The following is a 144179-nucleotide window of genomic DNA, read 5'->3' as shown; positions in this document are numbered from 1 at the left end:
CCTCATTCAAAATACAGTAGGCCTCTGCCTACACCCTCCTATTTCCAGGGCTTCAACACAGCCAGTTGTAGTTCGGAAGTGCCGTCCACACGGAAAGAGATACTTGCTCCCGTGTCTCAGTGGGGTTCAGTAACGTCAGCTGATCCCCTGCTGTGTGGATGGCAGTCTCTCCTGCTGTCACCTCATTCAAAATACAGTAGGCCTCTGCCTACACCCTCCTATTTCCTGGGCTTCAACACAGCCAGTTGTAGTTCGGAAGTGCCGTCCACACGGAAAGAGATACTTGCTCTCCGTGTCTCAGTGGGGTTCAGTAACGTCAGCTGATCCCCTGCTGTGTGGATGGCAGTCTCTCCTGCTGTCACCTCATTCAAAATACAGTAGGCCTCTGCCTACACCCTCCTATTTCCTGGGCTTCAACACAGCCAGTTGTAGTTCGGAAGTGCCGTCCACACGGAAAGAGATACTTGCTCCCGTGTCTCAGTGGGGTTCAGTAACGTCAGCTGATCCCCTGCTGTGTGGATGGCAGTCTCTCCTGCTGTCACCTCATTCAAAATACAGTAGGCCTCTGCCTACACCCTCCTATTTCCTGGGCTTCAACACAGCCAGTTGTAGTTCGGAAGTGCCGTCCACACGGAAAGAGATACTTGCTCCCGTGTCTCAGTGGGGTTCAGTAACGTCAGCTGATCCCCTGCTGTGTGGATGGCAGTCTTTCCTGCTGTCACCTCATTCAAAATACAGTAGGCCTCTGCCTACACCCTCCTATTTCCTGGGCTTCAACACAGCCAGTTGTAGTTCGGAAGTGCCGTCCACACGGAAAGAGATACTTGCTCCCGTGTCTCAGTGGGGTTCAGTAACGTCAGCTGATCCCCTGCTGTGTGGATGGCAGTCTCTCCTGCTGTCACCTCATTCAAAATACAGTAGGCCTCTGCCTACACCCTCCTATTTCCTGGGCTTCAACACAGCCAGTTGTAGTTCGGAAGTGCCGTCCACACGGAAAGAGATACTTGCTCCCGTGTCTCAGTGGGGTTCAGTAACGTCAGCTGATCCCCTGCTGTGTGGATGGCAGTCTCTCCTGCTGTCACCTCATTCAAAATACAGTAGGCCTCTGCCTACACCCTCCTATTTCCTGGGCTTCAACACAGCCAGTTGTAGTTCGGAAGTGCCGTCCACACGGAAAGAGATACTTGCTCCCGTGTCTCAGTGGGGTTCAGTAATGTCAGCTGATCCCCTGCTGTGTGGATGGCAAAGTCTCCTGCTGCCTACACAGTCGTACCACTACTGATTTTTAACCGTGCTCCAATTAGGCCTGTGGCTCCACTGTCTCTCGTATTTCCCCTGTCCTCCAACCCTGCCAGTTACAGCTCCGAAGTGGCGTCTGCACAATCCACACTTGTTCCTGTGTTACAGGTGTTCAGTCCGGTCAGTTAATCCCCTGATGTGTGTCCGGCAATGTCGCCTGCTCTGTCCACATTCCCATTATGGGAATGTGGACAGAGCAGGCGACATTGCCGGACACACATCAGGGGATTAACTGACCGGACTGAACACCTGTAACACAGGAACAAGTGTGGATTGTGCAGACGCCACTTCGGAGCTGTAACTGGCGGGGTTGGAGGACAGGGGAAATACGAAAATCAGTGAAGCCACAGGCCTAAGTGGAGCTTGGTTCAAATTAGTAGTCTACAACCGATCTTAAAATTTCTTCAATGCAGCCTCAGCCTGCTCCGTGCTTGTCCCTGGGCTTCAACACAGCCAGTTGTTGCTCGGAAGTGCCGTCTTCACAGAGTAAAACACTAGCTCCTGTGTTTGTGGGGTTCAGTAACGTCAGCTGTTCCCCTGCTGTTTTGATGGCAATCTGTCCTGCTGCCTCCCAATTGACAGCACATCAGGCCTCAGCCTGCTAAGTGCTTGTCCTGGGCTCCAACATCGCCAGTTGCTGCTCATAACTGACTTTGGCACGGGTACTCCCTCCTGCCCAGCTTGGTTCCAGCCATGCCTGCTGTTTCCGGGAAGTGTCAATGTCAGTTTGCCACCCCAAGTTGCCATGTCGTGTTGCGGTTGGGTTAGCCGAGGCTAGGGTGCCAGCAGTTTAGGTGCTTCCTATGTGGACTGCGGGTTCTGGTAAGAAAGGCTTGTTCCATAGTGCCAGTAGGACAAGCACCCCCTGTAGGACTGTGTGATTCGGTAACTGCGGCCAGCTTGCGGCATGCCAACTTTGCTTTTCAGGGATAACTTCTGATACCCCTCCGGGTTCCAGCACCGTCAGCTGGTTCTCGTCAGAGCCTTTGGCCTAGGTGCCTCCATCTCGGTATCCGAGTTCCGGCAACGTCTGCTGGTCCTTGGTAGTGCTTTGTAGCACAGGTACCTCCTGCTTAGTAACCGGGTTCCAGCACCGTCAGCTGGTCCTCGGTTGTGCCATTGGCTCTTATTCCTTCTGCTGCCCCTCCGGGTGCCAGCACTGTCAGCTGGTCCTCGCTATTTCCATTTGCTCTTGCAGCTTATGCTACCCCTCCGGGTTCCAGCACCGTCAGCTGGTTCTCGTCAGAGCCTTTGGCCTAGGTGCCTCCATCTCGGTATCCGAGTTCCGGCAACGTCTGCTGGTCCTTGGTAGTGCTTTGTAGCACAGGTACCTCCTGCTTAGTAACCGGGTTCCAGCACCGTCAGCTGGTCCTCGGTTGTGCCATTGGCTCTTATTCCTTCTGCTGCCCCTCCGGGTGCCAGCACTGTCAGCTGGTCCTCGCTATTTCCATTTGCTCTTGCAGCTTATGCTACCCCTCCGGGTTCCAGCACCGTCAGCTGGTTCTCGTCAGAGCCTTTGGCCTAGGTGCCTCCATCTCGGTATCCGAGTTCCGGCAACGTCTGCTGGTCCTTGGTAGTGCTTTGTAGCACAGAAACCTCCTGCTTAGTAACCGGGTTCCAGCACCATCAGCTGGTCCTCGGTAGTGCCATTGGCTCTTGTTCCTTCTGCTGCCCCTCCGGGTGCCAGTACCGTCAGCTGGTTCAAGAGGACAAAGAACAGGAAGACAACCACCAAGATGCAGAACAACAAGAGAGAGAAGACAAAGAAGCATAAAAAAAACAAAGCAGAAGAACATTAAGCATAAGACTAATACTCTGAGCAAATTATATTATCTTATTTATAAGCAGAAGAAGACTAAGCAGTGTATGGGGGTGAGTCCGTTCCTCCTCGTGGTGCCCCTGGAAAAGGCCTGCTGCTGCAGGCCAAACTGAACGCGGACAAATCCTGTTGTAAATCTTTTGTGACAGGCAGAACGGAAGGTGTAAACTTCTAACTTTTCTAGATAACAACTACAGGAATGCATGACACAAACAAGAATATGATGAAGAAGAATAGGAAGAAGATGAAGAAGTTGAATATGTAGAATAATAATTGTTGAATAAGAAGAATATGAAGAATGTAAGAAAAGGAAGAAGAAGAAGAATGTAAAAAAAGGAAGTAGAAGAATTTAAAAAAGGAAGAAGAAGAAGAATGTAAAAAAAGGAATAAGAAGAAGAATGTAAAAAAAGGAAGAAGAAGAATGTAAAAAAGGAAGTAGAAGAATGTAAAAAAAGGAAGAAGAAGAAGAAGAATGTAAAAAAAGAAAAAAGAAGAAGAAGAAGAAGGTAAAAAAGGAAGAAGAATAAGAAAGAAGAAGAAAGAAGAAAGAAGAAGAAGACATACATGTCTGGCAAAATATAAATGAGGCTAACATAGTCAATATCTTTGTAACTCCTAACATCTTTAAAAAAAAAGTTTAATTCCTGCTATTCCATTTGATTGGGCTAAACCTCTATGGCTTTAATGTCTCCTCCACCTCCCACAATACATTCTACATTATTCTTAGTTGTTTTTCTTCATGTAGAATTAACCTACAAGGAAAGAAAGGGTTTTTTTTAATTCCGATATTTTGGCCCCATTGACTTGCATTGGTTCCCGGTATCGGAATCGGCGATACCGATACTTTTTTTTAAGATCGGCCGATCCATTCCGATCCGATATTTTCAAGTATCGGCTGGTATCGCTCAACTCTACTCATGACGAGGCCCATCTATTTCTCCATACAAAATCATTGGTCCCATATAATGTTTGAAACAGTATATGATGAGCTCCACATAATGCTACAGTATATGTTGGTCCCCATGGATGAAGCTCCACTGTCTTATGGGCCCAAATAATGCTCCAAACATAATGGGCCCCATTTCTAATGCTCTAGTGTATAATGGGCCCTGTAAATGCTGCTCCAGTGTCTGATGTCCACCTTTGGAATGTTCCAGTGTATGGTGGGCCCCATCTATCATTCTCCAGAGTATAGTGCTCCCCAAAAATTGCTGTCCCAACATAGAAAACAATCAAATAAGTCTCCTCGCTAGGGAATCCCTGTACTTGTCTGGACAGGTGCTGTAGCTTGCTTAACAGCTCGCCAGCCGTTCTCACGCCCAGTATGGATTGCACGTGATTGCACAAAGGTTAGAAAGGGTACCGTATCCCTGGATAACATGTATGGATAGCGTACACATTCAAAATATATGTCTATACAGCATGAGGCAGGCTCAGACGGTGTTAGGCCCAGTATGGATTGCACGTGATTGCACAAAGGTTAGAAGGGGTACCGTATCCCCGGATAACATGTATGGATAGCGTACACATTCAAAATATATGTCTATACAGCATGAGGCAGGCTCAGACGGTGTTAGGCCCAGTATGGATTGCACGTCATTGCACAAAGGTTAGAAAGGGTACCGTATCCCCGGATAACATGTATGGATAGCGTACACATTCAAAATATATGTCTATACAGCATGAGGCAGGCTCAGACGGTGTTAGGCCCAGTATGGATTGCACGTCATTGCACAAAGGTTAGAAAGGGTACCGTATCCCCGGATAACATGTATGGATAGCGTACACATTCAAAATATATGTCTATACAGCATGAGGCAGGCTCAGACGGTGTTAGGCCCAGTATGGATTGCACATCATTGCACAAAGGTTAGAAAGGGTACCGTATCCCCGGATAACATGTATGGATAGCGTACACATTCAAAATATATGTCTATACAGCATGAGGCAGGCTCAGACGGTGTTAGGCCCAGTATGGATTGCACATCATTGCACAAAGGTTAGAAAGGGTACCGTATCCCCGGATAACATGTATGGATAGCGTACACATTCAAAATATATGTCTATACAGCATGAGGCAGGCTCAGACGGTGTTAGGCCCAGTATGGATTGCACATCATTGCACAAAGGTTAGAAAGGGTACCGTATCCCCGGATAACATGTATGGATAGCGTACACATTCAAAATATATGTCTATACAGCATGAGGCAGGCTCAGACGGTGTTAGGCCCAGTATGGATTGCACGTCATTGCACAAAGGTTAGAAAGGGTACCGTATCCCCGGATAACATGTATGGATAGCGTACACATTCAAAATATATGTCTATACAGCATGAGGCAGGCTCAGACGGTGTTAGGCCCAGTATGGATTGCACGTCATTGCACAAAGGTTAGAAAGGGTACCGTATCCCCGGATAACATGTATGGATAGCGTACACATTCAAAATATATGTCTATACAGCATGAGGCAGGCTCAGACGGTGTTAGGCCCAGTATGGATTGCACGTCATTGCACAAAGGTTAGAAGGGGTACCGTATCCCCGGATAACATGTATGGATAGCGTACACATTCAAAATATATGTCTATACAGCATGAGGCAGGCTCAGACGGTGTTAGGCCCAGTATGGATTGCACGTCATTGCACAAAGGTTAGAAAGGGTACCGTATCCCCGGATAACATGTATGGATAGCGTACACATTCAAAATATATGTCTATACAGCATGAGGCAGGCTCAGACGGTGTTAGGCCCAGTATGGATTGCACGTCATTGCACAAAGGTTAGAAAGGGTACCGTAACCCCGGATAACATGTATGGATAGCGTACATTCAAAATATATGTCTATACAGCATGAGGCAGGCTCAGACGGTGTTAGGCCCAGTATGGATTGCATGTCATTGCACAAAGGTTAGAAAGGGTACCGTATCCCCGGATAACATGTATGGATAGCGTACACATTCAAAATATATGTCTATACAGCATGAGGCAGGCTCAGACGGTGTTAGGCCCAGTATGGATTGCACGTCATTGCACAAAGGTTAGAAAGGGTACCGTATCCCCGGATAACATGTATGGATAGCGCACACATTCAAAATATATGTCTATACAGCATGAGGCAGGCTCAGACGGTGTTAGGCCCAGTATGGATTGCACGTCATTGCACAAAGGTTAGAAAGGGTACCGTATCCCCGGATAACATGTATGGATAGCGTACACATTCAAAATATATGTCTATACAGCATGAGGCAGGCTCAGACGGTGTTAGGCCCAGTATGGATTGCACGTCATTGCACAAAGGTTAGAAGGGGTACCGTATCCCCGGATAACATGTATGGATAGCGTACACATTCAAAATATATGTCTATACAGCATGAGGCAGGCTCAGACGGTGTTAGGCCCAGTATGGATTGCACGTCATTGCACAAAGGTTAGAAGGGGTACCGTATCCCCGGATAACATGTATGGATAGCGTACACATTCAAAATATATGTCTATACAGCATGAGGCAGGCTCAGACGGTGTTAGGCCCAGTATGGATTGCACGTCATTGCACAAAGGTTAGAAGGGGTACCGTATCCCCGGATAACATGTATGGATAGCGTACACATTCAAAATATATGTCTATACAGCATGAGGCAGGCTCAGACGGTGTTAGGCCCAGTATGGATTGCACGTCATTGCACAAAGGTTAGAAAGGTTACCGTATCCCTGGATAACATGTATGGATAGCGTACACATTCAAAATATATGTCTATACAGCATGAGGCAGGCTCAGACGGTGTTAGGCCCAGTATGGATTGCACGTCATTGCACAAAGGTTAGAAAGGGTACCGTATCCCCGGATAACATGTATGGATAGCGTACACATTCAAAATATATGTCTATACAGCATGAGGCAGGCTCAGACGGTGTTAGGCCCAGTATGGATTGCACGTCATTGCACAAAGGTTAGAAGGGGTACCGTATCCCCGGATAACATGTATGGATAGCGTACACATTCAAAATATATGTCTATACAGCATGAGGCAGGCTCAGACGGTGTTAGGCCCAGTATGGATTGCACGTCATTGCACAAAGGTTAGAAAGGGTACCGTATCCCCGGATAACATGTATGGATAGCGTACACATTCAAAATATATGTCTATACAGCATGAGGCAGGCTCAGACGGTGTTAGGCCCAGTATGGATTGCACGTCATTGCACAAAGGTTAGAAAGGGTACCGTATCCCCGGATAACATGTATGGATAGCGTACACATTCAAAATATATGTCTATACAGCATGAGGCAGGCTCAGATGGTGTTATGCCCAGTATGGATTGCACGTCATTGCACAAAGGTTAGAAGGGGTACCGTATCCCCGGATAACATGTATGGATAGCGTACACATTCAAAATATATGTCTATACAGCATGAGGCAGGCTCAGACGGTGTTAGGCCCAGTATGGATTTGACGGCCCAGATTACACAGCGGAGGAGCAGGGAGAGGTAAAGATTGCAAATGCTGGGGCCCTGGCCAAGCAAGGGGGGCCCACTTGTGGGCATCGGTACTGGCACTGGGCCCCTCATAGTACAGCGGTGTGTCTGATGGCGGGTGTGCACCACCACCGTCAGAGACACTTGATTGCACTATGAGGGACCCTGTGCCAGTGCCCGCGCCCAAGAGTCGGCCTACCCACCTGTCCAGGGCAACGGCACTCGCACGGTGTCGTGCGCTAGGTGGTGACCCCAGCCATGGGGGGGGAGGCAGCACAGTTAGGGAGTTTTAGAAAGTGGCATATGTTGATGTTGGACATTCAACTGATGCAAAAGGCGAAATAGGTGAAGTACCAGGAAGAGGTGGACCAAAGCAAGCCATTTTTCTGTCACCCTATGTGTCATCAGGGGAAGGTGGGACAAAATCCTTGGAAACCCATGCGTGGTTCATTTTAATGAAGGTTAGATCATCCACATTTTGGGTTGACAAACGGGTCCTTTTTTCTGTCAGGATTGATCCAGCTGCACTGAAGACTCTTTCCGATAGCACACTTGCAGCTGGGCAATCGAGCTCCTGTAAGGCATATTGGGCCAATTCAGGCCAGGTGTCCAGTTTAGCGGCCCAATAGTCAAAGGGGAATGACCTGTGTGGGAGAACATCGATATGGGAGGAAAAGTAGTTTGTAACCATAGTTGACAACTGCTGTCTCCTGTCACTTTCCATCGATGCAGTATTACCAGTTGTGTGAGCGGTATTTGAAAAATCAGTCCACAACATTGTCATGAAACCCCTATCTCCAACGCCACTTCTGCTGTGTGCACCACGAACACCTCTGCCAAGCTGCCCCCGGCCCGTACGGCTCGTGTGAGAACCATCACCGCTGCTGTGTGCTGGGAATGCCTCAAGCAACCGATTTACCAGAGTTGCTTGTTTATTAGCCAATATTAGGTCAAGGTTCTCCTGTGGCATGATGTTTTGTAATTTGCCTTTATAGCGTGGATCCAGGATGCTGGCCAACCAGTAGTCGTCATCGTTCATCATTTTGGCAATGCAGGGGTCCCTTTTTAGGATCCGCAAGGCATAATCTGACATGTGGGCCAATGTTCCCGGTGTCAATGATGCACTGCGAGTGCTGGGTGGAGGAGCACTTTCTGGCAAATCCACATCCCTCCAGTCACGCACAAACCCTGTACCAGACCTTGCCACGCCAACATTTTCACTTGCCCCACGAGATGCATCCTCCTCCCCTAAGTAATCATCCCCATCATCCTCCTCCTCCTCCTCCTCTTCTTCCTCCACCTCGTCCAGGAGAGGTCCCTGAGCAGACAATGGCTGAATGTCATCAAGGATTCCCTCCTCCTCTTCCTCCTCATCAACATTGGCTGCAGACGCCTGCTCCTTAAGGTGCGTCAAAGTTTGCATGAGCAGACGCATAAGTGGGATGCTCACGCTTAGGATGGCGTCGTCTGCGCTTACCAGCCGTGTGCATTCCTCAAAACACTGAAGGACTTTACAAAGGTCTTTCAGCTTCGACCACTGCACGCCTGTCAACTCCATGTCTGCTCTCAAAGTGCCTGGCCGTGTATCCTCCCACAAATGCATTATGGCCTGCCTCTGCTCGCACAGCCGCTCCACCATGTGCAGGGTGGAGTTCCACCTTGTTGCAATGTCGATAATGAGGCGGTGGTTGGGAAGGTGGAGCAATCGCTGCAGCTTCTGCATACGAACGGAGTGTACAGGCGACCGGCGGATGTGCGCGCAGTCTTCGCACCTTCTGGAGCAGGGCTGTTAACTCCGATAATTTTTGAGGAAGCACTGCACCACCAGGTTCAAGGTGTGAGCCAAGCAAGGTATGTGGCTGAGTTTTGAAAGGGCTATGGCTGCCACAAAATTACGGCCGTTATCACTAACTACCTTGCCTGCCTCAAGATGTACACTGCCCAGCCATGACTCAGTTTGTCGCTTCAAGTACTCGGCCAGCACCTCGGCGGTGTGTCTGTCACCCAAACACATCATATGCAACACAGCCTGCTGACGCTTTCCACTAGCTGCTCGATAGGGGGACACATCGTGTGCAACAGTGGCAGCTGCAGATGGAGTGCTCGTACGACTGTGCTCTGTGGACGAGCTGTCGCTTCTGGAGGAGGAGGAGGAGGAGGAGGAGGGTCGAACGCCTGCAGCCAACTGTTTCCTAGACCGTGGGCTAGGCAGCACTGTCCCACCACCGCTGTCCCCTGTGGACCCTGCATCCACCACATTAACCCAGTGCGCAGTGATGGACACGTAACGGCCCTGGCCATGCCGACTGGACCATGCATCAGTTGTGAGGTGCACCTTTCCGCTCACTGACTGCTTGAGTGCATGGACAATGCGGTCTTTCACATGATGGTGGAGGGCTGGGATGGCTTTGCGAGAGAAGAAGTGGCGACTGGGTAGGTCATAGCGTGGTACTGCATAGGCCATGAGTTCGCGGAAAGCTGTGCTTTCCACCAACCGAAAGGGCATCATCTCAAACGAGATTAGTTTGGCAATGTGGGCGTTCAAACCCAGTGTACGTGGATGAGAGACTGAGTACTTTCTTGACCTACTCATAGTGTCTGGGAGGGTGAGCTGGACTTGAAAGCTGCATATGGTGGAAGTAGCGGTGGACAGGGCGGACTGAGAGAGGGTTGATGATGGTGATGGAGTTGGTGTTCTTTCTGATGGCCTAGAATCAGTCTTTCGTTGATATAACAGTGGGATTCCCTGACTGCTGTGGCCTTGCAACGACACCTCAACATTTGCTGCTGTGCTAACCGGTGTGCTTACAGTGGGGGAAACAATGTAGCGTTGCTGACTACCTTCGTTGAGATCAGTTGCACATGTGGCACTTGAGGTTTGGTGTTGTGTCCGCGCTTGCAAGTGCATGCTGGTTAAATGTCTAAGCATGCAACTGGTATTCAAATTTTTCAGATTTTTCCCTCGGCTAAAGGTCTTTGCGCACTTCTTACAGATAACCTTGGCCTGATCATGAGGATTTTGTTCAAAAAAGTGCCACACTGCACTCTTCCTACTTTGGCAGACATTTTGCGGCCTAGCACGCTGTGATCTTTTGACCCTCTGGACAAGCTGTCCAGCAACTCTTTTGATGTTTGGAACCTGTCTTTGGAGTGCTCCGGGCCTGCCAGATAACAGCTGTTGCGATGTCGATGTCTGCTGTGGATGCTCCTCATCTGAGCTATTGGAAGCAGCACCCTCTTCCCCCAATGGATGCCAATCTGGGTCAACAACTGGGTCATCCATCACCTCCTCTTCTATGTCATGTGCACCTTTCTCTGTGTCACCGTGTATGGTGGTATAGTGTGCGGGAAGGGGCACCTGAGTCTCATCAGGGTCAAAATCTGGCTCTGTACACTGCGAGGACAATGTAGTGCTCTGAGTGAATGTACCAGCAGAATCATCCATCAGCGGCTGTGCATCAGTGCACTCCATGTCAGATTCATCTTGGCCTGGGTAATTCACCATTTCACTTGATAATCCAGGCATGGTATGTGAAAACAGCTCCATGGAGTAATCAGTAGTATGGCCTGCGTCATCCTTCAATCTTGGTTGGGGTGAAGGACACAAGGAAAGGTGTGGTTCATGAACATGAGCCTCCAATGACGACTCAGTGCTTTTACTTTTTACAACTGAAGAAGAGAAGGCGATAGAGCTGGAGGCTGAGTCAGCAATGTAAGACAAAACTTTTTCCTGATGCTCTGCCTTTAAAAGCGGTTTGCCAACTCCTAGAAAACTAAGCGTTCGAGGCCTTATGTAGACAGACGATGACGCAGGGTCAGCACCTCCTGCATTTGGTCCTATTTTGCTCTTGCCACTACCATCAGATCCACCACCAACACCATCATTACCAGCTGCCAACCCCCGCCCAATTCCACGGCCTCTTCCACCAGCCTTCCTCATTTTTGGTAGAAATGTAGACAAAATCCAACAAACTATATAGTAATGTAAAACAAGGTACAAGGTGTCTATAGGACAGGGGAGTTTTAGAATTTCTGCACACACTTGTGGACAGTGGACACTTGTGGATTGTGTGCGGCCCACTGATATCTGAGCGCTATGTGACACGCTCGATGGCACAGCTGCCTGTGACCAAAGTGACGAGAGGATAATGGAGATTTTGAATCTCTGCATACACTTTTGGACACTGGACACTTGTGGATTGTGTGCGGCCCACTGATATCTGAGCGCTATGTGACACGCTCGATGGCACAGCTGCCTGTGACCAAAGTGGCGAGAGGATAATGGAGATTTTGAATCTCTGCGTACACTTGTGGACAGTGGACACTTGTGGATTGTGTGCGGCCCACTGATATCTGAGCGCTATGTGACACGCTCGATGGCACAGCTGCCTGTGACCAAAGTGACGAGAGGATAATGGAGATTTTGAATCTCTGCGTACACTTGTGGACAGTGGACACTTGTGGATTGTGTGTGGCCCACTGATATCTGAGCGCTATGTGACACGCTCGATGGCACAGCTGCCTGTGACCAAAGTGACGAGAGGATAATGGAGATTTTGAATCTCTGCGTACACTTTTGGACACTGGACACTTGTGGATTGTGTGCGGCCCACTGATATCTGAGCGCTATGTGACACGCTCGATGGCACAGCTGCCTGTGACCAAAGTGACGAGAGGATAATGGAGATTTTGAATCTCTGCGTACACTTTTGGACACTGGACACTTGTGGATTGTGTGCGGCCCACTGATATCTGAGCGCTATGTGACACGCTCGATGGCACAGCTGCCTGTGACCAAAGTGACGAGAGGATAATGGAGATTTTGAATCTCTGCGTACACTTGTGGACACTGGACACTTGTGGATTGTGTGCGGCCCACTGATATCTGAGCGCTATGTGACACGCTCGATGGCACAGCTGCCTGTGACCAAAGTGACGAGAGGATAAGGGAGATTGGATTGCTTTTAAAAAAGCAGTTTGCGGAGCAGTGGGTAAACAGCAATGCCAGCGTGTCAGGAAGCCTTAGAAGGCAGCCCAACAACCAACACCACTGATACACCACAATATAGCCTCCCCTTGCACTGCACACACAGTGACTTGTGTGTTGTGCAGGCCACATCGCTAGCAGCAGAAGCAGTTTTTTTGTCTTCTTCCCTGCCTAACGCTCTCCCTACAGAATCAGCAGAAACCTCTCCCTATACTAAGATCGGCAGAAGTAAGATGGTGGTCGGCGTGCACGCCCTTTTATACCCCCTGTGACGCCCACCAAAGCAAGCCAATCACTTGCATGCCTTTCTGAAAGATGGTGGTGACCCGTGCCTATGTCATCACGTTGCCCACAGTGTCCGTGGATCCTGATTGGCTGAAAAAGAGCGCAAAACAAACTTTTGAAACGCGACTTTGGCGCGTAAGTCGCCGACCTCGTGGCCGACCTCATCCTAGGGTCGGGTTTCGTTTCATGAAACCCGACTTTGCCAAAAGTTGGCGACTTTTGAATTTTTTCGACCTGTTTCGCTCAACTCTAGTGGTGAGATTTTTCCTTCAGCTCTCAAGCATCAAGTATCTGGACAGGTTCCGCCTGTATCAGGGACTAAGAAGGAAACTCAAGCATCTTGCTTCAACTTGAGGTAGCCATAAGGAGATCTCCAGAGTGAAATCTTTGCTAATGAGGTGTCAGTACGATAGACACGCATCCTTATTGAGACGGATTATAGGGAGTACCGCTTGTCCGACCCTTACAGAAACTGCAAGAAGTCAATGAATAGTAATGTAGTTACAGGACTGAAGACACTATGGGATCCTTGAGATGATCCAGATCAGGGAAACTGGAGGCAGTCAGATCCCTCTACTCGCACATCTTGGGGAAGAGGGAACTTAATTGGGATGAGATGTCGGCTTTCTTGGCTGAAGCCGTCCCTGTGTAGGGAGGAGGACCCCCGCAGAGTGTCTGGGCCAGAACCAAGGAGACCGCCATCTGGGTTCCTAAGGAAACAGTACCCGGAGAGCAAAGGAGAAGAGTGGACTGCTAAAAGTGACAGGACAGCAAGGGGAGGGGTGAGTATAAAAGGGACAGGGAGCGCACAGGGGAGTCAGTTGGTAGAACGGCAGACATGGAGCAAGAGACTGTGGGAGTGTGAGAGAGCCAGAGCGACTGACGGTGACCAGAGAGGAGATCAGCAGCAGAGGGGAGATTTACAGTGCCCTTCAGTGAGGAGGTACCGAGCTTACCGACAAGAAACTGTTACCCCCTCTCCAAGTCGGGGTCATGACCCACCCACGCCCACAGTCGTCCGCAGCCGTTACCGCTGTGCTCCAGCCTGTTTCAGCCTGTCTGCTGCCTCTCACGGCCACTGCCGCTTCATTCCAGCCCGCGGTTGTGGCCTGCCCACTGCCGCCCCGCTTCAGTCTGCGGCCTGTTCATCACCGCCCACAGCTGCAATTACCCCGCTGCAGTCGGCAGTTGGGGCCTGCTCCTTGTCTACAGAGACTCTTTGCACAGGCCCAGGCCGTGCGCGTGGCCTACCAACCGCCACTCCTCAGGACTGCATCACTACACTGCTTGGGGGGACTGGAGCCTCTTTGAACTCACTAACGAATGGGTCCCTGCTGTTTCTACAGGGGGTTACCTCACCAAAGGACTCCCTTAGGGCCTGTTGTGCCCCAACTCCTCCTGGGCGCTGAGATGCCCGAAGACTACGACAGATCCTCAGCAGCTGGGCCCAGCGGCTGCTACGCCAAAGCAGCCTCATCAGTGACGCCGAGGGACGTCAGGACGGATAAGTGACACTATAGGAAATAAGGACCCGTAGTTGGCCATATCGTGGCCCCATAGTAACTGGCCGTTGCCGGGTTAGTCATGTTCTCTTTACAAGTGTTTGTTGTTGCTGAGTCCCTGCCAGGACAATTGCTGATATCTTGTTCTGGTTGCTTAGTATAGCCCTAGCGGCTTCAGTTCATAAAAGTTACTTTCCAAAACACAACTCAGTCTCGCGTCTCATCACTGCATCCTGCATACCTGCTGTTACCTACATTTGGCGTAGTCGGCAGGATGCAGTCTCCGAGCATGGACAACGGTGGCCCAGATTAGGGCAGGGCCGTGAACTCAACAGATAATGAGGGCCCCCGTTCCAGCATTTTGTTGGGGGCTATGCTGAGCAACCTGTGTTATGATGAGTCACCGAAGGAGGAAAAAACAAAATACCAGCTAAGTCCAGAAAAACCAGAGAGGTTGGCAGCTATCGGATTGCAGACCCCTGAACCTATCCACAACAACTAGCAGTAGCCGTGGGGGGTTCCTATGGTACCCTAAACCCCTCGATCACAGCCGGAGAACTACATAGCCTAAAGACAGAAAGGGGAAAAACTAAACTGCCCCAGAGCAGACGCCAAAGCAATAGGCAGCCCCCAACATATAATGACGGTGAAGCAAGATGAAAACACTAACACAGATAGAAAGATAGGTTGAGCAAATGATGGGGCCCAAGCTAACTACATAGGACAGGATAGGAAAGTTGCTGTCTGCCATCCGCAAAAACCCTATCAAAATGAGCCAACCGACTGATAGGAAAAACAGGCCCTGAAGTCGCTAGGCTTCAAAAGACTATATCAGCACTCAGGTATATTCTGAAGACAGAGCAAAAGATCAACAGATCAGAGACAAAAATGGAATTCAGCTCACCCCCGGCCGGGGATGGCAGAACTCCCAAAAAACAAGGCAAAACAAAAACAAAACTGAAGAGTACAAAGCAGAGCAGAAAAACTTAGCTTTGAGACGCAGGAGTCAGACTGGTCTCCAAGAATCCAGCAGGAAAATCACCAGCCAGGAAGAAGGGCATCGGCAGCCTTATATCCAGTCCTCTATTCCAGCCACCCAGTCATCATCTAGCTGCCCAGGTGTTTGGTAATCAATCTCACTACCTTCCTTCACCAGAGGAGGGAGTTCATCAGACCTCAATGGTGAAGGGAAAAATGAACTCACAACAGTACCTCCCCCTTGAGGAGGGGTCACCGAACCCTCATCCATGCCACCAGGGCGATCCGGGTGAGCCCGATGAAATGCACGCACCAATCTTTCTGCATGAATATCAGAGGCAGCGACCCAGGAATTATCCTCCTGACCATAACCCTTCCACTTAACCAAATACTGGAGTCTCCGTCTAGCCAGACGGGAATCCAGTATCTTCTCTACCTCATATTCCATGTTACCTTCAACCAATATAGGGTCAGGAGGTGTCACCACAGGAACTACTGGTTCAACAAACCTCTTCAACAAGGACTTATGAAACACATTATGAATTTTAAATGTGACAGGAAGAGCCAACCGAAAAGAGGCCGGATTAATAATCTCCAAAATCTTGTAAGGTCCAATAAATCTAGGCTTAAACTTAGGAGAAGCCATCTTCATAGCGATATTTTTTGATGACAACCAAACCATATCACCCACCTTAAACTGGGGACCAACGGTCCTACGCCGGTTGGAAAACCGCTGGGCCTTTTCCTGGGAGAGAGACAACTTATCCACTACTTGGTCCCAGATCTGGTGCATTCTCTCCACCACAGTGTCAACACCTGGGTAGGCAGAAGGCTCCACCTGCCCTGAAGAAAATCGAGGGTGAAAACCAAAGTTACAAAAAAAGGTGATATCAAAGTGGCAGAACTAGCTCTATTATTTAAAGCAAATTTGGCCAAGGGCAAAAATGAAACCCAATCATCCTGATCAGCAGAAATAAAACATCTCAAATACGACTCCAAAGTCTGGTTTGTTCTCTCCGTCTGCCCATTGGTCTGAGGGTGAAACGCAGAGGAGAAGGACAACTGAATTCCCAGCTTGGAACAGAAAGTCCTCCAAAATCTAGACACAAACTGAACTCCTCTGTCAGATACAATGTTCTCAGGAATCCCGTGCAAGCGAACCACCTGTTGCAAAAACAAGGGCACCAACTCAGAGGAAGATGGCAACTTAGGGAGTGGTACAAGATGGACCATCTTAGAGAATCTATCACAAATCACCCAAATAGCAGTCATTCTCTGAGAGACAGGCATATCAGAGATAAAATCCATTGAAATATGGGTCCATGGCCTCCTGGGCACCGGCAAAGGCATCAACAAGCCACTAGAGCGAGAACAAGGTTTAGACCGGGAGCAAGTCCCACAGGACTGCACAAAATTCCTGACATCATGAGACAAGGCGGGCCACCAGAAAGACCGACTCACCAGATCTCTAGTACCAAAAATACCTGGATGACCAGCCAATGCAGAGCAATGAACTTCAGACATCACTCTCTTCCTCCACTGGTCAGGAACATTCAACTTTCCACTGGGACAACGTTCAGGTTTGTCCTCCTGAAACTCTTCCAAAGCACGTCTCAAATCGGGCGAGATGGCAGAAAGAACTACCCCCTCGCCTAAGATGGTAGCAGGCTTAGTCACAACAGGAGAATCAGCAAGGAAACTCCTAGAGAGGGCGTCTGCCTTGACATTCTTAGTGCCCGGAAGAAAAGAGACCACAAAATCAAAACGTGTGAAAAACAAGGCCCACCTAGCCTGTCTAGGATTCAAGCGCTTGGCCGACTCCAGGTAAATCAAATTCTTGTGGTCAGTAAGGACCACGACTTGGTGTTTGGCTCCCTCCAACCAATGTCTCCACTCCTCAAATGCCCATTTCATGGCCAACAGTTCCCGATTCCCCACATCATAGTTACGTTCGGATGGGGAGAACTTTCGGGAAAAGAAAGCACAAGGATTCATTTTAGATGTCACAGGATCTTTTTTGGACAACACCGCTCCTGCACCAATCTCAGAAGCGTCCACCTCCACCTGATGCGGGAGTGAGACATCAGGTTGCCGCAAAACCGGAGCAGAAGTGAATCTTCGCTTCAGCTCCTGAAAGGAAGAAACAGCCTCCGGAGACCAATTCAGCACATCAGCACCCTTCCTAGTCAAATCCGTCAATGGCTTGGCAATACCAGAAAAATTAGCTATAAATTTCTGATAAAAATTAGCAAAACATAAAAACTTCAGGAGGGCCTTCAAAGAAGTGGGCTGAACCCAATCATAAATGGCCTGTACCTTGGCCGGGTCCATTTCAATAGTTGACGGAGACAAAATAAATCCCAAAAATGAAATCCTCTGTACCCCAAAAAGGCATTTCGATCCCTTGACATACAGGGAATTCTCCCTCAAAATCCGGAACACAGTCCGAACATGTTCCACATGAGAGTCCCAATTCTTGGAGAAGATCAAAATATCATCCAGATAGATAATCAAAAATGTATCCACAAAGTCTCGGAATATATCGTTCATGAAGCACTGGAAGACAGAAGGGGCATTAGTGAGCCCAAAAGGCATCACCAGGTACTCAAAATGTCCCTCCGGAGAATTAAACGCCGTCTTCCATTCATCCCCATGCTTAATGCGAAGAAGATTATACGCCCCCCTGAGGTCAAGCTTGGTAAACCAGCAAGCACCTTTAACTCTGGAGAATAGATCAGAAATCAGGAGTAACGGATACTGATATTTAACAGTAATTTTGTTGAGGGCACGATAGTCAATACAAGGCCTTAATGAACCATCTTTTTTAGCCACGAAAAAAAAACCAGCACCTAAGGGTGAAGAGGATGGTCTAATATGACCCTTCTCCAATGCCTCCTTAATATAGGATCGCATAGCCTCGTGCTCGGGTACAGATAAATTGAAAAGCCGACCCTTGGGGAATTTACACCCCGGGTTCAGCTCAATTGCACATAACTCATAACTCCTATGAGGACGCAAAGACGCAGACTCATTCTCACTAAATACATCATAAAAGTCAGCCAAATAGTCAGGAACATCATGCAACTGGGGAGAGGTGGAGAAAACAGGAGCATCACTAAGGGCACACCGACAACCCCAACTCACCACAGACAAAGATTTCAATCCAGAACTGGATTATGGATTTGCAACCAGGGAAACCCCAGAACAATGGTATCATGCAAATTATGCAACACCAAAAATCTGCAATTTTCTTGATGGTCTGGGGCGACCCGCATTACCACCTGGGTCCAAAACTGAGGTTTATTCTTCACCAAAGGAGTAGCATCAATACCCCTCAAAGGGATAGGCGTCCGCAGAGGTGTCATAGGAAATCCACAACGTTTAGCAAAATCCAAGTCCATCAGGTTCAGAGCTGCTCCTGAATCCACAAAAGCCTTGGCGGAAAATGTGGACAGGGAGCAGATCAGAGTAATTGCCAGAAGAAACTTAGGTTGAACACCGCCAACAGAAAACGTGTGTGCACAACGTTTCTCTCGTTTAGGGCAGACAGAAATAATATGCGAGGCATCTCCACAAAAAAAACACAGCTTATTACGCCTTCTGAACTCCTGACGTTGCGCCCTAGACAAAACTCTATCACATTGCATAGGTTCAGACATTTGTTCAACAGGTGGCAACATCTCTCGTGTAGTTTTACGTTCACGTAAACGCCGATCCACCTGAATGGCTAATGACATAGAATCGTCAAGACCAGAGGGAACAGGAAATCTCACCATAGTATCTTTTACAGTTTCTGACAAACCCTTCCGAAAGAGGGCTGCCAAGGCACCATCATTCCAGGTAGTAAGGACCGCCCACTTTCGGAATTTTTGACAGTACCACTCTGCCGAATCCCGACCCTGGCTTAATGCCAACAGGGTCTTTTCATCCTGATCAATAGCATTAGGTTCATCATACAACAACCCCAAGGCTTGAAAAAATGCATTCACATTATTCAGAATAGGATCATCAGGTTTCAAAGAAAACGCCCAATCCTGGGGATCGCCACGCAGCAAAGAGATGACAATTTTAACCTGCTGCGCGGAGTTCCCCAACAAGTTAGGCTTCAAGGCAAAAAATAATTTACAATTATTCTTGAAATTCAAGAATTTAGACCAATCCCCAAAAAAGACATCAGGTGTAGGAATCTTTGGTTCAGCAGCATGTGAATGAGCAAGATAGGTGGAAATTCCCCGCACTTCAGCAGCGAGCTGCTCCACACAATCAGACAATTGCTTCATCTCCATTGAGAGAAATACCCCCTACGGGACACTTTTTTTTCCCTCTTTTTTTCTTTACAATTCTCTCCTGCTATTGAGTACCCTAGGATCTGCGGTATGGCTGGTGATTCTGTTATGATGAGTCACCGAAGGAGGAAAAAACAAAATACCAGCTAAGTCCAGAAAAACCAGAGAGGTTGGCAGCTATCGGATTGCAGACCCCTGAACCTATCCACAACAACTAGCAGTAGTCGTGGGGGGTTCCTACGGTGCCCTAGACCCCTCGATCACAGCCGGAGAACTACATAGCCTAAAGACAGAAAGGGGAAAAACTAAACTGCCCCAGAGCAGGCCCCAAAGCAATAGGCAGCCCCCAACATATAATGACGGTGAAGCAAGATGAAAACACTAACACAGATAGAAAGATAGGTTGAGCAAATGACGGGGCCCAAGCTAACTACATAGGACAGGATAGGAAAGCTGCTGTCTGCCATCCGCAAAAACCCTATCAAAATGAGCCAACCGACTGATAGGAAAAACAGGCCCTGAAGTCGCTAGGCTTCAAAAGACTATATTAGCACTCAGGTATATTCTGAAGACAGAGCAAAAGATCAACAGATCAGAGACAAAAATGGAATTCAGCTCACCCCCGGCTTGGGATGGCAGAACTCCCAAAAAACAAGGCAAAACAAAAACAAAACTGAAGAGTACAAAGCAGAGCAGAAAAACTTAGCTTTGAGATGCAGGAGTCAGACTGGTCTCCAAGAATCCAGCAGGAAAATCACCAGCTAGGAAGAAGGGCATCGGCAGCCTTATATCCAGTCCTCAATTCCAGCCACCCAGTCATCATCTAGCTGCCCAGGTGGTTGGTAATCAGTCTCACTACCTTCCTTCACCAGAGGAGGGAGTTCATCAGACCTCAATGGTGAAGGGAAAAATGAACTCACAACAAACCTGCCTAGGTTTTCCGCCTCCAATACCATGCTATGGAGCTGGACAGAGCGGATGCGGGGGCTCTTTCAGATGCACCGGATGACTCCTGACCTGGAAGCCGAAGTAGCTCTCATAGCATTAGACGGGGCGGCTCGGAATTCAGTAATATTGAGGCCCCCAGGACACTGCAACACCTTTGATAAAGTTTTGCAGATTGTAGAACAGACCCATGGGGATCCAACTAATGCGGGAGAGTTAAGGACCCGGTTGTTCAGTCGGATGCAGGGGGAGGGGGAGACCATCAACCAGTATATGAATGTCCTCCAAGAGTTACATACGGCCATTGAAAGAAAGGATGGTGTAGGGGTAGGACCTACTGACATTACCCTATGCGACCTATTGGTGACTGGACTGTGGTACCCGTTAATAAAACAGGCATTACCGGAGCAGGTCAGAATGAATCCCCATATAGACTTTTCAGAGGTGGGAAGTCAAGCACGCGCTCGAGAGCAAGAGCAGGGGATGGCGGTCCCCGTGGGGAAGGTCCGGAGTGTGGAGGCTTCCGTGAATGCAGTCGAGGAGCCTCAATGGGTGGAGGAGATCAAGGGCGAGTTGGCTGAAGTGAAGAGAATGACCTAGCTAACCTAAATGAAATAAAGTATCCAGGTCCAGATGAATTACACCCCAGAATACTGAAGGAGATAGCAGAAGAAATTTTTGAACCCCTCTCCATAATCTTTGAAAATTCGTGGAAAACAGAAGAAGTCCCAGAAGACTGGAGAAGAGCAAATGTTGTTCCTATCTTCAAAAAGGGGAAGAAGGTGGACCTAGGCAACTATAGGCCGGTGAGTCTGACTTCTATACCAGGAAAGATCTTTGAACAAATTATTAAACAACATGTCTGTCAGTACCTGGATAAGAATGAAGTGATTAAACAGAGTCAGCATGGGTTTGTAACTAATAAGTCATGTCAGACTAACTTAATTTCCTTCTATGACAGAATCACTGATTGGGTGGATCAGGGAAATGCTGTAGATTTAGCATATCTTGACTTCAGCAAAGCATTTGACAAAGTATCTCACACAATCCTTATTGAAAAAATGGCTAAGTATGGAATGGACAAGGCAACTGTTAGGTGGATTCATAACTGGCTTAGTGATCGGATCCAAAGAGTGGTCGTAAATGGCTGCACATCCAGTTGGAAGAATGTCTCAAATGGGGTACCACAGGGCTCTGTCCTGGGCCCTATATTGTTCAACATCGTTATCAACGATTTAGATGAAGGAATTGAGGGTAAACTGATTAAATTTGCTGATGACACAAAGCTAGGAGGGATAGCTAATACTAGAGAAGAGAGAGAGAAGATTCAAACAGATATAAATAAATTGGAGCAGTAGCAGCAACTAACAGAATGATTTTTAACAGGGAAAATTGCAAAGTACTACATCTGGGCAATAAAAATGAAAAAAGCATATACAGAATGGGAGGAATAGGGCTAAGCAAAAGCACATGTGAAAAAGACTTGGGTATACTAATAGATCACAGACTGAATATGAGTCAACAGTGTGATGCAGCAGCAAAAAAGGCAAATGCAATTCTAGGATGTATTAGCAGAAGCATACTGTCTAGATCACATGAAGTCATTATTGCCCTCTACTACTCTTTGGTCAGACATCATCTGGAATACTGTGTCCAGTTTTGGGCGCCACATTTTTAAAAAGACATCAACAAACTAGAGCAAGTTCAGAAAAGAGCGACCAGAATGGTGACCAGTCTGCAAACCCTCTCTTATGAGGAAAGGTTGCAGGATTTGGGAATGTTTAGCTTGCAAAAGAGAAGACTGAGAGGAGACTTAATAGCTGTCTCCAAATATCTCAAGGGCTGTCACATTGCAGAAGGGTCATCATTTGCACAAGGAAAGACTAGAAGCAATGGGATGAAACTGAATGGGAGGAGACACAGATTAGATATTAGAAAAAACTTTTTGACAGTTAGAGTGATCAATGAGTGGAACAGGTTGCCACGAGAGGTGGTGAGTTCTCCTTCAATAGAAGTCTTCAAACATAGGCTGGACAGATAACTGTCTGGGATGATTTAGCAAATCCTGCTTTGAGCAGGGGATTGGACCAGATGGCACAGGAGGTCCCTTCCAACTCTACGATTCTATGATTCTATGATTCTATGACCGAGTCTGGGACTAGACGGCCTAGTTTCAATCCCGGCCCCTGGGGGTCCCGCTCCCCGCGGGGCAGTCGGTCTGCACAGACCCGGTGCTATGAGTGCGGGGAGCCGGGCCACTTTGCCTGAGAGTGTCCGCTACGTGGAAGATATCCACCTCGGCGGCCATTAAACTAGAGGGCTCCGCGTCAGGGGTGGTGGAAGTCCTGAAGATTTGGTCGCAAAATGTCTGGTGGTATGGGCAGAAGTAGAGGGCCGTGCCGTCCGGTGTCTAGTGGACATGGGGTCACAAGTGACAACTATGCCTGCAACTTATTTCCGGCAAAATTTCCCCGAGGCAGCGAGACCCCAGTGGGGACCCATGATCAGACTAGTAGTCGCCAATCAACTACCTGTCCCTGTTGCCGGGGTGGTGTGGGTGCAGGTGACGCTGTGCGGTAAAGCCCTCGGTCGCTGAGGAGTGGTACTGACTCAAGGGGAAACCAATAAGCAGCATCCTGTCATTCTGGGCATGAGCATACTACGGGAGTTCAGCAATCTGCCCCTCAATGATCCCACGCACAAGATCCTGAAGCAGTGGGGTTCTCGCACGGCCCAGGGACAGGTATTCCAGCAGTTGGTGCTGGAAGCGCAAGTACATCAGGACTGCCGGGAGGGCGAGGCTCTGGGCAAAGTCATCGCGCCAGCGGCTCCCCTGCTTGTACTGCCTCCTGGGCAGATGGTGGTATCTCTGCCAATTCGAGCCTCAATACCCTTGGAGGGCGTGGAGATGCAGGTGAAGCCATGCTACTCGGAGTGCTTGCCTGGTGGCCCGTTCCCTGACCACAGTGCAAAAAGGGACCGTCCTGGTGCACTGCGTCAACCTCGAAGACCAAGACATCGTCCTGAAAGCTCAGACCAAACTGGCCAAGCTAGTAAGGCCTTTAGAAGAAGTGCTGCCGGCCCCTGCGGTTCAATTGAGAGTGCAATCTGAGGACCCTTGAGAAGTAACAATCCAGACTTTACAGGCTACCGAAATCTCAGCTCAGGAGAATGGTCGAAACATCCTGGAGCAGATGCGGGCCAAGCTCTCCGGACTAACTTCAGCTCAGCTTTCCCAGATAAAAACACTGCTCGGACAGTACCATGAGGTATTTGCTAGTCATGAGGAAGATTTTGGATGTACCACCGCCATCACCCATGGAATTCCCACGGCAGGGGCGGCCCCCATCCGAGAATGATATTGACAGATTCCTCCACAACTCTACCAAGAGGTGAAAACTTTGCTGGCCCAAATGCTACGAAAGGGAGTCATACAAGAAAGCCAAAGCCCCTGGGCGGCCCCATTGTGTTGGTCCGCAAAAAGGATGGCACCTTACGATTCTGCGTGGACTATCGAAAGATGAATGCTTGCACCATTAAAGACTCATACCCACTGCCCCGAATAGAAGAATCCTTGTCCGCCTTGGGGAAGGCAATGTATTTTTTGACTTTGGACCTGGCCAGTGGGTACTGGCAGGTGCCCATGTCAGAAGAAGATAGGGCTAAGACGGTGTTCATACTGCCTATGGGACTATTTGAGTTCAATCGAATGCCGTTCGGACTGGCCAACGCCCCGGGGACCGTTCAGCGCTTGATGGAGCAGTGTCTGGGAGATCTCAATTTTGAGGCCACGTTGATATACTTGGACGTTATCATCATCTATGCTACCACATTTGAGGACCACCTGAAGTGGTTGGGGCAGGTACTTGGCCGGCTGCAAAAGTACGGGTTGAAGGTAAAACCCCAAAAATGCCACCTATTTCTCACCCAGATCGAATATCTGGGCCATGTCATCTCGGCAGAGGGCGTGAGGCCGTCCCGAGAAAAGGTTGCTGTCATTCAGGGATGGCCTACCCCTGAGATGATAAAAGACATGCGGGCCTTCCTAGGGTTGGCTGGATACTACCGTCGTTTCGTAAAGAATTTTGCATGTCGAACTCGAGCCCTGCACGACCTGCTGAAGGGGGCTCCCGCTGGGGCAAATCGACAGAAAATCCATTGGCAACAACCTCAAGAAGAGGCCTTCCAAGACCTTAAGGCCGCGCTCTCGGATGCTCCGGTGTTAGCTTATGCGGATTTCTCGCAACCGTTCATACTACACACTGACGGGAGTCTTCACGGGCTGGGGGCTGTGTTGTCACAAGTTCAAGATGGCCGGGAGAGAGTGATCGCGTGTGGAAGCCGCTCACTCCATGATTCCGAGCGCAACCCTGACAATTACAGCTCCTTTAAGCTCGAGCTCCTCGCAGTAGTGTGGGCCATGACGGAGCGGTTCGCAGAGTATCTGGCGGGCTCCAGGATGTAACTCAGTATCAGTAATATAATGTATGTACACAGTGTCTGCACCAGCAGATTAGTGAGTGCAGCTCTGGAGTATAATACAGGATGTAACTCAGGATCAGTACAAGATCAGTAATGTAATGTATGTACACAGTGACTGCACCAGCAGAATAGTGAGTGCAGCTCTGGGATATAATACAGGATGTAACTCAGGATCAGTAATGTAATGTATGCACACAGTGACTGCACCAGCAGAATAGTGAGTGCAGCTCTGGGGTATAATACAGGATGTAACTCAGGATCAGTAATGTAATGTATGTAAACAGTGACTGCCCCAGTAGAATAATGAGTGCAGCTCTGGGGTATAATACAGGATGTAACTCAGGATCAGTACAGGATAAGTAATGTAATCAGCGTCGGACTGGAACACCTTGGGCCCACCAGAGAAAATCATTCTTGGGGCCCACTATGTAGCTGCATAGAGTTAAATACCAGACCACCAATTGTGCGGTAAAACACGCTAATATCCGGGTATAATATAAGGTTGTACATGTCTTAATTATGTAGCAGGAGTTGGGGTAGCCTCCCTCATAGAATATAAAGCAGCCCCCTCATAGAATATAATGTAGACCCCTCATAGAATATAATACTGCCCCCCTCATAGGGTATAATGCACCCCCTCATAGGGTATAATGCACCCCCTCATAGGGTATAATGCACCCCCTCATAGGGTATAATACTGCCCCCCTCATAGGGAATAATTCCCCCCCTCATAGGGAATAATGCACCCCCTCATAGGGTATAATACTGCCCCCCTCATAGGGAATAATGCACCCCCTCATAGGGTATAATGCTGCCCCCTCATAGGGTATAATGCACCCCCTCATAGGGTTTAATGCACCCCCTCATAGGGTATAATACTGCCCCCCTCATAGGGAATAATGCACCCCCTCATAGGGAATAATGCACCCCCTCATAGGGTATAATGCTGCCCCCTCATAGGGTATAATACTGCCCCCCTCATAGGGAATAATGCAACCCGTCATAGGGAATAATGCTGCCCTCCTCGTAGGGTATAATGCTGCCTCCTCATAGGGTATAATACTGCCCCCCTCATAGGGAATAATGCTGCCTCCTCATAGGGTATAATGCTGCCCCCTCATAGGGTATAATACTGCCCCCCTCATAGGGAATAATGCACACCCTCATAGGGTATAATGCTGCCTCCTCATAGGGTATAATACTGCCCCCCTCATAGGGAATAATGCACCCCCTCATAGGGTATAATGCTGCCTCCTCATAGGGTATAATACTACCCCCCTCATAGGGAATAATGCACCCCCTCATAGGGTATAATGCACCCCCTCATAGGGTATAATGCACCCCCTCATAGGGTATAATGCTGCCTCCTCATAGGGTGTAATGCTGCCTCCTCATAGGGTATAATGCTGCCTCCTCATAGGGTATAATGCTGCCTCCTCATAGGGTATAATACTGCCCCCCTCATAGGGAATAATGCTGCCTCCTCATAGGGTATAATGCTGCCCCCTCATAGGGTATAATACTGCCCCCCTCATAGGGAATAATGCACACCCTCATAGGGTATAATGCTGCCTCCTCATAGGGTATAATACTACCCCCCTCATAGGGAATAATGCACCCCCTCATAGGGTATAATGCTGCCTCCTCATAGGGTATAATACTACCCCCCTCATAGGGAATAATGCACCCCCTCATAGGGTATAATGCACCCCCTCATAGGGTATAATGCTGCCTCCTCATAGGGTATAATGCTGCCTCCTCATAGGGTATAATGCTGCCTCCTCATAGGGTATAATACTGCCCCCCTCATAGGGAATAATGCACCCCCTCATAGGGTATAATGCTGCCTCCTCATAGGGTATAATGCTGCCTCCTCATAGGGTATAATGCTGCCTCCTCATAGGGTATAATACTGCCCCCCTCATAGGGAATAATGCACCCCCTCATAGGGTATAATGCTGCCTCCTCATAGGGTATAATACTACCCCCCTCATAGGGAATAATGCTGCCCCCCTCATAGGGTATAATGCTGCCTCCTCATAGGGTATAATGCTGCCTCCTCATAGGGTATAATACTGCCCCCCTCATAGGGAATAATGCTGCCCCCTCATAGGGTATAATGCTGCCTCCTCATAGGGTATAATACTGCCCCCCTCATAGGGAATAATGCACCCCCTCATAGGGTATAATCTATATGTATATAGCATATAGAGTTAGATAGATATAGATAGAAAGATAGATGTAGAAATAGATAGATATAGAGATAGAAAGTAGATAATGGATAGATATAGATAAAAGATTCATAGAGATAGATAAAGATAGATAGAGATAGATATAAAGATAGATATAGAAAGAAATATAGATATATAGATCGATAGGTAGATAGATATAGAGATAGATAGAAAAAAGATAATGGATAGATAGATAGATAGATAGATAGATAGATAGATAGATAGATAGATATAGAGATACATAGCTATAGATAGAAAGATATAGAGAGATAGATATATAGATAGAGATAGATAATAGATAGAGATAGATAATAGATAGAGATATACAGATATAATAATAATAATAATAATAATAATAATAATATAGACATATATAGATAGATATAGAGATAAATATATATAGATAGATGGCTATAAATAAAAATAGATATAGAGATAGATATAGAGATAGATAGATAGATAGATAGATAGATATAGAAAGATAGATATAGAGATAGATATAGAGATAATAGCTAGATATAGAGATATGTATAGAGATAGACAGATATAGAGTTAGAAAGATAGATAGATATAGAGAGAGATATAGAGATAGATAGAGATAGCTAGATAGATAGATGGATAGATAGATATAGATAATAGAGATAATAGATAGATGTAATAGATAGATATAGAGATAGATATAGAGATAGATGGATAGATCAATAGATAGATAAAGAGAGAGATAGAGATAGATAGATAATGAGATATAGAGATAGATATAGAGATATAGTGTTAGATAGAAAGATAGATATAGAGATAGATAGATAGATATAGAGATAGATATGGATATAGAGATAACAGATAGATATAGAGATAGATAGATATAGAGATAATATATCGATAGATAGATATAGAGATAATATATAGATAGCTATAGAGAGAGAGATATAGAGAGAAACAGATATAGATATAGAGATAGATAGATATAGAGATAGATGTAGAGATAGAAAGATAGATATAAAAATAGAGCGATAGATAGAGATAGATATAGAAATAGATAGATAATAGATAGAGATAGATAGATATAGATAGATATAAGAGAGAGAGAGATATATAGAGATATAGAGATAGATAGATAGAGAGAGAGATATAAAAAAAAACAAAACACAATACTCACCTCTCCTCCTCGCTCCCACGCTGATTCCGGCAGCCGGCTTCAGCGTCAGGAGCTGCCCCCTCTGCCAGACACACAGCGGGTGCGCGATGTAGTGACGTCATCGCGCACTGGCTGTGAGCCAGGAGCAGAGAGGACTGAGGGCGGCGCCGGCCCTGATTTACAGCTGTAGTCTGCAGAGCAGCTTACTGGGCTGGGGGCGGGGCCTCTGGGGGTGGAGACTGTGAAATGATATTCACTGCTTCGCAGTGAATATTCATTTCTCTTTAGCAGCGGGGAGAGGGGCTCCTGCCTCCTGACACCCGCTGCTGCTCCGCTGGCAGGGGCCCCCATAGCAGCTGCATGGTGTGCGACACACCACTGGCTGGGGGCCCCTGGAGCAGCGGGGGCCCTAGGCAACTGCTGGCCCTGTATGCCTGCAGGTGCCAGGGCCCACCAGATGCCAGGGCCCACCGGAGAATCCACCGGTTCTCGGTGGGCCAGTCCGACGCTGAATGTAATGTATGTACACAGTTACTGCACCAGTAGAATAGTGAGTGCAGCTCTGGGGCATAATACAGGATGTACCTCAGGATCAGTACAGGATAAGTAGTGTAATGTATGTACAAAGTGACTGCGCCAGCAGAATAGTGAGAGCAGCTCTGGAGTATAATATACAGGATGCAACTTGGGAACAGTACAGGATAATTCATATAAATAATATACACTGTGACAGTTCTGAACATTGCTATATACAGTTTGGTCACCAGCAGCATAGTGAGTGGAACTCTGGAGTATAATAGAGGAGGTAACTCAGAATCACTACAGGATAAGTGATGTAATTGTATGTCTGAGCAGGTGATAAGATGCAGTAACGGATCGGAGGCAGAACAAGGGTTAACAAAGGGTTTAATTCACAGGAGTATACTCCTCGCAGGGAGATATTTAAATGAGAGGGAGAGTTCTTCCCTAATACAAATAACACTTCTAGGGGTTTTAACTAATAAGGGAAGAAAATGTAAACTATGCACTTATCACTTATCGCACATTTAGCATGAAGTCTATGTATGTACTGAAAAGCATACTACGTGCTATCTCTACCTCATGGGTCATCACAGAGCTCAAGAGAAACAGGTCAATGCTTATGTCTATCTGTATTGCTTGAGTCATTGTAAACGGACTATATGGACTGGAACAAAGACTTGTGCAGTGGCGATGAATATTATTGGACCTCACTATATACAAATATTCTTCCTTCAGAACTGCACACATTAATGATCAGATGTTAATGCTAATCAGCATTGATGTTATGGGCTGTGATGTTATGGTAGATATCTGTAGAGTCAGACGTCTCAGGAGTCTTGTTATCTGCTCTGGTTCCAGAGGTGACCTTGGCACATTTAACCTTAGAATACAGAACCGTGATCTGGTGACAAAAAGGGTAAAACAAAAATTCTCAAAATAAATCTGTAAATGATTCTGAACAATGAAATGATGCAAAACTAAAATCAACAGAGAATTGTGGACTTGAAATAGGGTTTGTACAATCTATAAGAAAAATATGAATCTCACCAGTCAAGGTCTTATGGTATGGACCAGTGGTGGGAAAAGTAGTAGATATCGGCATAACAGTAGACCTCAGAGTCTAGACTGTAGACAATGATTTTAGGACTAATGGATTTAAGATGGTGGTCGTGTGAAGACAAAGCTTATCCTTATGTCATAATGGGCAAAATGGACATCATGAAAAGAAGGTCTGTAAGAGTGGCTTCCACTCTCATGGTCTTTAGCCATTCGTGTAACTGTGGCTGATATCACTGTTATTGGAACACCAGGGCATCTCAGATGAGAGCATGCCAACATTTTTACAGTGGTGTTCTCAGGAGCCAGTCCCTGCTTGCTTCGTAAACCTCCTAACCCAGGCCACATCGTGAAAAAGCTGGATCAAGTCAACCACATTGCCTACTACTATAAAGTCATACTTCCAAGCATATGAGTAATTCTTGAACTTTATGTGCAGTGTTGTCACTTTCTGCATAATTCATGTGACCATATTACAATTCTAGATACTTACATTATTTTTAGGCACGTCATCCGAGTAAGAGGAAGCAGCTGAAATAGGATAAAAAAAGAAAATAGCCATCAGTGGTTGTTTTATTCTCTGATGTGGCTACATCTTCTGCTCAGGGTCGAATTTTTGCTCTTTGGTTTATGGAATCACAATTGTAACACTCCACGTTATATCCCGTCTAGTCGTCAAATGATGACATCCTCCCACACACAAACTCACCAACAACGACCCACATTTCCATCCAAAATTACACTGATTATGGCTTGTAACTACAGGTATGAAGCTAAAGTGTAGACATTATAGGATGCAAACATCTAAATGAAAGATTTATTCCACCACTATGCATAAAGCTAGTAATTTGGATTTACCTTGTACTGCTTTGACAGTAATATAGGTGCAGCCATCATCTTCATTGTCAAGATTCTTCTTTGATGGTACTGTGAAAAAAGATGATTTGGTCAACCCTTTCTTTTTAAACCTCATTTGCCATGCAGATAAATCATTGATATGTCATCTCTACTGCCAGAACATACAGGAGTGAGCCTCATACAATGGATGCCGTGAATGGAAAGAAAAAAAGTTAGTGGATGGGAATGGAAAGAAAATGAAAGACAAAGTAAAAGGAATGGGAAATAAAAAAAGAAGCGAATGAAATCGAGAGTGATGGGATTTTAAGCATAGGAAAAGTAAATGGAAGAAAACGTGAAACAAACGCAAGTAAAAGAAAAAGAGATGGAAGAGAAAGCAATTAAAAAGGAAGACAAAATAATGAGAAGGAAAATTGAAAAAGAAGAGTGAAAGTAATGGAAATGGAAGACAAAAAGGAAATTAGAAAAGAAGAGAAGTAAAAATAAAGGCAATGAAATTAAAATTTGGGGTAATATTCTTACTATTTGCGTACACAACTTCTTGGCCGGTTACAGTATTTTGTTTGTTGACTTCTTCATTATTCTGCTCTCTTCTCATCACTTTTAAGGACAAAAGGGGAAAAATTAGTAAGAAAATGGAAAGTAAAATATTGGGAAGGGGATTTGTTTCATGCTTTCTTTTCAGATTTAGGCTCGACTCCATACTTCAAAAATATTATTAGAGTGACATATAGGTTATATGATAAAGTAATTAGTGTAATGATAAAGTAACAGAAACAAGTCGTAAGACAGAGTTTATACATTATCAATGAATACTACTAATCAAAGTAGCTTCCCAAAATTCTAAGGCGAGCTTACCAAGAATGACAATTTCTTCTAGCCCATCAAAACAACTACAAAGTCAAAAAAATCTGTTGCATTACTTGAAAACATTTTGCTGGCCTGTCTCCTGCCCCGCTGAGACATTATAGTGTGTCTGCTAATTCCATCTACGTAGTTTAGCCTATAGATATAGATGCTTTAATTTGAAGAGGGTTCTCCATTACAAAAACTCTTTAGGTTAATGGTCTCAAGAAATAAGAAATTGACCCTCGAATGTGCAGCTATCAGTAGCATATTATGACTAATATATGGCAGTTTTATTGGCTATATGGACAATATTGATCATCACCTGTAGATGGTGTTTTGCAACAACTTCGGGCAGCAAACCTTTTTTTACAGCATGTTATGGTAAGACCACTAGCAATGATGATGACCAGTAGTAGAATCCCAAGCATTGACCACTGGATGACACGATCTGTGAAACAGAGAAAAATAGGTAGTAAAAAATTCAGAATCATGATAAGGGGTTAAAAGCTTTATATAAGGACAAAAAGAGAAGGAAAAGAAGATGACAAAGGTTTAGATGAAGAGGAAGTCAGAGCAAACATGAACAAGACAAGCAGTAAAATACAAGAAGCTTCTAAAGATAATATCAACAACGACAAACTAAAAGTAGAACACAATGATGTGCCTTGGTACACTTATCAGGAGAGCATAAGGCTAAGTGCACACGTACCGGAACTCTCGCGGAAATTACCGCGAGAATTCCGGAATTCCATTCCGTGGGAAAATCGCATTTTAAATTCCCGCAATTTTCCCGCTGAAAAACTAGCATTTTGCAAGCGTATTTAGCTTGCAAAATGCTAGCGTTTTCCAAGCGATCTGGAGCATCGCTTGGAGAACTGATTGACAGGTTGCTCACACTCGTCAAACATAGTGTTTGACGAGTGTGACCAACTTTTTACTACTGAGGCCGCCTATGCAGCATCAGTAGTAAAAGATAAAATGTAAAAAAAATAAAAAAGGGTGTTATTCTTACCCTCCGATGTCCCGCGCATCCGTTCCCAGTAATCCTTTGCGAAAATGCCCGCGATGATGTCCGTTCTCGCGGGATCGCGATGACGTCGCGCGAATGACCGCGAGACTTTGCGATACAGCGAGAACGGACGCCATCGCGGGCATTTTCGCAAAGGATTACTGGGACCGGGAGCGTGGAGAGAGGCAGGAAGGCCGCGCGGGACGCCGGAAGGTAAGAATAACAATATTTTTTATTTTAAATTCTATTTTTTACAGGTATATGGTACCCAAAGCCCGGAGGACAGTCTCCTCTCCTCCGGACCGTGGGTACCATCTGCAATTGTTCTGCTTACTTTCCGCATGGTGTGCACAGCCACATGCGGGAAGTAAGCGGAACAATGCTTTCCTATGGGTGCGGGATCGCCGCGATTCCGCAAATTAATGAGCATGCTGCGTTTTTTACCGCGAAGCGATTCCGCCGTGGTAAAAACCGCAGCATTAGCACAGCATTGCGGAATCCCATAGGAATGCATGGGATGCTTATTTTTCGTGTTTTCGCGGCAAAATCGCGCTGTTAAAACCGCCGCGGAAACGCGAAAAAAACGCCACATGTGAACTCAGCCTTAAAGTAGAGTAATATGGGATGGGAAATATACTGCCAGGAAAAATATGCAGCTAATGAATTCTTTTGAGAACCCTGCTATTAGAATAAAGACCAAAAACAACAAATTCTGAATGAAAATAAAGGAGCAAAAGAAACTGACTGCAAACTAAAATGTGTTTATATAAATGCACAGCACATTGGAAACAAACAGGGAGAATTCTCACAGCACAATCGGTAACAATTCCAAAAAGAAATAAGAATTGGAAGCAATTAAAGAGACCAGAGTGGATGAATACATAATTTAAACACTTGATAAAAAGGAAAAAAATAAATGTATATTAAATGGAAAGAGGGCTCATATCTAAAGAAGAATGCAATGATGGTAAATTAAAGTAAAAGAAACATGTCACAAGGGTTTGTAGCAAACAAGACTAATCTAATACGTCCTAATTTCCTTCTATGATGGGATCACTGACTAGGTAGATCAGGGAAATATGGTAGGTATAGTATAATTTGACTTTAGCAAATCATTTGATAAAGTATCTCATACTATCATTATTGAAAAAATGACCAATTATGGAACTCATAAGGCTACGGTTAGGTGGATTCATAACTGGCTTAGAGATACTCAAAGAATGGTGAAAAATGGTTTCACATCCAATTGGAAGATTGTTTCAAGTGGGGTACCTCAGGACTCTGCCTTGGCACCAGTATTGTTCAATATTTTTTATAAATGATCTGGATAAGGGAACTGAAGGTAAACTAATCAAATTTACAGATGATGCAAAGCTAGGAGGGATAGCTAACACTAGAGAAGACAGAGAAAGGATTCAGAAGAATCAAAATAAGCTTGAACAATGGACAGCTGATAATATAATGGTGTTTAACAAGGAGAAATGCAAGATTCTACATCTGGGCAAGAAAAACAAAAATTACATCAACAGAATGGGAGGAATCAAGCTAAGCAACAGCTTGGGTGAAAATGTTGGCAGCAGATTATTCAGGATACTCTCCAAGCGTATGACAACAGAGCTTCTTTAATCAGGAACAAACAGGAACAATATATGATAAGCTTACTAGTTCAGAAATAAATCATTTGTGTGTCTCTATCTGTGCAGCATCTACAGCAGGCTGCTTCTCCCATACACAAACACAGGAAAACAGGAAATACAGTCACATGCTCTCCCTGTGTGAGCCTCTGGGAGTATTTTTTTAAGTTTATAAACAGCATACAAATCTAGCAACTAAACACTCATAGACAGAAATGGAGTTGTTGCACCAAACCTATTTCAACACCACCACTCAATAATTACTTATCCTGTTACTCCCATTGTGGTTCTAAAGTCCACAAAATCGGCTCTTGATATTGGCTTTGTCATACCATCAGCTATCTTCTTTTCAGACTCGAAATAAACAAACTCAAGTACACCATGTTCCACTAAGTCACGTATGTGGTGATGTTTTACATCAATGTGCTTAGTCCTTGCACTAGTCTTCTCAATGCTGGGAAGTTTAATGCATCCTTGGTTGTCCTCATAGATAACTGATGGTTGAGCTAATGGCTTACCAAAATCTTCCAAAAGTTGTTTCAACCAAATTACTTCTTGATTTGCATAAGCAGCAGACATATATTCTGCTTCTGTAGAAGATAATGCTACTGAAACTTGTTTTAAGCTGCACAAACAAATTTAATTTTCTCCTAACTTGAACAAGTAACCACTTGTTGATTTCAGATCACTTGAATCTCCAGCCCAATCTGCATCCACATAACCTCTGAGAGTGAGAGCTGATACAGATATCTTAAGATTCAGCCTTTGAGTTTCTTTAAGATATTGAAGAATTCTCTTAATTGCATTCCAGTCTTTTTGGCGTGCCTTGCTTACACATGGGCAGAGAATTCCAACTGTGGCTGTGATATACGGACGAGTTGTGGTTGCTATGTACAGAAGCGCCCCTCCCCTGCTTGTCTGTAACTCTCATTGCTGGGTAGCAGATCTTCTCCTTCCAACTTTAAGTAGGATAGATTCATTGATGTTGACGCACCTTTGGCTTCTGACACTCCAAACTGGTTTAGGATTGCGAAAATTTTAGAACTTTGGTTGAGAAGAAAACTCCTATCTTCCTCTCTCTGGATTTGGATTCCCAAATAATATGTCACATTTCCAAAGTCCTTAATCTCAAAGTGCTGGTTGAGAATTTCACCTAGCTTTGCAATTTTTTTTTTACATTGTGGTAGCCCAGTAAGCTCCCATGTCTGGAGTTGGTGAAGGCACTCCATCTCTTCATTAGCAGCATTTATCCAATTTTGCTTCTCGTGAACAGGCAGCTTTTGCATCTCTTGCCATGACTGTGGCTCTGGTTCAGGAAGTGTTCTGACCATATAAGAAAGAAGTATAGCTGGGATACCTTTGTGTTATGAAAGAGTCACCGAAGAGGAAAAACAAAAACAAGCTAAGCCCCAGAAAACCAGAGAGGTTGGTAACTAAGCGGATTGCAGACCCCCGATCCTATCCACACAACTAGCAGTAGCCGTGGAGCATACCTACGACGATCCTATATGCCTCATCACAGCCGGAGAACTAAATAAGCCTAAAGCAAGAAAAGGGGAAATATAAACTGCTCCAGAGCAGACCCCAAAGCAATAGACATCCCCCAAAAATGTATTGACGGTGAGACAAGATGAAAGCACAAACACAGATAGAAAAATAGGCTGAGCAAACAATGGGGCCCACACTAACTAGAAAGGACAGGAATGGAAAGATGCTGTCTGCAATCACGCACAAAACCCTTCCAAAAAATGTCCAACACTTTCTGATAACAAAAACCCTGAAGTCGCTAGACTTCAATTCCCTATATCAGCACTCTGGTATATTCTGAAGACAGAGCAAAAAGAGACCAATCTGATTAAGGACAAAAAGCAAACTGGCATAAACAGAGACATAAGAATGGAAATTCAGCACAGCCCCAGCAGGGGCTGGCTGACCACAATAACTGAGTAAACCAGACCAAATCTCTTGTGAAAAATAGCAGAGCACACTTAGCTTGAGAAGGCAGGATCAGAACTGGAAACCAGAACCTCAGGGCAGGAGAAAATCACCGGCACAAAATTAGGGAGTCTGCTGTCTTAAATCCAGTCAGAGACTCCTGATGTCCACTCACAGTCCTCCTCCTCAGGTGGCAGGTCTCTGCAATTTAGATCAGCTTCATTACGTGCTGTCACCACCAGAGGGAGCCCGGATGGAGAACTCACGACTCCTCTGTCAACACAGCCATCTCCACCACCCTCACCAGAAGCCAGAGGAAAACTAGAAGATGAGTTCACAACAGTACCCCCCTTGAGGAGGGGTCACTTAACCCTCCGCCACGCCACCAGGCCGATCAGGATGGGCCCGGTGAAAAGCACAAACCAATCTATCGGCATGAATGTCAGAGGCAGAGACCAAAGGATTGTCCTCCTGGCCATAACCCTTCCACTTGACCAAATACTGGAGTCTCCGTCTAGCCAGTCGAGAATCCAGTATTTTCTCTACCTCATATTCCACATTACCTTCAACCAACACAGGGTCAGGAGGTGCCACCATAGGAACCACTGGCTCAACAAACCTCTTTAACAGAGACTTATGAAACACGTTATGGATCTAAAACGTAACTGGAAGAGCCAATCGAAAAGAAACTGGGTTTAGAATCTCCAAAATCCTACAAGGCCCAATAAATCTTGGCTTGAACTTTGGAGATGAAACCTTCATAGAGATATTTTTTGACGACAACCAAACCATATCACCCACTTTAAACCGGGGACCAATGGTCCTATGCCGGTTGGAAAACCGCTGGGCCTTTTCTTGAGAGAGGGACAACTTATCCACCACTTGGTCCCAAATTTGCTGCATTCTCTCTACCACAGTGTCAACACCTGGGCAGGCTGAAGATTCCACTTGCCCTGAAGAAAATCGAGGATGAAACCCAAAGTTACAGAAAAGGGGCGACATCAATGTGGCCGAACTAGCTCTATTTTTTAGGGCGAATTCGGCCAAGGCCAAAAATGAGACCCAATCATCCTGATCAGCAGAAATAAAACATCTCAAATAGGACTCCAAAGTCTGTTTTGTTCTCTCAGTCTGCCTATTGGTCTGTGGGTGAAACGCAGAGAAGGATAACTGAATTTTCCAGCTTGGAACAAAAGGCTTTCCAAAATCTGGAGACAAAACTGGACTCCTCTGTCCGACACAATGTTCTCAGGAATCCCATGCAGCCGGACCACCTGTTGTAAAAACAAGGGAACCAACTCTGAGGAAGATGGCAGCTTTGGGAGTGGTACTAGATGGACCATCTTAGAAAATCTATCACAAATCACCCAGAAATGAAATCCATTGAGATATGGGTCCATGGCCTCTTGGGCACCGGCAAGGGCATCAACAACCCACTAGAATGAGAACAGGGTTTAGACCGTGAACAAATCCCACAAGACTGCACAAAATTCCTGACATCACGAGATAAGGCGGGCCACCAAAAAGACCGACTCACCAAATCTCTTGTACAAAAAATACCTGGATGACCAGCCAACGCGGAGCAATGAACTTCTGACATCACTCTCTTCCTCCACTGGTCAGGAACATACAATTTTCCCATAGGACAACGCTCAGGTTTGTCCTCCTGAAACTCTTCCAGGGCATGTCTCAAATCGGGCGAGATGGCAGAAAGAACTACCCCCTCACCTAGTATGGTAGTAGGTTTGGTCACAATAGGAGAATCAGCAAAGAAATTCCTAGAAAGGGCATCTGCCTTAACATTTTTAGTGCCCGGAAGAAAGGAGACCACAAAATCAATACGCGTGAAAAGCAAGGCCCACCTAGCCTGTCTAGGATTCAAGCGTTTGGCCGACTCCAGGTAAATCAAATTCTTGTGGTCAGTGAGGACCACAACTTGATGTCTAGCTCCCTCCAACCAATGTCTTCACTCCTCGAATGCCCACTTCATGGCCAACAATTCCCGATTCCCCACATCATAGTTGCGTTCAGATGGGGAGAACTTTCGGGAAAAGAAGGCACAGGGATTGATTTTAGAAGTCACCGGATCTTTTTGGGACAAAACAGCTCCTGCACCAATCTCCGAAGCATCTACCTCTACCTGAAAAGGAAGTGAGACATCAAGTTGCCGTAAAACCGGAGCAGAAGTGAACCTCCGTTTCAGCTCCTGAAATGCTGAAACAGCCTCTGGAGACCAATTCAGCAAATCAGCGCCCTTCTTGGTCAGATCAGTCAGTGGCTTAGCAATACCAGAAAAATTAGCTATAAATTTACAATAAAAATTAGCAAAACCCAAAAACATCTGGAGAGCCTTCAAAGAAGTGGGCCGAACCCAATCATAAATGGCCCGCACCTTGGCTGGATCCATTTCAATAGTTGACGGAGACAAAATAAATCCCAAAAATGAAATCCTCTGTACACCAAAAAGGCATTTCGATCCCTTAGCATACAGGGAATTTTCCCTCAAAATCCAGAACACAGTCCGAACATGTTCCACATGAGAATCCCAATCACTGGAAAAGATCAGAATATCATTTAAATAGATGATCAAAAACTTGGATTGGAAGACAGAAGGGGCATTAGTGAGCCCAAAAGGCATCACCAGGTACTAAATATGTCCCTCCGGAGTATTAAGTGCCGTCTTCCATTCATCTCCATGCTTGATGCGAATAAGATTATACGCCCCCCTGAGGTCAAGCTTAGTAAACCAGCAGGCACCTTTAACTCTGGAGAATAAATCAGAAATCAGGGGTAACGGATACTGATATTTAACCGTAATCTTGTTAAGAGAACGATAGTCAATACAAGGCCTTAATGAACCATCTTTCTTAGCCACAAAAAAAAACCAGCACCTAAGGGTGAAGAGGATGGTCTAATATGACCCTTCTCCAACGACTCCTTAATATAAGATCGCATAGCCTCGTGTTCAGGTACAGATAAGTTGAAAAGCTGACCCTTGGGAAATTTACACCCAGGCCTCAATTCAATTGCACAGTCATAACTCCTATGAGGAGGCAGGGACGCAGACTTACTCTCACTAAATACATCATAAAAATCAGCCAAATAGTCAGGAACATCATGAGACTGGGGAGAGGCGGAGAAAACAAGAGTGTCACCAAGAGCACACCGACAGCCCCAACTCACCACAGACACAGATTTCCAATCCAAAACTGGATTACGGATTTGCAACCAGGGGAAACCCAGAACAATAGTATCATGCAAATTATGCAGTACCAAAAATCTACAATTTTCTTGGTGGTCTGGGGCGACCCGCATTATCACGTGGGTCCAAAACTGAGGTTTATTCTCTGCCAAAGGAGTAGCTTCAATACCCCTTAAAGGAATAGGCGTCCACAGAGGTATCATGGGAAAACCACAACGTTAAGCAAAATCCAAATCCATCAGATTCAAAGCTGCTCCTGAATCCACAAAAGCCTTGGCGGAAAATGTGGATAAGGAGCAGATCAGAGTAATTGCCAAAAGAAACTTAGGCTGTACGCCAGCCACAGCAAATATGTGTGCAAAACATTTCTCTCGTTAAGGGCAGACAGAAATAATATGAGAGGCATCTCCACAGGAAAAACACAGCTTATTGCGCCTTCTATACTCTTGACGTTGCACCCTAGACAAAACTCTATCACATTGCATAGGTTCAGACATTTGTTGAAAAGGTGGCAACACCTCTCTTGTAGTTTTACATTCACGTAAACGCCGATCAACTTGAATGGCTAATGACATAGAATCGTCAAGACCAGAGGGAACAGGAAATCCCACCATAATATCTTTTATGGTTTCTGATAAACCCTTGCGAAAGAGAGCTGCCAAGGCACCATCATTCCATGTAGAAAGGACCGCCCACTTTCGGAATTTTTGACAGTATAACTCTGCAGAATCCTGACCCTGGTTCAATGCCAATAGAGCTTTCTCAGATTGATCAATAGCACTAGGTTCATCATACAACAACCCCAAGGCTTGAAAAAATGCATCCACATTAGTCAGAATAGGATTTTCAGGTGTCAAAGAAAACGCAGCAAGGAGATGACAATTTTAACCTGCTCGCAGAGCTCCCCGATGAGTTAAGCTTCAAGGCAAGAAATAATTTACAATTATTCTTAAAATTCAAAAATTTAGACCGATCCCCAGAAAACACATCAGGAGTAGGGATTTTTGGTTCAACAGCATGTGATTGAGCGAGATAGGCAGAAATTCCCCGCACTTCAGCAGCGAGCTGCTCCACACGATTAGACAATTGCTTAATCTCCATTAAGGAAAAAATCCTCCTACGGCCCCAGAGAATAAGAGGAAGAAATACATATAAAAAAATTCTGACACTTTTTTTTTTAAACTTTTTTTCTCCCCTGCTGTTGTGTACCCTAGAATCTGCGGGATGGCTGGTGATTCTGTTATGAATGAGTCACCGAGGAGGAAAAACAAGCTAAGCCCCAGAAAACCAGAGAGGTTGGTAACTAAGCGGATTGCAGACCCCTGATCCTATCCACGCAGCTAGCAGTAGCCGTGGAGCGTACCTACGATGATCCTAGACCCCTCGTCACAGCCGGAGAACTAAATAAGCCTAAAGCAAGAAAAGGGGAAATCTAAACTGCCCAAGAGCAGACCCCAAAGCAATAGACAGCCCCCAAACATGTATTGACGGTGAGACAAGATGAAAACACAAACACAGATAGAAAAATAGGCTGAGCAAACGATGGGGCCCACACTAACTAGAAAGGACAGGAAAGGAAAGATGCTGTCTGCAATCACGCACAAAACCCTGCCAAAAAATGTCCAACACTTTCTGATAACAAAAACCCTGAAGTCGCTAGACTTCAATTCCCTATATCAGCACTCTGGTATATTCTGAAGAAAGAGCAAAAAGAGACCAATCTGATTAGGGACAAAAAGCAAACTGGCATAAACAGAGACATAAGAATGGAAATTCAGCACAGCCCCAGCAGGGGCTGGCTGACCACAAAAACTGAGTAAACCAGACCAAATCTCATGTGAAAAATAGCAGAGCACACTTAGCTTGAGAAGGCAGGATCAGAACTGGAAACCAGAACCTCAGGGCAGCAGAAAATCACCAGCACAAAATTAGGGAGTCGGCTGTCTTAAATCCAGTCAGAGACTCCTGATGTCCAATCACAGTCCTCCTCCTCAGGTGGCAGGTCTCTGCAATTTAGATCAGCTTCATTACGTGCTGTCACCACCAGAGGGAGCCCGGATGGAGAACTCATGACTCCTCTGTCAACACAGCCATCTCCACCACCCTCACCAAAAGCCAGAGGTAAACCAGAAAATGAGTTCACAACACCTTTGGCCTTTCTGATCTGCTGAATGGAGGCTGACTTGGTTCTTCTGTGTCTTTCTTGGAGATTTCATAGCTTATCCACACTTCAGTGTTTTCCTTTTCAGTGTCTGGGTTTGGTGATTGAGATTCTTGTTCTTGCTTCTTAGGTTGAGTAACTCGTGTAACTTCAAGGAATCTGAGCAATACAGAGTTTTCATCAGTCACTACATCTCTGCTGATTGTTACTGTGTTGGTCTCTGGGTGAAGGATTCTGTATCCCTTTTGCGTTTCGCTATAACCCCCCAGTACTCCTTGCTTTGCGTGTGATTCCCACTTGGAACGTTTTTCTTTTGGGAACATACACAAAGGTTTTGCTACCAAATATCCTGAGGTGCTTCAGGTTAGGCTTCCCGCAGTTCCATAGCTCATATGGAGTTTTATTTGTGGCTTTATCTGGCACTCTGTTTTGAAGATAGCACGCTATCATGATGGCTTCTCCTAAATACGTTGTAGGTGGATTTGCATCAAACAACATACGTCTTCCACTTTCACAGACAGTACGGTTCTTTCTCGCTGCAATGCCATTTTGTTCTGGGTTGTATGGAATGGTAGTATGGAACACTATTCCATCCTTTTTCAAAATGGTTTGCACCTTGCCACTTGTATGTTCGGTTCAATTATCTGCATGCAGGGCAAATTTGTTAAACACTACAGCAAGATATTCTCCAAGTTTCTGTGGAACTTCATCCTTACTGTGAAGCAGGTAGGCGACTGTATATCTGGAGTAGAGATGAGCGACTTTGCCTTTTTTAGGGTCAAGTAGGGTTTCAAGAAACCCGACTTTCTCAAAAGTCGAGTCGAACGAAATCGGGCGACTATCGTGAAAAGACGAAGGTCCGACAGAAACACGAAACCCAATGCAAGTCAATGGGGAAGCAAAGCCGGCAGGGAGTGGAGGACAGTAAACACACCTACATGCCAGAGCGCTTTATTTTAAAGTGCGCAAAATCTCTCTCTCCCCTCACGTTGCACATGTCATCTCGTTGCCCACAGTGTACATCCTTGCTCAGTGGCTGAAAAAAGTCACCTGCAAGCATTCTGGGAAATCCGACTTTGGTGCTCGTTTTGCCGACCACATGGCCGACTTCACGCTGTGGTCGGGTTTCGGTCGGCGAAACCCAACTTTGCCATAAGTCGGCGACTTTTGAATCTGGCCGACCTGTTTCGCTCAACTCTAATCTGGAGTAGTCATCAATAAATGTGAGAAAATATCTCTTCTTGCTAGGAGTTTGAACACTCATTGGACCCCATTTATCTGTATGTATCAGATCCATTGACTGTGCAGATCCAGTGGTGCTTATTTTAGAAAAGGATTTTCTGGACATTTTCCCTTTAAAACAGCTAGTGCACTTCATCATTTGACTACACTGGTTGATTTCAATACAATTTGCAAGTTGAGCTAGCTTCCTTACTGCTTCTGGGTCTATGTGTCCAAGACATCTGTGCCATACATGGATACAGTTCTTATGCAGATCTTGTCTAGCACTGTACACTCTTTCTAGCATTTTAGCTGATAAAGTTCATCTTGGATTTTTCCTTCGGCAAGAATGTGACCCTTCTTTGAGATGATGCAGCTGTTATCTCTAAAAGTAATTACATTCCCTTTTGCTTGAGCATCTTTACTGACAGAAGATTGCTTTCAAGACTAGGAACATAGAGAACATCCTTTATTGGGATCTTTCTGCTTTGTGTTGAGGAAACTGGACAGTGGAAGTAGCAGTCTCCTACTCCTTCTGAAGTCATATAGTGACTATTAGCTAAGATGACCTTTTCTGACTTGCTTTCTTTAAGGTCAGTGAAGAAATCATTGTTACTTGTCATATGGCTGCTTGCACCAGAATGTGTACACCATATATGCTTTGCAGATGGGCCTGTACTGGCATTAAATGCAGCTTCAACACATGCAGAATCTTCCTTTACAGCTGTTTTAACCCTTTGATGACTGTTCTGCTTTTTAAGCTGACTCATTCTTGCTTTCCAAATTCTGCAGTCTGCTTTAAGGTGGCCAGACTTTTTTGCAGACAAAACATTCACAAGTTTCTCTTAGATTGCTCCTATATTTAGGGAAATCCTGTGTCTTTAATGCTGTTTCTGCTCTAGATTCAATACTGCTGCTTACAAGCTGCGTTTTTCTCTTGCATTTATCCACAAGTTTGCCTTTAACATACTCTAGTGTCAGCTCATCATCTGGCTGTGCATCTAATGCAGTCATGAGTGTGTCATAACTTTCTGGAAGACCACTTAATAAAAGTGCAGCAACATGAAAATCTTTAATTTCTTCTCCAATACCCCTGAGATGCTCCACAATCTCTAGGGTGTTTCTTATACAGTCCTGCATATTCTGTTGATCATTTACCTTAAACTGATACAGCTTTCTCATGAGATAAAGCTTATTGCTGAGATTTGATCTTCCATGCACTTTCTGCAACTCATCCCACATCTCCTTTACAGTTGCACATATGCACACTCTGACTATCATCTACACGGAGGGAGATCGTGCTTTGTGCTTTCTGATCCTTCTCTATGCAATCATCTGGTAATGGATGAGTCACTTTTTCCTGAGTATATTTCTCATGAGCAGCATCTTCACCTTGAATTTCCACTACTGGTAATTCTGGTTAGTGAGGCTTGGCACTGAGAACTTGACAGGATAGCTGCTAGTAGACATCTTCTCTGTTGTTCTGTGCTGCTTTTGCTTTGAACTTCTGTTGCTGTGTTACTCTGGGGTTCTGTGTCACTCAGGGCCTATAACCTGGGCAGCTGATTATTCAGGTTACTCTCCAAGCATGTGACAACAGAGTTTCTTTATTCGGGAACAAACGGAATAATAGATAAGCTTACTAGATCAGGAATAAATCATTTGTGTGTCTCTATCTGTGCATCATCTGCAGCAGGCTGCTTCTCTCATACACAGACACAGGAAAACAGGAAATACAGTCACATGCTGTCCCTGTGTGAGCCTCTGGGAGGTTTTTTTTTACTTTATAAACCACAAATCTAGCAACGAAACACTCATCAACAGGAATGGAGTTGTTGCACCAAACATATTCCAACAGAAAAAGACTTGGATATACTAATAGATCATAGACTGCACAAGTCAACATTGTGTTGGAGCAGCAAAAAGGCAAGCACAGTTCTAGGTAGTATCAAGAGAAGCAGAGAGTCTAGATCACATGAAGTAATTATCCCCCCCTCTAATCCTGGTTGGTCAGGCCTCATCTGGAATACTGCGTCCAGTTCTGGGCACCACGTTTTAAGAATGATATTGAAAAGTTGGAACAAGTTCAGAGAAGAGCTACCAGGATGGTGAGCGGACTGCAAAGCATGTCCAGCGAGAAATAGTTAAAGAATCTGGGAATATTTACCTTGCAAAAAAGAAGGCTAAGGGGAAACTTGATAGCTGTCTACAAATATCTGACAGGATGTCACAGTGTAGCGGAATCATCTTTAGGCTATGTGCCCACGCTAGCATTTTTAAACGCTCCAGAAACTGATCCCCTTCCCAGAAAACACGCATCTTTTTTCCGCGCATTTCTTGCGTGTTTCGTGCAAAAAAACCGTGCGTTTTTGACGCATTTTTTGACACGCGTTTTCTGGGAACATTGGGGATGGCTAAAACCTCTCAGCTATGCGGAAATTAATGAGCATGCTGCATTTTTAGCCGCTATGCGATTCCTGAGCGGTTAAAAACGCATGCATTGGCACAAAAAGCCAAAAACGCATGCTAATTAATTAGAAGCTTCTTTTAAGCATTTCTGCAGCATATGAGCCGGCACAAACGCTGCGGAAAAGCTTAAAAAAATGCAACATGGGCACACAGCCTTACTCTCATTTACACATGAAAATACAAGGAGCAATGGAATGAAACTGAAAGGGAGGAAACACAGATTAGGCTAGTTTCACACTTGCTTTTTTTTGCAGCGCGTTTTTCCCGCAAAAAAACGCATTGAAAAAACGCATACATAAGCATACAACTGCTGCGTTTTTTTCAAGCATTTTTATGAGCATGCATGAAAAAAACGCAGCGTTTTTATGCGTTTGTATGCGTTTTTAGCGCGTTTTTACCGCGTTTGCGTTTTTTTCCAACATTTTTAGGTGGCCCCTCACACTACCCAAACCATGACTTTACTAACCCTAACCCTGACCCTAACCCTAACCCTAACCCTGACCCTAACCCTAACCCTAACCCTGACCCTAACCCTTAACCAAATCATACTTAACCCTAACCCAAACCCTAAACCCTAACTAACCCTAACCCTAACCCTAACCCTGACCCTAACCCTAACCCTGACCCTAACCCTGACCCTAACCCTAACCCTAACCCTAACCCTGACCCTAACCCTAACCCTAACCCTGACCCTAACCCTTAACAAAACCATACTTAACCCTAACCCTGACCCTGACCCTAACCCTAACCCTAACCCTAACCCTAACCCTGACCCTAACCCTAACCCTAACCCTAACCCTAACCCTAACCCTGACCCTAACCCTTAACAAAACCATACTTAACCCTAATCCTGACCCTAACCCTGACCCTAATCCTTAACAAAACCATACTTAACCCTAACCCTGACCCTAACCCTAACCCTGACCCTAACCCTAACCCTAACCCTGACCCTAACCCTAACCCTAACCCTAACCCTGACCCTAACCCTTAACAAAACCATACTTAACCCTAATCCTGACCCTAACCCTGACCCTAATCCTTAACAAAACCATACTTAACCCTAACCCTGACCCTAACCCTAACCCTGACCCTAACCCTAACCCTGACCCTAACCCTAACCCTAACCCTAACCCTGACCCTAACCCTTAACAAAACCATACTTAACCCTAATCCTGACCCTAACCCTGACCCTAACCCTTAACCAAACCATACTAAACCCTAACCCTGACCCAAAACCCAACCCTAACCCTGACCCTGACCCTAACCCTAACCCTAAACCCCCTTAACTAACCCTAACTCTAACTCAAACCCCTAAATTCCATGGTTAAAAAAAAAAAACGCATATGCAAAAAAACGCTTACATGAGCATGCCAGTGCGCACATATGCGCATCCATAGGCTATAATGGCCCTTTTTAGCGCAAAACGTGCGCATATGTGCGCATGCGCTTTTTTGCAGGGCCAAAAAATGCAACATGATGCGTCTGGAAAATCCAATCGCACACCCCAAAAAAACGCAGCGCATGAAAATCGCATACATGCGCTTACAAGCGCGCAAGTATGCGCACCCATGTTAAAGATAGGGGAAAAAACGCATGCGCAGGTTAGCGTTTTTTTCCAGCGCTAAAAAACGCAAATGTGAAACCAGCCTTAGATATTAGAAAAAACTTTTTGACAGTGAAGGTGATCAATGAGTGGATTAGTCTGCCACGAGACATGGGGAGTTCTGCTTTACTGGTAGTCTTCAAATAGAGGCCAGACAGACATCTGTCTGAGATAGTTTAGTGAATCCTGCATTGAGCAGGGGGTTGGAAACGATGACCCTAGAGGTCCCTTCCAACTCTAACGTTCTATGATTCTATGATTCTAAGTGAAGCACATAAAAAGAGACAACATGAAAGAACATTATATTATACTTGATGGTGGTCTGATTCCAGCGCATCGGGTATTCTAGAATATGTATGTAGTTTATTTAAAGGGAAGCTGTCACCCCATTTTTGCCCCATAAGCTGGGGCCACCACCATCAGGGGCTTATCTACAGCATTCTGTAATGCTGTAGATAAGCCCCCGATGAAACCTGAAAAATAAGAAAAGCACGTTAGATTATACTCACTGGGGAGCGGGGGCGGTGTCGCGGTCTGGTCTGACACCTCCCATCTTCATACGATGATGTCATCCTCCTTGCTTCTCCATTGGCTCCTGCACGCATACTTTATCTGCCCTGTTGAGGGCAGAGTAAAGTTCTGCAGTGCGCAGGCACCGGGAAAGGTCAGAGAGGTCCGGCACCTGCGCACTGCAGTACTCTGCTCTGCCCTCAACAGGGCCGATAAAGTACGCATGCGCAGGAGCTGAGGGAGAAGCAAGGAGGAGGATGTCATCATATGAAAATGGGAGGCGCCGGACGGGATGGCGACACCCATTGGACCGGACCGAACGCCGGGGTGAGTATAGTCTAAATCTTTTTTCTTATCCTTAAGGTTTCATTGGGGCTTATCTACAGCATTACAGAATGCTGTAGATAAGCTAGCGCCGCAGATCTCCCAACGGTAGCCGTGGCGTGCATCATTCTAATTTTGCGCCAATTCGTGGCCGGACTACGCCTGTCCCTGACCTGTCACTGCCGGCCAAGCGCGACCAATCAGCGACACGTGATTTCCGTTACAGACAGACAGAATTAGATGATTATATAGTAGATATTATATATTAACATTATATTACTCATGACCACTCTTACCATCAGCACTCAACTCTGAGACATTGATGTTTCGAATTTCACGGAGCACAGAGAAAGTATTATTGTCTGATAGTTCATTTTTGGCATTACACTGGTATGTTCCTTTATGGTAGTGTTGAAGGGAATGTATGTACAAAACTTTCCCATTGTCTTGAAGTTGATAGAGCTCAGAACTTTGTTTCACCACAGAGTGATTGTGCAGCCAGAAAATAGAGATAGGAGTGCCACGCTGGATGGAGCAAGTGAATGTCAAGGATTCTCCGAGTACAAAAGCCTCACCTTCTTTATCTGTGGAAATGTTAATGCCTGATACCGACTCTGTTGGAGGAGAATTGTTGAAAGGGAAATGTGATGTAAGTGGATTAGTAAAAAACTAGAGGAAAGGGATTTTTATTATGCTTAATTTCAGTAGTCTGGTGGTTTTTCAGTCTCAGACTGGAAAAACCCTTACTATTCACTACATGGCCACTGTCCTTTGTTATGTTCCACATTGGGCCTTAAGTTACTTCTTCAGCCCCAAGGCTGTTTGCACCTTCATGACCAGTCCAAATTTAACAATTTTCACCACTGTCACTTTAGGAAGTGATAACTCTGGAACCCTTCAACGGATCCCATTGATTCTGAAATTGTGATGATGATAGTGGTGAAATTTATTCAATATAACTTGCGTTTATTTGTGAAAATATTAAAATTTGGCAAAAATTTTGAACATTTTGCAATTCTCAAATTTTTATTTTTATGCCCTTAAATCAGAGTTAGGTCACACAAAATAGTTAATAAATAACATTTACCACTTGTCGACTTTACAATAGCAACATTTTTGAAACTTTTTTTGTTAGGAAGTTATAAATGTTAAAAATGAAACAGCAATTTCTAATTTTTCCAACAAAATTTACAAAATTTTCTTCGCGGTGTTGATATCAGTTTGTCAAGAGTGGGACAAGAGGGTTGCATTGACAATCCAACACAATGGGCAGCACTTTGAACACATTTTATAAGTGGTCATAAACTTGTAAATAATTCATGAAAGAATAAAGTTATGTTAAAACCAAGAACACCATTTCTTGTGAAATTCTCAATAAGTTTAATGTGTCACATGACCCATTGAAAAAAATAACGGATCCAAAATGGCCATCATGGTCACCACCCATCTTGAAAAGTTTCCACTTTCCCATATACTAATGTGCCACATACAAGTTGATATCACCAACCATTCCCATTTTATTTAGGTATATCCATATAAATAGCCCACCCTGTAGTTTGCAGACTCCATGTACAGAGCCCCTTAGTGCAAGATTGAGATTATACCCCATTGGGAATTTATCTACAGGTTTCGTGACGATTTTGACTTCATGGGTGTTTTCCAGAAACAACCAGAATTGGATGTTGCAGAGTGAAAATTGCAAACTGCTGTTGTAGTGACCAGTATATTGTAGTGGTCAGTACGTTGTGGTGCCTGTACATTGCGCCCAGCTCATGCACATGTAAATTAGACGGACTCTCAACGATACAGAAATGCCAAACATGTGGACGCTAAATGTGGTTTAGGCACACTGTGGGTCTCAGAAGAATGGAGGACATTTGGATTTGGGAGCAAAGAATTTGCTGAATTTCTTTTGTTGAGCGAGGGCTATTTAACTTTTCAGCAGCCTTTGTGCTACCAGTATTTCCGTTAACAAATGACTGCCCTGAGTGGGGCTTGCTTTTTATGGATTGAGTTGAAGCTTTTATTTGGAACATTTTACATAACCTTTGGTATCACATTTATCCGGCGCTCTATGCTGGATACTTACATTGGGATTTCCTTTTAAATCTCCGAGTGATAAAGTTCAGATGAAACCCCCAAGTGATCCATTCACTATAATGCTGCAGAATAACTCTGGGCTCTGTCTGGCCTTTGTTCACTGGTGTCCTTTTTTCAGAGGTGCACAAAACTGGCAGATTGCACTTTTATGCACTGCTACTAAAAAGACGGACACTGCTAGATCACAGGTCAGACAGCATCCACAGTGTCTCCATCTGCCTCATTATAGGGAATCTTCCACCAGGGGTTCAATCTGAATCACTTATTACAGAGATTTACACGGAATCCTCGGTGTGAGTGCTCAGCATAGAGCGCAGGATAAATGTAACCCAAGCAATTCTGCTATCTTTGGGAGGCAGAATGAAAAAAATCAACAGCAGGTGAAGAATTGGTTCTACTTATTTTTTACGCTGCTCCTCGTGTGGTATGAGTGATAAGACAACTTTATTCTTCGGGTCGGTGCAATTGCAGTGATATCAGATTTATATCTGTTTTTGTTTGTTTGTTTACGTGCTGTCACACACTAAAAAACACTTTCATTTTGAGAGCCATATTTTTTCCATATTTCTGCTAATAAAGTCATGTAAGGGTATGTTTTTTGCGGGGCGAGTTGATGTTTTTTTGGTACCATTTTCAGGCTCATCATGTTTTTTGATTGCTTTCTATTCTGAGTTTTGAGAGGCAGAATAAACAAAAACCAGCAATTCAGGAACTGTTTTTTGTTTCATGCCGTTCCGTGTGTGGTAAAATTGATAAGGCAGCTTTATTCTTCGGGTCAGTATGATTACAGGGATACCCCCTTTACATAGTTTTTTATGTTCTGCAGCTTTTACACAATAAAAACAGTTTTCTAGAAAAAATAATTATTTTTGCATCGCTTTATTCTGAGGCTATATGCACACGCTGCGGATTCACCCGTGGATTTGTATCTGCGGATCAGCAGGTAAAACTGCAGCTAAAATGACCTGCGGTTTTACCTGCGGATTGGCTAGCGGTTTTCCCCTATGGTTTGACACCTGGACAATGCAATAGGTGGCAAACCGCAGCGGAATCCGCAGAAAGAATTGACATGTCAATTCTTTCTGCGGATTCAAAACAGCAGCTTTTCCGCAGTTGAAAATCCGCATGTGCACAGCTGAATGTGAATCACATAGACTTACATTGTACTGTACATTGTCTGCAGAACTGCTGCGGATCCGCAGAGGCCAAATCCACAGCGGATCCGCAGCAGAATCCACAGCATGTGCACATAGCCTTAGAGCTATAACATTTTTATTTTTTGGCTGATAGAGCTGGGTTAAGTAGTGGGTAGTGTTGAGCATTCCGATACCGCAAGTATCGGGTATCGGCCGATATTAGCTGTATCGGAATTCTGATACTTAGTTCCGATACTTTTTTCATATCGAATACCGGAATCGGAAGTTCCCATAATGCTAGGAGCCCGCTCGATTTGATTCAGCCAATGGGGATCCTCAGAAGTGTGGGCACATCCTGTTAGGCATGTAGGCATGTTAACTACTGGCAAGGCTGTGATTGGCTGCTGAAATGATGTCATTTTGCACTATAAAAACCGCTGCAGCCACCATTTCTGGTCACTCTGCTGTGAATTCAGATAGGGACAAGGCTGTTGTTGAAGACTGTGAGGGACAGTTAGAAATAGCGATCATCAAACATATCTATTGCTCTACCCAGGCTACATAATCCACCACTGTAGCATTTTTTTAGCCCAGCAGCACTGTTTTAATTGCTGTCTGCAAGGGCTGTGTGAGTGCAGACCCACGCTGCGTAGTGTGTCCTGCAGGCACGTCTGCTTGTAGGCCGCCCAGCGTGTGTCTCTGCCTCATACACATTTTTCTTTTATTGCTGCTTTTTTTTCTCCTGTATAGTGTGCTTCCATACGTATCCATATACGTTGATTGCAAACACTAAAGGAGTGGACAGTGGAGCCTTTCAGCAGCCTTTCAGTGCTATAGCCCAATTCTCTGCACTGTTTTTGGCTGTCTGATAGGTCTCTCTGTGTGTGACTGCAGCTCACGTTGCAGTGTGTTCTGCAGCCACCGCTGGTTGTAGTCCGCTCAGCGTGCATCACTGCCTCATACATAGTCCTTTTTTTGCAGCAAATTTGTCCAGATTTTTGCTCCTATATTAGTGTGCTTCCATCCGCATCCATTGTCATTGGTTGGTTGCAAACACTATATAGGATTAGATAGAGGAGCCTTTTTGCTGGCTTGTGCCCTTCAGGGCCAGCCAGACTAGTATCACCCTATTTTTTGGAGCCTCATCAATTGCATTGTAGGTTAGCTTCCTGCATTGTAATCGCTCCAAAAAGTTTGTGATACTATAGCTTTCAAACTTTGGTCACATCCTTTTATTTCCCCCCCCCCAAAAAAAGGAAATAAAGTTCACCAAACACTCCACTTTAGAGTTGTGTAGGCCACATTAGATCATATTAAAGTGTAGTACACACACTCTTAGCAAAATTAGTGTTTCTATACTGGTTAGCAAGTGTTCAGGAATAAGAACACTAAGCCCCCCCTTTTTTACTTTTCTGCCTATCTTTATCAGTCTGCCAAGATGAAGAAGGCAGGGAGTAAAGCACGAGGTCGTGGCCGTGGAGTTTCAGCAGGGAGAGTACAGGGGGATTCAGCAGGGAGAGGACGTAAGGTGGCAGACATGCTGTGGCCACCAGTGACCCGGCATCCCCCACTTTTACCAGGCAACAGTCCTTCGTGCGCAGCTTTGTAGGACCTCGTCGTACCCCACTGCTGCGTGATGAACAAATTGAAGCCATTGTTGGATGGATGGCAGCTAACGCTTCCACTTCAATGACTTCCGCATCCTCTCAGGGCCAGAGCACTGAAGAGCAACCATCTGTCTCTTCACCACCTGCCAAATTGCCCAGGCAGTCTGAGAGCCCTGGACAGGAGCCATCTCAATCTTTACGTCTGTTCTCAGAATCTGTTGGCTTGGAAAGAGGTGGCCAGCCAAGCAGCATTCTAGAGCGTGAAGAAGAGGGAGTATGCAGTGATGCGCAACTGCTTTGTCCCTCTGAATCTTAATAGGCAGGTGGGCCAGTGCCTATTGTCATCAAACCTCAGTACTCATCTGATGATGATGAGACTCAGTTGCCAATTTCTGGTGCGTACGGTGCTGGCAAGACAACCCAGGACCAGCCGGTGCTTGAAGAGGGGAGTGGAGATGGTGTGGTCCTTGACCCATCATGCGTCAGCCACAGGAAGGTGGTGGGAGCAGCTCTGAGGAAGAGATTCCCTGAACGGCCAAAACAGGAGGGAGAGGGCGGGGGCAGACTTGGTTGCCTGTAGCCTCCACTTTGGCACCCGTGAGGAGCAATCCTCTTCCAAAACACAAAACGGGCACTCCCAGGACTTGCAGTGCGTGGTCTTTTTTTGACACAGTTGCAGATGACATTTGCTTTGTCAAATGCAAGCTGTGTCATCAGAAAGTTAAACGAGTGAAAAATGTGAGCAACCTCAATACCACAAATATGTGGAAACATGTGCGTACCAAGCACGAGGTGGAGTTACACAGACACACTGAAGATGTAGGCCAACCTTCAGCAGCACCTACCACCTCTTCAGCTCGTGTTGGGGCCTCTTTATCCAGCTCACACACAGCTGGTTTGGCTTCCTCACTGGAATGCCATGGAAGAACCTCTGCCACTGTTGTCCAGAGACCCAGTGAAATTCCACCCACTGAACCACGTTCTCAGTCATCAGCACACTCCCAGGCCACTCACCAGCAGTGGGTAGCTCAAGCATGGGAGAAAAAGCAGCCATACTTGGCAAACCATCCCCGAGCACTGGCTCTGAATGCCGGCATTGCCAAACTACTGGCCCTTGAGATGCTGTCATTGAGGCTGTTGGAGACTGACACCTTCCGGAACTTGATGTCATTGGCAGTTCCACAATACAATGTGCCCAGCAGCTTTTATTTCAGCAGGCAAGCCGTCTCTGCCCTGCAAAAGCATGTGGAGGGAAAAATTAAAAATGCGCTACTAAACGCCGTCAGTAGCAAGGTCCACCTGACCACCGATGCGTGGACCAGTAGCCATGGACAGGGATGATACCTTTCCCTCACTGCCCATTGGGTCAATGTTGTGGAGCCGGGTACAGATCTGGAGAGTGGCTCTGTACGTATTCTGCCAACTCCAAGGATTGCAGGAATGCAGTCTGTACATATTGAGTCCTCCTCCTACTCTAGTTCCTCAGAATCAGCACTGCATGAGCCTGTGAGGCCAGATATGAGCACAGGTGTGGCCAAACGTCAACAGGCCATCCTTAAATTAAATTCTTTGGGGAATCGGAGCCACACAGCACAGGAGCTCTGGAATGCCATCAAGCAGGAGAGCGATGTGTGGTTTGTGCCAGTGAATCTCCAGCCAGGATTGGTAGTGAGTGATAATGGCCGAAATCTAGTTGCAGCTCTGGGCCTAGGCAACCTCACTCACATACCATGTCTGGCACACGTGCTCAATTTGGTCGTGCAGAGCTTTCTGAGGGACTATCCGGATCTTGATGCACTGCTGCACAAGGTTCGCCTAGAGTGTGCTCACTTGCGGCGTTCCAGCATGGCAAGATCACGCATTGCATCTCTGCAACGCCGATTCCGCCTGCCAGAACATTGCATCATATGTGACCTCCCCACCAGGTGGAATTCAACGTTACATATGTTGGAGCGGTTGTGTGAGCAGCAGGCAGCAGTAATGGAGTACCAGCTGCATCAGGCGCAAACAAGTCGCACTGTGCGCCGGACACACTTCACCACCACTGAGTGGGCCACTATGAGGGTCATCTGCCAAGTTTTGCGTGCTTTCGATGACTCCATGCGGATGGCCAGTGCAGATGATGCACTAGTCAGCATGACTGTCCCCCTTTTCTGTCTGCTTCAAAAAACCTTACAAGCACTAAGTGAGGAGGTTTTTGAAGAGGTCGAGGATGAGGAGTCAGAAATGCCATCTGCTTCTGGCAAGGTCTGCGCAACGTGCTTCCACACAAAGGCCCAGGCAGGGGACACTTAGTGAGGAGGATGACGAGGAGTCAATGGAGAAGGAGGAACACATCTCTCCAGAGGAGGGAGGTACACAAGGCTCTAGTAGTCAGTGTGTACAGCGAGGGTGGGGTGATGATGAGCAGGCTGAGATGCTGCCTCAAGCTGGGGACAGCGTTTCCGGTCCAGTTGGCAGTCTGCAGCACATGGTTGATTTCATGCGGCAGCGCTTGTTAAATTACCGCCGCATCGCCAACATTCTCCACACGTCTGATTATTGGGTGTACACCCTCCTAGATCCTCGCTACCGGGACAACTTACAAAGCCTCATACCACCGTTGAACCGGGAGCGTAAAATGCGGGAGTACCAAGAAACACTTGTGCAGGCCATCATGTTCTCCATTCCCCCCGCAAGTGTTGCTGGTAGTGCTTTTCAAAGCAGCCACGTGGGTTTAGGCAGTGGAGGAAGCTCTGCACAAAGAGGTAGCAGAGACAGTGCCACAGGACAAGGCAAGGCCAGTATGGCCCAAATGTGGAAAAGTTTTGTGGGACCGCCACAAACGGCTACACCATCACAGACGGCTCCAGTCAGCAGGAGGCAACGTTTCCGTCAGATGGTGACAGACTACTTGTCTTGCCCTGTTAGTAGTAGTCTACAAACAATCTAAAACTGCCACCAAGTAGGCCTCAGCCTACTACCTGATTTTCTCTGGGCTCCAACACGCCAGTTGGTGCTCAGAAGTGCTGTATGCACAGAAAAAACACTTGTTCATGTGTAAGTGGGGTTTGGTAACGTCAGCTGATCCCCTGCTGTGTGTATGGCAAAGTGTCCTGCTCCCTCCACAGTCAAACAACCTCAGATTTACACCTGGCTCCAAGTTGGCCTCGGCCTACTACCTGATTTTCCCTGGGTTCCCACACCGCCAGTTGGTGCTCGGAAGTGCTGTCTACACAGAAAAAACACTTGTTCATGTGTAAGTGGGGTTTGGTAACGTCAGCTGATCCCCTGCTGTGTGTATGGCAAAGTGTCCTGCTCCCTCCACAGTCAAACAACCTCAGATTTACACCTGGCTCCAAGTTGGCCTCAGCCTACTACCTGATTTTCCCTGGGCTCCGACACCGCCAGTTGGTGCTCAGAGGTGCTGTCCACACAGAAAAAACACTTGTTCATGTGTAAGTGGGGTTCGGTAACGTTAGCTGATCCCCTGCTGCGTGTACGGCAAACTCTCCTGCTGCCTCCAAATTCAACCAACGTCTTATCTTAAACTGCCTCCAAGTAGGCCTCAACCTACACCATGATTGTCCCTGGGCTCCAACACCGCCAGTTGGTGCTCGGAAGTGCTGTCCACACAGAAAAAAAACACTTGTTCATGTGAAAGTGGGGTTCGGTAACGTCAGCTGATCCCCTGCTGTGTGTATGGCAAAGTGTCCTGCTCCCTCCAAAGTCAAAATACCTCCGATTTACACCTGGCTCCTAGTAGGCCTCAGCCTACACCATAATTGTCCTTGGGCTCCAACAACGCCAGTTGGTGCTCGGAAGTGCTGTCCACACAGAAAAAAACACTCGTTCATGTGAAAGTGGGGGTCAGTAACGTCAGCTGATCCCCTGCTGTGTGGAGGGCAAACTGCTGCTGCCTCCAAATTGTAACTACTTCTGATTTAAACATTCTCTGATTTGGCCTCTGTCTCCACTCTGTCTCTAGTATTTCCCCTGACCTCCAACACCGCCAGTTCCTGCTCACAGTTGCCACGCATTCCACACTTGTTCCTGTGTTCCTGGTGTTCTGTTATGTGAGCTGATCCCCCAATGTGTGTCCGGCACTGTCTCCCGCGCTGTCCACCTTCCCACTACAAGTGGTGGGAATGTGGACAGAGCAGGAGACATTGCCAGACACACATCAGGGGATCTGCTGACATTACAGAACCCCAGTAACACAGGAACACGTGTAGATTGGGCAGACGGCTACTGTACGCATAAACTGGCGGTGTTGGTGGTCAGGTGAAATCCTGGAAACAGAGTGGAGACAGATGCCTAATTGGAGCACGTTGACAGTCTGTTGTAGTCTACAACCTATATAATACTGCCACCAAGTAGGCCTCGGCCTACACCATGATTGTCCCTGGGCTCCAACATCACCAGTTGCTGCTCAAAAGTTTCGTTGGCACGGGTACTCCCTCCTGCCCAGCCTGGTTCCAGCACGCCAGCTGTTTCCGGGTAGTGTCAAGGTCACTTTGCCACCAATCCGTTGTCCTGTCGTCTTGCGGCCGGGTTAGCCGACTCTACGGTGCCTGCAGTTTAGGTGACTCCTATGTGGACAGCGGGATCTGGCACTGAAGGCTGGATCCGTAGTGTCAATGGGACATGGACCCCCTGTAGGACTGTGGGCTTCGGTAACTGCGGTCAGCTTGCGGCCTGGCTACTTTGCTTTGGATGGGTACCTTCTGCTACCCATCCGGGTGCCAGCACTGTCAGCTTTTTCTCGCCAGAGCCTTTGGCCTGGGTGCCTCCATCTCGGTATCCGAGGTCCAGCAACGTCAGCAGGTCCTTGGTAGTGCTTTCTAGCACAGGTACCTCCTGCCTAGTAACCGTGGTCCAGCACCGTCAGCTGTTCCTCGGTAGTGCCATTGGCTCTTGTAGCTTTTGCTACCCATCTGGGTTCCAGCACCGTCAGCTGGTTTTCAGCAGTGTCTTTGGCATGGGTACTCCCTGTTGCCCAGCCTGTTTTCAGCACGCCAGCTGTTTCCGGGTAGTGTCAAGGTCACTTTGCCACCAATCCGTTGTCCTGTCGTCTTGCGGCTGGGTTAGCCGACTCTACGGTGCCTGCAGTTTAGGTGACTCCTATGTGGACTATGGGATCTGGCACTGAAGGCTGGATTCGTAGTGCCAATGGGACATGGACCCCCTGTAGGACTGTGGGTTTCGGTAACTGTGGCCGGCTTGCGGCCTGGCTACTTTCCTTTGGATGGGTACCTTCTGCTACCCATCCGGGTGCCAGCACTGTCAGCTGGTTCTCGACAGAGCCTTTGGTCTAGGTACCTCCATCTCGGTATCCGAGGTCCAGCAACGTCAGCAGGTCCTTGGTAGTGCTTTCTAGCACAGGTATCTCCTGCCTAGTAACCGTGGTCCAGCACCGTCAGCTGTTCCTTGGTAGTGCCATTGGCTCTTGTAGCTTTTGCTACCCATCTGGGTTCCAGCACCGTCAGCTGGTTCTTGGCAGTGTCTTTGGCACGGGTACTCCCTGTTGCCCAGCCTGTTTTCAGCACGCCAGCTGTTTCCGGGTAGTGTCAAGGTCACTTTGCCACCAATCCGTTGTCCTGTCGTCTTGCGGCCGGGTTAGCCGACTCTACGGTGCCTGCAGTTTAGCTTACTCCTATGTGGACGGCGGGATCTGGCACTGAAGGCTGGATCCGTAGTGCCAATGGGACATGGACCCCCTGTAGGACTGTGGGTTTTGGTAACTGCGGCCGGCTTGCGGCCTGGCTACTTTGCTATGGATGGGTACCTTCTGCTACCCATCCGGGTGCCAGCACTGTCAGCTGGTTCTCGCCAGAGCCTTTGGCCTAGGTGCCTCCATCTCGGTATCCGAGGTCCAGCAATGTCAGCTGGTCCTTGGTAGTACTTTTTAGCACAGGTACCTTCTGCTTAGTTACCGTGGTCCAGCACCGTCAGTTGGTCCTCGGTAGTGCCATTGGCTCTTGTTCCTTCTGCTACCCATCCGGGTGCCAGCACTGTCAGCTGGTTCTCGCCAGAGCCTTTGGCCTAGGTGCCTCCATCTCGGTATCCGAAGTCCAGCACCGTCAGCTGGTCTTTGGTAGTGCTTTTTAGCACAGGTACCTTCTGCTTAGTAACCGGGGTCCAGTACCGTCAGCTGTTCCTCAGTAGTGCCATTGGCTCTTGTTCCTTCTGCTGCCACTACGGGTTCCAGTACTGTCAGCTGGTTCTCGCCAGTTTCTCAGCCTTCTTGTACCTTCTGCTACATTTCCAAGATCTAGCTTTTTGAAATTGTCTTTGGTAATCCTTATTGTTCTCCATGATGATGACCCTGATGACGACGACCCTGAAGACCACACCAAAGAAGACCAGAAATATGACCCTAAATAATATGACCAAGAGGACAAAGAACATGAAGACAACCACCAAAATACAGAACAAAAGACAGAAGAACAAGAAGCAGAAGAAGCAAAAGCAGAAGAATAGAAAGCAGAAGAACATTAAGCATAAGACTAAAAATCAGCATAGAAGATATCAAAATTATAAGCAGAAGAAGACTAAGCAGTAAATGGGGGTGAGTCCGTTCCTCCTCGTGGTGCCTCTGGAAAATGCCTGCTGCTGCAGGCCAAACTGAACGCGGACAAATCCTGTTGTAAATCTTTTGTGACAGGCAGAACGTAAGGTGTAATCTTATAACTTTTATAGATAAGTACTACAGGAATGCCTGTCACCATAAGAAAATGAAGAAAAAGAAGAATAGGAAGAAGATGAAGAAATAGCATATGAAAATTAATAATAGCTGAATAAGAAGAATATGAAGAATGGAAAAAAAAAATTAATGGGAAGAAGGTGAAGAAGAAGAAGATGAATAAGGTGAAGAAAAAGTTGATGAAAAAATGCTACTGCTGCGGATCATGAAGGAGAAAGTGTGGGAGAAGTACAAAAGAAGGTGAAGAGCATGGAAGTTGTGAAACATACATATCTGACTAAATATAAAAAAGTTAACATAGTCAATATCTTTTTAACTCCAAACGTCTTGAAAATAAAAATTGGAATTAATGCTATGCCATGTGATTTGAATTAACCACTATGCCTTTAATGTCTCCTCTACCTCCCACAATACATTCTACATGATTCTTATTTGTTTTCAATTATGTAGAATTAGCCAACAAGGAAATAAAGGGCTTTTTTTAATTCCGATACCAGAAGTCCCATTGACTTGAATGGGACTTCTGGTATCGGAATCGGCGATACCCGATATTTTTTTCGTATCGGGCGATACCATCCGATACGATATTTTTGGGTATCGAACGATATCGCTCAACACTAGTAGTGGGACAATTTTGTAGGGTTTGTTGTTCCAAACGCGGCAATACCAAATATGTGTACTTTTATAGTTTTTTTAATACTAATATTTATTTATGGGTGCAATCAATATATATATATATATATATATATATATATATATATATATATATAGTATGTAAGTATATTATTATTTCATTTTTTTAAAAATTTTTTCCAACTTTATTCCCATTTTTTTGCTTTTTAACTTAGTACCACTATGGGACTTTCACTTTCTACAGTCTGATCGCAGTTATAAGGTATAGCAATGCAGGAGCATTGCTATATCTTTTAGCTTGTCAACCCTCCAGACACAAGTAAAGGCCCCGTCACATATAGTGAGATCGCTGATTTTGTGATGCATCAGCGATCTCACCAGCAATATCGCTGTGTGTGACACGCATCAGCAATCGCCCCACCCCGCTGGGTATCGCTGATCATGCAGGAATGTCCTGGGCCGTTTTTTGATCGTTGGTCTCCCGCTGGCCAGCACGCATCGCTGCATGTGGCAGCGGGAGAGCAATGATCAGCGAGCTCCCAGCGCTGTAAGCAGACGCGGGGAGCTGGTATCCAAGGTAAATATCGGGTAACTAAGCGCGTGTGTCGCTTAGTTACCCACTGTGTACCTTAGATACCTGTGAGCTCGCGCTGAGAGCTGGTATCCAAGGTACACAGCGGGTAACTAAGTGCCACGCACGCTTAGTTACCTGATATTTACCTTGGATACCAGCGTCCAACGTGAGCACGCAGGTATCCAAGGTACACAGCGGGTAACTACGCAACGCGCTCGCTTAGTTACCTGATATTTACCTTTGGATACCTGCATCCTCGCTGGTCCTGATCGCTGGTGAAATCTGCCTGTTTGGCAGCTCACCAGCGATCATGTAGCGAGGCACCAGCGATCCTGACAAGGTCGTATCATTGTCGGGATCGCTGGTGCCTCTTTATGTGCGACGGGGCCTTTAGTTAGATCATGCACTGCGTATGATCTAACTAACTTGCTAGTGCCTGGTGACCCGGATGTCGTCATGATGACATTGGGTCACTATGGCAACGATTAGGACCCGCGATGATGTCGTGGTGTCTCCAATCCAAGGGAAGAGGGGTTTCTTCCCTCTGTCTGCTCACTAAGGCCATGTGCACACATTGAGTATTTGGTGAGTTTTTTTACCCCAATATTTGTAAGCCAAAACCAGGATTGGAACGTTCAGAGGAAAAGCATAATAGAAACATTTGCACCACATCTTCACTTTTCACCCACTCCTGGTTTTGGCTTACAGATACTGGGGTAAAAAACTCACCAAATACTGAATGTGTGCATGTGGCCTTAATGTTGCAATCACAGCGATTGCAGCAATTAGGGAGTTAAAGTGCCAGTAGCATTGCGGGCACCACTCCTGGCACTGAGAGCCGGGTGTCATTTGTCCAAATCAGCTGACACAGCGTTGATCGCACACACACAGCCTCTATTAGCAAAAAATTGCTAGGACATGTCCATATGTCCAATGTCCTAGTCGACCTGGACGTATGGATATCTCCAAGGTCGTAAATAGGTTAATCATCCAAGTTTTTTAAGGCCCACTCTGATACACCTCGATGTCTGATAATTGAGACCTTAATGTTTTCAGTTGCTGCTTCTTTGGAAATTTCCACCATGCACTTTCTTCTATTGCTATCATCTCTTCAGACTCCTGTGATTTCTACTATTTGTATCTGCTTCTTCTATACATCAGAGGTTAAATGCTGTAGGCATCAAAATCTGTTCAATTAGAGTCTTTTGCTATGGAATTACTTTCTACTGTGAATTTCATAACTTGCACCTGCTATTTCTGTGACCTGCTGGTTAACTCATCATCTGCTATAAGAACCACAAACTATTATGAAAATCTGTTCACTTTACGTTTCCATCTTCTGCGAATTTTTTAACTTGCACCTGCTGCTTAACCCTTCATTTGGAATAGGCATCACAAACTGTTATTAGAGACTGATCACATTGCGCTACAATCTGTTGTGCATTTTGCTACCTCCATCTGAGTTCTACTACAGACCTGCTGTTTTCCACTCTTTCTGCCTTACTGGTTCTGTGGCTTCTGGTATGTCCAGCCTCACTTGTTTGCTTGACATCCAGCATAGCCTGTTATAAGGGACCACAAAAATTCCACATGCCTTCCAGCCTGCTATGCTAGCGCCATGCGTCCCTGTGTCTATTCTGATCTGAGGCTTCTTGAATCTACATCACCTGGTAAGCCTAACAGCATCATTGGCAGTCTCATCACTTGATAGCAATAATAGCCATACACGTTAGATAAATGTTACCATGTCTGATAATTTCCCTACTGGCCAGTAGCTGATGTCTGAGAGAGAAGGATCTACAGTTGTGTCCAAAAGTATTGACACCCCTGCAATTCTGTCAGATAATACTCAGTTTTTTCCAGAAAATGATTGCAATCACAAATTCTTTGGTATTATTATCTTCATTTAATTTGTCTTAAATGAAAAAACACAAAAGAGAATGAAGCAAAAAGCAAAACATTGATCATTTACACAAAACTCCCAAAATGGGCCAGACAAAAGTATTGGCGCCCTCAGCCTAATACTTGGTTGCACAACCTTTAGCCAAAATAACTGCGACCAACCGCTTCCAGTAACCATCAATGAGTTTCTTACAATGCTCTGCTGGAATTTTAGACCATTCTTCTTTGGCAAACTGCTCCAGGTCCCTGATATTTGAAGGGTGCCTTTTCCAAACTGCCATTTTTAGATCTCTCCACAGGTGTTCTATGGGATTCAGGTCTGGACTCATTGCTGGCCACCTTAGAAGTCTCCAGTGCTTTCTCTCAAACCATTTTCTAGTGCTTTTTGAAGTGTGTTTTGGGTCATTGTCCTGCTGGAAGACCCATGACCTCTGAGGGAGACCCAGCTTTCTCACACTGGGCCCTACATTATGCTGCAAAATTTGTTGGTAGTCTTCAGACTTCATAATGCCATGCACACGGTCAAGCATTCCAGTGCCAGAGGCAGCAAAGCAACCCCAAAACATCAGGGAACCTCCACCATGTTTGACTGTAGGGACCGTGTTCTTTTCTTTGAATGCCTCTTTTTTTCTCCTGTAAACTCTATGTTGATGCCTTTGCCAAAAAAAGCTCTACTTTTGTCTCATCTGACCAGAGAACATTCTTCTAAAACGTTTTAGGCTTTTTGAGGTAAGTTTTGGCAAACTCCAGCCTGGCTTTTTTATGTCTCGGGGTAAGAAGTGGGGTCTTCCTGGGTCTCCTACTATACAGTCCCTTTTCATTCAGACGTTGACGGATAGTATGGGTTGACACTGTTGTACTCTCGGACTGCAGGGCAGCTTGAACTTGTTTGGATGTTAGTCGAGGTTCTTTATCCAACATCCGCACAATCTTGCATTGAAATCTCGTCAATTTTTCTTTTCCATCCACATCTAGGGAGGTTAGCCACAGTGCCATGGGCTTTAAACTTCTTGATGACACTGTGCACGGTAGACACTCAATGTGGTACACACAAGGACAGAGGTTGAGTCAACTTTAATCCATGTCAACTGGCTGCAAGTGTGATTTAGTTATTGCCAACACCTGTTAGGTGCCACAGGTAAGTTACAGGTGCTGTTAATTGCACAAATTAGAGAAGCATCACATGATTTTTCGAACAGTGCCAATACTTTTGTCCACCCTCTTTTTTATGTTGGGTGTGGAATTATATCCAATTTGGCTTTAGGACAATTCTTTTTGTGTTTTTTCATTGAAGACAAATTAAATGAAGATAATAATACCAAAGAATTTGTGTTTGCAATCATTTTCAGGAAGAAACTTAGTATTATCTGACAGAATTGCAGGGGTGTCAATACTTTTGGCCACAACTGTAACAGTTGCCCACCACCAAATCCTTTCTTTTTAGAGAAGATAAGCTGCTGCCGGAGGTTCATGTGTATGGAATTAGAAGAAATAGCTCATCTTTGTGCAAGATATTTAATGAGCATGGCCTGTTTTCTTACAGTCAAATTAATGAAATTCACAATGAAATCTCATCAGACCCCTTTATAGGTCTATGGGGAACACGTGGATCCTTTAGGGTATGTTTCCACGGTCAGGTGACCACCTGAGATCTCCGGTGGTCATCTACAAGCTCTGCTATATCTGGATGTCATGCATCCAGATGTAGCAGAGCTGAACTCGTCGTGGGACACTCATAATGGACTACGTCGGACAGGGAGTATTACTGTTGGTTTGTTATTGTTTTTTTCAGGAGATCTAGGGCTTCGCTTGGATTTGGGCGTACAATAAAAATATGGAAAACTTTGTAGTGTTTTATTTAATTAAAATCCTTTTTTTCTGGCTGTGTCTTTTTTTAACCCTTTAACGATAGTATTAATAATGGATAGGTGTCTTATTGACACCTCTCCATTATTAACCGGGCTTAATGTCACCTTACAATGAAAGGTGACATTAACCCCTTATTTCATAGAAAAAGGAAAGTCCAGCTCAAGGAGTAAAATCCAGAATTTTCTTTATTTATTTCATTAAAATACAAGCATGGCTGCTATAGTCATCATTGCGGTTTTTAGCCTGACATGGGATAGCTGCACAGAAAGTGCCCAGGAGGTTCTGTACACGTTTCGAGCGGTATACGCTCTTTTAGGCCGGGGTCACACTAACCGACGCAAAATACGGTCCGTATTTTACATGCGTAATATGGATGAATGACCACTAAATAGTGCTCCGTATACCATCCGTAAGCAAGGTGTGGTCGCGTATTTTGCGCATGTCAGCATCCGTATGTAATCCGTATGGCATCCGTATGCCGAGATTTTCTCGCCGGCTTGCAAAATGAACATATAATAGAGCCCTATGACAGGGTTTCTAACAGAAACAAAAGAATAGATATAGACACATAGAATGCATATATATACACTGTGTTCCAAATTATTATGCAAAAAGAGTTTAGGAGTGATAAGGTTAGAATTTTTTGGTTTGTCATTTAAACTCATTGATGGTGATGTGTGTCAGGGCTCTTTATATCACTGAAAGCAATTGCAGATACCTGTGCAAATGAGTTTGGCAGGTGTGTCCAAATAAAGGCAAGACTACTTAAGAAGGCTGTTCCACATTATTAAGCAGCCTACATTTTTTGCCAAAATGGGAAAGAAAAAGGATGTGTCAGCTGCTGAGAAGCAACAAATTGTGGAGTATTTAGGTCAAGGCATGACTACAATCAACATTGCCAAGACACTTCATCATGGTCATCGCACAATGAAGAAGTATGTAGCTGAATCCCAGCACACACGTGTGCGTGCTGATAAGGAAAAATTGAGGACTCTTTCCAACAGGCAATTGCGTCAGGTTAAAAGAGCAGCTGCAAAAATGCCTTGTCATAGCAGCAGACAAGTTTTTGAAGCTGCTCGTGCCTCCAACGTCCCCCGAACAACAAGATGCAGGGTCCTTCCGAGGTTTGCAGCTGTGCGTAAGCCATCCTGTCGACCACTTCTATCCACTGCACACAAGCAGAAACGGCTCCAGTGGGCCAAACGATACATGAAGACTGACTTCCAAACTGTTTTGTTCACGGATGAGTGCCGTGCAACGCTCGATGGTCCAGGTGGATGGAGTGGAGGATGGCTGGTTGATGGACACCCCATGAAAACATGGCTAAGGCGCCAACAAGGAGGAGGTGGAGTAATGTTTTGGGCTGGAATCATGGGGAGAGAGATTGTCTGCCCCTTTAGGATCCCTGAAGGGGTAAAGATGAACTCCATAATCTATGTGGAGTTTCTAAAACAGCACTTCCTGCCATGGTTCAAGAGGAAGAACCGTGCTTTCCGCAGAAAGATCATTTTCATGCATGATAATACACCGTCTCATGCTGCAAATAAGACATCTGCATCTCTGGCTGCTATGGGCATAAAAGAGGACAAACTTATGGTGTGGCCACCATCTTCCCCTGACCTCAACCCCATTGAGAACCTCTGGAGCATCATCAAAAGGAGTGTCTATGATGGCGGGAGGCAGTTCACATCTAAGCAACAGCTCTGGGAGGGTATTCTGTCCACATGCAAAACAATTGAAGCACAAACCAACCAAAAACTGACAAATTCAATGGACGAGAGAGTTCAGAAGCTTCTTTCCAACAAGGGGTCCTATGTGCAAATGTAACATCACCTTGAATAAAGTTTTGACTTGAAAACTGTTTGATTTCATTTTGTAATAAGCTGATAATGCTCATAATTTCACAATTGACCATTTTTTTGTTCAAAATAAAAATAAAAAGGTTGAAAACTCTGCTGTGCATAATAATTTGGAACATGTATTTTGAGTGTTTATTATTTTTAAAAATATACTGTTTTCATAGGCAGTTTGTTCAAAAACATTGCAATTATACTAGAATATTAGATGACTGGAAAATAACAATGACTGCAATTCATATAGGCAATTTAGAGAAAATATGAGGAAATATTTTTTGCATAATAATTTGGAACACAGTGTATATATATACAGTATATACACACAAGTCATTGAGACTAACATATATATGTATATAAATATATTTATATTTCATAGAGTTCTTCGTAGCAGAATAGCCGCTAATTTCTGACTTTTTTCCCACGTCATTAGTTCATTCACAGATCAGCCGGGGACTCCCCGCAGCCTCAGTGACGTCAGCGGGAGTCCCCCGGCTGATCTGAGAATGAACTAATGACCCAAACCCTCATCTAATTATTAGTCAGGGACATATAAAAAAAACCATGAAATGAAATGGTTTACTGTATGTAAACCATGTGTCATTTCATGTCGGGTTGGGGAATGATTTGACAGAAGCCGGCAATTGAATTAGCGGCTATTCTGCTATGAAGAACTCTATGAAATATAAATATATATATATATGTGTGTGTCTCAATGACATATATATATATATATATATATGCATTCTATGTGTATATATCTATTCTTTCGTTTCTTTATTAAACCTGTCAGTGTGAGTTTACTGTATAGCGCACTGAATTGCCGGATTTTGTAAAAGACACCGGGTGCGTATTTCTCGCAAGTCACATGAGTGGTCCGTGTATAATGCGTATTTTTAGTGCACCCATAGACTTTCATTGGCGTACTACGGGCGTAGTACGCTGACAATCGCAGCATGCTGCGATTGGCACGGAGCGTAGAATACGGATGAGACATATACGGCTGTTGGGAGCTGCCCCATAGAGAATCATTGGTCCGTGTGTAATGCGTGCTTTTAATGCCTCTCACTCATCCGTATTCCTCTCTAGTGTGACACCGGCCTTAGACTCAGAATAACCCCAAAGAGCTAACACAGCAGTATATCAAGAAAGTGCACAGGTGCACATAATTAATTATTTAAAATAGACACAGAGAGAAGAAAAAAAACAAAAAAAAACAACAGGAATGTATCCAAAAAGGACAAAAACACAAATATAAGTGAAGTATACATGACATTAAACTAAAATATCACATCAACAATAAAACAAAAAAAACTTTATAAGAATATGATTAATAATAAAGCATAAACTCTTTCCTCAAATTCATACCCATAGGTGTTCATGTATCAAGAAGGTAAATCCAAAATGCCTGTCTGTCTCTTAGTAATTTTTCTCTATTTCCACCACTGGTTCTTTTTTTAATTTGTTCTATAGCATAAATTTTAATGGAAGAAAGATCCCTGTTGTGAACAGACACAAAATGCCTCGATACATTGGATATATTGCGGGTTGTGGGCTGAACAATGTCATACAGGTGCTCCCGAATCCTATCCTTTAGGCTGTGTGCCCAGGGAGCGATTTTTAAGCGTTTTTGCCGCGATTTTTGGCACAAAAACGCTGCAAAAACGTTGAAAAATCGTGTACAGAACTCCCCCCATGCATTCCTATGGCATTCCGCACATGCTGTGCTAATGCTGCGCTTTTTCCGTGAAGGAATCGCATCGCGGAAAAAATCGCAGCATGCCCATTCTTTTGTGCGGAATCGCAAAGAATTGCCGCGATTCCACACCCATAGGAATGCATGAGAATCGCTTACTTCCTGCATGTGGCTATGCCCACCATGCGGGAAGTTAAGCATCTTATGTGCGGTTGGTACCCACGGTGTGGAGGAGAGGAGACTGTCCTCCAGGCCCTGGGTACCATACCCCTGTAAAAAAAAGAATAAAAAATAAAAAATCGGGGTATATTTACCTTCCGGCGTCCCGCGCTGCATTCCCGGCCTAAGCGTTCCCAGTAATGCCTTGCGGCAAGGCCCTGTGATGACGTAGTCTCGCGTGACTCTAGTGGTCTCGCGAGATCGCTATAGCAATGCGAGACTACGTCATCACAGGTCTCGCAAGGCATTACTGGGAACGCTGAGGTCCGGGATGGCAGCGCGGGACGCCGGAAGGTAAATATACCCCGATTTTTTTATTTTTTTATCATTTTTCACATTCTATCTTTTACTATTGATGCCGCATAGGCGGCCTCAATAGTAAAAACCTGGTCACACTTGTCAAACACTATGTTTGACGAGTGTGACCAACCTGTCAATCACTTTCCAAACGATGCTTCAAATCGCTTGGAAAGTGCTTGAATATCGCACGTGAAAATCGCGGCAAAATCGCGATCATAATCGCGGTGAAATCGCGCTGAAAAAAACGCGCGATTTCTGGGAAGGAGTTCGGTTTTTTGTGTGCGTTTTAACACGCAACGTGGGCACATAGCCTTAATCTACGAATGGTCGAACCCACATATTTTAAATTACAATGTGTACATTCCACAATATAAACAACAAAGTTTGAATTATAGTTCAAACAATTTTTTATTTTATATTCTTTGTTGTTTGAGGAATCAAAAAAGGATAGGGTTTTGAATGAAAAGGTGCATGTTTTACAGGGAGACTGACCACATCTGTGGCAGCCCATTAACGATAACCAATTTTTATTAGTACTGTATAAACTAGAAGATAAAAAATTCCCCAAAGTTGAGGCTCTCCTAGAAACAATCCTGATCCCATTTTTTAATAACTTATCCATAACATCGTCATTACGGAGTAAATGTAAATTATTATTACGGTAATTATTTTACTGATTTCTTTGAAGTATGGACTATAGGTAAGAACCAGTGTGGGACTATCATTTTGTTGAGTTCTATTTTTATTATGACATTTCGGTTTGAGTAATGTTTCCCTTGTTTTGTTATTTACGATATTAGCTGCTCTATTTATAGTCCAGTTTGGAGAGCCACGTTTATTTAAACGATTTTTTATAGAAAAAAATTCCCTGTCAAAAGACAAAGTTTCACTGCAATTTCTGTTTGCTCTAATTAATTCACCCACAGGAATCGCCTTAATTGTGTGAGTGGGGTGGAAGGAATGTGCATGCAAGATTGTATTGCCAGCAACCTCTTTGCGATATGTGGAGGAGGAAATGCACTGTTGCGGTATCCCAATTAAATGAAGATCTAAAAAACAAATTGTAGACCTCTCAAAACTATGTGTGAGTTTCAAATTAAATTGATTAACATTAATATAATCAATAAAAAGAGGAATGAGGCAGACGTCACCCTTCCATATGATGAGCAGGTCGTCTATGTATCTTATATACCATTCAATGTTTTCCAAGAAAGGATTATTTACATTAAAAATAAACAGCTCCTCCCACCATGCCATCACCAAGTTAGCGACCGAAGGGGAGAACTTGGCCCCCATCGACACACCACTATTCTGTAGATAGAATTTCTCATTGAATAAGAAGTAGTTGTGGGACAGCAAAAATTGTAACACCGCAACAATGTAGTTCTGTAGTTCCATACAATATGAACTATATTTGCATAGATGATAACGTACTGCTGACATTGCAATGTTATGGGGAATACGCGTGTATAGGGAAACTACGTCACATGTAAGCCATGTCCAATTAGTGTGCCAAGAAACATTGTGAAAAATATCTAAGACGTCTTTTGTATCTTTTACAAACCCTGGAATACGATGCACTAAAGGCTGGAGAACCGAATCCAACCACTGACCCAAACGTTCATTCATTGAACCTATGCCTGCCACTATTGGGCGCATGGGAGGGGGAAATACATTCTTATGAGTTTTAGGTAGTGCATGTAGAATTGGAATGACAGGATTGTCAATCAAAAGATATTCTGACTGTTTTTTAGTAAAAAAAACCATGGTTAACCTCATCATCAATGATTGATTTACATTTGCTGAGAAAAGGAATGGTAGGATCTCCTTGTAAGGGCAGTTTCACACGTCCAGATAATTCCGGTACCGGAAAAACCGGTACCGGAGCTATCCGTGTCCGTGTGTCCATGTGAATACGTAGGCCATCCGAGTGACATCCGTGTGCTATCCGTATGTCCGTGTGCTGTCCGTGTGTCCGTCTCCGTGTATTGGAAAAATTAGTTTCAATGTTAACCCTTTGACTTTTAAAAACGCACACGGATCGCACACGGACAGCATCCGTGTGTGGTACGTGTTTACACGGACGCATTGACTTGTATGGGTCCGTGTGATCCGTGCTGTTGCCCAAAAATGGACATGTCAGCGTGTTTTGCACGCTGACATCTGCACAGACACATTCATTAGAATGTGTCTACATGTGTCAGTGTCTCCGGTACGTGAAAAAACTGTCACTACACATACCGGAGCCACTGACGTGTGAAACTGCCCTAAAACAGTGTAAATAGTATCGTTAGAGATCATCTCGTTCACTGCTGTAAGATAATCACCTGAATTCATAATCACAACCGAGCCCCCTTTATCAGACATTTTAATTATGATATCAGGGTTAGATTTCAAATTTTTCAAAGCTTTTCTCTCAGCAGATGTAAGATTAAATTCAGGTAAATCATTGTCAGAATTGTTTGATAGTTTAATATCGTTTTCAACACATTCTTGAAACTTTTCCATCTCATTAGTTCTAGCCTGTACTGGATAGAACTGTGGGTTTTTTAACCTAAAAGGAAAATAAGCGGTTAATGAATCAAAAGACATGCTAGGAGTCTCCATATCAGATAGACTCAGCAAACAAGTTTGCTCCAAAAAATTCTTTCCCAAAAATTGGTTGTCCAAAGGAATCACATATGCATCCTGAGAGTCACTGTCTGAAAAAAAATGTCTCTAGATAGTGAGATCTCTTATAAATTTATTAATATCTTTCAACGTTGAAAAAACATCCAGATTTGAATTAGTTGGAACAAAATTCAGACCTCTGGATAACAATTTGACTTCAGATGGAGACAAAGAAAATGATGAAAGGTTGACAACATCTAATGATTCATTTTTTGAGAACTCCTCAATCGATTCTTTAGAAAGGCTGGAGTGTCTATTGTGTTTCCTGCCCCCCCTCCTTGTCCGTTTTTTGGAGCGGCATTAGGTCTGCGAGGTTTCCTATAGTAATTAGACTGAGACTTGTTCACTTTAGTGCGATTATCCTTGAGAAATCGCATGGTGGATCCACAGATGTGTCTGATGATTCCAAATCAGAAGAGGAAAACGTACTTGATTCTGACGAGAGGCATTTGAGAAAGTGCGAGTGCGTTTCTTTAAGATGGATTTAGGAGACTGTGTTGGTCTTTCCCACCTTCCCCATTTGTAAACTTGGTTATTTGAATAGTCAAATAAATCTCTGTTGAATTTTTTCTTTTTGAATTCCACTATAGAGTCCTCCAAAGAAAGCATTTTTGCTTTTAAATCCTTTTGGAAATTTTCATATGTGTCCGCAGACATAGTGGACTTCAAGGATAACAGATTTTTATTCAGATCTGCTTGTATTTGAATCAACTCCTGGCTCTCATATTTCACGATTAACTGCATTAATTGCAGCGAGCTGTTGGATAAAATAATATTCCAACCTTCAGTAAAGTCATCATTAACCCCTTCCTGACATGCGACGTACTATCCCGTCCACGGTACCCGGGCCCGTATGACCGTGGACGGGATAGTACGTCTACCGCGATCAGCGGCGCCCACGTGGTGAGCGCCGCTGATCGCGGCCGGGTGTCAGCTGATTATCACAGCTGACACCCGGCACTATGTGTCAGGGGCGGTCACGGACCGCCCCCGACACGTTAACCCCTTGCACACCGCGATCAAACATGATCGCGGTGTACCGGGAGTTAAAGGGAAGCATCGGCAGGGAGGGGGCTCCCTCCGTGCTTCCCTGAGCCCCCCACGGCAGCGCAATGTGCAGCGCTGCTGCGGGGGGCTCCTATCCTCCAGGCCCCCGAGTCCAAGATGGCGACGGGGGCCTTCGGGGACCTGAGGAAGCTGGCTTCCTCAGTGCCTGCAAAGCGCAGGCAAGAGGAAGTCTTCTTCAATGCCTGTGACAGATTGCTGATCTGTCACAGTGATCTGTGATGTGACAGATCAGCGATCTGTCACAGGACAGTGATGTCCCACCTGGGACTATGTAATAAAGTAAAAAAAAAATTTAAAAAAAATGTAAAAATAAATTTAAAAAAATCGCCAAATAAATTAGAAAAAAAAAAAAAATATTCCCTCAATAAATCCATTTTTTGGAAATAATAAAAAAAAACAATAAAAGTACACATATTAGGTATCGCCGCGTCTGTAATGACCCGCCCTATAAAACTGTCCCATTAGTTAACCCTTTTAGCGAACCCCTTAAAAAATAAAAATAAAAAACGAAGCAAAAAATAATGATTTATTATCATACTGCCAAACAAAAAGTGTAATAACGCGCGATCAAAAAGACGCATATAAATATCCATGGTACCACTGAAAACGTCATCTTGTCCCGCAAAAAACGAGCCGCCACACAGCATCATCAGCGAAAAAATAAAAAAGTTATAGCTCACAGAATAAAGCGATGCAAAAATAATTATTTTTTATATAAAATAGTTTTCATTGCATAAAACCGACAAAAACATAAAAAAACGACCTAAATGAGGTATCGCTGTAACCATACTGACCCGAAGAATAAAACCGCTTTATCAATTTTACCGCACGCGGAACGGTGTAAACGCACCCCCCCAAAAGAAATTCATGAAACGCTGGTTTTTGTTCATTCTGCGTCCCAAAAATAGGAATAAAAAGCGATCAAAAAATGTCACGTGCCCGAAAATGGTACCAATAAAAACGTCAACTCGTCCCACAAAAAATAAGACCTCACATGACTCAGTGGGTCAAAATACGGAAAAATTATAGCTCTCAAAATGTGGTGATGCAAAAACTATTTTACAATAAAAAGCGTCTTTTAGCGTGTGACAGCCGCCAAACATAAAAACCGCCATAAATAGTAAGTCAAACCCCCCGTTATCACCCCCTTAGTTAGGGAAAAATAATAAAACTAAAAAAAAAGTATTTATCTCCATTTACCCGTTAGGGTAAGGCTGTGTGCACACGCTGCGGATTAGGTGCGGATTCATCCGCGCGGATTTTGTAAAATCCGCAGGTGAAACCGCAGGTCAAAAGACCTGCGGTTTTACCTGCGGATTGCTCTGCGGTTTTGTCCTGTGGTTTTTCATCTCCTCAATAGAGGAGATGGCAAACCGCAGGAGAATCCGCAGAAAGAATTGACATGTCAATTCTTTCTGCGGATTGAAAACCGCAGATAATCCGCGCAGAAAATTCTGCACCGTCTGCACTGCAGTTTTTGATTCCCATAGGGAATCATGGTACTGTACACCGCAGCAGAAACTGCTGCGGGTCCGCAGCAGCCAAAACCGCTGCGGAACCGCAGCAAAATCCGCAGCGTGTGCACACAGCCTTAGGGTTAGGGCTAGGGTTAGGGCTAGGGCTAGGGTTAGGGCTAGGGTTAGGGCTAGGGTTAGGGTTAGGGCTAGGGTTAGGGCTAGGGTTAGGGTTAGAGCTAGGGTTAGGGCTCAGATTAGGGTTAGGGGTGTGTTGGGGTTAGGGTTGGAGTTATAATTGGGGGTTTCCACTGTTTGGGCACATCAGGGGCTCTCCAAATGCAACATGGCGTCTGATCTCAATTCCAGCCAATTCTGAGTTCAAAAAGTCAAATGGTGCTCCTTCCCTTCCAAGCTCTGCCATGCGCCCAAACAGTGTTTTACCCCCACATGTAGGGTATCAGCCTACTCAGGACAAATTGCAAAACAATTTTTGGGGTCCAATTTCTCCTGTTACCCTTAGGAAAATAAAAAATTGGGGGCAAAAATATCATTTTTGTGGAAAAAAATGATTTTTTTATTTTCACGTCCGAGTGTTATAAACTTCTGTGAAACACTTGGGGGTTCAAAGTGCTCACCACACATCTAGATAAGTTCCGTGGGGGGTCTAGTGTCCAAAATGGGGTCACTTGTGGGGAGTTTCAATAGTTTAGGTACATCAGGGGCTCTCCAAACGCACATGACACCCGCAGACCATTCCATCAAAGTCTGCATTCCAAAACATCACTGCTTCCCTTCCGAGCCCCGACGTGTGTCCATACAGTAGTTTTCTCCCACATATGGGGTGTCAGCGTACTCAGGCCAAATTGGACAACAACTTTTGGGGGTCCAATTTCTCCTGTTACCCTTGGGAAAATGAAAAAATTGGGGACTAATTGATCATGTTTCTGGAAAAAATACGATTTTTTTATTTTCATGCCCTGGCATTATAAACTTCAGTGAAGCCCTTGGGGGTTCAAAGTGCTCACCTCACATCTAGATAAGTTCCTTAGTGGGTCTAGTTTTCAAAATGGGGTCACTTGTGGGGGGTTTCCACTGTTTAGGTACATTAGGGGCTCTCCAAAGGCAACATGACACCCGCAGACCATTCCATCAAAGTCTGCATTCCAAAACGTCACTACTTCCCTTCCGAGCCCCGACGTGTGCCCATACAGTAGTTTTCTCCCACATATGGGGTATCAGCATACTCAGGACAAATTGGACAACAACTTTTGGGGTCCAATTTCTCCTGGTACCCTTGGGAAAATAAAAAAATGGTGACTAAAAGATCATGTTTGTGGAAAAAATACAAATTTTTTATTTTCACGCCCGGGCGTTATAAACTTCTGTGAAGCACTGGGGGGTTCAAAGTGCTCACCACACATCTAGATAAGTTCCGTTCCTTGGGGGGTCTAGTTTACAAAATGGTGTCATTTGTGGGGGGTTTCCACTGTTTAGGTACATTAGGGGCTCTCCAAAGGCAACATGACACCCGCAGACCATTCCATCAAAGTCTGCATTCCAAAACGTCACTACTTCCCTTCCGAGCCCCGACGTGTGCCCATACAGTAGTTTTCTCCCACATATGGGGTATCAGCATACTCAGGACAAATTGGACAACAACTTTTGGGGTCCAATTTCTCCTGGTACCCTTGGGAAAATAAAAAAATGGTGACTAAAAGATCATGTTTGTGGAAAAAATACGAATTATTTATTTTCACGCCCGGGCATTATAAACTTCTGTGAAGCACTGGGGGGGTCAAAGTGCTCACCACACATCTAGATAAGTTCCTTAGGGGGTCTAGTTTCCAAAATGGTGTCATTTGTGGGGGGTTTCCACTGTTTTGGTACATCAGGAGTTTTCCAAACGCGACATGGTGTCCGATCTCAATTCCAGCCAAAAACGTCAAATGGCGCTGCTTCCCTTCCGAGCTCTGCCATGCGCCCAAATAGTGGTTTACCCCCACATGTGGGGTATCATCGTACTCAGAACAAATTGCACAATAACTTTTACGGTCCTGATACCCTTGGAAAAATAAGAATTGAGGGTGAAAAGATCATTTTTGTGGAAAAAATATGATTTTTTAATTGTATGGCTTTATGTTATAAACTTCTGTGAAGCCCATGGCGGTTCAAAGTTCTCACCACACATCTAGATAAGTTCCTTAGGGGGTCTAGTTTCCAAAATGGTGTCATTTGTGGGGGATTTCCACTGTTTTGGTACATCAGGGGTTTTCCAAACGCGACATGGTGTCCGATCTCAATTCCAGCCAAAAACGTCAAATGGCGCTGCTTCCCATCCGAGCTCTGCCATGCGCCCAAATAGTGGTTTACCCCCACATGTGGGGTATCAGCGTACTCAGGACAAATTGCACAATAACTTTTAGGGTCCTGTTACCCTTGGAAAAATAAGAATTGAGGGTGAAAAGATCATTTTTGTGGAAAAAATATGATTTTTTAATTGTATGGCTTTATGTTATAAACTTCTGTGAAGCCCTTGGGGGTTCAAAGTTCTCACCACACATCTAGATAAGTTCCTTAGGGGGTCTAGTTTCCAAAATGGTGTCATTTGTGGGGGATTTCCACTGTTTTGGTACATCAGGGGTTTTCCAAACGCGACATGGTGTCCGATCTCAATTCCAGCCAAAAACGTCAAATGGCGCTGCTTCCCTTCCGAGCTCTGCCATGCGCCCAAATAGTGGTTTACCCCCACATGTGGGGTATCAGCGTACTCAGGACAAATTGCACAATAACTTTTAGGGTCCTGTTACCCTTGGAAAAATAAGAATTGAGGGTGAAAAGAACCTTTTTTTGGAAAAAATATGATTTTTTAATTGTATGGCTTTATGTTATAAACTTCTGTGAAGCCCATGGGGGTTCAAAGTTCTCACCACACATCTAGATAAGTTCCTTAGGGGGTCTAGTTTCCAAAATGGTGTCATTTGTGGGGGGTTTCCACTGTTTTGGTACATCAGGGGTTTTCCAAACGCGACATGGTGTCCGATCTCAATTCCAGCCAAAAACGTCAAATGGCACTGCTTCCCTTCCGAGCTCTGCCATGCGCCCAAATAGTGGTTTACCCCCACATGTGGGGTATCAGCGTACTCAGGACAAATTGCACAATAACTTTTAGGGTCCTGTTACCCTTGGGAAAATAAAAATTGGGGTGAAAAGATCATTTTTGTGGAAAAAATATGATTTTTTAATTGTACCGCTGTACGTTATAAACTTCTGTAAAGCCCTTGTGGGTTCAAAGTTCTCCCCACATATCTAGATAAGTTCCTTGGGGGGTCTAGTTTCCAAAATGGGGTCACTTGTAGGGGGTTTCCACTGTTTAGGTACATCAGGGACTCTCCAAACGTGACATGGCGTCCGATCTGAATTCCAGCCAATTTTGCATTGAAAAAGTCAAACGGCGCTCCTTCCATTCTGAGCTCTGCCATGCGCCGAAACAGTCGTTCCCCCCCACAATTCAGGTATCAGCGTACTCAGGACAAATTGCACAATTACTTTTGCAGTCCAATTTCTCCTGTTACCCTTGGTAAAATAAAAAAAATTGAACCTGAAGTATTTTTTTTGTGAAAAAAAGTTAGATGTTCATTTCTTTTTAAATATTAAAAAAAAATCCTGTGACGCACCTAATGGGTTAATAAACTTTTTGAATGTGGTTTTGAGCACCTTAAGGGGTTCAGTTTTTAGAATGGTGTCACTTTTGGGTATTTTCTATCATATAGACCCCTCAAAGTGGCTTCAAATGTGATGTGGTCCTAAAAATAAAATGGTGTTGTAAAAATGAGAAATCGCTGGTCAACTTTTAACCCTTATAACTTCCTAACAAAAAAAAATTTTGGTTCCAAAATTGTGCTGATGTAAAGTAATCATGTGGGAAATGTTACTTATCAAGTTTTTTGTGTGCCGTATCTCTGTGATTTAAGGGCATAAAAATTCAAAGTTGGAAAATTGCGAAATTTTCAAAATTTTTGCCAAATTTCCATTTTTTTCACAAATAAACGCAAGTTATTTGAATGAAATTTTACCACTAACATGAAGTACAATATGTCACGAGAAAACAATGTCAGAATCACCGGGATCAATGGAAGTGTTCCAGAGTTATGACCTCATAAAGGTACAGTGGTCAGAATTGTAAATATTGGCCCGGTCATGAACGTGCAAACCACCCTTGGGGGTGAAGGGGTTAAACACAGTGGTGGGTATTTTTTTGATCCTTAGACCACGAGGAATGATATTCTGCTGGATATAATTTTCCAGTGTTGTTTTATCCCACCATGTTCTAGTTTCATTTAGGCTGTGTGCCCACGATGCGATTTTTAAGCATTTTTGCCGCGATTTTTGGCGTGAAAACACTGCGAAAATGTTTAAAAATCATGTACAGAACTCACCCCATGCATTCCTATGGCATTCAGCACATGCTGTACTAATGCTGCGCTTTTTTCCGCGGTGGAATCACATTGCAGAAAAAGTCGCAGCATGCTCAATCTTTTGTGTGGAATCGCAAAGAATTGCCGCGATTCCGCACCCATAGGAATGCATGACAATCGCTTACTTCCCGCATGTGGCTATGCCCACCATGCGCGAAGTTAAGCGTCTCATGTGCGGTTGGTACCCACGGTGTGGAGGAGAGGAGACTGTCCTCCAGGCCCTGGGTACCATACCCCTGTAAAAAATAGAATAAAAAATAAAAAATCGGGGTATATTTACCTTCCGACGTCCCGCGCTGCCTTCCCGGCCTCAGCGTTCCCAGTAATGCCTTGTGGCAAGGTCCTGTGATGACGTAGTCTCACGTGACTCTAGCGGTCTAGTGAGATCGCTATAGCAACGCGAGACCAACGTCATCACAGGTCTCGCAAGGCATTGCTGGGAACGGGAGCGTCGCTGAGACAGCGCGGGACGTCGGAAGGTAAATATACCCCGATTTTTTATTTTTTTATCATTTTTCACATTCTATCTTTTACTATTGATGCCGCATAGGCGGCCTCAATAGTAAAAAGTTGGTCACACTCGTCAAACACTATGTTTGATGAGTGTGACCAACCTGTCAATCACTTTCCAAGCGATGCTTCAAATCGCTTGGAAAATGCTTGAATATCGCACGCGAAAATCGCGGCAAAATCGCGAACATAATCGCGGTGAAATCGAGTGGAAAAAAACGCGCGATTTCTGGGAAGGAGTCCGGTTTCCAGTGTCCGGAAAAAAACGCTACGTGGGCACATAGCCATAGTGATGTTTTTTCTACTTCATGCATGAGGTTCAATATATTTGGTGGAGTATCTATCGATTTTTTTAACAGATTGAAACACCTGCACCGCACGTTCTCTTCTATTGGGATCAATCAAAGAGTCCATAATTCCAACATTGGCATTGGTATGGAACTACAGAACTACATTGTTGCGGTGTTACAATTTTTGCTGTCCCACAACTACTTCTTATTCAATGAGAAATTCTATCTACAGAATAGTGGTGTGTCGATGGGGCCAAGTTCTCCCCTTCGGTCGCTGACTTGGTGATGGCATGGTGGGAGGAGCTGTTTATTTTTAATGTAAATAATCCTTTCTTGGAAAACATTGAATGGTATATGAGATACATAGATGACCTGCTCATCATATGGAAGGGTGACGTCTGCCTCATTCCTCTTTTTATTGATTATATTAATGTTAATCAATTTAATTTGAAACTCACACATAGTTTTGAGAGGTCTACAATTTGTTTTTTAGATCTTCGTTTAATTGGGATACCGCAACAGTGCATTTCCTCCTCCACCTATCGCAAAGAGGTTGCTGGCAATACAATCTTGCATGCACATTCCTTCCACACAATTAAGGTGATTCCTGTGGGTGACTTAATTAGAGCAAACAGAAATTGCAGTGAAACTTCGTCTTTTGACAGGGAATTTTTTTCTATAAAAAATCGTTTAAATAAACGTGGCTCTCCAAACTGGACAATAAATAGAGCAGCTAATATCGTAAATAACAAAACAAGGGAAACATTACTCAAACCGAAAAGTCATCATAAAAATAGAACTCAACAAAGAGATAGTCCCACACTGGTTCTTACCTTCAGTCCATACTTCAAAGAAATCAGTAAAATAATTAATAATAATTTACATTTACCCCGTAATGACGATGTTATGGATAAGTTATTAAAAAAAGGGATGAGGATTGTCTCTAGAAGAGCCTCAACTTTGGGGAATTTTTTATCTCCTAGTTTATGCAGTACAAATAAAAATAAAAATAAAAATTAGTCTCCCTGTAAAGCGTGCACCTTTTCATTCAAACCCTGTCTTGTTTTGATTCCTCAAACAACAAAGAATATAAAATAAAAAATTTTTTGAACTATAATTCAAACTTTCTTGTTTATATTGTGGAATTACACATTGTAACTTAAAATATGTGGGTTCGACCATTCATAGATTAAAGGATAGGATTCGGGAGCACCTGCATGACATTGTTCAGCCTACAACCCGCAATATATCCAATGTATCGAGGCATTTTGTGTCTGTTCACAACAGGGATCTTTCATCCATTAAAATTTATGCTATAGAACAAATTAAAAAAAGAACCAGAGGTGGAAATAGAGAAAAATTACTAAGAGACAGATACAGGAAAGATGTATATGCGACTCTTCAGATTTTGTATTAGTCTAGCCTGATGAAGAGTCCTGAGTAGTCTGGAAAGCTTGCAATGTATTACCATCTTTTCAGTTATCCATTAAAAGGTATCAACTACTGAGGACTCTCAATCCTGAATATTTTTCTAAGAGACAGACAGGCATTTTGGATTTACCTTCTTGATACATGAACACCTATGGGTATGAATTTGAGGAAAGAGTTTATGCTTTATTACTAATCATATTCATATAAAGTTTTTTTGTTTTATTGTTGATGTGATATATTAATTTAATGTCATGTATACTTCACTTATATTTGTGTTTTTGTCCTTTTTGGATATATTCCTGTTGTTTTGTTTTTTTTTCTCTCTGTGTCTATTTTAAATAATTAATTATGTGCACCTGTGCACTTTCTTGATATTCTGCTGTGTTAGCTCTTTGGGGTTATTCTGAGTCTAAGAGCATATACCGCTCGAAATGCGTACAGAACCTCCTGGGCACTCTCTGTGCGGCTATCCCATGTCAGGGTAAAAACCGCAATGATGACTATAGCAGCCATGCTTGTATTTTAATGAAATAAATAAAGTAAATTCTGGATTTTACTCCTTGAGCTGGACTTTCCTTTTTCTATGACGTATTCCAAGACATCTAAGTGGAGACGTGTCCTTGCTCGGACCTTGCTGCAGCATCAATGAGGGGTGAGCTGAACTAAATACTTTTTTCTCCAATGTGTATTAACCCCTTATTACCTGATTTGCCATCGCTACGTGGCAGTGGGAAGAGAGAGTCTAAGTGCCGGAATTGGTGCATCTTAGTGATGCGCCATTTCTGGAGCGGCTGTGGTCTGGTGTTTGTAGCCAGGGGGTCCAATGTCCATGGACCCTATCTAGGCTATGAATATCAGCCCGCAGCTGTCTGCAAAGTCTTTCTGGCTAAGAAATATAGGGGGACCCCACGTCATTTTTTGGGGGGTCCCCCTATTTTAATAGCCAGATAGCTAGATAGATATATCTATAGATACATAGATATATCTATCTATAAATATATCTATGTATCTATTTTTAGATATATCTATGTATCTTTAGCTATATCTATCTATCTATAGATCAATCTATCTCTAGATCTATTTATCTATCTATCCCATATCTATCTATCTATCTATCTAATGGAGTGTTGGTTGGACAAATGTAAAAGAGGAGGTTGGACCAGAAGTTACATCACAAATCTTTTTTTTTGTTAAATAATATATCTTTATTTAGCTTACAAAAACCCGCATACAAATCCGTATAAAAAAAAACGCATCAAAAACGCATGTAAAAACGCATCAAAAGTGCAGGTGACCTGCCAGTGTCCTCAGGTGCAGATTTGGTGCATATTTTACCTGCTTCAAATCCTGAGCAAATCCTGATGCAATCCTGAACGTGAAAACATACCCTTAGGCTATGTGCACACGTAGATTTTGGTCCTGCGGATTTTTCCGCTCGGATTTATAAAAATCTGCAGGTAAAATCTCAGGTCAAAAGACCTGCGGATTAACCTGCGGTTTAGCCCTGCGGTTTCACACCTCTACAATGGAGAAGTTGTGAAACCACACAAAGAATTGACATGCTGCTTATCTGAACCCGCGAAAAAATCCGCAGCATGGGCACGTGTTTTTCTGTTTACCATTGAAAGCAATGGTACTGTACAACGCACCTAAATATGCTGCGGACCCGCAGAGCCTGAAACGCTGCGGACCCGCAGCAGAATCCGCACCGTGTGCACATAGCCTTAGACTTCATCATATCCTGAACCTAGTGCAATGTCTAGGCTACAATTATAATCAGAAGCCACGACTCATAAATAAATTAAACCTTACACAACAAAAAGTTTTATTGGTATTTTCTAGATAAATTTTATGTAATAAATCATAAGGACTTTTCTGTAGCTTAGAATACTTACACAAGAAGTAACTCCTACACTTACCCATAACTAGCAAATTGACTTCCTCACTGTGTAGATGTTCACTATGGACATCATTGTATGAAGCACAGTAGTAGAGTCCACCCATGGTCAGTGACTTAATGGTCAGTTGTAGTTCTGCTGCCTCCTTTTGGTGAATGGTAATATTTCCTAATAATGTCTCATCATGATAGAACAGGTATTGTATTGGGAGGGAACCTTTGGAGGATTCGCATTGAAGAACAGCCTTATCTCCCACGACCACCTTGTTTGGTGAGACCATCAGGTTGGGTTTTTTAACAGCAACTGTGAACAATAAAAATGTTGGGTACCGGATTTACTTAACCGTTTTCCAAAATGTTCAAATTTTGTTTTAAATGTATACAGAATTTTCTTGTGCTGCTGTATAAAGAGAGGAATAGATTTTCAAAATTTCTGCAAAAATGTTATCTAAATTTGATAAGGTATCTGGAATCTATGTCATATTAATGTTCTACCACAACGTTCCAGTTCTGAACTTTATCACCCCTGCCTTTCCCAAAAGTGAGATAACTCCTGTTTCAAACCTTTGGTTAACTCATTTGTAAATTTATGGTTGACATCTTGAGCAACTTCCTTTTTTTACTTGTATAAATTGCTAGTGCTACATCCCCATGTAACACTGTTTCGATATGAGACTTGATTACCTCCTTATATGGCGACCTTATATCGATAAGATCCATAATCTTGGAAATAAATATATCCATAGTGTTGAATCCATAGATTTTCTTAGCAAACATCTCAATTTTTCCATTATGCTGGTCTTACACTCAAGTGTTCCTACTATACCTTCATGACACTCAACGCCAATCTCAATAGCTTGGTCATTTGCTTGATTGCCAAGTTTCTGGGTGGAGGTTGTTCTGTAATCCAATATGACAAAACAAATTTCTTTGCCACTTTCATTCCTTTCCAATAAAAAAAGTATCACGAGTCATTTTTTTTAAGTTACGTCCTCAACTTCCAACCAGAAATACTTCATGTTATCACAAAAACCGTTACGTAAAGTGGCATTACATTTATGACGTTGGTTCCAATTAATATTTGCAGATACTAAATTTACATACAGTACTTTAATGTTTTTCTATTCTTACATAATAAATATCTGTTTTTGTGTTGCTGTATTCCAAGAGTCATAACTTTAAATTTTCGACTTAGATGAAGGCTCAATTTTTGCAGGGCAATGTATTCTCTGATCATTGTTTATTCAATTTTTTGGGTGTCAAAATTAAAAAAATAGAAACTCTAAAGCCGTTTTCTTCTTCTTTACAGTTTTCACCATTTGGTATAATTGGCAATAGGGCTGCAGGGTTTCAAATTCGTCAGATCGCTCAAATTTGGCAGTGAGATTTTGAAATAGTTTAGGGAAACCTAAAGCTTGTTTGTCTTTTTTTCAACTCCTTGTAATTTGCCTCATAGATCAGTTGATACTTTAGAGGTATTATTAATTAATTCAAAACTTGGGTATTAGCTATACAAGAAAGACTCGTGAGCTGGGGCTAATACTCAGCTCATGTGTGAAAGCTCATCAAGAGGCTGAACATTGACTTATATAATGGAGATAATCAATACTCACTTTGTACTACCATCATTTGTTCAGAGCTGTTTTTCAAAATATTTCTATATGTAAGTGAACATTGGTAACTTGCAGTGTCCTCTTCCGTGGCGTGATTAATCGTATAGTTGCTGAATGTTTCATGTTGTACCATTTGTGAGTTTCTGTAGAATGTGTATGATGCAGTAGGAAGCCATTTTGAAGACAGACACTTTATCGTCACGATGTCTCCTTCTTGAACTTGTTCGGGACGGATCTGTAGCGTTGGCTTCTTGAATAACTCTAGAAAATATATTAAGACAGTGAAACATTGTGATGTCATTGGAAAACTACAATAAAAAGGTCAAAAACTGGTCTTAAAGCAAAGGCAATGAGACTACGTAGGCATTTGTACCAAGTCTTGGGGCTTAAGGCTTGAAAACCTCATGATCTCTTAGACGCGTACAGTATTTATTATACCTGAAGAGTAGGATTTGAAAAATAGATTGGAGTAATTAATTGTATTTTATTATCCAAAATCGTCGTTATAGTGGTTGGTTAAGGGTCCAGATCACTCCATACATATTAAAGTAACGTTCGCCAACTACCCAATATGGACAAGTTCAGCTGACAGTCTAATGACCGACAGGTGATGTTGAGGGAAATAAGGATCCAGCATGTCCGATTCTAGACTGCCGATCCTTTTGGGCGCTAAGACATAAGAAATGTCTGGCAGCGCCTCTCTCATGGAGTAGACATGAGCGCTCGAAACAGTGAGAAATCCTGTATATGGGAGAGAAGGATAGCTGCCAGATAAAACGTCTGACTGCCCTACCTAAAGCGTATGGGGGATTTAAGCTCCCAACACTGAAATAGATCAGAGGAAATCCCCTCTTAAGGACCAGGAGTTACAATGAAGAACTAATCAGGGGTAAATTTCTGGACAGTCCTAATGAGGACTGGGCATATTACCATCTCTGCCATGGGCACCAACAATCAAGGAAACTGTACAATAAAGATTGTGCAATTACCTTATGGCAATTATGTAGAGCCATCATTTATATCAAAGTCTTCACACACAAATATCAAGCCGTATTCAAGCAGATTTGGTGACAATAAGCAAATTGCACTAAAACAATCCCATTTTGTCCCTTTTTTAATAGTTTTGAAAAGTGTAGAAAAAATGGAAATGGCTTAAATAAGGTCTCCATTAAAACCTGTGATATTGAGGTACGACACATCACTCATCTTCATCACGGTGTATGACGGAGTCCACACCAGGCAAGTATAATTCCCCGAATCCTCCAGCTGAGCGGACCGGACGGTGTATGTATCAGATAATTCTGCTTCCTCCACTTTCTGACCATTTCTGTAGAAGGTAAAGTGCAGCTCTGTGTCCTCCTGGAGAGGATTACGTCTGGTATCACACATCATGGTTATCACATCGCCTTCTTCTATGGAGGGGGACACTTTTATATTTGGACTTGTAAAGAGATCTAAAACAAATAATCAAATTTTTTTTATCACTGTGCACCAGTAGCTAATCACCAGGACTGGTCTCATCACCAGGACACCTTCTGCTCATACCATTCCCCTCTTATGATTTACTAGATTAAGGCCCGATGCTATCGCATCGGGAGGATAGTGATGTAGCGTTGACCATGTGTTGTGCGGCACTGTGAGCAGCACACCTTGAGAAGGAGATGTGGTGAACAGCCATCCCGCCTATCTCTTTAGTGGCAAAATTGGCCCTTTAATTGCCCAGCAGTAGTTATGAAGTGGTAGAGGCAAATTGGCCCTGTAATTGCCCAGCAGTAGTTATGAAGTGGTAGAGGCAAATTGGCCCTGTAATTAGACACCGCCAGTGAACAGGCAGAGGAGCAAGGCAACATGTCCGCACAGCAAGTCGGTGTGAGGTAAATGATGAAATTCCGCAGGATCCAAGATGGCGTTGGCAAAATCTCGCGAGATTACGCCGACGCCATCTTGAGTATCGCAGGATTTCACCGATCCAAGATGGCGTCGCCGCAAGAACATGTCACCGGCGTGGACAACATCTGGATCCAGGATGGCGCCGGCGGAAGAAGATGTCGGGGATCGTGCCGATGCCGACGGCGATCGTGGAGCAGCGGCGATGATGGCGTGAGTATGAGAGATGGAGTGAGAGAAAGGGTCGTATGTGGAGTGAAAGGGGGGGACGTGAGTGGAGATGGTGAAAGGTGAGAGGAGTGTGTGTTGAGGAGGTGTGTATTGAGGAGGAGTGTGTGTTGAGGGTTAACATGGCAAGAGGTGTGTGGTGATGGCTGGCATGGTGAGGAAGGTGTGTGTTAGGAAGGTATATGGTGTCGGGGAGTGTGCGGGGGCAGAAGAGGCACAGTGCTACCGCCAAAGGCAGTTTCTGTCTGGATGTGATGTCACCAAGTTACAACCGGACAGAAGCTGCGTTACAACCGGACGGAACCTGCTTAGAACATTTATTATTAGAGATGGCCACACAGTATGCAGTGATAACATCAAACAGTACATTTACTGCCATGCCTAAATAATAGCGCCATACACTAATAAAGTAAAGACTGCAACACATGTTCCAAAATACCGTGCTCCAGTAATAGAGTCACAAAATGTATATATAACTAGTGATGAGCGAGCAGTAAACTGCCTAGCTGCTTGGTGCTCGAATCAAGCAAGTTGGAGTCTCGGGTGCTGGACTCAAGTACGGAGAATAATGTAAGTCAATGGAGAAGTCGAGCATTTTCCGGGAGACCTGTACTAAATAGCCGGTAGGAGAAAAAGAGACAGAGATGCTCTGGGTCCTGAATCTGAGCCCTGCGCAGCACTGAGGCCCTTGGAGTGCAGGGACTCCTCTGTTAGCAGGACTCTTAAAGGGAATCTGTCACCCCTTTTTTTCGACTATTTGCTGCCGGCACCGACATCAGGGCTTATCTACAGCATTCTGTAATGCTGTAGATAAGCCCCCCCATGTAACCTGAAAGATTAGAAAAAGGAGTTAGATTATACCCACCCACCGATGGGTGCCACGCTCTGGTCCGGCACCTCCCATCTTCATACAATGCCGTCCTCTTCTTTTCTTCGTGTCGTGGCTCCTGCGCAGGCGCACTGCTCTGCCCTGTTGAGGGCAGAGCAGAGTCATGCAGTGCTCAGGTGCCGGGAGAGGTCAGAGAGGTCCGGCACCTGTGCACTGCAGTATTCTGCTCTGCCCTCAACAGGGCAGAGCAGTGCGCCTGCATCGGAGCCATGACAGGAAGGAAAGAAGAGGATGGCATCGTATGAAGCTGGGAGGTACCAGACCGGACCGTGACACCCATCGGACCGGACCGCCCCCCAGGTGAGTATAATCTATCTCCTTTTTCTTATCTTTCAGGTTACATCAGGGGCTTTTCGATAGCATTACAGAATGCTGTAGATAAGCCCCTGATGTCGGTGCCGGCAGCAAATAGTCAAAAAAAAGGGTGACAGATTCACTTTAAGTGAGCTCTCTCCCATCTACATCAGCCAATCATATGTATACAGCCCCTTCCAGAGACCCTGCCAGAGCAGCACAGAGGATGTCAGGAGAGACAGCCACAGCAGCACAGAGGATGTCAGGAGAGCCTGCCACAGCAGCATATAGGACATCAGGAGAGCCAGCCAGAGCAGCAAAGAGGATGTCAGGATAGCCTGCCACAGCAGCTGTTAGAACCATGCTGGAATCCTGCTCTGAGAGGCAGGGTCTCCGGTGTGTTTCTTCATTCACCCATGCTACGGTCAGTTCTTCTCTTCCCCATGCTCTGCATGCTCCCAGCCGGTCCTCTGGCAATGTGCTTAGGGCATGCACACGTGCAATCCCTGTTGTGAGTTAATTTTCCCCTTCACCTTTGATGTCTGATGAACTCCCTCTGCTGGTGAAGAGAGGTAGCGAAATTGATTGGGATGGGAAGAACCTGTCATCTGAACAGGCGGAGTGTGATTGGACATCTGGAATTTCTGAGTGGATATAAGGCAGCCGACGCCCTGCAGGGTTTGCTGGTGATCCTTTCTGCTCTGATCTCTGGCATCCAGTTTTAGTTCCTGTCTACTAAAAGCTAAGTTTTGCCCTGCTATTATTCCATGATATTTTGTCTGGTTTCCTTAGTGTTTGTATTCAGCCAGTCCTGGTTGGGACTGGCTGAATTCCATTTTTGTCTCTGATCAGTTGATCTCTTTGCTCTGTTTTCAGAATATACCTGAGTGCTGATATAGTGATTTTGAAGTCTAGCGACTTCAGGGCCTTTTTTCCTATCAGACGGTTGGGACATTTTTGTAGGGTTTTTTGCGGATTGCAGCCAGCATCTTTTCTGTCCTGTCCTATCTAGTTAGTTGGGCCCCATCGTTTGCTCAGCCTGTCTTTCTGTCTGTGTTTGTGTTTTCATCTGTTTTTCACCAACAATACATGTTGGGGGCTATCTATTGCTTTGGGGTCTGCTCTGGGGCAGTTTAGATTTCCCCTTTCTTTCTTTAGGCTATGTAGTTCTCTGGCTGTGACGAGGGGTCTATGGCACCGTAGGAACCCCCCACAGCTACTGTTAGTTGTGGTGAATAGGATCAGGGGTCTGCAATCCGATAGCTACCAACCTCTCCGGTTTTCTGGACTTAGCGTGTATTTTTGTTTTCTCATCCTCCGGTGACTCATTCATAACAAATCCCGCTCTCTTAAAGGGTTAGCATGTGCACTTGCTATTTCCTCCCCATCCAATAGCTGTGGGACATTATGTATATATTGCTTCCTCCCCGCTGGTGAGGTGCCTGAGCAACCTTTCTTTTGTGTAAGTCCCTGCTGCACTCTGGTGCAAATCCTGCCTGCTGCACTCTGGTGCAAATCCTTCCTGCTGCACTCTGGTGCAAACCCTGCCTCCTGCACTTTGGTGCAAATCCTGCCTGCTGCACTCTGGTGCAAATTCTGCCTGCTGCACTCTGGTGAAAATCCTGCCTGCTGCACTCTGATGCAGATCTTGCCTGCTGCTGTCCATTCAGTTGCAGTCCTTAACCACTAAGTTGGAGGCCTTAAACATCCCTCCAGAGTTCCAGCATGGTCAAGCAGCCATGTCTTCTCTAGAGACTTCCCAGTCTGCTTAGTTCAAGATGCAGTTGTGGCGCCCCTGAGGCTCAGTCGCCACAGAGGTACTGCACCTCCTCCTGAGGTGTTTTACCCCACCATCCAGGTAAGGTGGAGACTACTGACCACACTCCAACACCTGCACCCCACACCACAAAGTAGTGTAGCAAAGTACCTTCGGCAGCTCCCTGCTTGGAGTATAGCATAGCACCCATTGGCGGCTCCCTGCTTGGAACACGAAATGTGCTGGGAGGCGGGTGGAGTTAGTATATATTGAAAGAGCGGGAAGTTTTAGGAGTCTTTGGAGTAGTCTGAGTCAGAGAGTGAGGAGTCAGCCAGCGAGCGCGGCTGAGTGGATCCCTAGAGAGAGGGATGGATGGATGGATGGATGGAAGTGCTGCAGCAGATCCCAGTGACCTGGGTCTGCTGGCACAGGAAAGGAAGAGTGAGAGAGCGACAAAGACTGAAAAGCCTAATTCTCCATGAGAAGGAAGGATTAGTTCAGAATGTGAGGAGAAAAGAGAACAGAGGACTTGGGTTAGAGGAGAACCCATCCTAGAAGTTCTAAGCGCAAGGCCGGGGCCCGGTCCCTGAGGTTGTATGGATACTAATGGTCCTGCAGCAGACACCGGAGGAATAGAAGTAGTGACCGCTTTATTCCCACACAAGACTTGGGGGCACAACAGCAACTGGATAGTGAGCTGGGACTTAGTAGTAAGGAGTCCCCGAAGCAGGCTACAGCTGTCTGCCGTACAAGTAGAGTTCATAGGAACATCTGACAGGAGGCACTCCAGTGTAACTCAGTACTGAGAGTACTTCATTCTTAGGCGCTATAAGAGGAGGCGTTCAGAGAAGGCACATATGTTGGCGGAGTGTTGGAAAGGAGTATTCCATCTGGCCTGGAGGTTGACTGAGTCCCTGACCCAGAGGACACGGCACGGAGGCAGGCACCCGTTTGTACAACAGACTGTGAGTAAAGCTTTGGAACTACATGCCTTGGGGTCCTCCACTTATTCCTGCACCAGCACATTCAGCACGCTACATCTCGGTGCCATCCACAACACTGTCTGCGCCTATTCCCTGTCTTCTCAATTACTACAATGCCCTGGGACTACAGCCCTGCCTGTGGAGGGCTACAACATCCTTGCTGCACCACACCATCAGTCCCATAGGATCTGCATGCAGCGTCAGCTTAACACCTCCCTTGCCGAACACCACAGGTGGCGTCACGAATCATCAATAGACTTTATTATCCTTTTACAATGGAGCCCAGGGCCACGGGCCGGGTCACAGCTGCCGTGACATTCCCCATTGAGATCAACGGGCCCGGTACCGAGTACCCCATTGCCCTGGTGACCGAGGGCGCTCCACAGTTCTCTGACTCGCAGCCCCATCATGTTTTGACGGCAATCCGAAGCTCTGCCGCGGGTTCATCAATCAGTGACGGCTACACTTTGAACTCCTTCCTCATCACTTACCGTCAGACCGAACAAAGGTGGCATTTCTTATGTCACATCTTGGAGGTGAGACCCTGACATAGTTGGATCCATTATGGGAGAGAGAGGACCCTATCATCTCCAATTTGTCCATATTCTTAGAAGCCTTTCACAAAGTGTTCGAAGAAACTGGTTGAACCACCTCTGCAGCTTCCGCTCTTATTCACTTACGTCAGTTCAACTCATCTGTGGGACAATATGCAGTACGATTCTGTACTCTAGTGTCTGAGCTCAGTTGGAATAATGAAGCGTTGGTAGCAAAATTCTGGGAGGACTCGTAAGTAGTGTTGAGCATTCCGATACCGCAAGTATCGGGTATCGGCCGATACTTGCTGTATCGGAATTCCGATACCGACTTCCGATATTTTTTCAATATCAGAATTCGGCATCGGAATCGGAAGTTCAGTTGATTGACGGCCTGACGTCATCATGATGCGCGGTGTGTGCGCATCATGATGCGCCGTCATTTCGGGCCTTCCGGGGGTCTCTGCCGGCCTGCCGGGGGGCTGTGCCGGCCTGCCGGGGGGCTGTGTGGACTGCCCGGGGTCTGTACCGGCCTGCCGGGGGGCTGTGCCGGCCTGCCGGTGGTCTGTGCACCCTGTGGGGGTCTGTACCGGCCTGCCGGGGGGCTGTGCCGGCCTGCCGGGGGGCTGTGCTGATGTCCGGGGGTCTGTGCAAGCATCGTCCGATGGGACTACAAGTCCCATCGGGCGATGCCTGCTACCATGACAGTGATTGACACATTAGCCAATGATGGGACAGTAGTAGTCCCATCATCCGGCTAATGTGTTAAATGTTAAAAAAAAAAAAAAAAATACTACATACATACTACATGCATGCTACATACATACTACATGCTACATACATACTACATATATACTACATACATACTACATACATGCTACATACATACTACATGCATGCTACATACATACTACATGCTACATACATACCACATACATACTACATACATACTACATACATACTACATGCTACATACATACTACATATATACTACATGCATGCTACATACATACTACATGCTACATACATACCACATACATACTACATACATGCTACATATATACTACATGCATGCTACATACATACTACATATATACTACATGCATGCTACATACATACTACATGCTACATGCATGCTACATACATACTACATACATACTACATGCTACATACATACCACATATATACTACATACATACAATACATTCATACAATACATACATAGACATACAGTACATATAACATAGAGTAACATACTTACCAATACTTGTCACATTGTTCCCCGAAGCCATTGTCTTTTCCGGAATAAATATTAACATAACAAACCACAAAAATACTCACCCACGATCCGAAGCAGTCCACGAGTGTGTCCCACGACGATCTTGGGTAGAGAACTGCAGCATCAGATGATGCTGCCGTTCTCTACGGGCTGCAGGAATCCAATGACGGAAGGTAGGTATCCTTCCGCACTGTATTCCTCCGCCACTTAAAAAAAAAAAGTCCCTAGTCTCACTTTATGCCATTGCTGCGTGGGAATTTCCCACACAGCAATGGCATAAAGTGAGACTAGGGACTTTTTTTTTTTAAGTGGCGGAGGAATACAGTGCGGAAGGATACCTACCTTCCGTCATTGGATTCCTGCAGCCCGTAGAGAACGGCAGCAACAGCTGATGCTGCAGTTCTCTACCCAAGATCGTCGTGGGACACACTCGTGGACTGCTTCGGATCGTGGGTGAGTATTTTTGTGGTTTGTTATGTTAATATTTATTCCGGAAAAGACAATGGCTTCGGGGAACAATGTGACAAGTATTGGTAAGTATGTTACTCTATGTTATATGTACTGTATGTCTATGTATGTATTGTATGTATGTAGTATATATGTGGTATGTATGTAGCATGTAGTATGTATGTAGTATGTATGTAGCATGCATGTAGCATGCAGTATGTATGTAGCATGCATGTAGTATATATGTAGTATGTATGTGGTATGTATGTAGCATGTAGTATGTATGTAGCATGCATGTAGCATGTATGTAGCATGCATGTAGTATATATGTGTTATGTATGTGGTATGTATGTAGCATGCATGTAGCATGCATGTAGTATGTATGTAGTATGTATGTAGTATATATGTAGTATGTATGTAGCATGTAGTATGTATGTAGTATGTATGTAGCATGCATGTAGCATGCAGTATGTATGTAGCATGCATGTAGTATATATGTAGTATGTATGTAGCATGTAGTATGTAGCATGCATGTAGTATATATGTAGTATGTAGCATGTAGTATGTATGTAGCATGCATGTAGTATATATGTGTTATGTATGTAGCATGTAGCATGCATGTAGCATGCATGTAGTATGTATGTAGTATATATGTGGTATGTATGTAGCATGCAGTATGTATGTAGCATGCATGTAGTATATATGTAGTATGTATGTTGCATGTAGTATTTATGTAGTATGAATGTAGCATGTATGTAGTATGTAGTATGAATGTAGCATGTATGTAGTATGCATGTTGTATGTATGTAGCATGTAATTTTTTTTTTTTTTTTTTTTTTTTTTTTACATTTAACACATTAGCCGGATGATGGGACTACTACTGTCCCATCATTGGCTAATGTGTCAATCACTGTCATGGTAGCAGGCATCGCCTGATGGGACTTGTAGTCCCATCGGACGATGCCTGCACAGACCACCGGCAGGCCGGCACAGCCCCCCGGCAGGCCGGCACAGCCCCCCGGCAGGCCGGCACAGCCCCCGGAGCCTGCACAGCCCCCCGGCAGGCCGGCACAGCCCCCCGGAGCCTGCACAGACCACCGGCAGGCCGGCACAGACCACCGGAGCCTGCACAGACCCCCTGGCAGGCCGGCACAGCCCCCCGAAAGGCCCGTACAGACCCCAGAGAGGCTGTACAAGGGCAGGAAAGGGTTTTTCTTATTCCGATACCGGAAGTCCCATAGACTTGAATGGGACTTCCGGTATCGGAATCGGCGATACCGATACTTTTTTTAAAGATCGGCCGATACCATCCGATACGATACTTTGAAGTATCGGACGGTATCGCTCAACTCTACTCGTAAGCATGAGGAACCATCACGTGGGTTACGAGCTTGTGTATTTTGGCCAAAATATTAACTAATACCTCACATATTTTTTATATGTATTTTTTGCACTTTATTTTTCAGGGTGCAGTTAAGCCCATTCAGTCTTGTAAACTGTGGTGTCTGTGTGGCACCCCTGAGGGTCCAGTCACCACAGAGGTACTGCACCTCAGCCAGAGGTGTGGTACTCCGCTCTCTGGTAAGGAGGGGACTCTACCCAGTACTCACACACTAGCATCCAACACCAGATCCCTCCAGGCCAAGGGCGAACTAGGTAGAGGGTGTGGGTGGAGGAATTAGTTAAGGGTAGGACAGCTGGAGAGATAGCTGACAGTAGGGAGTGGAGAGTAGTCATGGTAACAGGAGTCAGTTGGATGAGGAGTCAGGAGGAGGTAGTCAGTTGGTGCTGGGCACTGAAGGAGTGAGGAGCATGTCCCTTGACTAGCGCAGTGTGAGAGAAAAGAGGAGAGAAAGAAGGGGAAAGTGAGGAATCCACCCGTGGCGCCCGAATCCACGCCGACTGTAGTCGGGTGGAGGGACCAGGTCGCAGTAGGGGACCGGACCCAGACTAGTGGAGAAACTAAGAATTCAGCTAGCTAACAGGAGGCTGCATTATCTGCATGTGCTGCAGCCACATCCGCACAAAATCGCTGAAAAGGCAGCCATAAAGGATCAAGGGGACCTAGAGTACGTCGCCCAACAGGATCCGGGGCTGCTGGCTCGGGACACTGTGTGTGAAGGCGCAGGGCAGGAGAGGAGGGAGCCAGCGCAGTGAGATGGCCAGGGAAGGAACATCTGAAGGGGGTTCTGACACGGTGTACCCCAAATTACTTGAGAGCTGGCTGGACCACCAACCCGGAGGACACAGCACCCTGGCTGGGAAATGCAACTGAAGAACTGTGAGTAAAAGTGTGGAAACTGCACTCCGCTGTGTCCTCGGATTTATTTACTGTGTCACCTGCCTTGTACCACAACCACCATCATCATCATCTCTAACACCTAGAACTGCCCTGGGGCCTTGTTCTGCCCGTGGAGAGCTGTAACAACTCTGCTGCATCACCAACAGCCTTGCGGTTTCTTTTGCAGCGTCTGCTATCACCTTCATTGCCAAACACCACGGGTGGCGTCATGAATATATTTCCCCATAAACTACTACCCCCATCTTTTATTTACATTGTACGCCCAGGGACACGAACCGGGTCACTGCTGCCATGACATATCCCCTGAAGGACCGATCGGCCCGGTACTGAGTACCCCGGCCCTAGGGTGCGCTGCATCTATTCACATGGGATGCATTTGGATAGCGCTGGGCAGCCCCCTGATCTAATAATATGGGAGTAACTAGTAGGCTGTTAACCTGGATACTGTGCATTACCATTGTGTGAACAGCGCCTCATACAAGTCTTCATTGTGCATTAATATACCAAGCAACCGTCCCCTCCATGGATTGGTAGGCTGAGAGTGGTTGTCTCATCGTTATTCTTGCACCTGTGTTGCCGCCATCTTAACTACTCCACTGCACCCTGATAGTGCATTTGTTTGGAGGCCTGGGCAGGTAAGCATCTCTGCCTTTTTGCTGTGTATTTCAATTTTTGGAGGATTTTCAAGTCCTCTTTTTGTGCTATTTCTGTTTAACTTTCTGGGAGGGCCACTCTGGAAGCATAAAGGATGAGCTACCTTCAACGACCTGATCTCCCTCGCCATCCGTATAGATCTTTGTTTCCGTGAGGTGGCACCTGAAAGAGGACCGCAACGCCTGGCTCTATCTTTTCAAAGGCCGCTTGCTCCTTCGCTGTTGTCGAGGGCTCATATGAAAACATGCAGATCAACCACCTGGTGCCTGCTAGACAGTTATTGAGGGATCGGCGCGCTAAAGGCCAGTGCCTGTATTGTGGAGACTGTCCGGTAAAGCAGGAGAAGCTCCGGCCTCTAGGGTTGGTTAGAGCGGCCTCCCTAGGAGGGAAAAAACATCTCCCTACCCCTGACCCTTACTGTGGCCGTGACAACTAGTGTTGAGCATTCCGATACCGCAAGTATCGGGTATCGGCCGATACTTGCTGTATCGGAATTCCGATACCGACTTCCGATATTTTTTCAATATCGGAATTCGGCATCGGAATCGGAAGTTCAAAGTTGATTGACAGACTGACGTCATCATGATGCGCGGTGTGTGCGCATCATGATGCGCCGTCATTTCGGGCCTTCCGGGGGTCTCTGCCGGCCTGCCGGGGGGCTGTGCCGGCCTGCCGGGGGGGCTGTGTGGACTGCCCGGGGTCTGTACCGGCCTGCCGGGGGGCTGTGCACCCTGTGGGGGTCTGTGCCGGCCTGCCGGGGGGCTGTGCCGGCCTGCCGGGGGGCTGTGCAGGCTCCGGGGGGCTGTGCCGGCCTGCCGGGGGGCTGTGCCGGCCTGCCGGTGGTCTGTGCAGGCTCCGGGGGGCTGTGCCGGCCTGCCGGGGGGCTGTGCCGGCCTGCCGGTGGTCTGTGCAGGCTTCGGGGGTCTGTGCAGGCATCGTCCGATGGGACTACAAGTCCCATCGGGCGATGCCTGCTACCATGACAGTGATTGACACATTAGCCAATGATGGGACAGTAGTAGTCCCATCATCCGGCTAATGTGTTAAATGTTAAAAAAAAAAAAAAAAAAAAAAAAATACTACATACATACTACATGCATGCTACATACATACTACATGCTACATACATACTACATACATGCTACATACATACTGCATGCTACATACATACTACATACATACTACATGCATGCTACATACATACTACATGCTACATACATACTACATATATACTACATACATACTACATACATGCTACATACATACTGCATGCTACATACATACCACATACATACTACATACTACATATATACTACATGCATGCTACATACATACTACATGCTACATACATACCACATACATACTACATACATGCTACATACTACATACATACTACATGCATACTACATGCATGCTACATACATACTACATGCATGCTACATACATACTACATGCATGCTACATACATACTACATGCTACATACATACCACATACATACTACATACATACTACATATATACTACATGCATGCTACATACATACTACATGCATGCTACATACATACTACATGCATGCTACATACATACTACATGCTACATACATACATACTACATATATACTACATGCATGCTACATACATACTACATGCTACATACATACCACATACATACATGCTACATACATACTACATATATACTACATGCATGCTACATACATACTACATATATACTACATGCATGCTACATACTACATGCATGCTACATACATACTACATGCTACATACATACATACATACTACATATATACTGCATGCATGCTACATACATACTACATGCTACATACATACCACATACATACATGCTACATACATACTACATATATACTACATGCATGCTACATACATACTACATATATACTACATGCATGCTACATACATACTGCATGCTACATGCATGCTACATACATACTACATACATACTACATACATACCACATATATACTACATACATACAATACATTCATACAATACATACATAGACATACAGTACATATAACATAGAGTAACATACTTACCAATACTTGTCACATTGTTCCCCGAAGCCATTGTCGTCTACGGAATAAATATTAACATAACAAACCACAAAAATACTCACCCACGATCCGAAGCAGTCCACGAGTGTGTCCCACGACGATCTTGGGTAGAGAACTGCAGCATCAGATGATGCTGCCGTTCTCTACGGGCTGCAGGAATCCAATGACGGAAGGTAGGTATCCTTCCGCACTGTATTCCTCCGCCACTTAAAAAAAAAAAAGTCCCTAGTCTCACTTTATGCCATTGCTGCGTGGGAAATTCCCACACAGCAATGGCATAAAGTGAGACTAGGGACTTTTTTTTTTTTAAGTGGCGGAGGAATACAGTGCGGAAGGATACCTACCTTCCGTCATTGGATTCCTGCAGCCCGTAGAGAACGGCAGCATCATCTGATGCTGCAGTTCTCTACCCAAGATCGTCGTGGGACACACTCGTGGACTGCTTCGGATCGTGGGTGAGTATTTTTGTGGTTTGTTATGTTAATATTTATTCCGTAGACGACAATGGCTTCGGGGAACAATGTGACAAGTATTGGTAAGTATGTTACTCTATGTTATATGTACTGTATGTCTATGTATGTATTGTATGAATGTATTGTATGTATGTAGTATATATGTGGTATGTATGTAGTATGTATGTAGTATGTATGTAGCATGCATGTAGCATGCAGTATGTATGTAGCATGCATGTAGTATATATGTAGTATGTATGTAGCATGCATGTAGTATATATGTAGTATGTATGTAGCATGTAGCATGCATGTAGTATGTATGTGGTATGTATGTAGCATGTAGTATGTATGTAGCATGCATGTAGTATATATGTGGTATGTATGTAGCATGTAGTATGTATGTAGCATGCATGTAGTATATATGTAGTATGTATGTAGCATGCAGTATGTATGTAGCATGCATGTAGTATATATGTAGTATGTATGTAGCATGTAGTATGTATGTAGCATGCATGTAGTATGTATGTAGTATGTAGCATGTAGTATGTATGTAGCATGCATGTAGTATATATGTAGTATGTATGTAGTATATATGTAGTATGTATGTTGCATGTAGTATTTATGTAGTATGAATGTAGCATGTATGTAGTATGTAGTATGAATGTAGCATGTATGTAGTATGCATGTTGTATGTATGTAGCATGTAATTTTTTTTTTTTTTTTTACATTTAACACATTAGCCGGATGATGGGACTACTACTGTCCCATCATTGGCTAATGTGTCAATCACTGTCATGGTAGCAGGCATCGCCCGATGGGACTTGTAGTCCCATCGGACGATGCCTGCACAGACCCCCGAAGCCTGCACAGACCACCGGCAGGCCGGCACAGCCCCCCGGCAGGCCGGCACAGCCCCCCGGAGCCTGCACAGCCCCCCGGCAGGCCGGCACAGCCCCCCGGCAGGCCGGCACAGCCCCCCGGAGCCTGCACAGCCCCCCGGCAGGCCGGCACAGCCCCCCGGCAGGCCGGCACAGCCCACCGGAGCCTGCACAGCCCCCCGGCAGGCCGGCACAGACCACCGGAGCCTGCACAGACCCCCTGGCAGGCCGGCACAGCCCCCCGAAAGGCCCGTACAGACCCCAGAGAGGCTGTACAAGGGCAGGAAAGGGTTTTTCTTATTCCGATACCGGAAGTCCCATAGACTTGAATGGGACTTCCGGTATCGGAATCGGCGATACCGATACTTTTTTTAAAGATCGGCCGATACCATCCGATACGATACTTTGAAGTATCGGACGGTATCGCTCAACTCTAGTGACAACCGGTGAACACCAGTTAGTTGAGTCAACATATTTGGATTACGGGGCAGCCGGAAATTTTATCCTCCAGGCTGTAGTGGATCAGTTCCAAATCTCAGTTCATATCCGCTTAAGAACCACCTGGCAATAACGTTTGTCGATGGGAGGACGCTTCGGGAGACGGTTCGTCTGGCTACTGAGCTGCTTGTGGTCCATATTGGGATGCTTCATATTGAGAGGGATTTCCTTCTATGTTCTTTCCCACATGTCTCACGCCTTTCTCTTAGGCCTACCATGGCTACAGCAGCATGAACCTGTGTTAGACTGGAGAACTGGGAGGTGCTCCTCTGGGGACATTCCTGTCATGAGACGTGTCTGGCTCCAGTACGTCTGGCTAAGGTCCCGTCTTGTCCGGAATCGTTGCCTATTGGTCCTTTGCTGATGTTTTAGACAGGAAGGAAACAGAGACTTTGCCGCCACACAGGCTGTATGACTTCCCTATTGACTTGATTCCCAGATCTACACCCCCTAGAGGCCGAATTTACCCTCTGTCTCCAGCTGAGACACAAGCTATGTCGGACTATATTCAGGAGAATTTGGCCAGGGGGTTCATTCAGAAATACTCCTCTCCTGCTGGGGCCGGGTTTTTCTTCATTAAGAAGAAGGATGGATCACTCCGACCATGTATTGACTATCGAGGTCTCAACCAGATCACGGTGAAAAATAAATACCCTATCCCACTAATTCCTGAGTTGTTCGACCAATAAAGTTGTGCCAGGATCTTCACCAAATTAGACTTAAGAGGCGCCTACAATCTAATTCGCATTCGCTGGGGAGATGAATGGAAGACGGCTTTCAACACCAGGGACGGACATTATGAATACCGAGTGATGCCCTTCAGTCTCAGTAATGCAACTGCAGTTTTTCAAGAATTCATCAACGACATCTTCTGGGACCTGCTTTATTCCTGCGCTGTCGCGTATCTGGATGATATTTTGGTATTTTTCCCGCATCTGGCCTCCCACAGATGAGCAGTTCGACAAGTTCCTCAGCGTCTTAGGGAGCATCGCCTCTAAGCCAAATAGGAGAAATGCATTTTTGAACAGTCCTCTCTTCCCTTCTTGGGTTACATTATCTCGGATACGGATTCAGGATGGATCGTGAGAAAGTCTTTTCCATCCTTAAATGGCCGCTGCCCGTGGGAGTCAAAGCAAAACACAGATTCCTTGGCTTTGCTAATTATTATCGACAATTCATTCCTCACTTCTCCGCGCTGACCGCTCCCTTCTCTGCTATGACCCAAAATGGAGCTGATCCAAAGAACTGGTCCTCCGAAGCTAAAGAGACCTTCCGCTCTATTAAACAGTTCTTCTCCACCGCTCCCATCCTGCATCACTCGGATTTGAACAAGCAGTTTGTTCTAAAGGTGGATGCATCATCGTTAGGGGCTGGAGCTGTGCTAACCCAGAAGGCCTCCTTCAGCCGCTGTGTGTCCTGCAGTTTCTTCTCTGCTCCTGAGCATAACTACTCCATTGGGGACCGAGAGTTACTTGCCATTAAGATGGCTTTGGAGGAGTGATGATACCTGCTGGCGCCCCTGCGGTCTGGCTGCCACAATACTATAACCTCTCTAACCGGTGGTGGAGTCATGTCTGGAAGTAGCTGGAGCTTCCTACACTAAGTAAACCATGCATCCACACACAAACCCCTCCCTGACCAGAAGAGGGAGCACAAGCCCCTTGTATGTAGGGTGACTGCCTCTTCTGGCTGGGGGGAGGAGTAAGGAGGGAGGATAGAGTAGTGTGAAGGAAGGGAAGGGACGAAAGGAGAACATGGAGTTTCCCAGGGTTGGAGCTATGAAACGCTCACTCTAGGAATTAAAAAGAGAACAGGAAACCAGACTCCTGGGCGACCAGCGATTAAAGATCCTGGAGCAGAATCTGGAGACCAAGGGACTGCAGGTCCTTGGGTCAGCCCTTTGCAGCACTAGAGGCAGCACATTATAGAAAGTTCGGATCTGGGACGAGAGAACAGCTTGCGAAGAATTTGCAATGTAGGCTGTCTGGAGCTGCTGCAGAATAGACAAGCAGGAAGTACATCAGCTCATAAGCTGTTGAATCTTCAAACAGATGGACACAGAAAAGGAAGGCTCATTCTGCCCACTTAGTGTACTCCAACTGCTTTGAGACAGGCCGGACCCTTGACCTAGTGATCAGAAACCTTGGATTCAACCTGCATCTACATCAGTAAAGGTAAAGACTGAATTCCTTTGCCTCCTTGCTTCTTTCTGCTGTTCTGCTCCCCACAACCTCCATCATCACCCCAGGGGCATGCTCTTGCTGAGGGGAGTGATCCATCATGCCTGCGTTACAATATATCCCCTGGGGACCCAACTTGCAGCTCTGGCAATGCCTGGCAAGACACCTCAGCTGGTGTCACGATACAACCATAAACTATTATCCCCTGTAAATACCCCCCCTTCATTTGTCCAGTTAGGGTCACGGTGCTGGGCAACATCTTGGCCATGAAGAAGGGATTTGACTGGAAGGGATTTGGTTCTGAAGAGAGATCCTGGGAGCCAAAGGAGAACATTCATGCTCCGATTCTCCTCTGGAAATTCCTTGATGGTTTGAAGAGGAGGGGGCGTAAAGGAGGGGTACTGTTAGCACCACGCCGAAGTCCTGCTCTGACAGGCAGGGTCTCCGGCGTGTCTCTCCACTCAGTTCTTCCCTTCACCAAACACTGTATGCTTCCAGCTGGTCCTCTGGCCATGTCCTTTGGGCACGCTCACGTGAGTTCCCGCCCACTTAAAGGGCCAGCGTGTGCACTTGCTATTTCCTCCCCAGCCAATAGCTGTGGGACATTATGTATATATTTCTTCCTCTCCACTAGGGAGGTGCCCAAGCAACCTTCCTGTTTTGCAGTCTAAGTTGTGTAAGGTTGCAATACAGTTCCTGCTGAACTGGGGCTAATCCTGCCTGCTGCACTCTGATGCAAATCATACCTGCTGCACTCTGGTGCAAATCCTGCCTGCTGTACTCTTGTTCAAATCCTGCCTGCTGCACTCTGATGCAGATCCTGCCTGCTGCACTCTGATGCAGATCCTGCCTGATGCACTCTGATACAAACACTGCCTGCTGCATTCCGATACAAACTCTGACTGCTGCACTCCAGTGCAAATCCTGCCTACTGCACTCTGGTGCAAATCCTGCCTGCTGCACTCTGATGCAAATCCTGCCTGCTGCACTCTTATGCAGATCCTGCCTGCTGCACTCTGATGCAGATCCTGCCTGCTGCACTCTGATGCACATCCTGCCTGCTGCACTGATGCAGATCCTGCCTGCTGCACTCTGATCCAGATCCTGCCTGCTGCACTCTGATGCAGATCCTGCCTGCTGCACTCTGATGCAGATCCTGCCTGCTGCACTATGATGCAAAATCTGTCTAGTGCACTCTGATGCGAACTCTGTCTGCTGCACTCTGATGTGAACTATGACTGCTGTATTCTGATACAAACTCTGCCAGATGCTCCCTCCAGTCAGTCCTCTGGATCCAGCTGCTGCGCGTCCGTTGGTCTGTCCTGGAGTGGCACCTGGCATTCATCAGGAGTCAAGTCTAAGGCTATATGCACACACTGCGGATTCACCTGTGGGTTTTTCCCCGCAGAACTGCAGGTAAAACCGCAGGTAAAGTGACCTGCGGTTTTCCTGCGGTTTCACACCTCTACTATGTTAAAGGCGTGAAACCGCAGCGGAATCCGCAGAAACAATAGACATGCTGCGGTTTATAAACCGCAGCAAAACCACGCGGAAAAAACCGCAGCGTGAGCACTGCGGTTTTGAAAACCCATAGGGTTACATGGTACTGTACCATGTCTGCGGAACTGCTGTGGTTCTGCAGGGCCAAAACCGCAGCGGAACTGCAGCAAAAACTGCAGCGTGTGCACATTGCCTTACTTCACCATCAGAGGCTCTAGTGAACAGTCAGCTGTTTGCTTAGGCCTGTCTCACATTTTTCCGTTTTCTGACATCAGTCCAAATCCGCCAGTTTGTAAAAAAACGGATCCGCCCCTTATTTGGCGGATCCGCTTTTTTCCCCCATAGACTTGCATTAGTGGCGGATGTTGACTGACGTTCGTCCGTTGGTTCCATTTTTTGACGGATCCGTGAGAAATGTAGCGTTTCCCTGGTGGACCAGATGGACCCTGAAAGGTTTTTTCTTCTTGACGGTCCGCTATTTTTATGTGTGCATGCCTGGAAGCTTTACTCCGGGAAACATTTTAACCATGAAATGCCGTTCCGGGATCGGCAAAAAATTCTCTCTCTCTCTCTTTTTCCAGACTGCGGATCTGTCAAAACAACGGTCCGGTTTCATATGTTGGTGTCTCAACGGAAATGGATCCATTTTTCGCATTTTTCACGGATTGCAACTGAACACAAAAAACGGAAGTGTGAAAAGGGCCTTAGTCACGTCCCTCCAGGCTCTCCACAGTCTGTGGCACAGTGGTTCCACAAACCACGTCCATGACAGCAGCACAGAGGATGTCAGGAAAGCCTGCCACTGCAGGACAGAGAACATGACGAGAGCCTGCAACAGTTGCACAAAGGATGTCAAGAGAGACAGTCACTGCAGCACGGATGATCTCAGGGGAGACAGCCACAGCAGCACAGATGATCTCAGGGGAGACAGCCACAGCAGCACAGAGGATGTCAGGAGAGCCAGCCACAGCAGCACAGAGGATGTCAGGAGAGCTAGCCACAGCAGCACAGAGTATCTCAGGAGAGACAACCACAGCAGCACAGAGGATGTCAGAAGAGCCAGCCACAGAAGCACAAAGGATGTCAGGAGAACCAGCCACAGCACCACAGAGGATCTCAGGAGAGCTATCCACAGCACCACAGAGGATATCAGGAGAGCTAGCCACAGCAGCACAGAGAATGTCAGGAGAGCCAGCCACAGAAGCACAGAGGATGTCTTGAGAACCAGCCACAGCAGAATGGACGATGTCAGGAAAGCCAGCTACAAAGGCACAGAGGATGTCAGGAGAGACAGCCACAGCAGCATACAGGATATCAGGACAGCTATCCACAGCAGCACAGAGGATGTCAGGAGAGCCAGCCACAGCAGCACAGAGGATGTCAGGAGAGCTAGCCACAGCAGCACAGAGTATCTCAGGAGAGACAACCACAGCAGCACAGAGGATGTCAGAAGAGCCAGCCACAGAAGCACAAAGGATGTCAGGAGAACCAGCCACAGCATCACAGAGGATGTCAGGAGAGTCAGCCACAGTGGCATACAGGATATCAGGAGAGCCATCCACAGAAGCACAGAGGATGTCTGGAAAGTCTACCAAAGCATCACAGAGGATGTCAGGAGAGCCTGCCACAGCATCACAAAGGATTTCAGGAGAGGCCCGGCCATAGAAGCACAGAGGATGCCTTGAGAGCCTGCCACAGCAGAACAGAGGATATCAGGAAAGCCAGCCACAAAAGCACAGAGAATGTCAGGAGAGCTAGCCACAGCAAAACAAAGGATATTAGGAGAGCCAGACACAAAAGCACAGAGGATGTCAGGAAAGTCTACCAAAGCATCACAGAGGATGTCAGGAGAGTCTGCCACAGCATCACAAAGGATTTCAGGAGAGGCCCGGCCATAGAAGCACAGAGGATGCCTTGAGAGCCTGCCACAGCAGAACAGAGGATATCAGGAAAGCCAGCCACAAAAGCACAGAGGATGTCAGGAGAGCCAGCCACAGCAGCAAAAGGGATGCCAGTAGAGGAAGCCACTGCAGCACAGAGTATGTCAGGAGAGGCAGCCACAGCAGCACAGATGACGTCAGGAGAGGCCCAGCCACAGAAGCACAGAGGATGTTAGGAGAGCTAGTCACAGAAGCACAGAGGATGTCTTGAGAGCCTGCCACAGCAGAACAGAGGATGTCAGGAAAGCCAGCCACAAAAGCACAGAGGATGTCAGGGGAGCTAGCCATAGCTAGCCACAGCAAAAGAAAGGATATTAGGAGAGCCAGACAAAGAAGCACAGAGAATGTGAGGAATGCTAGTCACAGAAGCACAGAGTGTAATGCCTGCTGCAGTGCAGTAGCACACAACCTCCACCAGGTGGTGCCGTTGAAGGAAAATAGGTACACTCACAGTGAAACCACAGAGCAGCAGGCAGGAGCCACTAGGTGGCGGAAGAGTAGTCAGAAAAGCTGGGTAAGCAAAAGAGAGGGAGCAAAGTACCAGAGGTCACAGCAATACACATGGTCAGAAACAAGCCAAAGAAGTCAGAGCCAGTCGGGAGCAGGAGAGCCAGAGACTGAAGACAGTCAAACAGGTCAGAGGACAAGCTGAGTAAAATACCAAGAGGTCACAACACAGAGAGCGAGTACTATGACGAGCAAAGTCACAGGGGAAAATAAGAACAGGCCCTAGGTAAACGGGCAGAGGACAAATCAGGGTATAACGATGTAAGATGCTAGCAGGAATGCGGGATGCAGTGACAAGCAGAAGGCAGAGCAAGGGTTAGCGGGTATTTTATAAGGAATAGCAATAACAGCGAATACTCCACGCAGGGAGAGATAATAAAGATTTACAAGGAATATGCCACAATAGAGTAATAGTAAGGGTTAACTTCTCAGTCTGTGCTTCCCAGATGGCAGAGGCTGGAAGATCCCACAGTGGTGTCATAGGTGATGCGCGAAGTTCCCAAATTGGTCCCGGAGAAAAGTGAAGCACTGTCTCTGGATGGTAGCGACGTATTCCGGTCTCCTCACACGTAGTCTTGTGGTCCTGGAACAAGGGACTGCTCGAGTAGTAATCTGCAGTCCCACAGTTGGTGAGCTCAGTCCCGGAGTGGAGGCCGCTGTCACGCTAACGGCTTCAGCGTGCACTGACTGTTGAGTCCTGTGTCGCGGGTCCGGAACAGTCAGCAGTGAGGAATGGGTTGTACTAGTCATGTCAGGGATGACAGGAGTAGTGGCCTCTGGAACTACACAGTCTGTATGCACGGGGGAATGTAAAGCGGAAAGAGGGCTTGAATTCTAGCGTAGGTCTGCTGAGAGGGAGTCAACAGTCTCCTGTCGCATACGCTGTCTTTCTGCCAAAAGCCCCATACTCCCACGTCCCCTCCCTTTTATATCAAACCCCCCCACCATGCAGTCAGGTCTAAAGGTCTCTTCAAGTCAGAAAGTCCTTCCCCCGGCAACAATGGTGACAATCCCTACAGTTCCTGCCCTGATACAAGGGGAACACCACAGAGCAGCAGGCAGAAGCCACTAGGTGGCGGAAGAGTAGTCAGAAAAGTCAGGTCAGCAACAGAGAGGGAACGTAGTACCAGAGGTCACAGCAATACATGTGGTCAGAAACAAGCCAAAGAAGTCAGCCGGTTGGAAGCAGGAAAGCCAGAGACGGAAGACAGTCAAATAGGTCAGAGGACAAGCCGAGTCAAATACCAAGAGGTCACAACACAAAGAGCGAGTACTACAACGAGTGAAGTCACAGGGGAAAACAGGAACAGGACCTAGGTAAACGGGCAGAGGACAAATCAGGGTATAACGGGGTCAGCTGCTCAAGCCAGAGATAGGAACTATAACTTACGCTGCTTACAGGTAACAGCAGACTGAAATAGCCAGACAGATACCAAAACGAGGCAGGGAAGATTAAACCCGCATGACCATCCCGGGGAGAGAATAATCAGAAACAAACCCCAGACTGGATCATGACACAGAGGATGTCAGGAGAGCCAGCCACAGAAGCACAGAGGATGTGTGGCGCCCCTGAGGGTTCAGTCGCCACAGAGGTACTGCACCGCCTCCTGAGGTGTGGTACCCCACCATCCAGGTAAGGTGGAGACACCTGACCACACACAACATAGTTGTGTAGCAAAGCACCTTTAGTGGCTTCCTGCTTGGAACATGAGTGCTGGGAGGTGGGTGGAGCTTAGTCTGCACCAGAGAGCAGGAAGATATTAAGACAAGGTCAGTCTGTGAGAGAAGATCCCCTGAGAGGGATGGATTGAAGGAGGTGCTGCAGCAGTCTTCAGTGACCTGAGGCTGCTGGCATGGGAAAGAGATACATAGAAAGCCTGATTCTCCATAAGAAAGAAAGATTTGTACGGAATGTAAGGAGAAGAAGAGAACTAAGGACTAGGGTCAGAGCAGAGCCCTTCCTCAAGTTCTAAGCGCATAGCCGGGGTCCGGTCCCCGAGGTTGTATGGATACTAATGGTCCTGCAGCAGACACAGGAGGAATAGAAGTTGTCACCACTTTATTCCAACACAAGACTTGGGGGCACAACAGCAATGTGAGTGAGCCGGGACTTGGTAGCAAGGAGTCCCCGAAGCAGGCTACTGCTTTCTGCTGTACAAGCAGAGTTCTAGGAACATCTGAAAGGAGGAACTTCAGTGTAACTCAGTACTGTGAGCACCTCAAATAAGAGCTAGTGAGGAGACGTTCAGAGAAGGCACATGTTGACGGAATGTTGGAACGGAGTACTTCATCTTGCCTGGAGGTTGGCTGAGCTCCTGACCTGGAGGACACGGCAGGGATGCAGGCTCCTGTATGCACAACAGACTGTGAGTAAAGCTTTGGAACTACATGCCCTGATGCCCTCCACTTATTCCAGCGCCAACCCACTCTGTACTGCTACATCTTTGTGCCTAACACTGCACCATCTACGTCTCTTCACTATTTCTCCATCTACACTGCCCTGGGACTACAGCCCTACCTGTGGAGTGTCACCACATCATTGCTGCACCACACCATCTGTCCCAGAGGATCTACCTGCAGCGTCGGCTTAACATCTTCATTGCCGAACACCACAGGTGGCGTCACAAATCTTTCACTTATAAACTTTAATCAGCCACATTCAACCCCTCTTACATGGACGCCCAGGGCCACGGACCGGGTCACTGCCGCTGTGACAACTCCCATTGAAACCAACGGGCCCGCCTCCGAGTACCCCATGGCCCAGGCTGGCGATCCATTCGTCAGGAGAGCAAGCCACAGCAGAACAAAGTATGTCAGGAGTGCCAGCCACAGCAGCACAAAGGATGTCAGGAGAGGCAGCCACTGCAGCACAGAGTATGTCAGGAGAGGCAGCCACTGCAGCACAGAGTATGTCAGGAGAGGCAGCCACAGAGGAGTCCCTACACTCCCAGCAGGGTCATTCTCGGCCTCAGTGCTGCTCACTGCACAGATTCAAATGACCCTATTACAGGAGTCGAGCACTGGAACACCATGTGATTCTCGGCACTGCTCGATACTTGATGGAGCACCCAAAAGAAATGGCCAGAGTGAGCCTCCCAACCCCCTAGAGGAGGCGTGGGCGGAGGCCAACATGACGGGGGTTTGGAAGTTAGTGAGGGAAGGTGAAGGGTTAAAGGGGAGGGGGAGCTAGGGGGTATTTAATGCAGGGTCTGGGGGGTGCCCGCCCTCTGTTCCTGTTGTCCCAGCTCCTGATCAGTCCCACAGAACTTACCGGTATGTCGGGGGTGGACCAGGTCCTGGACAGACTGCGGGCGGCAGGGCAGCCTCCTGGGTGGCTGGAGGCGCAGGTGGCCGGCCTGCTTCACCGAGCGCTGGGGCAGGCCGAGGTGAGAGAACGGAGGCCCCGGCGGGCGCGGCCTCCAGAGCGGCTGTCCCCCGACACCGCTCCCCGGGCCTCGCGTCGCCGCCGGAGCCCCTCCCGGGACCCTTCAGGCCGCGCAACGCAGCCTTCCCCGTCCTGGGGTGCGCGGCCTGGGAGGAATCCAGTCACGTGGCGAGGCCCTGCGGCGGCGTCCGGACCTTCGCCCTGTGGCCGGAAGGGGGCGGGGCCAGCGCGCGCCTGACTTCCGGCGGCACCAGGTCCTTCGGGGGGCCGCGGCGGTGGTGGACAAGCCGCGCGGCCTGCCTCGGCGGGCATTTCGGCCGCGGGTGGAGTAGTGGCCTGCCAGGCGGCAGGGCCGAGCCGGGTCGCGTCCCCCGGCTGTGGGGGGGAGCTGGCTGGAATGGGGGGCGCTGCTGCGGTGCCCCTGCAGCGGTGCTCGCCTCTGACCCCCCGAGATTGTGCCACAGCCCCATGGCTGCAGCGGGACCGGAGGGCAGCCCGGCGGAGTCTGTGCCGGCTGCCAGAAGATTGGAGCGGAGGACGCTGTCAGGCTCCCAGTTGCCGTGGGGGGCCCTGAGCGACCGGGTGCCTCGCGATGGCGTGGCCGAATTGACTCTCGGCGGGGGGAGGCAGGAGCCTTCCTTTGTGGGGGTGTCGCGGCCCAGTTCCGTCAGGGGGTTCAGGCCTCCCACCCCGGCTCAGTCTGCAGGGGTGTTCGGGCCGCAGCAACAAGGCGGTGAGTTCGCCGCCGGGAGGCGCGAGGTCCACGAGGCGTCATCGTCTGGGGATCCAGGATTTCCGGCTGGAGGGCACACAGCCCCCTCGCAGCCCGGTGAGTATGCGTCTATGTCCCCTGTTTGTCACCCGCTTTTGTCTTCGTCTGTGGTGGTGGGGGGCCCCTTAGCAGAGTCCGGGGGTGGTGGGGTTGAGGCTGGTTTTAGCAGTTCAGGGTCGGCTGGGGGAGTATGTGATGTGTTGGCGGATGTGCGTAGCTTGCTTTTACGTTTGGAGCAGGGTTTTGTGGGGTCGTCGCCGGTTGCAGAGTGGGTTGGGCCACAAGGTGGCGGGTTGGCGGGTCAGGGCGCGGCTGCATCGGGCCCTTGTGTTGGCACGCCGGTTTCGGTTTCGGTGCAAACCGAGAAGGAAAAGGAGTGTCGTGTGCATCTGGATGATCGGGCGCATGGTGAGGTGTATGTGTGTTTTGAGGGTTCGTTGGGGGCCCATTTGAAAAAGGAGGTGAAAGAGCGGATTTGGAAGGATGAATATGTTGAAATATTTTCGCTATTGCCTCTTGAGAAGTTTAATTTGGACAAAAGTAAGAAAGAGGATAGCAAAAAGGAAGAGGAGGAAAAGCGGAGGTGGCGCTTGATTCCTCAGACATTTGTAAATTGGCAGCAGGCGCTTGCTATTTTGGCGAGTGTTATCGGGGAACAGGCCCCTGATAATTGCTCCGCATTATTTTGTTATTTGGATGCTATTGGGGAGGCTTATAGAGCATATGGCGTGGCTACGGTATGACGAGCAGTTTCGTCAGAGGAAAGCTGTGCATCCGGCTATCCGCTGGGACCAAAAAGACATTAGCTTGTGGATGCAGGTGATAGCGCAAAATAAGTCTGGGAGTTCCTTTCTTGGGGGGGCTGGAAGCACCAGCCAGAATAGCGGCACTGCCGGCTCTACAGGTGGCGGGGGTCAAGGGCAGTCGGGAACGCACAAGGCGGGGGTGTGCTGGCAGTTTAATGACGGCCAGTGTAAGTTTGGGGCCAACTGTAAATGTAAACACCTCTGCTCAAACTGCAACGGTACTTCACATGGGGCATCAAAGTGTTTTAAGAAAGGGAAGTCCAAATCCGGGGGGGGGTAATTCGCAAGGGGGAGACTCCAGTGAATCTGGAAAGGATGGTCCCCTATCTGGTTTTCAGGAGGGTTTTCGGATTCCGGATCCTCCGTTTGAAATCCCGTTTGTTTTAAAAAATTTGCGCTCTGCTTTGGAGCATCCGTCAGTTGTTTTGGAGAAGATCCAAAAAGAAGTTTCATTGGGGTGCATGGCGGGCCCTTTCGTGTCTCCTCCTTTTCCGAATTTGGTCGTTTCCCCATTGGGGGTGGTTCCGAAGAAGGAGCCCAATAAGTTTTGGCTCATTCAGCATTTGTCTTACCCACGGGGGAGGTCGGTTAACGACGGTATCGATCCGGAGATTTGTTCAGTGGTATACTCTTCATTTGATGAAGCGGCAGGTTGGGTCCGGAAATGTGGTCGTGGGGCCCTTATGGCTAAGACTGATGTTGAGTCCGCTTTTCGTTTGCTTCAGGTTCACCCAGACAGCGTGAGGTTGTTGGGCTGTTTCTGGGAAGACAGATTTTTTGTAGATAGGTGTTTACCTATGGGTTGTTCCGTGTCTTGTGCGTATTTTGAGGCTTTTAGTTCTTTTCTTGAGTGGGTCGTGTGCGATGTCTCTGGTTGTGATTCGATAGTTCATTATTTGGACGATTTCTTGTGTATTGGCCCGGCGGATTCTTCGCGTTGTCTCAGGATTTTGAAGGCGATTGAGTGGGTGGCGGATTGGTTCGGGGTTCCATTGGCACCCGGGAAAACTGAGGGCCCCGGTACATATATGCGTTTTCTGGGGATCGTCATCGATACGGTCGAATGGGAATTCCGGTTGCCGGAAGACAAGCTTGATGATTTGAGGGCTGAGGTTGTTCGCGCACGTCGGTTGCGTAAAATATCGTTGAGGGACCTTCAGTCGCTGTTGGGAAAGCTTAACTTCGCTTGTCGGGTAATGCCGATGGGTCGAGTTTTTTCACGTAGGCTGGCTAGCGCTACTTCAGGGGTTCGGGCTCCCCATCATTTTGTGAGATTGTCGGCGGAGCTCAGGGCCGACTTGGAGGTTTGGGAGTCCTTTTTGGTGAAGTACAACGGTCGTTCGTTGGTAATGGCTGATGTGGTCTGCAACGATGCTTTGGATTTGTTTACGGATGCGGCAGGCGGATTCGGTTTTGGTGCTTATTTTGGAGGGCAATGGTGCGCCGCTCAGTGGCCTGCCGCTTGGGTTTCGGCTGGGTTGGTGCGTAACATCACGTTGTTGGAGATCTTTCCGATTCTGGTGGCAGTTCATTTGTGGGGTCAGGAGTTTCGGAATCGGCGCGTTCATTTTAATTGCGACAACATGGGGGTGGTGAGCGCGATTAATGGTCTTACTGCATCATCCCCTCCAGTGGTCAGGGTTTTGCAGAAGTTGGTGCTAGCATGTTTGTCTTTGAATGCGCATGTGACGGCGACACATGTGCCTGGAGTGAAGAATGAGATAGCTGACTCTCTCTCTCGCTTACAGTGGGATCGTTTTCGTTCCTTGGCCCCGGAGGCAGATTTCGAGGGTCTGATTTGTCCGGAGGAATTGTGGAGGGTGGCTTACGAGCCGCGGAGTCACTGATCATATCGTCTTTGGCACCAAAAACCTGGGAGGCCTACCGGAATGTGTGGTGTGCATGGGAAGAGGTCATTACGGCTGGCTCCACCAGTGGGGCCAGGCTTGAGCAAGAGGGTCTGTTGTTGTCATGGTTGGGGCAGGGCACAAACGAAGGTTGGTCTCGGGCAAAGGTGACACGTTTGTTGGCCGGATTGTCTTTCGGTTTTCGGTTGCGCGGGCACAGGGATTTGACAAAAACCTTTTTGGTTAGACAGGCGGCGAAAGGTTTTCGTCGCTTTCGGGGGGGGGGTGATTTAAGGCGGCCAGTGTCATTTAATATGCTTGAGCAATTGGGTTTGGTTCTGGGATCGGTATGCGCGGATGGTTATGAGGTTGCGTTGTTTCGGCTGGCTTTTTCCTTTGCATTTTTTGGGGCACTGCGGATCGGGGAACTCGTGTCTCACAATAAAGAGTCTGTGGGCGGGTTGTTAGCCAGGGATGTGACGTTGACCACTCAGGGCGTCGAATTCTGGCTACGGAGGTCGAAAACGGACCAGGCTGGGAAAGGCCGTCGAGTTGTGTTGGGGGTTGTCTCTGGTTCCGGAATGTGCCCGGCTCAGTGTTTGCGTAGATTTTGGGATCTTCATCCTAGTCTGGGTGGATCTTTGTTGTGTCATGCAGACGGGGGAAGTCTGTCTCGATATCAGTTTGGTGCGGTGTTTAAGAAGTCAATTCGGTTTTTGGGTTTGGACGATTCTAGGTTTGCTTCGCATTCTTTTCGGATTGGAGCGGCGACTGAGGCATCTGAGCGTGGTTTGGGTCCCTCTTTCATACAGCGTATAGGAGGGTGGAGGTCTAATCGTTATCTGAGTTATGTTCGGCCTTCCGGCGTGCAGGAGGTGTGTCCGGTTGGTGTGGTCCATGGGGTTGATTAAATATTGCAAGTATTGGAGCGTTTTCTTGCGATATGTTCTGTGAGTGTTGTTTTGTGTTTCAGGTACGGAACCGCTGCTGGTTTGGATATTTGGTCACTCCTTTGTTTACTGGGGAGCGGTGAGAGTCGATGTCAGGACTGACAGCAGGCAGTTGGGAATTTCCAGATCGGCGGCGGTGGTGCGGTGGATCGGTTTTCGGGGCCTGGTGTGGCGTCGGGTGTTGCCGGAAATTCATGAGTGTGTTCGTTTGGACCGGGCACCAGATGTTCTCATTATTCATGCTGGGGGTAATGATCTGGCTGTTCGTCCCTTCCGGGAGTTGATCAAGGACATTAAGCAAGATTGCTTGCGGTTGTGGGTGACTTATTGGGAAGTCACGATTGTGTGGTCAGAGATCGTGCCACTCAGGCGTTGGCGGTCCATGAGATCGTTGGAGAAGGTCAACCGGGCAAGGATCAAGGTTAACAGAGCGGTGTCCGCTTTTATAGTTAAAAACGGGGGAGTTGCCGTGCAACATTTTGATTTGGAGAAGGGTGAGGGCGATTACTGGTTGGCGGACGGGATTCACTTGAATGCAGTGGGTTCCGATATTTGGGCCCTCGCCCTTCAGGAGGGTATAGAGAAGGCTGTCGCTTGGCGGGTTGTGGGGGTCTCGGGTCATTGAGGTGTTCAAAGGCCCCTCGTTGTGGCGGTTTTGGGGGAGGGGGAGTCCTTGAAGTCGGTGGAAATTGGTTTGGGAGACTCTCTGGGTAGGGTCTCCTTCGTTTAAAGGTATGCTGGTCGTGATCTGGTGAAAGGTGGATGGGGAGTTTTCCGTCGGAAGAGGGCGGATCCCCAAGGAGTTTGTGGACAACATCTATTGGTGTGCTGGTGCTCCCGAGCCTGTGGGGTAACGGCTGGGAGCAAATGGTCGGGGGTTGTCCACGGTATTTGTACTATTTCACCACGATCTTGTGGCTTCAAGGACTTCTCCTTCCAGGGTTAAATTCATTGTATTGTTTATGATACAGTGTTTATTGTTTGTTTATTGTTATAATAAAAGGCTGCTGTGGCCATAAAATTCCAACAAGAAATACCGGTGTCTGTGTATTAGTTGGCGCCGTGTTGTGGGTGGTCATTTTATGGTCACGGTGGGGGGTTTTGGGGTAAGTCAAGACGCTTGATATCCCCTTACGAGGTAAATACTTGACAATACCAATGTCAAGAAATGGCCGGAGTGAGCCTCCCAACCCCCTGGAGGAGGCGTGGGCGGAGGCCAACATGACGGGGGGTTGGAAGTTAGTGAGGGAAGGTGAAGGGTTAAAGGGGAGGGGGAGCTAGGGGGTATTTAATGCAGGGTCTGGGTGGTGCCCGCCCTCTGTTCCTGTTGTCCCAGCTCCTGAGCAGTCCCACCCTCCCTCCCTTTTTCTCTTGGGTTGGTAGTACATGATTCTATTTTGGGTCATGGCGGTTTTGGGGGAGGGGGAGTCCTTGAAGTCGGTGGAAATTGGTTTGGGAGACTCTCTGGGTAGGGTCTCCTTCGTTTAAAGGTATGCTGGTCGTGATCTGGTGAAAGGTGGATGGGGAGTTTTCCGTCGGAAGAGGGCGGATCTCCAAGGAGTTTGTGGACAACATTTATTGGTGTGCTGGTGCTCCCGAGCCTGTGGGGTAACGGCTGGGAGCAAATGGTCGGGGGTTGTCCACGATATTTGTACTATTTCACCACGATCTTGTGGCTTCAAGGACTTCTCCTTCCAGGGTTAAATTCATTGTATTTTTTATGATACAGTGTTTATTTTTTGTTTATTGTTATAATAAAAGGCTGCTGTGGCCATAAAATTCCAAAAAGAAATACCGGTGTCTGTGTATTAGGTGGCGCCGTGTTGTGGGTGGTCATTTTATGGTCACGGTGGGGGGTTTTGGGGTAAGTCAAGACGCTTGATATCCCCTTACGAGGTAAATACTTGACATTACCAACGTCATGCTGGATCCAGCAGTACCGAGCACGCTCGTCCATCACTATATACGACCATAATAATGCTCAAATAACGCCAACATATAGTGACCACATATCAGCTACATACATCATATCATGAAAAGTTCTGAAACATGCTAACATTTTCATAGCTGTGTCTGACACTGCCACTCGGTCCAGCTTTCTAGCTAAATAGCAGATACTTCCAACCTCATAAAACCCCTATAAAGTTGTAATAGTTGGAGCTTTCTGTACATTATTATATTTGTTACCTTGAACAAATAGAAATGTTTTTTCGACTTCTAATAATTTTCCATCTTTTAATGCTTTTACACATCGATATGTCCCGGTCAGGGATTTATTCACATTGGATAGTTGTAAACTGCGTCCTGTCATCTGGATAACGGCACCTTCCTTATAAAATGTTGTGTTGTCTTCATCATTGTAGTATGTAGGGCTGTGGCATCTCAGATACAGGCGGTCACCTTCCACAATATTGGGGGGAGTTTGAAGGATGAGTTTATAGCTATCTGAAAGCAGAAGAAAACAGGAGAAATCTCCACAATGTTCCTCTCCTTGTAGATTTCCCCAGGTCATAATTACGGCCATTACTCACTTTTTGTGTAAACACTGAGTCTGACGGGGTAACTGTCAGCGCTCCCTTTTTTGCACCTATAATCCCCACTGTTCTTGCTATTTGGCCACTTAATTGTGATTGTTTTGCCACAATCCTCTAGCTTTGCATTGTTTTTGTACCACTCGTATTTCTGGCTTTGTCTTCCACCAGATCCGTCCTTACAGGAAATTTCCATCTCTTCACCAACAAATATATTCCTGAAGTTAGGCCTGAAGATCACGGTCGGTCGTCTATTCTGGAAATCTTCAATACCAAAGGAATAAAAGACAAATGAAAGAAAAGTGGCAGCAGATGAGTCTATGCTTCTTACCCCCATGTCAGACAACATGACAACATGGCTCATTGAGGAGGACCTGGTATTGGGCTTTCATGATATGGACATACAGTGTTATTTATGTGAAGGGAAGACACGGGCAGATTAAGATGGAGAGTGACCTATGAAGGCTAGATCTGGAGAGGACAAGCTAATCCCAGAATTGGGGACATTATCCTTCAGGTGAGGCAATAAAATTAAGAGTTTTTAATCATTGGCCGAGAGTAGATAAGTCTGGAATTTGATCATTAGCAGCAAAGATGAGAGGCCATCATAACATGCCAAAAAAGATAGATAGATGGTAGATAGACATTAGAAAAATAGATAATAGATACATAATAGATAGATAGATAGATAGATAGATAGATAGATAGATAGATAGATAGATAGATAGATAGATAAAAAAAATAGAAAAACATAAAGCAGCACAAAAATCTTGTTGGGTGCAAAAGTCTTCAAGGCATATACCAAGCCTTGTAAATAATCCAAAAAATTGAAGGCAGCACACCAGTAAGCAGAATTCCCGTGCAGTTTATTGGCCCATGCGCAAAGTTTCTGTCCAAGATGCTTGAAAAAGATCCACATCTTGGACCGAAACGTTGCACATGGACCAATAAACTGCACGGGACTTCTGCTTGCTGGTGTGCTGCCTTCAATTTTTTGATTAGCTAGATAGATAAATAGATAGATAGATAAATAGATAGAAAGATAATAGATGATAGATAATAGATAGATAAATGATAGATGATTGATAGATAGATAGATAGATAGATAGATAGATAGATAGATAGATAGATAGATAGGTAGCAAAAAACAGGGAAACAGCACATGGAGTAAAAAAAAGTGAACTTTAATACCCAATATATACCTGGCACTTGCACAAACTCATTGCTTGAAAAAGGTTCACATTTATTTGGACCGAAACTTTGCCAAGATGGGATAAATAAAATTTTTCTTTTTGCCACAAAGAACGGTGTGCTGCCTCTGCTTTTTGGATTTCTACAATTCAGGTTTGGTGTTTGCCTGGGGGGCTCTGCACTCGGATTTTCCTCTTGCTGTTGTGCTGCTCTAATTTTTTCTTTTTTTTAGATAGATAGATAATAGATAGATAGTAGACAGATAGATAATAGATAGATAGATAATAAAAAAAGAGAAAAGCAGCAGCAGGCAGTGTGGGGGCCGTGCCTTCAAGGCAGCAACCACTATCCTCTATATAAGAAACAAAAAATGGAGACAGCACAGCAGTATAAGGTGAAAAAAGTGCTTATTTAATAGCCTATAGTGGCGATGTTTCGGCTCAAAAACTGTAAGCCTTTCTCAAGCAACAAACATATATCAGGGCCCACCTTTTATAGGTGCATACATTTACTTAATTAGTGCATAGAAGTGTACAGCAATTAGGTAATATCATAAGTGCATTGACATGATAAACAACATTTTTTATAATATATATCATGATTAAGATTAGTGATGAGGGAGCATTCTCGCCACTACTCGGTGCTCGCCCGAGCATCTCACTGCTCGAGATGCTCGTAGTTCGCCGAGTATTTCCGGGGTTGCTCGGCGGGAGCTCAGGTCCCCACCCTGCATGTTTGGTGCTCTTTACAGAGCCAATGAACATACAGGGAATGTCTGCCACACACTGTAATGCTGCAGCCGTATTGGTTGTGGCATTACAGTGATTGGCTGGCCACACAGTGTCTTCAGGTCTATATCAGACCTGGCGCTGCCATGCTCGTCACAGTCAGCTCCGGAATCAGGCAATGTAGGGAGAGTTGCTGCTGAGTTAGGGAGAGATTTGTTTGCTTCATACTTAGTGTGGGAATACCATATATTATACACATATCCATCTCAAATAACAGTCCTTCTGAGGACTAATAAAGCTGCATAGATATCAGCGCCAGGCAGGCAGGCAGTGTATGTGGCAGACTGCAGTGCATATAGCATTCCAGTTCTGTCTGCTGCTGCTGCTGCTTTTTTTGGATCTTAATCCTGATTATTTGCTTTAAAAACAATCCAGAGAACACCATTTTTCTGCTCCATTTGCTTGTTGGTATTGCAGAATACAGCCAGAACCTTTCCCTATTACAGCTATTTTAAACTGGGGCTTCTCTGTCACACGGATCATATATCAGTGCGCTCAAAATTGTACCAGCTCAGGCCTCAATTTAGATTTTGTTGCAATGTCTTAGCCAAGTTATTGACACTAGTTTGCTGAAAAATAGTTACCTACAGGCCAGATATTTTAAACTATGGTTTTCTCTCACACAGATCACATATAAGTTCGCTCCAAATTCAGCCATTTTGTAGTGAACATGGAAAATATTGTACTCTATTTAAAATGGGCAAGGCGCGTTGCAAGGGACGGGGAACTGAACTTGATGGTGATGTTGCATGCTGAAGCCGAGGCTGTGGGCAAGCTGAAATTGTGCCACAACAAACAGCCACATCTTCTCACCTGACATTCCTGTCCCAATTACTAGGGGACCACAGCAGCACACCACTATTGAACCAAGAGCATTGTCAAAAGGTTGTTGTTTGGATAGCGGATTGTTATGAATGAGTCACCGTAGGAGGCAAAAACAGAAATACTAGCTAAGTCCAGAAAACCAGAGAAGTTGGCAGCTATCGGATTGCAGACCCCGTGGGGGTTCCTACGGTGCCCTAGACCCCTCGATCACAGCCGGAGAACTAAATAGCCTAAAGACAGAAAGGGAAATCTAAACTGCCCCAGAGCAGACCCCAAAGCAATAGGCAGCCCCCAACATATAATGACGGTGAAGCAAGAAGAAAAAACGCTAACACAGATAGAAAGATAGACTGAGCAAATGATGGGGCCCAAGCTAACTAGATAGGACAGGATAGGAAAGCTGCTGTCTGCAATCCGCAAAAACCCTATCAAAACATGAGCCAACAGGCTGATAGGGAAAAAAGCCCTGAAGACGCTAGACTTCAAAAAGACTATATCAGTACTCAGGTATTTTCTGAAGACAGAGCAAAAAGACAAAAAGGAATTCAGCTCACCCCCAGCAGGGAATGGCAGAAATCCAGAAAAACAAGGCAAAACAAAACCAAAACACAAATGCAAAAAGCAGAGCAGAAAACTTAGCTTTAGAGGAGCAGGAATCAGACTGGTCTCCTAGAATCCCTCAGAGAAATCACCAGCAAGGCAGAAGGGCGTCAGCTGCCTTATATCCAGTCAGCAATTTCCATCACCCAGTCATCATCTACCTGCTCAGGTGCTTGGTAATCAGCCTCACTACCTTCCTTCACCAGAAGAGGGAGTTCATCAGACCTCAATGGTGAAGGGGAAAATGAACTCACAACAGCGGATAATGCTTCTAGTCACTTTGCCATCATCACCACCACCCTGTCTTCCACACGGTCAATCTCAGTAGTCGTATGTCTGGACCACATATTGCTCATCCTGATCCTCCTTCCTCCCACCATACTGAGTGCCCGGAGACAACTGATCAAACACTTGGATACTCCGAAGAGCTGTTCATTTCTCCATTTATAGATTCGGGCCTCTTGCTTGGTCCACTTGAAGTGGGGCAAGAGGAGATCACATGTAGCGATGCCCAAATTTTTGAGCAGCCACGGTCACATGCCGCCTGTGTGCCCATTTTAGAAAGTCAGCTACAGCTTCCGCCGCTTTTGCCGTGGTTCAGCAGCGTTTGTAGCTTCTGGCTCACCGACTGGTGTGTGATGTCCCCACAAATTGGAACTCTACACTGCAGATGTTGAAAAGGGTTTATGAGCAGAAGAGGGCAGTGTTGAATACCAGCATCAAAAAGGATGTCGTTATTCAGTTCAGACTACACACATAAGACCTCAGGAGTTGACATGGATGTCAGACATATGTACCATCCTTCAAAACTTTGAGGACTCCGCCAAGATGGTGAGCGGCGATGATGCCTTAATTAGTGTCACCAACCCGTTTTTCTGTCTTCTGAAACGCTTTCTGCTCACAATCAAAGATGATGCATCGCAGGCAGAGAACGATGAGATGAGATTACACACAGCCTAGCCTCATCTCATCCCAACGTGGATTGGGTGACAATGAGGAGGAGGAAGAAGAACGGGCGCTAGTTTCATGCGCTATAGACGGTACTACTTGCACAACTGTCATACCGTCTGTTCCGTGTAGATGACCTGAGGACAGGGAGGAGGAGGAGAGCATCGTCAGTTGTTCTCTTGATGAGGACACGAAAGTTTTGCCTGTTAGCAGTCTGGCACGCATGGCTGAATTTATTTTACACTGCCTTTCCCGTGACCCTCGTGTTCTAAAAATTTTGGGTGACAGTCATTAGTGGTTGTAAACAAGACGATTAGCACAACTATGTCCGTGGTGGTCAAGTAGGATCCCAATCTGTATAAAGTTATATATAAACTTGGCACACACAATGTGAATGCAGTGGAAAAATTTAATAACGTGCAGTACATAAAGTAGACTTTTCGATCTCAGCAACCTTCATCAATGTACTAAAAAAAAAAATGAAATAAACCAAAGTACATACAGAAACAGGTAATAAATCTGGGAGCAGCACATAATTTGAAGATAATGCTATATCACATCATAATCATTATTGCAGATGCATCGTATCTATGCATTCAGAGTATCTCAACAACGTGAACCACCAGCTGTCACAATATGATAATAGAAAACGCACATATCTAAAGTAATGTACTGTAGGGTAAGGCAATAGGGCAAAGTGTCCTAAAAAAAAAGGACATGCAAGTTATGCATATAGTAAGTATATATATATATATGTGCTTAGTATACTGTAAGTGTGTCCGCAAGAAAAGGAGATTGTACATACCCCTAACAAAGGTGGAGGACTTGAGTAGTGATGATATAGCTATATCTGTGGGGTAAGATGAGAATGGCACCCGAGTAAATACACAGCTCACAGACCGCCACGGTGGGCTACATAATTGCACGTGCCATTTCTCATAGAGTTATACTAATGCAGAAGACATAAAAAGCAGGCATATTAAGACTGTGACAAAAACAATTGAACATCATAATCCCTGTTTAATCCTTTAGAGGCCAATGTTTGGAGTTTGTGGATCCAAAAAGCCTCTCTCCTTTTAACCCCTTTACCCCCAAGGGTGGTTTGCACGTTAATGACCAGGCCAATTTTTTCAATTCTGACCACTGTCCCTTTATGAGGTAATAACTCTGGAACGCTTCCATGGATCCCAGTGATTCTGACAATGTTTTCTTGTGCCATATTGTACTTCATGTTAGTGGTAAAATTTCATTGATATAACTTGCGATTATTTGTGAAAAAAACAGAAATTTGGCGAAAGTTTTGAAAATGTAGCAATTTTTCAACTTTGAATTTTTATGCCCTTAAATCACAGAGATATGGCACACAAAAAACTTAATAAATAACATTTCCCACATGTTTACTTTACATCAGCACAATTTGGGAACCACATTTTTTTTTTAAGGAAGTTATAAGGGTTAAAAGTTGACCAGCGATTTCTCATTTTTACAACACAATTTTATTTTTAGGGACCACATTACATTTGAAGTCACTTTGAGGGGTTTATATGATAGAAAATACCCAAAAGTGACACCATTCTAAAAACTGCACCCCTCATGGTGCTCAAAACCACATTCAAGAAGTTTATTAACCATTCAGGTGCTTCAAAGGATTTTTTTGAATGTTTAAAAAATGAACATTTAACTTTTTTTCACAAATAAATTACTTCAGGTCCAGTTTTTTTTATTTTATCAAGGGTAACAGGAGAAATTGGACTGCAAAAGTTATTGTGCAATTTGTCCTGAGTACGCTGATACCTGATATGTGGTGGGAACCACTGTTTCGGCGCATGGCAGAGCTCAGAAGGGAAGTAGTGCCGTTTGACTTTTTCAACGCAAAATTGGCTGGAATTCAGATCGGACGCTATGTCGCATTTGGAAAGCCCCTGACGTGCCAAAACAGTGGAACCTCCCCCACAAATGACACCATTTTGGAAACTAGACCACCCAAGGAACTTTTCTAGATGTGTGGTGAGAACTTTGAGCCCCCAAGGGCTTCACAGAAGTTTATAACGTACAGCCGTAAATTTTAAAAAATCATATTTTTTCCACAAAAAATGATCTTTTTACCCCAATTTTTATTTTCCCAATGGTAACAGGACCCCAAAAGTTATTGTGCAATTTGTCCTGAGTACGGTGCTACCCCACATGTGGGGGTAAACCACTATTTGGGTGCATGGCAGAGCTCGGAAGGAAAGCAGCGCCATTTGACTTTTTTTACTGGAATTGAGATCGGACGCCATGTCACATTTGGAAAGCCCCTGATGTGCCTAAACAGTGGAACCCCCCACAAATGACACCATTTTGGAAACTAGACCCCCCAAGGAACTTATCTAGATGTGTGGTGAGCACTTTGAACCCCCAAGGGCTTCACAGAAGTGTATAACGCCCTGACATGAAAATAAAAAAATCTAATTTTGTGAATGATATTTTTAGAGACATTTGTGGGGTGTATGTAGTCGTGTATTTGGATGACATCCTGATTTACTCTTCTGACCCTGTGACACACGCTCAACACATCTGTTCTGTGCTCCAAAGACTGCGAGAACATTCTTTATTTGCTAAACTAGAGAAATGTGTTTTTTTTGTTGAGGAGGTACAGTTTCTGGGGTACATGGTCTCAAGCAAAGGTTTCCGCATGGATCCTGCCAAGATCCAACCCATTAAAGCATGGGTACAACCCAAATCGCTAAAAGCGCTGCAGCGATTCTTAGGGTTTGCCAATTACTACTGCAAATTTATCAAGGGTTTCTCAGAGATTGCCAAACCACTCACGGATTTGACCCGGAAGGGGCCAGATGTGGCTAATTGGAAACCTGAGGCACTTCAGGCATTTTCTACTTTAAAAGAGTGTTTTGTGGCTAACCTGGTACTAATCCATCCTGACCTGGACTGGCCGATTGTGGTAGAAGTGGATGCCTCTGAGGTTGGAGTAGGGGGAGTGCTTTCACAAGGCACGACATCCCTTACGCAACTTCGTCCATGTGCTTTCTTTTCCCGAAAGTTCTCTCCTACAGAGAGAAATTATGATATAGGGAATCGGGAATTGTTGGCCATAAAATGGGCCTTCGAGGAATGGCGTCACTTCCTCGAAGGTGCTAAACAAAATTACTGTGATCACAGATCACAAGAACTTGACCTACCTGGAGTCAGCCAAAAGACTGAATTCTAGACAGGCAAGGTGGGCCTTGTTTTTCTCGAGGTTTGACTTTGTAATCACCTTTCGTCCAGGTACTAAAAACCAGTTCCAATATTGGCCAATGGATTGTTGTTTCGGCTGTGTCTTTGGACCTTCTGGAGGCGATCCGTAGGTCCCCAGAACAAGCCCCTGACATGACTCCCCACAACAAAATTGTTCGTTCCGGCCACATTTCGCCTGAAGGAGTTGCACGACTCTGTTCTGGCAGGCCATCCTGGTGTCAATAATACCACCAGACTGGTGACTAGGAATTTTTGGTGGCCGACGGTGGTTAAGGATTGTAAAGATTATGTGTTAGCTTGTGAAATCTGTGCCGCGCCAAGTCCCCCCATAATCACCCTGCCGGCTGGCTCCAGTCCTTGCCCACCCCTGAGAGTCCATGGACCCACATCTCCATGGACTTCATTACTGACCTGCCGCCCTCAGAAGGGAAGACATGTATCTGGGTGGTGGTGGATAGGTTCAGTAAGCAATGTCATCTTGTTCCCCTGTCTGGTTTACCTAATTCTGAAACTTTGAGTAAGCTCTTCATTGTTCATGTTATACGATTGCACGGCGCTCCGGTGAATATTGTGTCCGACAGGGGTACCCAGTTCGTTTCTAAGTTCTGGAGGGCATTCTGCAGACGCATGGGCATTGATTTGTCCTTCTTCTCTGCCTATCACCCGAGACCAATGGTCAGACTGAACGCACCAACTAGGCTCTGGAGCAGTGTCTCTGCTGTTACGTATCGGAGCATCAATCCGATTGGGTGGAACATCTGCCGTTAGCTGAGTTTGCCCTGAACAACCAATACCAGGAGTCCATCAAAACTACCCCTTTCTACTGCAATCACGGACTGCACACACGCTTTGGTTCATTTTCGGCCAGGTTGTCAGAGCTCCAGGGGGTAGAATAATCTATACATCGGTTAAAGACTATCTGGTCCGATGTAAACGCAAACTTGAAGGGGTCCCAGGTTAGACAAACTTTGGCTGCAAATAGACAGCGATCCAAGGGGCCGCATCTGGGAGTTGGAGACAAGGTCTAGCTTTCCACCAAGAATATCAAGCTTAAAGTGCCGTCTGCCAAACTGGGTCCCAGATTCATTGGTCCATATGAAATAATGGAAGTGATTAACCCGGTAGCTTTTCGTTTAAAACTCCCTTAGTCTTTTAAATTGCCCAGTGTTTTCCACAAATCTCTCCTCAAGTTGTACCGCTCCCCAATCCATCCTGTCCAGTCCCCTCCTCCAGTTTTGGTCAGGGGCTCCTTGGAATACGAAGTCCAGGGTGTTCTTGACTCCCGCTTAGTGAGAGGTTCCGTGCAGTACCTGGTGCACTGAAAGGGCTATGGCCCGGAGGAGAGGTCCTGGGTTCCCGCAAGTGACATCCACGCCAAAGGTTTGATTAGAAAATGTCACCTCCTTCACCCTAACAAACCTGGTTTTGAGGGTCCGGAGGCCCCTCTTAGAAGGGGGGGTACTGTCACGTCACCATCTGATACAGGGACTGCTGTTACTGCTTCTGCCACTAGGAGGCACCAGACTGGCACGTCGCCATCAGACCCGAGCTCTGCTATTCCGGTCTCGGCCTCTGGGAGGCGCCGGACTGTCATGTCATGGTCAAACTCAGGGACGGCTGTTCCTGCCTCGGCCACTGGGAGGCGCCGTGGTCCGCCCGTGGGTACTGCTAACAGGGAGGAGGCTCCTCCGCAGGCATCTGGCGGCCGCAGGCTGCGCTCCTCTGTCGGTCATGAAGGGGTTGGTGAATCACTATCTGGCCTGGTCCTGGGGGCGGTCGTAATGACGTCATCAGACCGTGAACTTGTGAGGGATGATCTGATCCTTCAAATACCTTGGGGCTGGTCTTGCAGGCCACCAGATATAGTCTTGGTTTCCCCAGTGTGCTAGTTTGTTATTTGCTATCTTTGATTCTGAACTTTGCCTGGATTTCTGACTCTGCTCCTGCCTGACAATTTTGTACCTCTGCCTCCCTCCCGGTTTATGACTCTGACCTTGGCCTGGATTTAACTCTGCTACTGTCTGCCGTTTTTGTACCTCTGCTGCCTGCCTGGTTTAGACTTGGATTCCCGACTATGCTTTTGGTCCCGTTTTTTAACCCCTTTCTGTCGACCGTCCTGCTCTGGTCCGCTGCTCGTATTCAGACAGCTACCTCCTGGGCTCTGCTGTAAATCCAGATCCCTGTATAGGGGTAAAGGGTATCAGGGTTGCTCGGGGTGCTGTCTTACTGCAGCCCAGACTCGCAGATGGACGTCACAAGGAGGCTTCTTCGCATGCACCGTGGACAGGGGATTGGCTTGCATGCACAACAGTGTAAGAAGCAGTGTTGCCACCCGCAAACACTGTTCCTGGAGCCTGGGGTTGGGCCCACAAAGACAGGTGCTTTACTGCCATGTGCCTGATCATGCTGGTTGTGGTAAGGTGGGTAGTTTTGCTACCCCTGCTGATGCTGGCATGACAGGTGTTGCTAATGGCCTGTTTAGGGTTATCGGCAAAGTCTTTAAAAAATAATCAGAGTCGGTAAGACGTAACAGTTGGACTGGCAACTTCTGTCATGGTGGTGTTACGGGGAACGGTTGCATGCCTTCTGTCTGCAGCCACCACACTGCTTCTTCCTGCCTGAAGTGGTGCTACGCCTACCTTCCTCTGTGTGCTGCTGTCCTCACTCTGCATGTCCTCCTGCCAGGTTACTATATCATCCACCACCTCATTTTCCACTTTCGCAACCTGGTCCTGCTCCTGACTTTCCGGCAATTGTGTTTCATCATCATCCACCTCTTGTGACCCTGTCTGCCCAAATATTTGTGCATTGCTACATGGAATATCATCTTGCCCTGCTTCAAGTGGACCAGGCGAGAGGCACAAATCTACAAATGGAAAACTGAACAGCTCTTCGTAGTATCCGAGTGTTGGATCAGTTGTCCCAGGGCACTCAGCATGGTGGGAGGAAGGAGGATCAAGGTGAGTAATATGCTGTCCAGATTCACGGCTACTCTGACTTGACCGTGTGGAAGAGAGGGTGCTGGTGGTGGTGGATAAGTAACTGGAAGTATTACCTGCTATTCAACCAACAACCTTTTCACACTGCTCGGGCTTCAATAGTGCTTTCTTACCATGGTCCTCTACGACTTTGGACACTAAGGTCCAGCCAGAAGATGTGTGTGTTTTTGGTGGCCCAATTTCAGCTCGGCCACGGCCTCAGCCTCAGCATGCACCATCACCATTACGTCCACTTCCCCGTCACTTGCTACGCGCCTTACCCATTGCAAATGGACTAGAATATTATACAAGTTCACTACAAATGGCTGATTTGGGAGTCAACTTGTATGTGATACATGTGCAGGAAAACCACACTTTTACTTATCTGGACTGTAGGTAAAAATGTTTGTGTCAATAAGAACGGTAGCAGACTGCAAAAGCACTAGAATACGTAGGCCTAAAATGGCCAATTTTTTGCACAGATAAATGAGGCCTGTTAGGGAGATACCACACTGACAAATCTGTGGCCTGTATTTTTTGCTTTTTTTAGGCTAAATAGTGCTGTATATAACTACAGTGACACACAGGAAAAAAATGGAAAACCGTTCTAAAATGGCCAAACTTGGAGCACGCAGATATATGAGCTGGCACTGTTCTGTCTCCAACATCTAATTCATAATCCTTGATTATCTGCTTGTTATTGTTTTCAGTGTTTTTGGCTCCCTCTAGTGACCAGAGTGATAACCGCAGTGTTATTGTGTTATTTTGCTTTCACTTTGCTTGTATTTTTCCCTCCGTTGCAGTGCATTCTGGTAAGTTTTGCAGTGCATTCTGGTAGCCTTTTGCAAAGGATTATGGTACTTTCCCTCCAGTTCTCCATTTTCCTTCAGCCTGCATTCAGGAAGCATCTCATTTCTCTTCTCCCCTTGTGATAGCATCGCTGGTACATATTTATGCTTCTGTATCTAATTCCTGTCCCATATTAGCCTAGTTAATCAGTCCTTCCCCTGGTTAGCTATTAGTGCAGATGTTGTAATGTATTATGTATAGAGTTGAGCGATACCGTCCGATACTTCAAAGTATCGGATCGGAATGGATCGGCCGATCTTTAAAAAAAGTATCGGTATCGCCGATTCCGATACCGGAAGTCCCATTCAAGTCTATGGGACTTCCGGTATCGGAATAAGAAAAACCCTGTTTTTGCCTTGTACAGCCTCTCTGGGGTCTGTACGGGCCTTTCGGGGGGCTGTGCCGGCCTGCCAGGGGGTCTGTGCAGGCTCCGGTGGTCTGTGCCGGCCTGCCGGGGGGCTGTGCCGGCCTGCCGGTGGTCTGTGCAGGCTCCGGTGGGCTGTGCCGGAAATTCCCACGCAGCAATGGCATAAAGTGAGACTAGGGACTTTTTTTTTTTTTAAGTGGCGGAGGAATACAGTGCGGAAGGATACCTACCTTCCGTCATTGGATTCCTGCAGCCCGTAGAGAACGGCAGCATCATCTGATGCTGCAGTTCTCTACCCAAGATCGTCGTGGGACACACTCGTGGACTGCTTCGGATCGTGGGTGAGTATTTTTGTGGTTTGTTATGTTAATATTTATTCCGGAAAAGACAATGGCTTCGGGGAACAATGTGACAAGTATTGGTAAGTATGTTACTCTATGTTATATGTACTGTATGTCTATGTATGTATTGTATGAATGTATTGTATGTATGTAGTATATATGTGGTATGTATGTAGCATGTAGTATGTATGTAGTATGTATGTAGTATGTATGTAGTATGTATGTGGTATGTATGTAGCATGTAGTATGTATGTAGCATGCATGTAGTATATATGTAGTATGTATGTAGCATGTAGTATGTATGTAGTATGTATGTGGTATGTATGTAGCATGTAGTATGTATGTAGCATGCATGTAGCATGCATGTAGTATGTATGTAGCATGCATGTAGTATGTATGTAGCATGCATGCAGTATGTATGTAGTATGTATGTAGCATGCATGTAGTATGTATGTAGTATGTATGTAGTATGTATGTAGCATGTAGCATGTATGTAGTATGTATGTGGTATGTATGTAGCATGTAGTATGTATGTAGCATGCATGTAGCATGCATGTAGTATGTATGTAGCATGCATGTAGTATGTATGTAGCATGCATGTAGTATGTATGTAGTATGTATGTAGTATGTATGTAGCATGTAGCATGTATGTAGTATGTATGTGGTATGTATGTAGCATGTAGTATGTATGTAGCATGCATGTAGTATGTATGTAGCATGCATGTAGTATGTATGTAGTATGTATGTAGCATGCATGTAGTATGTATGTAGTATGTATGTAGTATGTATGTAGCATGTAGCATGTATGTAGTATGTATGTGGTATGTATGTAGCAGTAGTATGTATGTAGCATGCATGTAGCATGCATGTAGTATGTATGTAGCATGCATGTAGTATGTATGTATGTAGTATGTATGTAGCATGCATGTAGTATGTATGTAGTATGTATGTAGTATGTATGTAGTATGTATGTAGCATGCAGTATGTATGTAGCATGTATGTAGCATGTATGTAGTATGTATGTAGTATATATGTAGTATGTATGTAGCATGTAGTATGTACAGTATGTAGCATGCATGTAGTATATATGTAGTATGTATATAGCATGTAGTATGTATGTAGCATGCATGTAGTATATATGTAGTATGTATGTAGCATGTAGTATGTATGTAGTATGTATGTAGTATTTTTTTTTTTTTTTTTAACATTTAACACATTAGCCGGATGATGGGACTACTACTGTCCCATCATTGGCTAATGTGTCAATCACTGTCATGGTAGCAGGCATCGCCAGATGGGACTTGTAGTCCCATCGGACGATGCTTGCACAGACCCCCGGACATCAGCACAGCCCCCCGGCAGGCCGGCACAGACCCCCACAGGGTGCACAGACCACCAGCAGGCCGGCACAGCCCCCCGGCAGGCCGGTACAGACCCCCACAGGGTGCACAGACCACCGGCAGGCCGGCACAGCCCCCCGGCAGGCCGGTACAGAGCCCCACAGGGTGCACAGACCACCGGCAGGCCGGCACAGCCCCCCGGCAGGCCGGTACCGACCCCGGGCAGTCCACACAGCCCCCCGGCAGTCCGGCAGAGACCCCCGGAAGGCCCGAAATGACGGCGCATCATGATGCGCACACACCGCGCATCATGATGACGTCAGGCCGTCAATCAACTTTGAACTTCCGATGCCGAATTCCGATATTGAAAAAATATCGGAAGTCGGTATCGGAATTCCGATACAGCAAGTATCGGCCGATACCCGATACTTGCGGTATCGGAATGCTCAACACTAATTATGTATTATATGAATTCCTGATGTACTCTTTATTGATTGAGTGTATATATATGTTTGCTTGTAGTTTCACCGCTCCGATACCATCACATTCAATAAAAGCTCAGACTCAACCTATAGTGTCCTTATTGGATCCCAGTATAGTGGTTTAGCTGCCTATATAGCTACATGAATTCTGCTTCATTTAGTGATGACAGAACAGGCACAGAAATACCACACTGACAAATCTGTGGCCTGTATTTTTTGCTTTTTTAGGCTAAATAGTGCTGTAAATAACTACAATGACAAACAGGAAAAAAAATGGAAAACCGTTCTAAAATGGCCAAACTTGGAGCACGCAGATATATGAGATGGCACGGGGATACCACACTGACAAATCTGTGGCCTATATTTTTTGCTTTTTTACGCTAAATAGTGCTGTATATAACTACAGTGACACACAGGAAAAAAATGGAAAACCATTCTAAAATGGCCAAACTTGGAGCACGCAGATATATGAGCTAGCACAGAGATACCACACTGACAAATCTGTGACCTGTATTTTTTGCTTTTTTAGGTTAAATAGTGCTGTATATAACTACAGTGACATACAGCAAAAAAAAATGGAATTTAGGGCTGAAACTACCAAAATTTTCAGTAGACGGATTGATGAGGTGTGTCACAGATATACCGTACTGTAAAATATGTGGCCTGTATGTATTTTTTGGGGGGATCAGAAAAATGGTATCAAGAAATTGTGTAAGGCTAGTTTCACACTAGCGTTTTTTGCCAGCAGAGCACGCCGCCGCTAGGCCCTGCCCCCTGCCCGCCCCTCCGGTCATCTCCGCCTAGTATCGCACACGGCTGCATGCGATCTGCACTAGAGTTGAGCGAAACGGGTCGGTCATATTCAAAAGTCGGCGACTTTCGCTGAAGTCGGGTTTCATGAAACGAAACCCGACCATAGCGTGAGGTCGGCCACGAGGTCGGCGACCAGGGTGCCAAAGTCGCGTTTCAAAAGATGCTTCCAGCGCCCTTTTTCAGCCAATGATGGAGGACGCATACTGTGGGCAACGCGATGACATGGGCATTGGTCACCACCATCTTTGAGAAGGGCATGCAAGTGATTGACTTGCTTTGTGTGGCGTCACAGGGGCTATAAAAGGGCGTGCATGCTGACCGCCATCTTACTTCTGCTGATCTTAGCATAGGGAGAGCTGCTGCTGCTGATTCTGTAGGGAGAGCATTAGGCAGGGAAGAAGAAAAAAACTGCTTCTGCTGTTAGCGATATCCACTTACAACACAACACTTTGTGTGCAGTGACAGGGGAGGCTCTATTTTTGTGCATCAGTTCTGTTGGTTATTAGGCTGCCTTATAAGGCTCCCTGATAGCTGCATTGCTGTTTTCACACTGCTGTGCAAACTGCTTTTTTAAAAGCAAAAATACTTTTCTTCCTCTTTTCTGCACAGTTACCAAGCGTTCATTTTTTCACCTTTTTGTGTGTGCAGCAGTCGTGCTTATTAGGCTGCCTGCGTCCATACTTGGACTGAGAGCATCATTGTCAGCGTCCTCAAATCTCTAGTGGGATCCAAATTCTCACCAATCCTATAGACACCCTCCACCTTGTCATACACCATCCAATTTCAGCCTGTTACATTGAGATGTAATCTCTCCTATGCCTGAGACAATAGTTCAGCGTCCTCAAATCTCTAGTGAGATCCAAATTCTCACCAATCCTATAGACACCCTCCACCTTGTCATACACCATCCAATTTAAGCCTGTTACATTGATGTGTAATCTCTCCTGGTCCTGAGACAATAGTTCTGCGTCCTCAAATCTATAGTGAGATTCAAATTCTCACCAATCCTATAGACACCCTCCACCTTGTCATACACCATCCAATTTCAACCTGCTACATTGAGGTGTAATCTCTCCTGTGCCTGAGACAATAGTTCAGCGTCCTCAAATCTCTAGTGAGATCCAAATTCTCACCAATCCTATAGACACCCTCCACCTTGTCATACACCATCCAATTTCAGCCTATTACATTGAGGTGTAATCTCTCCTGGTCCTGAGACAATAGGTCTGCATCCTCAAATCTCTAGTGAGATCCAAATTCTCACCAATCCTATAGACACCCTCCACCTTGTCATACACCATCCAATTTCAGCCTGTTACATTGATGTGTAATCTCTCCTGGTCCTGAGACAATAGTTCTGCGTCCTCAAATCTCTAGTGAGATTCAAATTCTCACCAATCCTATAGACACCCTCCACCTTGTCATACACCATCCAATTTCAGCCTGTTACATTGAGGTATAATCTCTCCTGTGCCTGAGACAATAGTTCAGCGTCCTCAAATCTCTAGTGAGATTCAAATTCTCACCAATACTATAGACACCCTCCACCTTGTCATACACCATCCAATTTCAGCCTGTTACATTGAAGTGTAATCTCTCCTGTGCCTGAGACAATAGTTCTGTGTCCTCAAATCTATAGTGAGATTCAAATTCTCACCAATCCTATAGACACCCTCCACCTTGTCATACACCATCCAATTTCAGCCTGTTACATTTATGTGGAATCTCTCCTGGTCCTGAGACAATAGTTCTGCGTCCTCAAATCTCTAGTGAGATCCAAATTCTCACCAATCCTATAGACACCCTCCACCTTGTCATACACCATCCAATTTCAGCCTGTTACATTGAGGTGTAATCTCTCCTGTGCCTGAGACAATAGTTCTGTGTCCTCAAATCTATAGTGAGATTCAAATTCTCACCAATCCTATAGACACCCTCCACCTTGTCATACACCATCCAATTTCAGCCTTTTCAATTGAGGTGTAATCTCTCCTGTGCCTGAGACAATAGTTCTGCGTCCTCATATCTATAGTGAGATTCAAATTCTCACCAATCCTATAGACACCCTCCACCTTGTCATACACCATCCAATTTCAGCCTGTTACATTGATGTGTAATCTCTCCTGGTCCTGAGACAATAGTTCTGCGTCCTCAAATCTATAGTGAGATTCAAATTCTCACCAATCCTATAGACACCCTCCACTTTGTCATACACCATCCTATTTCAACCTGTTACATTGAGGTGTAATCTCTCCTGTGCCTGAGACAATAGTTCAGCGTCCTCAAATCTCTAGTGAGATCCAAATTCTCACCAATCCTATAGACACCCTCCACCTTGTCATACACCATCCAATTTCAGCCTCTTACATTGAGGTGTAATCTCTCCTGGTCCTGAGACAATAGTTCTGCGTCCTCAAATCTCTAGTGAGATCCAAATTCTCACCAATTCTATAGACACCCTCCACCTTGTCATACACCATCCAATTTCAGCCTGTTACATTGATGTGTAATCTCTCCTGGTCCTGAGACAATAGTTCTGCGTCCTCAAATCTCTAGTGAGATCCAAATTTTCACCAATCCTATAGACACCCTCCACCTTGTCATACACCATCCAATTTCAGACTGTTACATTGATGTGTAATCTCTCCTGGTCCTGAGACAATAGTTCTGCGTCCTCAAATCTCTAGTGAGATCCAAATTCTCACCAATCCTATAGACACCCTCCACCTTGTCATACACCATCCAATTTCAGACTGTTACATTGAGGTGTAATCTCTCCTGTGCCTGAGACAATAGTTCTGTGTCCTCAAATCTCTAGTGATATTCAAATTCTCACCAATCCTATAGGCACCCTCCACCTTGTTATACACCATCCAATTTCAGCCTGTTACATTGAGGTGTAATCTCTCCTGTGCCTGAGACAATAGTTCTGTGTCCTCAAATCTATAGTGAGATTCAAATTCTCACCAGTCCTATAGACACCCTCTACCTTGTCATACACCATCCAATTTCAGCCTTTTACATTGAGGTGTAATCTCTCCTGTGCCTGAGACAATAGTTCTGCGTCCTCATATCTATAGTGAGATTCAAATTCTCACCAATACTATAGACACCCTCCACCTTGTCATACACCATCCAAATTCAGCCTGTTACATTGAGGAGCAATCTCTACTGGGCCTGAGACATTATTTCAGCATCCTCAAATCTCTAGTGGGATTCAAATTCTCACCAATAGTAGATACACCTTCTACCTTGTTTTACAGTACCATATAGCTGGTGGTATTTTGGGTACATTTTCACAAAAATGAGGAAGTATGGTGGAAGACTCCATGGAAGTGGGCGGGGATTGCCAGCTGGTCCCGATGGTGGTGGTGGTGGTGTTGCATCTGTTGGTAGTGGCAAAAGCAAAATAGCACTTAAGGCAGGAGGTGTTGAGCCTGCATCATCTTCTGGCTCCACAAGGCCTCAAAGGCTCTCTTTTCTGGGAGGAGGTAAACCACTTTTAAAGCCAGCGCTTCAGGAACAAGTTTTGGCTTACATTGCTGACACAGCCTCCAGCTCTCTCGCCTCCTCTTCTGAAGTTTCAAAAAATAAAAGCACTGAGTCGTCAGTGGAGGCTCCTGGTCAGAAACAACACCTTTCCTTGTGTCCTTCACCCCTACCTAACGTGAAGGATGTGGCAGGCCACACTACCGATTACTCCATGGAGCTCTTTTCACATATCATGCCTGGGTTAGCAAGTCAAATTGTGAATTCCCCAGTCCAAGATGAATCTGACATGGAGTGTGGGTGGCCAGCCAGGGTAGTGGAGTTAATTGGTATCGGGCCGGTGTCTCAGAGGGATGTGTCACGTTGGTGGTGATGATGACCCGTTCCGTGGCCCTGGGCATCCATGCAAAGGGGTGAATAATGTTTATAGGTGAATGATACATGACGCCACCTGTGGTTTCTGATCAGATTGACCCGCGCTGCAGTGTCACTTCTCTGGGACAGATGTTGTGGTGCAGCTAAGATGTAGAAGCCCTGCACAGGTAGGGCCGTAGTCACAGGGCAGATGAAAGAGTTGGTAGATGGTGTGCAGTGCAGGATGTAGCAGAGCCGTGCGCCAGGAGCAGGAGAAAGATGACAGACACAGTCGTGCAGTTCCTTTACCTGTACTTGGTAGGTGCCGCCCAGGACCCAGAGTACAGATGGAGAAGGAGTTGGTCAGCCTGGAAGCAAATTTGGAATTCTCTATCTGCAGATAGGTAGTGTGGCCTCTGTTCTAGCGCTTATCTGAGGTACTCGCAGTACTGAGTTCACTGAAGTTCCCCCTGTTGACTCTCTTTTGGAACTTTCTCGTATGGCAGGCAGCCATAGCCTTTTCCTTCTGGCTCACACACGTCGCTGCTGGGGCCTCCGAGCCTTAGTTGGGAACAGAGCATTTACAGCTGCTACTTCCTCCGGTTTCTGCTGCAGGACCATCAGTGTCCCTACAAACTTGGAGACTGGAATCCCGACCATGCGCTCCAGCTAGGAGTGAGCCTTAACACTGCTCATCCTCCAGCTCCCCTTCTCACATCCACACACCTCCCCTTCCCTTCACAGACTGCTCTAACTTACCTCCTCCCGGCCACAGAGAGCAGCTCCTCAGCAGTCAGGTTCAGAGGTCTCTCTGCTGGCCTGGAGTGGGAACTGTGTTGTGTGTTGGTTTAACTGCTGGAGAGATCCTTCGCTGCTCCCAAGCATGACATCACACTCCCTAGGAGGAAGGTAATACCACTGTGGCGACCGTACTCCTGGGTGCGCCACAAGTGCACTGATGCCCAACCACTGCTAGATGATTCTGCTGGTACATTGACCCAGACCACTACATTCCCCTCGCACTCTACACAGCCAGAATCTGACCCTGATGAAACTCGGGTTCCCCTTCCCGCATACTATACCACCTTACACGGTGACAAAGAGGAAGGTGCAGATGAAAGTGCAGGTTCCTTGAGCAGGTGGGGGGGCATACTCATGGGCTACGGCACCGGCACAGGGCCCCTCATAGTACGCAAAAGTGTCTCTCCTGGTGGGAGGGTCCATGGGAGGGCCCATGGGAGGGCCCACCCGCCGTCAGACACACCACCGTACTATGAGGGGCCCTGTGCCAGTGCCGTCGCCAACGAGTGGCCCCCCCCTGCTTGCTCAGGATCACAGCACTTGCAAAGTTGAAATACTTACCTCTCCCTGCTCTACCGCCATGAGGTCTTCCGCATTTCCTGACAGTGACATTCTGGTCACAGAGCGCGATGACATCACGTCTGTACGCCCTCTGCCTAAACAGTCCAAGTGCAGTGAGATGGAAGATGGGGACGATGAGGAGTCCAGACTAGTACAGGGATTCCCTAGCGAGGAGACTTATTTAATTGTTTTCAATGTTGGGACAGCTATTTTTGGGGAGCACTATACTCTGGAAAATGATATATGAGGCCCACTATACACTGGAGCATTCCAAAGTTGGACATCAGACACTGGAGCAGCATTTACAGGGCCCATTATGCACTGGAGCATTAGAAATGCGGCCAATTATATATGGAGCATTATTTGGGCCCATAAGACAGTGGAGCTTCATCCATGGGGACCAACATATACTGTAGCATTATGTGGAGCTCATCATATACTGTTTCAAACATTATATGGGACCAATGATTCTGTATGGAGAAATATATGGGCCTCATTACTCTGTATAGCGCACTATGCGGTGGCCATAATACTGTATGGAGTAATATACTGTCCGTTTTTGGAGCTATTGGAGAATTCAAAATGGATATCAGTCATGAGAAGTAAGAAATGAAGTATTTTTCATTGTACTATACCGCTATTTCTCTACCGTATCAGAGGATCATGAATTGTAGCATGTGTTAAAAGAACCCAGTGACACTCTTTGGCCCAGGGCCCACAAAAATCTGGAGCCAGCCCTACCCCCCCCCCCACATCTTTAGCCAAATAACCCCCAGTTTTCAATGCCTAACTATTATTATAAAGTAAATTAAGGTTGACAAGCTTAAGTAATAAGAATTGATGTTTTGGCATTAAAATGGGCACTGTAGGTGTGTTTCCTGTCCACTCCCTGCCAACCTTGGTTCCCCATTGACTTGCATTGGGTTTCGTGTTTCAGTCGGCCTTTGACTCTTCACGATATCGAACGATTTCGTTCGACCCGACTTTTGAGAAAGTCGGGTTTCATGAAACCCGACCCGACCCGAAAAAAGGCAAAGTCGCTCATCTCTAATCTGCACACCCTATCTTTAGCATAGGGTGCGCAGACCGTGCGCTAGTAGAATTTAACGTGCGCTGTGCCCTTTTGACGGTGCTCCGAGCGCGCCAGAATGCAACATGGTGCATTCGGCGCTCACCAGCGCGCTGTCAAAAGGGCGCTGCGCACGCTAAATTCTACTAGCGCACGGTCTGCGCACCCTATGCTAAAGATAGGATGTGCAGATCGCATGCAGCCGTGTGCGATACTAGGCGGAGATGACCGGAGGGGGCGGGTAGGGGGCGGGGCTTAGCGGCGGCGTGCGCTGCTGGCAAAAAACGCTAGTGTGAAACTAGCCTAAGACACTCAAAAAAAATTCTACTCTACCGTACCACATAAAAATTAAAGATTTCTCTGGTAACTCAAGTCAAAAGTGATTTTTGGGACTCTTTTAAAATTGCAGTATTTTGTGCTAGGAAAAGGATCTGGCTGTATTGTGCATTGTCAAAAAGAAAATGGAGAAACAGAAAGGGCTCTGGATTGCTTTGCAATAAAATAAGCTCTACTAACCTGGCAAAAAAATTTTTTCCTAGCCAATTAGACCTGGGGCTTAGTATATACGTTCAGTATATCTTATAGGTAGCAGCAGCAGACAGTAAGGGAATGGACCCTCTTGATGCATGCAATGATATAACCCTATCTCTGCAGCAGCTCTACCTACATTATCTAAATCCGGAGCTGAATGCGTCGAGCAGGGCGGCATCCGGTCTCTTATACCCCTGATAATGCTGTGCGGCCAATCACTGCACGACCACAACAAAAATGGCTGCGGCATTTCATTGCCTGGCAGACAATCCCTGCATCGTGATTGGGTCTCTAAAGACCGCCAAAAATGCAGGGTGGAGACCAGAGTTCCCGCTGAGTAATCCCGGAAATGCTCGATGCTCGTCGAGTACACCGAGTACCGTGATACTCGGGCGTGTAACAAGTAGTGGCGAGCACATTCGCTCATCACTAATAATAGATAGATAATAGATAGATAAATAGGTAATAGATAGAGAGAGAGAGAGAGAGAGAGATAGATGATAGATAATAGATAGACAGATAGATAGATAGATAGATGATAGATATATATAGGTAGATGATAGATAGATAATAGATGATAATAATAATAATAATAATAATAATAATAATAATTTTTATTTATATAGCGCCAACATATTCCGCAGCACTTTACAATTAAGCGGGGACATGTACAGACAATAAATAATACAAATTAAGACAATTCAAACAGTGACATTAGGAGTGAGGTCCCTGCTCGCAAGCTTACAATCTACAAGGAAATGGGGGGACACAGTAGGTGAAAAATGCTTGTTAATTCAGGTCTGGCAATTATAATAGGGATTTTCATATAAAGCTGCATGATCCGGTCATCAGCCCGTGTGTTTAAGTGCAATAGACAAGTATCAAGTGCAGTTATCCTGTGCATGAAGGGTGTGGAGACAGATGAATAGTAGGGTGCAGATTCAGAATAATATTTGGAAGGAGGGAACAGGGCAAAGTTAGCTTGCTGGGTAGTTGATGTGGTAGGCTTGTTTGAAGAGATGGGTTTTCAAAGCGCGCTTGAATAGGTCAGGGCTAGGTATCAGTCTGATCGCCTGGGGAAGTGCATTCCAGAGAGCTGGAGCAGCACGAGAGAAGTCTTGGAGGCGGAGGTGCGAGGTTCGGATTACGGGGGATGTTAGTCTTAGGTCATTTGTAGAACGGAGGGCACGTGTAGGGCGATAGACAGAGATGAGAGAGGAGATATAAGGCGGTGCAGAACAGTGGAGAGCTTTGTGGGTGAGAGAGATGAGTTTATACTGGACCCAGTAGCGAATAGGTAGCCAGTGTAATGACTGGCACAAGATGGAGGCATCGGTGAAGCGGCTGGACAGAAATATGACCCTGGCTGCCGCATTCAAGATGGATTGGAGAGGAGAAAGTTCGGTAAGAGGGAGACCGATCAGAAGAGAGTTGCAGTAGTCCAGGCGAGAATGAATAAGAGCGACAGTAAGAGTCTTAGCAGTTTCAAAGGTGAGAAAAGGTCGGATTCTGGAGATGTTTTTAAGATGCAGGTGACAAGAGCGACTGAGTGATCGGATGTACGGAGTAAAGGAAAGTTCAGTGTCGAATATGACCCCAAGACAGCGGGCATGCTGCTTGGGAGTTATGGTTGAACCCTCCAGGGTTATTTCGATGTTAGGTAGAGTGAGGTTAGTAGAGGGGAGAAACACAAGAAGTTCAGTTTTAGAGAGATTTAGTTTTAGATAGAGGGAGGACATGATGCTAGAGACAGCAGACAGACAATCCTTGGTATTTTGAATTAGGGTAGGGGTGATGTCAGGGGAAGAAGTGTATAATTGGGTGTCATCAGCATAGAGATGATACTGGAACCCAAATCTGCTGATTGTTTGTCCAATAGGGGCAGTGTATAAAGAGAAGAGGAGGGGGCCTAGGACTGAGCCCTGCGGGACCCCGATAGTAAGGGGACGAGAAGAGGAAGAGGAGCCGGAAAAAGATACAGTGAAGGAGCGGTCAGAGAGGTAGGAGGAGAACCAGGAGAGGGCTGTGTCCTTGAGGCCTATAGAGCGGAGCATAGTGAGGAGGAGCTGGTGATCCACAGTGTCAAATGCGGCAGAGAGATCCAGGAGAATCAGCAGGGAGCAATGACCTTTCGATTTAGCTGTTATTAAATCATTAGAGACTTTAGTGAGGGCAGTTTCAGTAGAGTGTAAAGAGCGGAAACCAGATTGTAAGGGGTCGAGAAGAGAGTTATCCGAGAGATAGCGGATTAGACGGGAGTGGACCAGGCGTTCCAGGAGTTTAGAGATGAAGGGAAGGTTAGAGACAGGTCTGTAGTTAGCAGTGCAGTTCTGGTCCAGGGATGGCTTTTTAAGTAAAGGGGTTATGATGGCATGTTTAAATGAGGAGGGAAATATATCTGAAGAAAGAGAGAGGTTAAATATTTTAGTCAGGTGAGTGGTGACCACTGGTGAGAGAGACTGCAGGAGCTGTGAAGGAATAGGGTCACTGTTGCAGGTTGTAGGCCGAGCAGAAGCGAGGAGCTTGGAAACTTCTTCTTCTGAAACAGGCTCAAAGATGTCTAGTGAGCTTGAGGTGCGGCAGGGAAGGGGATCCAGGCACTGAGGAGATAGGGCTGAGATATCCTGATGGATGTGGTTGATTTTTTCTAGGAAATAAGTGGCCAGATCCTCACCGCTGAGGTTGGTGATGGGGGCCTGTACTTTAGGTTTCAGGAGGGAGTTTAAGGTTTCAAAAAGTCGTCTTGGGTTGTTGGATAGTGAGGTGATGAGGGTGGTGAAGTAGGATTGTTTGGCCAGATGAAGGGCAGAGTTATAGGTTTTGAGCATGAACTTATAGTGGATGAAGTCTTCTGCTAAGAGAGATTTTCTCCACTGCCGCTCTGCACACCTCGAGCAGCGCTGAAGAAAGCGTGTTTGCGTTGTGTGCCAGGGCTGCCGTTGTCTGTGTCGGGTCTTTCTGTGTATAGAAGGTGCTGCTTCATCTAGGGCATTCTTCAGTGTATTATTGAAGTGTGACAATGCTATGTCTGGACAGGAGAGGGTGGAGATGGGGGCTAAAGATGTGTGGAGATTGTCCCTAAGCTGTTGGGTATTAATGGTACGTGTATTCCGATAAGTGTGGTAAGTGGGGGTGTTCCGGGTGAGGAGACAATTCTTGACAGAGAAGGAAAGAAGGTTGTGGTCCGAGAGCAGGAGTGGTGAATTAGTAAAGTCGTGCAGCGAGCCGGGACGGGAGAAAACCAGGTCCAGAGTATTCCCGTCCTCATGTGTAGGAGAATTAGTAAACTGTGAGAGGCCGAATGAAGAAGTTAGAGAAAGAAGATGAGAGGCAGACTGGGAGAGCGGATCATTGATGGGGATGTTAAAGTCTCCCATGATGAGGGTGGGGATGTCACAGGATAGAAAGTGAGTAAGCCAGGTGGTGAAGTGGTCTAGAAACTGGCGGGAGGAGCCTGGAGGGCGATAAACGACCGCCACTCGTAAGGAGAAGGGCTTAAAGAGTCTGACGGCGTGGACTTCAAAGGAAGGAAATGTAAGTGAGGGAACCGGGGGGATGACCTGGAAAGCACATTGTGATGAAAGGAGCAAACCAACACCTCCACCCTGTCTGTTCTCAGGTCTGGGGGTATGTGAAAATTTTAGCCCACCAAACGAGAGAGCGGCAGCAGCGGTGGTGTCTGAATGCTGGATCCAGGTTTCTGTAATAGCCAGAAGGTTAAGGGAATTAGAGAGAAAAAGATCGTGAATGTAAGTCAGTTTGTTACACACAGACCGTGCATTCCAGAGAGCACATTGGAAAGTGAGAGGAGAAGGCATGCACTGAATGTTAATAAGATTAGCAGGGTTTCTATATGCAGATGGAGGAGAGTAACGTATGCTGGTGGAGGGAGGCCCAGGGTTGGGGGAGATGTCACCTGCAACTATTAAAAGGAGAAAAAACAGAAAAAGCAGGTGGTGGGATGATTTGTATGAACGTTTTGAGTGCTGCATGGTGGTTTTGGATGGTTTGGTGTGGGTAAGAAATGTCAATAGAGCCTCAGAGTTATACATGGGAGAGGGGAAAAGGGAGGGGTGGATATGCAGAGAGTGCACAGAATGTGTAAAAGGGCAGGCGAGTTGTTAGAAAGCAGAGGTGAAGACAAAAAAGCAGCAGGTTGATATGATCAATGCATATGTAGTACGACTGACCAAGAAGCATGCGTGCCTGAAAAACTTATGCACCTTACCTGTCTCCTGCCCTGTCCAACTGCATTGTCTAACTGCAAAACACTTGATCCCGTTGCACTTAATGTCTGTTGCACGCGTGAGCCCGCACGCGTGCTATCCCAACCAGAGCTAAATATATATGAAATGAAATGTCTGCTAGCTTCAGCCACCAAAAGGCCACAATCAGTAATTAACCAATTAGCACAAGGCCAGAGCAGGCATTACTATGCAGGGTAAATAACTAACGCTGGACAAGGCCATCAAACAGAGAAAGGGAAAAAAAACCTTTCTACACTTCTACACTATAATAGATAGATAGATAATAAATAGCAAGATTGATAATACATAATAAATAGATGATAAATCATAGATAATAGATAGATAGATAATAGGTAGCTAGATAATAGATAGATAGATATATTATAGAGAGATACATAATAGATAGATGGTAGATAGATGGATAGATAGATAGATAGATAATAGATTGACAGATAGGTAATAGATAACAGATAGATAATAGATAAATAATAGAGATCTAGATAATAGATTTATAATAGAAAGATTGATATATACTGTATAATAGATAGATAGATAGATAGATAGATAGATAGATAGATAGATAGATATGAGATAGATCATTCACCTTTATCCATAACATATAACCTGAGTGGATGACTGCGATCACCAGATCCGGTCCAGCATTCATACTCTCCTGCGTTACTATATGTTGCCTTGTTAATTGTAAATTCATGATCTTCTTGCTGCATCCGTTTATTGTCTTTATACCAGTAGAAGTCGAATTTATCTATGTTTTCTTTTGATCCAATGTCACATTTTAAAGTCACCGAGTCCCCCGTGTATATGTGGTTCCAGTTAGGACTGCAGGTGACCACGGGTCGGACCGTCTGTCCTAGAATGAACCAAACCTAAAAAGTTCACATCACTCATATAATGACCAGGGAGTGTAGAATCTCACTGCACAATGTTATTTATATACAATCAGTAGAGTACAAATACTGTATATAGAGTAAGCAAAAATGCCAATTAGCCGTGCACAATTTCTTTTCTTACACCCTAATGCTCATTGGTGGAATATTTACCTGAATTTAGCATTATCAATGCTGAAATAAAAAAGAAAAATACAAACTGTTAGTAAATGCAAATATGACAATACAAACAGTCAATGCATTTGTATTATTTTCAGATTAGTTGTAGAATTCATAGTCTGAGTGGACAATGATTCCTCATTGGATGATAAAGGAGCTGCCAGGATTGGTGAATTGATCCTCAGGGGCGGAACCAGTGACTGACTAGCTGCTAAAATATTGTTCATTGTCCTGAATCAAAAATTTTCAGGGCATCAGAGAAATTAAAGACATTTTGAAGTAATATCTATATAACAAAATAATAAGCAACTCACCAAGAAGACCACCTCTAAAAGAAGACCTCCCCTTTTTTGGTTGGTTGTCTCATTTGAATTTCACTGTTGTTTTTATCATTTTTTAGTGCTGGATATTTTCACTTCTGTGTCACTATTTTTTTCTCTTGGCTAAAACAAGAGCATTATCTCTCTGTACCACATCCAGAATAGAGAAAAAATTGCAAAAAAAATATTTTTTTTTTAATGTAATAAAAAAATTACCAAAAGCTTAAAAAGTAGATTATATAAAAACCTGCTAAGAAGCGCAGCAAATGAAAAACAAAAATTGAAAATAATTTAAAAAAAGGCTGTAAAACTAAAAAATAACAAAAATGGAAAACTAAATCCAAAATGAAAATATTTTAAGTGGTGTTTTTATTGTGATGGAAAGTCAAAAAACAGTAATATTTGGTGTCACTATCCAGTGCAGTTAAAGAGGTCCATGCTCCTACCATAGGGTTAGAGAGTCACCAGATTGTGGTGAGTACCAGGTAAGGTAATAGTGTAATATAATATGGCGATTAATATGATGTTGTGACTATAATATACAGTCTCCTGAAGTCTGCAGTTCTCTTCTGTGACTCACTTAAGAAAGTCCCAAGAAAATGTCTACAGGTAAAGGTCACCCAAACAGGACAACCTCTTCCAGATCGAAGCCTCCCCACATTTTGACTAGTTCCATACACTACAAACAAAATATAAGCATAAAACATGTATATAAAGAAAATTGGAGTACGAAAAAACTTTAATGATAAAGGACAGAGCGATTCCCCTTGAACACTCGCCACCTGAGGCCGAAGTAAGAAAATAACCACCTATATAGATAATTGATCTCTGCTTACCGATGAGGGTGATGAGTGCCAGGACGGGCATTGTGCGTTGTCTGCTCTCGGCTTTCTCGGCAAATGCTCACTGATAGTTTCACTTCCTATTTTTTAAATACTTTATTAATATACGAGTGATGGAAGGAAGAAGAAGTATTTTTGGCTCTCTGTATTACTTCCCCAAAATAGAAATGCATGGTGAGAATCTAGTTAGGTTGTTGAGTTTCAGCATGTCTTAAGTTTTCACAAGGCTCCTCAGCAAAATTAAGATTGAGAGCTCTTGTAAATTTTGGACAGGGTGAAATGTACAATGCACCATTGGAACATGGAATTTCGTTTATTAGGCACCTGCTTCCATTGACATAAGGAGAGAGATAAGAATTATAAACCTTGCTCACTGACAGATACACTTTTAACTCTATGTACTGTGATGCATAAAGGCTGTAGAAGCCAAATGGTCAAAACAGTTTTAATGGAGCCATTTTTAAAAATGTGATTTTCAGCCTTAAATGTATGAATAAAATTTCCTCCGAAGTTCTCCAGACCCTGTAAATTGTGAAATACTGATTGACAACAGCTACCTGTAGGGCAAACGATGGCATCTACACCCCCCAAGCAAAATACCTTGTGAAATATAGGCCTTGAATCTTCTTGAGTCATATTATTAACCACCCCAGATATTAAGTCAATTTCCAAAGGTTCCATCTGATATGGAAAATGATTATTATATGACCATGATCAGCTCTTAAGCCCACTTGATACTTTGATGGTAGGTGCCATGGCCTCAGTCCTTCATCAAAGGAGTAAAATAT

General features: G+C 45.6%; 1 protein-coding gene across 1 annotated transcript; it reads right to left on the bottom strand.

The window, feature by feature from the left end:
- Positions 1-29312: 29312 nt before the first annotated feature.
- Positions 29313-143437, bottom strand: LOC141082911 (Fc receptor-like protein 5). Its single transcript, XM_073566961.1, has 14 exons — positions 143386-143437; positions 142224-142244; positions 141767-142033; positions 115352-115615; positions 115008-115265; positions 84937-85215; positions 83762-84022; positions 82171-82452; positions 48073-48390; positions 32031-32156; positions 31382-31459; positions 30860-30928; positions 30495-30532; positions 29313-29846 (listed from the first exon to the last, which is right to left on the bottom strand). Exons 1-14 carry the CDS (start codon positions 143414-143416, stop codon positions 29712-29714), a joined length of 2427 nt encoding a protein of 808 aa, XP_073423062.1. The 5' UTR covers positions 143417-143437; the 3' UTR covers positions 29313-29711.
- Positions 143438-144179: the final 742 nt, after the last annotated feature.

Source organism: Dendrobates tinctorius, unplaced genomic scaffold, assembly GCF_039654945.1.
Source record: "Dendrobates tinctorius isolate UK_male_01 unplaced genomic scaffold, ASM3965494v1 ptg000019l, whole genome shotgun sequence".
Classification (NCBI taxonomy): Eukaryota; Metazoa; Chordata; class Amphibia; order Anura; family Dendrobatidae; genus Dendrobates; species Dendrobates tinctorius.
Note: the sequence above shows the minus strand (reverse complement) of the source record. Positions and strands in the feature narration are given on the sequence as shown.

Excerpts from the sequence above, each read along its gene's own strand:
- LOC141082911 (XM_073566961.1), bottom strand. The coding sequence starts at position 143,416 with ATGCCCGTCCTGGCACTCATCACCCTCATCG. Across the intron at positions 142,034-142,223 it reads ATTGATAATGCTAAATTCAG|GACAGACGGTCCGACCCGTG; the intron begins GTAAATATTCCA and ends GGTTCATTCTAG. Across the intron at positions 115,616-141,766 it reads GTTATATGTTATGGATAAAG|ATTTCCAGAATAGACGACCG; the intron begins GTGAATGATCTA and ends TTGGTATTGAAG.